This window comes from Lissotriton vulgaris, chromosome 9 (assembly GCF_964263255.1).
Source record: "Lissotriton vulgaris chromosome 9, aLisVul1.2, whole genome shotgun sequence".
NCBI classification, from domain to species: domain Eukaryota; kingdom Metazoa; phylum Chordata; class Amphibia; order Caudata; family Salamandridae; genus Lissotriton; species Lissotriton vulgaris.
Genome location: NC_141697.1, coordinates 991539130 through 991662333, shown reverse-complemented (window position 1 = coordinate 991662333; position 123204 = coordinate 991539130). Strand labels below are relative to the sequence as shown.

The following is a 123204-nucleotide window of genomic DNA, read 5'->3' as shown; positions in this document are numbered from 1 at the left end:
AATCAAATGAAAGGACACCACACAAGTATACATTATAAAAATATATGTATTTATTTCTAAATTACTCCCCAGTACTCTTTATGAGGAAAGGGGCACAAGCGTTAAATCAAAAGCACTGTTACACATATAAAGTTGCACAATTATGGATGAGGGCGGGTGGCCACTCAGACCATATACTAAAAAAGTGGTATAAGTAACACTTATCGAACAATGGTTAGGCCTAGGGCCTAGAGATTCGCTGGGAGCAGTCAGGACTAGCAATGATGAAGTCGGGAGTAGCCCACAGGAGACGGGTGCAGCACGGAAAGTGCGGCGCGCACCAATGCACTGTCAATGGTGCGTAAAAGTCAGTTAAAGTGAATTAAAAGATACTTCCGCTGAACCTAGGAACACAAAACTTTAGACACAGACCCTAGAGGTGTGTACCAGTGTATAGACACCGGCGTTGCAATGTTACCTCACCCACAGGCCGTGGGTGCACAGGGTCGAAGTGGCGTCGGGTTCTGACACGCAGGTTCTTGGTGCTTGAAGCTGTTGCAGCTGCAGGCGATGTGAAGCAGAAGTGTCCGGTGTGATCCAAGGGTGGATCGAAGTAGAAAAGTACCTGAAAGCAGAGGGGACAGAGTCTGGGTCACTCAGCAGTGACCAGGGTGGAACCAGGACGGAACCAGGCAATGTCGGGCGCAATCAGGCGGTTGTCGATAGGCTTCTCTCCGCTGTCACGTGGGCTCTGGGGCATCTGCGACGTCCAGGAGCAGGTCACGATCTATCCCACGTAGGCTCTCGCCGTCAGCACCGTCGGCTTCAAGATTGCAGCAAACAGCACTTGGCAAAAGCAATCCATGCGGAACCGGGAGATTGCTTATCACTCGGACCAGGAGGGTCAGAGTGGGGGCTCCTTTTCACAGGAGCTGGTGCAGATCTGGAGCAACCAGAAAAGCGAGTCGTATTTCAAGTTTCGTCGGCACAGGGGCCACAAGCCAGCTGGCAAGTGACCGGGCCAACGCGTCGAGCCCACACAAGCAGAAGGGCCCCACGCAGCACTCGTCGAGTGTGGAGGGGTGAGCTTTGGTGCAAGTGGAGCTCGGGGCTGGGGCTTCTCAAACCCCGGTGCACAGCTTCGAGGATCACTCGTGGGCTGCACGGTCAGCGTCTTGTGGCTTTTTCAAGATGGCGTGCCCCACGCTTCCGGTCGCCTCCACGGGTCTCAGCTCTGCAGGGACTGTGGATCGGGCAGGTAGAAAGCAGGCAAGCTTGATCTCGTCGATCTCTGTCGCTCGAGTTCCGGCGGGAACTGCAACAAAGCAAGGGTCGAGGGCTGGATGGTGCCTGTTTGCACAGGGTGGTCACTCCTTGACCACAAGGGAGATTCTTCAGTCTTCACACGTCGTGTAGAAAGTCGAAGGGTCCAGAATTTGTTTCTTATGTTTCTTCAGGATGATCTGAGTTGCATTGGGACTGCTCCCCCTCTTATTCGAATCTGGGGGGTTGGACATCCTGCTAGGTCCCCTCCTATGGGTGGGACCCAGGAAGGGGGTGGTTACACCCCTCTCCTTTGATCCTGGCCGCGCTGGGACAGGGGCTGGGAGCCCCCAGAACCGGTTTGGCCGGATTATGCAAGGGGCAGCCTTGTGCTCCCCAGGCAGTGTCTGGTTTCTTTGAAACCTCCCTACTCCAATCCACTATCTCCTGTCTGGGGTGGTTTGACACCGCCCTGTGACAGGAAACTCTTTGTCCAGGCCTCCTCTGCCGGGTTTCGGTCAGCAGCAGGAGGCCAGACCCGTGTCTGTGGCAGGGGCATCCATTTTGTGGATCTGAGGCTCATTTTAAATCAACCGCGTTTCAGTAAAGTAACATGTCTTCTCCCTCTAGAAGGGTGGAATGCAACCCCCGTCGCCAGAACTGGCGAGGGGGTAGTATTCCAATTCGTATGACACCTTACACGACATGTTTTGATAAAGCCAAACCAAAGTTGCTATATAACCGCGAGGATTATAAGGCGCTTAAGAGTATATGGTATGGCATTATCCCGGATCAGCTTAGGGAGTTGTTCCCGACAGCTGCAGACGGGCTCAGCTCATGCCAGAGCACCATCTCACATAAAACCACGCACTCTGCCTCCAGGATTGATGAGGCCTTCCATAGGAGTGGCTTACAGGCTATATATGTGTCCAGATATAGGTTTAGATATAGGTATACTATATCTAAGCAAGGGGTGATTACACCCACTTGCCCCAGCTGAGTGATCAGCCAGTTGTGTCAATTTAGATAGCCAGCCAGGGGTGGCAAAAGATATGCTGCAGCCCCTGGTAGGCCTTGGATGCACCTATGCCCTGGGCACCTATAGTGCTCTGTACAGGGGCTGATAAGGTGATCCAAGCCAATCTAGTTATGCACCTAGGGTACATGGAATCCATTTTACAGAGAGAGCAGATAGCCTGGGGCCCTGATTAGCAGGGAACCAGGCCAACTAAGTCGAAAACCAGCTAAACACAAGGCAAAATAATCTGGGGTAACCATAGTCAGGTAGCCACCTTCCTACAGCAAGGAACAAAAGAACCCCGTCAAAAGAGTACCTTTGGGGACTCCGTCAGACATTGCAGCGCCGGTCTGACGAGGGGCAGTGAGCCGATGATGACACCGGACACCCTCCAGTAAGGGTGTGTTTCACGCCTATTACTTTGGGTGTGTGAGGCTCTCTAAGTTCCGACTAGGGAACCCTTCCTTTGCAGCCACGGTATTTACAATACCAACTCCTTGCTCCACACTGTTACACGCTCCCTGGGGAACTTTTTACTCTGCTGTAAGCATTGCAGAAAAGAATGACACACTTTAACAGTAAATAGATAAGGACATACCTCAGCTAAAAGCGCAAAGAGCTTGAATTACATGAGCGTCACCAGCCTTCTGGGTAAAAAGAAGTATCCTCCCATATGGAGAATGTGAGGTGCCACTATAGGTAGAAGAACTTGTCAGTGGCAGCTCCTCCGCTATGGCAGAGGAGAGTCGCCCCACTGCTTTTGAGCAGTGCAAAGCACGAAACATAATGATAATAACTTTGCGTTATTATTTTATGCTTTGTGCTGCTTTGCGGGTGGGTGGGGTTGCTCTGCTCACGGAACAGAGGAGGATTAGTTTGTCCATTCCTAAGTGCCCAATGACTGCGTGGTTGTCCTTCTCGGGCAGCCCAGACCAGTAATGCACACTTTCCCAGCCTGCATGGAGAAGATGCCCACCCCTCAAGCCCCGGATGAGCGCAGTGTCACAGACTAATCACAACGCTGAGTTTCAGCGTTGGGACTGGTCAGGGGAGCCTGGGTGCTTACCAAGCACACTGCTGCATTGGGATTGGTCAGTGGGGCCTGTCTTTGCTTCTTGTTCGAAGACGAGGAGAGCAGGAGCAGAGACGTGGGCTGGCTGCAAGGTACGGTTTTTATTTTTTATATTGGACACTCAACCCTAGAATGCGACTGCCCCCGCTACTGCACCGTAACCCGCGAGCCATGCCAGCCGCCACTGCAACTTATGGTAACAACGACTCCAGTGAAGCAACAAAGAGCTTGGGAAAACAAAATAATTGCACACTAGTGAAAAACAGAACGAATGAGCACCTCACAGAAATATATAATACACGCAATAAACCATAGAGCATGGTGAATAACAATAGGCAGGACAAAAGCACCAGAGGGGAAAATAGACATAACACTATTAGAAATTAAGCAGACAGCTGAGAGAAAATTGATTAGAAAATAGAAAACTTATAAAAGCATTACAAGGAAAGAAGGGGTTTAAAAAAAGTGTAAGGGAATGCAACAATCAATTAAAGAAAGTATCAAAACAGAAAAACATTTTGAGTACTTTTAACATCCAGGCAGTCATATTATCCACAATTTAATACATTTCATTACATAATCCGTACTCTTAATCTTTGTTTTTATAGCCGTGTGTATGAGATCCCTCTGCCCTATTCTTGTTCTCAATAATGATGTTTTGCCAATTTTTCACACTAGTTTTTGAAAAACGTGAATGTTCTGTATAGAGGACAACCCTACCATTGCTGTGACCGGAGTGTTTAAAATTCCAGTATGTCAGCCATTGCATGGCTTCCAAAATGAGCTGTTCAATGCACTTTTTTTAATGCATCAAAGTGTGCATATGTTGTCACACGTATCACCTAAACATTCAGCCTCCTTGTCATGATGATATTTCCATCACATTAAAGCATCCAATCACTGCAACCATCAGTGCAAACACTGTCTATCATAATGTTTATTGGCCAAGGAGTTTTGCTGGGTGATTTTTGTTAAGAGGAGCTGTAAACCCTGACTGTTTCTCACAAAGTGGCACTTGGATCAGAATAGGAGAGGCAAAGGCAGGAGTCCCTTAAAAGAGGAAAATTGTAACCTGGTGAATGGAAACTTCAGCCTCTATTTGCAGAAGTAGAATACAGAAAGTAACGTTGGGAAACACTTATTAATAATTAATACAGGTTACATCAACTTGGAACAAGTGTACAATTAAAAATATTGCCTTAGTTTACTGTGTAACATTCAGAGCTATTTTTCAGCCCAATGTTAATCAATGGTAAAAAGTTTGTGCCTGCCTCTGACGTGTAAAGAAGCCTCATTCTCAGGCCTAGCATTGTAGTTGAGACATTTCAGAATAGCTTGCTGTGCTTAGCTCTAAAAATGTACACATTATTATCAGTTTGATGGTCGTGTATGCACTATCCTTTGAATTTCAAGACCTGGCTTCGGATGACCCCAGCACACTACAGAGCCCCCCCCCCCCAGCACCTTGAGACCTTCACGGGTGAGTAGTTGAGCTTTACCAACCCTGATTGATTGGAATTCTTTACATTACGAAGTGTGGTGCAATGGCAAGAAGCTACCATTCACTAGATTGGAAGAGGAATACAGCTTTCCTCAAGGCAAACTATGACATTTACTATCAGCTATAAATTGTCCTCATGGATGCTGTGAATACATTTTATAACCAGAACCTTAAATCAACAGTTTCTCCATTTTTATTTGATTTTTCATGGGAACGGACTAAGGCCTTCTGCATTTACGGTCTCCTAATTCAGAAAGATACCAAAAGTATTCGAAGACTGAAAAGAGACCTAAGTATGTCTATTGGCTCCTCTTCCTGGTTTACTATATTAGCCTCATATTAAAAACTAAGGGGCTTATTTACAAGCCCAGTGCGCTGCCGGAGCTGCACTTTTTTTGACGCTCCCGCAGAATGAGTGCAGACCCATATCTACGAAGCCACGCAAAGCCACCCTGCGTGGCTTTTCATGGCCTCGTAGATATAGTGTAAGGCAACACACTGCGTCAGGGAGGCGAGCTGTGGGTGTTCCCACGCAACGCCTCCCTGGGGTTCCCATTCTACAGCACACATAGAAGGAGAAAAACGCCTCTATTCATTGTTTTTGTGCAGGAAGGTGCTCCTTCAACGCAACGCATGCAACGCAGGCACCCTTGCACCATGTTGTAAGGGGGCCTGCGTTGGCGCAAAACAGCCATTTATGCGCCAGCACAGTGAAAGAGTATTTACAACAAGCACAGCACAGTGAAAGAGGGCAGGAATGCTTGCAGGGCCGGACGGAGAACCAAAACCGGCCCTGGTGAAGTGCTCGGCCGGCCCCCTGGGGGTGCGACCGAGCTCTTTGCCGGGGCCGGTTTTCGGCCGATTTTGTTACAGGGCCGATTTTGCAGCTATGCTGCAAAAACGGACCTGTAACAAAAGCAGCCCCCATGGCCCAAAACCGCCCCCCAGCCTTGCCGCGCACCGGGGGATTGCCCAGTGCCTGCAAGGGCCAATCCGACCCTGAATGCGTGGTATCTCATGCAATGCCCTTAGTCTGACATGTAGCTTCTGATAATGTGGCAAAAAATTCTTGTGAGTTCATTGGACTCCTCTGTATCATTATGAACTAAAAAGAAGATGCTAAATATTGGAGAGTCAAAGATGATAATGCTGGCTCCTTAAATATGCTTATTGACTGTGATTTAATTCTAGGATGGTGGAAGGAGATATTTAACAATATAATGCTGAGAACAAATGTAAATCTCCAACTATCTCCGTCTATTCGGTTGCTGGATGCTCATTTTTCTGCTGACAGCCTAAGGAAGGTTTTGCACTCTTTGGATTGCTACAAGTTTAGTGATTGCTAAAATAATCCTTATTTGTTAATAGAAAACTGCAAAGGAACTTTGAATACATGATTGCGTTGCTGACGTGACAACAAAGGCAAATCTGGAGAAAGTAATTTAAAGGCTGACAAATGACAAACTGACCTTCTCTTGCATTTGATCCAGATAGCTTTATTTCTAAGTTTGCATTCTTTTTAATCACACTTTCGGTAATGAATGGATGTGTTGTAAGGTATCACGGCTAACTTTTATGTTTCAGTGCAATCCAAATTTTTTATACAGCTGCGCAGTGTACGCTAGGCCCGAGACCTAAAAGGGGGAGGCAGGGACGAACTCGGCAGTCTAGTTATGTGATGTCAGGCCACCGACATACCAAGGTTACAGAATAGCCTCTGAGACCTGGTAGCTATACTCAGATCCCCAGAATACATTGTTTCGTCTCTGGGGCTACGTGCAATGTATAGATCTTTGTTAAACAGCCCATCAACTTCCCCCAATAATCCAGAATTGCCAGGCAGTGTTTAAGAATGTGCCCACCGAATCACATCATCTAAGACATTTGTTGGTATTCGTCCATCCTAGTCGCATCACCAGGTCTCTTGTATAAAAAACCCTATGCAGTATGTTCAACCATATTAATCTGAGGCAGCCTTGACCACCACTTCTCAAGGTGTCTGTAGCGCCTCCTCTATTCCTCATTTGAGAAGCAACCCCGATCCCTCTCCTATTTTCCCTGATGCCCAGCATTTTATCTTGGAGATTATAAATGATCTTTTTTGATATTAGCAAAATTGCTTTTTGCACTAATTGTTTAGTTAAGACTCTATCCTCCAAGGTTTTGATTTCCTCTGCCTGTGTATCTTTTGGTATATCCACCTGCACAACAGGCCTAAGGTGTACGTAGCAAAAAAAACTACCATTCTGGCATCTCATATTCTTCCCAGTGCATGTGAAAGCTTTTTTTTTTAAAAGCTTTATTTTGTTTTATTAAAGAGGACAGAAGAAAAAGAGCGACAATCCCGCACAACTTCCCACGCAGGGGGCAATCATAGAGGCAGAAAGCAAGGATATTAAAGGCTAGAGAACGACCACAATCCAGCTCGGATGAGCAGTCCCACTAGGCAGTAAGACAGTCCAGGCAGTGGCAGGAGTGAACCCCAGTGCAAGAGTCTCGGTAAGGTGGAAAGCTCAGTAAGGTAGAAATAGTGTTACAGAGACATATCACCTGTCGTATAGCACCCTTTCATGCCTCAATTATCGTTTAGGGCGTTGCAAGAATTTGAACCAACAAGGAACAACCCCCCCTCCCCTCCCCCCCCCACTCCCCCAGTGGTGGTGACAACGTTCATTCATGCATTCATTCCGACAACATTCAAACCTGAAACAAACGGAGAGCCCGCACCGTGGATGGGCAAACTGCGGACGGAAGACCCCTGGAAAGGAAGCGTACCAAGCGCCCCCAACGAAACAAAGTTTTTGAAGTTGCCTAGGAAGATGTCCGCTACTCGTTCCATGCTCAGCAGTTTCCACAACCTCGCATGCCAAAGGGAGATCGATGGAGCCTCCGGTTTCTTCCAGGCTGCAGCTAGAGTGAGTTTGGCAGCTCCGATACACAGCCACCAGATCTTCTTGTCCGCTCGGGTCTGGTGTTCGAGCTCCGGGTCACGGAGACCCAGCAGTACATGGGCCGTTGAGTCAGCCACAGGGTACCCAAAAATCTCTTTAATGTGGGAAAGGATCTGTCAGAGGAGGACGGGAAGATGCGATGCAGCTTGGCAGGGTACAAGTACCAGTCCATGAGTGTCTTAAGATGGGCCTCTTCGAGTTCCACCGAGTGATTATGCGTGGTGATGTCCCGCCACAGGCAAGACCACTCCCCGTCCGAAATATCTCGCCCGAGGAGTTCTTCCCAAGTTCCCATATAACGGGGACGAGGTGCCACGGCGGAGGTAAGCAGAAGGTTATAGAGGAAGGAGATAACGCCCTTCATGGAGGTGGTCCGCAAGATGAAGACCTCAAAAGGAGAGAGGGGTCTCGTGGCAGGGTCTTTGACCTCAGATGACGTGGCCCAATGGAGCAGCTGGACGTGACGGAAGCGCTCGGACATTGGAACTCCGTAGTCCCGCATACAGTTGGCAACGGTAAGCGGAGTATAGCCATGGAACAGGTGCGTGAGAGCACAACATCCCCCCTCCCTCCATACGTCAAAGGGGCCCTCCCGCAGCGCCGGCGGAAAAGCCGGGTTAAAGTGTATAGGCGTAAAAGGAGATGGGAACGTAGTCCAGCGGTCATCACCAGACACTGTGTCCCAGACCTTCAGGGTAGTTCCGGTGGGAGTACTAATGTATGCGTTCTTGGGCCTATCTCACTTGGGTTTCCACGCCAAATCCCAGATCGATCTCCCCGCTACACTTCTATCCATGTGTAACCAATGTTTCTCAGAGAATTGTTGGGACCACTCCACCAAGATTCGTAACTGCGCGGCTTTGTAGTGTAACTGCATGTCGGGGAGGCCTACCCCCCTCCCTCCGTGGCCGACGGAGAGTAGCAAAGGAAAACTGCGCCGGTCCCCCCTGCCAGACGAACCGAAGCATCTGGGTTTTGAGGCGCCGGAAGAAATCCACCTCTAGTGGAATAGGGAGCGCCTGGAAGAGATATAAGAATTTGGGGAGAATAACCATTTTAAGCGCGTGAATTCTACCCAGTCACAATATATACTTCGGCTTCCAGCGCTCCAGGTCTGCCCGAGTCTGTGCCAGCAACGGGTTGAAGTTTGCGGAATACAATTTCCCTATTGAGGGAGTCAGCCGGATCCCTAAGTACAAGATGGAGTTGGAGGTCCACGGCAGCGGCGTGAGCGCCCGCAAGCGGTCCACCTCTGCTGAAGAGAGCATAAGGTTGAGAACGTAAGATTTATCGTAGTTGACCTTAAAGCCGGCCACTTCCTCGAAGCGCGACAGAACCTGCTGGACATGCTGGAGAGACTGAGCTGGGTCCCTAACGGATAGGAGAACATCATCAGCAAATAGGGTAATCTTGTGCTGCTCTCCCGTAAAGGGGAGACCTCGTATCCCTTCGTGCTCCCGCACAGCCAGTGCCAATGGCTCAATACTCAGGGCGAAGAGCAGGGGGGAGAGGGGGCAGCCCTGTCTGGTGCCTCGAGAAGGCGAAAAAAACGCTGACAGGTGGCCGTTCACCGCCACTCTAGATCGGGGGCTGCTGTAGTTCACTCTCACCATCAAGAGGAACTTAGCCTAGAAGCCAAAAGCGGCCAAGGTGTGGAATAGGAAACCCCAGTCCACCCGGTCGAAGGCCTTTTCTGCATCAAGGCCCACCAGGACCGCAGGAATACTGAATCTGTCAACCTTCTCTATCAAATGGATGTTTCTCCTCGTATTGCCATGGGTCTGGCGCCCCTTAATGAATCCAGATTGATCCGGATGAATGAGCGCCGGCATCAGGTCCTGGAGTCTACCTGCAATGATGGAGGAGTACAGCTTGGCATCAATATTGAGCAGGGCTATCGGTCGGTATGAGGAGCATTTGGACGAGTCCTTCCCCAATTTGGGGATAATCGAGATCACGGCTTCGGCCATTGAGCCTGACTTTTCCCCGGCCTCTGCCATGCCATTAAAAAGGGAGACCAGAAAATTGCTCACCTCTGTCGCGAAGGTCTGGTAGAAAAAAGTGGTATAGCAAACTGGCCCAGGCGCCTTATGGGGCTTCAGGGCTTTAATAGCATTCAGTACTTCCGCTCTGGTAAACGGGGCAGTGAGTAACCCATTCCACTCCTCGGAGACCTGGGGCAGAGGAAGACCGCCTAGGTAGTTCAGTTGGTCCTCAGGGTCAGAGGCCTCCCCTGCATAGAGCGCAGCGTAGAAGCGTCCGAAGAGATCAGCTTTGACCTCGTCCCGATGTTGCAGAGTCCCCGCCGCATCTTGGATACCCCCTATGTAATCCCTCTCCGCTTATCCCGGAGCTGGCGAGCCAGGTGTCTCCCCACTTTGTTCCCCTGGGAGTAGGAGAGGTGCCGAAGCTTCAGCAGGGTAAACTCCGCCCTGTTGTTGTAGTGGGCCCTAAGCTTCCCCCTAACCGCCGTCAATGGGCGAAGGGTCAATCTCGATGGGTTCTGTTTATGCGCTTGTTCAAGAGCAGTGAGTTCCCTCTCCAACCCTCACATTCCTTCCGCCGCAGTCTGTTAAGGTTAGCATTGAGGGCCAAGCAGGTGCCCCTCATCGACGCCTTAAAGGCGTCCCAGGTGACAAATATTGATGTATCGGACACGGGGTTGAGAGCGAAAAATTCCCAGATGCCCTTACGCAGCTCCTTACATGAGGGTTCATCCCGGACAAGTGAGGCCGGGAAGTACCACCTGCGCTGCCCGTCACCCCTCGCCGACCAGTGTAGGCAGAGCACGAGTAGGCTATGGTCAGAAACAGAGAGCGGGAACATACGGGCTTCGCAGACATCTCCTCTAAGGGCTTGACTTAAAAAAATGTGGTCCAGACGGGAATAGGAGTGATGGACATGGGAGAAGAAGGTGTAATCCCGGGATAGGGGATGTAGAGAGCGCCAGCCATCCACCAGACCCAAGTCACCTATCAGCCGCTGGGTCTCAGTGGAAAACAAGCCAGTATCGGATCTCTGACGGTGAGAGCTGTCCATTTCCCTGTGCCATACCAGATTAAAGTCCCCCATCAAAAACAGGACTCCCTCTACAAAGTCATCCGCTTTCCGCAGCAGGTCCTGGAGAAAGCTATTTTGGCCTGCATTCGGAGCATACACCACCACAAAAGTGCACATTCTATCATGTAACAGACCCTTGACCATCAGCCAACGACCTTCCTTATCGCTGCGCACACCCATGGGCTGAAAGTGAAGGGCAGAGCGGAAGAGAAGGGCCACCCCCCTATGCTTCATGGAAGCCGACGATCTGTAAATAAGGGGGAAGTGTTTATGTTTGAGGCGGAGCTCATCCTTGCGCGCCAGGTGAGTTTCCTGGAGGCCCACCACATCTAGGTGGGGATCAATCATATACTTCAAACTTTCTGGCGTTTTTGCGGGGAATTTAAACCCTTCACATTCCATGTTCCTATATTGAGTGGCATTACACAGTAGAGACCCTACCCCCGCTACTTGCACACAGTCAAAAAACCTCTCATTCTCCACCACCCGAAGCCGCCCAGGGTCAAGTTGTGCTGGCCCACCACAATAAGTATATCCATAGGAAGCACAGTCCGGGAGTATGCTTATCAACCGACACCCCGCTGGTCTTCCTCCCCTGTCCCCCAGCCACACATCTCCCCAGGACCCCAGCCCTGATGGATCAGAAGGCAAAATTACATTACTCCAACAGCCGGAAGCAGCACCCACTCACACATCTTGGTCACCACCACTGCCCCCCCCAGTCCCCAACTCCCCCATCCCCCCATGATACCACCCATACTCCCCCTCCCCTCCAAAACCCTGAATTCCCACCAAACACCAACATATCAAAGCGAAGCAGTGAAGAAATTCAAAAGAAAGTCTCACCAAAAAGAACAGAGGGTTTGACAATCCCAGAATGTGGACGTCTATAGGTACCCTCAGGGAGTGGGAGTCTGGGCAACAGTCAATGACCCCCCAATGGTCCCGTCCGGGGTGTCTTCCCAAAAGTACATAAGGACCCACGGTACCTGAATTAGAGGTTTCCCTCCGACGCCACCTGTACGGCCTCCCAGGACTCAGGCCGCTCCAGAGCTGTCCTGTGACGGTGTTACCATCACTGTAGCCACCGAGGCAACCGCTGCACCTCTCTCCTGCAGGCTAACCACGGGTCCGGTCTCCTCGAGGCAGTCGCGTTGCCCACTCCTTGCCAAGACGGAGAGCGTCGTCTCTGCCTTGACGGGGCGCTCCCTCCACTCGGGGAGGGAGCAGCGTCATCCACACCCAGGAGGTCCTTGGCAGCCTGAAGGGATCGGACCTGAACCAACCTATTTTGCCATCTGAAGATAAGGCGAAAGGGATGTCCACAAGAGTAGGCCACATTTTGTTCGCGCAGGAAGCTAGGTGGTCACAGGCCGAAATTCGCGTCTCTTCTGAAGCGTCGATGCCGCCAGGTCCTGGAATAGCTGGGGACGATGATCCCGAAATTGCAATGAGGGGACCCCTCGAGCTTTCCGAAGTATGCGTTCCTTCAGTTGGAAATCGTGGATGCAAACCAGGATGTCAGGGGGAGGAGCCCCACCCCCTCTCGGCAGGCCGACTCTATGAACTCTGTCCATACGGATTTCGCGAAGGTCCTCCTCTCCCAAGATCTGCAGGAAAAGGGTTTTACTGGAACCCCAGGAAGAACGCGGCTACATTCCCTACATTATCCACCATATATGGGGACCTGAATCGTGGGAACAGTGAACAGAGTCCCAAGTGACATAAAGAGAAAATGGGATTTGTTCTTAACCATATTGGAGTGCTTACCGTTTCACACATCGGAGGACACCCTTTGCAGACAAAGAAATTGGGATCTCTACCCTCGATCTGGAGATTGCAATCAGCAATAGACGGGGCTGAGTCCGATTGAGAAACGTCTGCAGTGGTTAATAGCAAGAACACTACAGCAACTGGCAGACACATTGGACGCATACTAAGTCCATTGATTTGAGATAATCTCATTGAATCTAACTCTGAGCACGAAAGAGATAAAAAAATTGTTGTCTTGAGAAATGTGTTTGTTATGCAATAATACACCGAAACGCGTCGACACATTTGATATAAACACCCAAAATTCAAGGAACCAAGTCTCATAACTGACCAATTGGAGTCTGGACCATATACATGTGATTCCTTTGAATTGGTACACCTACAGAGATTGAAAGAACCCCTCAAGGATCACATATGGGTTGTTTTGCAAAGGATACAAGAATTTGGGGAGAACCATACTTTTAAAAATGACTAACATTGAGAGCAGCAATGTTTTTAACAGCCCACTTCCTCTTTCAATTTATCCAGTATGGAATATAAATTCTCCTTTAAGAAGGTATTGTGAGCTCAGGTAAAAAATATGCTCAAGTATATGAATCCCTCCCTTTGCCTACACAGTTGTCCCCTAATTGGAGCATTGGGAGTCCAGGATGTCAATGGGTAAATCACTGATTTATCCAAATTATTCTAAATGTACAGTGATTCCCAGATATTTTAACCATCTGCATAATCTTGTCTATGGAAAGCTCAGGGTTCATAATATATAGCAGGATATCATCTATGTAGAGTGATATTTGTTCCTCCACTTCTGGGCACCACCTCAAGCCTCACACCAAAGGATCCTCTCTCACCCAGCATGCAAATGGTTCCATCGCTAGAGCGAACATCATAAAAGAGAGAGAATAACCCTGTCTAGTCCCTTGAGATGAGGGAAGTGTCTGTGAGTTCCCCCCATTCACTATTACATATTCTCTAAGTTCAGTATATAGGAGCTTAATCCAACCCATGTACTCAGGCCTAAAATTCATGTTCTCCAACACCTGATACCTGTAATGCTACTCTAGATAATCAAAATGCATTTGAAGCGTTTAATGACTGCACCACCGCTGGTACAGCCAGAGTCTCAGAATTCGCCATGCAGCCATACAAATGTATGAGGTTCAATATCGTGCTCCGACCTGGAATAAAGTGAGACTGATATGGATGTGCAAGCCCAACTATAACCCAGACCAGCCTAATTGCCATGGTTTCAATATTTGAGAGAGATTTAGGCCGGTAAGAAGAACATAGGCCAGGAGGCTTGCCCATTTTATCACCATCGCTGCTAGTGATATTTTCCTCCTGTGCTGGAATTTTCAAAAGTTCATTGATCATGACGAGCTGGGCTCGTCATCAGCCTGGTAGGAGGCTACTTCATGACGAGCCCAGCTCGTCATGAGCCTGGAAGGGGTTATGGATGACAGCAATCATGGCCAGCCAGAGCTTGGTTGCCAGGTATCCTAATCCTTTTGTAGCATTGTACATGGGCAGAGGATGAGTAGATAATTTACCAGTGAGGCTTTTGTATATCTCAACTGGTAGACCATTTGATCGGGGGTCATTGCCTAATTGCAGCAGTTTTATTGTTTGCTCTATATCAGTAATAGTGATCTTAGCTTCTAATAATATCTCCCTATCTGTTTCACTAACACATGGCAATGTTATATGTGTCATAAAATCCTATACTCTGCCTTGAAGCAGCCAATAGGTGAAGCATAGAGGCACCTATAGTACTAAGCAAATGCTTGTACCATATCTCTGTTTTCTGTCAATATTTTCTCCTGAGGACTGTTGGACCCCACACAACCATCTTGATTCTTTATTTATTTATTTATTTGTTTGAATTAATATAACACGCGCAGCTACCCCAAGGGGTTTCCCGGCGCTGACAGAGGAAGCAGGATAAAAAGGAAAAAGACTATTGGCTGAAAAGCCAAGTTTTTATAGATCTGCGGAAAGATAGAAGATCAGATTGTAGCCGAAGGGACAATGGGAGCGAATTCCAGAGAGTGGGGCCGATATAGGAGAAAGAGCGGCCTCCCATGCGGGACAGTTTAATTCTCGGGACTTGGAATTTCGCTTGGGTAGAGGATCTAAGTGTGTGGGAGGGAACATAAGGGGTGGCAAGCTGTTGTACGTAGTCGGGAGCCTTGGCATGCTTGATGCGGAACATATATGTAAGGGCTTCGAACTTTACTCGATTCTCCACTGAAAGCCAGTGGAGGTCGATCAGTGACTTGGATGCAGAGACCATTTTAGGAACTTGGCAGATTAGTCTTGCGGCAGGATTTTGGACTCGCTGTAGTTTGCGCGTTATTTCCTTATTAATACCCAGATAGAGAATATTATTGTAATCCAGCCTGGATATCACCAGGGCCTGGACCACGGTGCGCTGGGTGTGGGGAGGGAGCATCCATACTATCTTCCTTAACCATTTCAAAATGGCGAAGCAGGTGGCAGCAACCCTGGTCTCTTGCTGCCCCATAGAGAGAGACTCATCTATAATAAAACCCAGGTTGCGCACCTGAGTAGCCGGTTGAGGCAGCGTACCCATTTCTGGAGGCCAATATTGGTGGCCCCAGAGGCTGCGGTCCTTGCCAAGGATCAGAACCTCAGTCTTGTCGCCATTGAGTTTTAAAAAATTGGCGTTCATCCATGTCATAACTTTACTGAGGCCGGCTCTAAGTGCAGAGGGCTCGGATGGTTTGTCGGATGACAGAGAGAAAAGAATCTGGGTGTCGTCAGCGTATGAAAAAAGCGACAACCCAGATTCTTCCACTAAAACAGCCAGCGTCGGATGTAAATATTGAACAGCAGAGGGCTGAGAATTGAGCCCTGGGGAACCCCAAAAGGCAAGGGTTTAGAGGTAGATGAAAAAACCTGAAAAGCTCGATCAGAAAGGAACGAGCAAAGCCAGCTCAAGGCTCTCCCTGTAACACCCGAGCACTGAAGGGCCTTAAGGCCCGAGCACTGAAGGGCCTTAAGGAGTACGGTATGCGAGACTGTATCAAAAGCCGCGCTCAGGTCGAGGAGCACTAAGGCCATGTTGATGTTTTGACGAAGAACTTCTGTGACTCAGAGGAGAAAGGGGACTCAGTAGAATAACCGTTCCTGAAGCCAGATTGAGTGGAGTGAAGCAGCCCGTTTGTTTCGATAAATTTGGACAAATGACCATTTATATGTCTCTCATGGATCTTAGAAAAAACAGCTAAAAAAGAGAAACAGGGCGAAAGTTAGAAGGAAGAGCAGGATCCGCATTGGTTTTTTTTTAACAGTGGGACCACCATTGCATGCTTCCAGCTTAGAGGAACAGTAGAAGTCAGTAAGGAAGTATTAAGTAAATTGAGAACATAGGACTAGAGGGTGGGGCGATTTGTCGCAAAACTGAGATGAGCAGAATGTCACATGGGGATCCCAATTTGATATGTCCGAGATGATACAGGAGCGCCTTCATGTCCAGAAGTGGCCAGGATTCGAGGGATGATACCATTGCCAAGTCTGCACAATTGTCAAGATCAGGGGACTCAGTGGATATAGTGGTAGGGATCGGGGACACATGGGAAGAACTAGCCAATGGAGAATAAATCATCTCTACTTTATTTACAAAGAATTGCGCAAGATCTTCGCATTGAGTAGTCAAGTATAGGAGAAGGTTGTATAGTGGTTGAACCGTATAGGTCCCTGACCATTTTAAACAAAGTTTTGGGACAATGCTTTGCCTGTAGAATAGATGCGGAGACATAATCAGCTCGCGCAACTCGACAAAGGGAGTGATAGGCCCATTTGCTAGTGTTGTAGGCCAATTTTGCTTCAGCTGAGTAGTTCTTGCGCCATCGATGCTCCAAATTTTTGCATTTTGTTTTTACTATTTTTAAGTCATCGGAGAACCAGGGGGCCGGGGGACGGTGGTTATTAAACTTTCTACCAGTGGTGGGGAGGCAGGTATCAAGAGCCGTTTGAATCCAGCTTTGAAAAGCTGCTAGTTCAGAAGTAACATTATTGTGATATGTAGGGGGGTTTAAAGATAGCAGGGAATTAAACTGAGCGATGTCAAGCTTCGTCCAATTCCTGGAAGGAGGTGTTATAGTGAGTGGGTGCAGGACTAGATATTTCCAAACTATAGCTCACCAGAAAGTGGTCGGTCCAACAGAGGGGGAGGGCAGTCCACAAACTAATGAGGGTAGATTGGAAAAAATGGTGTCTAAAAAGTGTCCCGCTATGTGAGTGAGGCCACTATTTAATACAAGAATGTTCATGGCTGCCAAATCAGAAATCAAGGAACTGACGATATTACAGCTGGTGTCCTCAAGATGGAGATTAAAGTCACCCAGGATAGAAAAATTGGCCGCTTGAAGCAGCAGAGGGGAAATAAAGTCAGAAAACTTAGTAACTCAGGGACCAGCCGGTCCCGGGGGACGGTACACTAGTATACCTGAAAGGGTAAAGTGTGGAGTTTGAGTGAGTTTAAAAGCAGCAGCTTCACAGTCTGGGATTAGGAGAGCATCAAATTTACAGCAGAAATTAGTTTTAAAAATTATGGCAATCCCGCCACCCGGCCTGACTTCTCTATCCTTCCTCACGATGACATAATTAGAAGGCAAGGCATGTGCCAAATCAGGGCCCGAACAGTCGGTAAGCCAAGTCTCCGTTAGAAAAATGGCATCAGGTTGCCGGTCCATAAGAAGATCAAAAATGTCAGCTTGATGTTTGGGAAGGGAACGACAATTGATGCTTAAAGGAAATTTTTAAGGAAATTCTGATCTGATTTTAAGGGAGGGATGTGTAGACTGGGCAGTTGTCATGTCAGGTATGATAGCTTTAGCTGAGCCATCAAAATGGCCGTTGAAGGTAAAATTACAGCTAGGGCAGGCGCCAAAATTATCTGCTGTCTTGAGGCTGGTGCAGCAGGAGTGAGGGTAACAGCGCAAACCAAGCAGCTGGGTGGAAGTGAACTTCGAGGTTGCGATGTTACGGGGGGCAGGGATTTGAGCTCCGAGTCCCGGCCTGGCGCGGATGGGCGCAGACGGGCTTGCCTTCGGCGCGCCCGCGGCGCGCCCGCTGCGTGCGTCTGCTGCGCGAACACTCGACCGCTGACATTTATGCAGAGCGGGCGAAAAAAAAACTAGCCCGCTACCTGATTGACCATCCCAAGATGGCGGCCACTTCGGGAATTACGATCTCCCGGGACACCCCGTTACCCGGCCTGACAGCGCCTAATCGGCTGTTAACTAGGTGAAGGAAGATGTGAGTGCAGGTTTAAAATTAATGGCAGGGACAGAGTAGTAAATGCGGCGCAAGTGCTAGTGCGAGTGGCAGTGCAGTAGAACAATTCTTCCTTCTTCATTCCCAGCCATGCCAGCAGTGCTTTATTACTCCTTTCATATAACTTCCTCTGAGCTGCTAAATAGTGGTTGCACGTCACATTGTGGTCAGCTCTCGATATTCATGTTTTTAACCCCTAGGTGAGGGCCTATCACTTGCTGTGCGTGTTGCCTGTGTTGTTGCTAGAGGCCCATTAAGTGCAGGATCTCCTCCCACCTCTCCTTGAGCTTGGCTGATGTCAACGATATTATCTGTCCCGGGAGCACTAATTTATACACTTCCCAGGAAACAGCCCTCAATTCTACAGTGGTCTTCTTTTCCCTAAAGTAAAGGTCTGTAGCTTGGCATATCTCGTCCACTACCTCCTTCTGCCATTTATCACACCTCAGTCCCGCGAGATCCCTCTTCCTTTGACTACCCATCTAAGCCACAAGGGGAAAACGATCTGCAATTTCTCTGGTTAGTTGTAGAACCTCAACAAATCTATGCATGTGTGCCTCCTGTATGAACAAGTAGTCCGGTCTAGAATATGAGTTCTGTGCCCCAGAATAAAAGAAACATCCGCAGAAGCAGGGCTGGATTAAAAAAACTGAGACGACGCCACATGACGTTAGGATTTGCCTTTCTCTTATACCCCGTCAATACCACAATATTTTCCAGTCATTCCTTGTATCCCTGTCCTGATGAGGCCCAAGTAGTAGAGCTGAAATGCGTTGACAACTGAAGAAGGAGGAATCCGTTGAATATTGAATTAAAATATAATAATGGGGAGGAGCTTCGCGGGCAAGCAAGATGGCCGCGTAAGCTCGGAGCTCCGGAGACCCTCCGACCCTCCGCATAAATCCTGATGGAAATCCTGATCCACGGCAGTGGAATACTGGTGGTGAATGGTTGCTGAGGCGGGACCCGCTGTCCGATTCAAAATCCGACACTCCTAGACGGAGTTACATCGTGTTGAAGAGTCGTGCCAGTGACGTGCCATTGTCTCTGTGGTGGCTGACGACGATGACACTGTAACACATGAACGATATGCTGTGAGAGTGACTACTACGCTGGCCCTACGAAGCACGCGGAGTTACGGAGTGGTCTATCGCTGAGGAACTATTGGTGGCCACGATACTTTGAGATTGCTTTGCCTTGCCTTGGTGTACGGCCCATTGTTCTGTTCCCCGGCTCCATCATGGCGGGCAAGGGCGAGCCAGACAAGACGACGAATCGAGTAAGTAGGAAAACTACTCATTCCCAGTCGAACAAAATTGATCGCTACGCCCAGCAGAAGAATTCACCAGGTGCGGCTACCCGGCCAAAAGACTCTCATTGAGAAGGGTCGCCAGACACGTCGGACCCGACACTTCGAGATGTTATGGGCGCCATTGCTGGCATCAAAACGGAGATGCACAAGCAGGACGAGGTCCTGACACATAAAGTCGACACTTTGGCGATTGAAATCAATCTGATTAGAGCCGATCTGGGCAAGACCAATGACAGGGTTAAATCGTTGGACATTAAAACCACAAGCCTCACAACTGATGCATCGGACCTACAAACAGAGGTCCGGGACTTGAGGTCGGCCAACGATCTTTTCTCGAGGCAACTGGACGATTTTGAGGGGCGTGCCAGGCGACAGAACGTTCGCATCATCGGTGTACCGGAAGGGGATGAGGAATCGGCCACTGATCTCTTTGTGGAAGACTTGGTGCAAACTCATCTGGCTCCTGCGGGCCTCAGCCGTTTCTTCTCAGTGGAGCGAGCTCATAGACTGCCGGGGGGACGCCCGAAACTGGGTGCCCCGCCGAGACCCATTATAGCACGGCTGTTCAATTTCAGGGATTGGGACGCTATCCTGCAAGCCTCGAGATGGAACGGGCCGCTCAAGTTTCAGAATGCGGACATCAACTTTTATCGGGACTTCACTCGGTCTGTACAGCGGCAGTGACAAAGTTTTGCGGGAGTGAAGAGGCGCCTTAGAGACCTTGGGATGAAGTACTCGACGATGTTCCCCGCGAAACTGCGCATCGAACATGATGGCTGTGCTATATATTTTGATCTGCCTGAAGTGGTAGGCGAGTGGTTGGACACTTTGCCGCAAAGACGCGATGAACGAGAAGAACATTCGGAGGGCGCCTCGGGAGGCCCTGAGCAACAAGAGTAGAGTTCACTTTCCTTTATCGGACGGTGGACCCGTTGGCGACAACCAATGTCACACTACTGCACTGTATAAAGCATATCCTTCGCTTCGTTATGGAGGGTGGCAGGGGGGCCTGTGTGATCTCCTTTCTCCTCTAGGGTCTTTTTGTAGTGTCGTTTTTGGGGCGACAGGCACACTGCTGGTTGGGGGGCTTCTTAGTCTGATGCAGGGGTGCAGGGTGGGGGGAGGTTTGATTGTTGGTTGTGTGTTTTTTCCTCTTTTCTCTTTCTCTACTTCAAGGCAACGTAATGACTGCAATTTTTTTACTTGTGTAACTATGAGGCCTGCCGGGATCGGCAAGGGCCCACGATTTGACGATGGGGGGTAGGACACTAAAAGTACTGTGTTGGAATGTCAACGGACTGGGGGATCGTATTGAGAGAGGTGTGGTTCTACAACTGTTTAAGAGATGTATGCCTGACGTTATTCTGTTACAAGAGACACACTTGGTGGGAAATACGTGCTAAGCGCTTAACAGGAAGGGATTCAAGATGGTGGCACACTCAGGGTTCTCTTCGGGATCCTGGGGGACGGGGATTATGGTGCGCGCGTCTCTCCCTCTTGACATTAATTCTACTGTTGTTGATGAGAGGGAGTGGTACGTTGCTGTCTCGGGAGATGGGAGGGACGGTCTCTGGTTCTGGTTTCGGTTTACGTTCCCCCTGGGTTGCAAAACAACACTTTTCAGGATCTTGGGGGCGCCATTTTGGGTCTACCCGAGGGTATGCTTATTATAGGGGGCAATTTCAATTCAGTTTGCTCGGGGACCCTAGACAGACATCCACCCAGAGATCTCCAAAGTTCGCAATCCTGGCTACCCGACTTCCTGGACACTATGGGACTTATTGACTGCTGGCGGCTCATGCACCCTACCCAGAGTCAACACTCATTCCACTCAGGGGCACATGGCAGCCTCTCCAGAATCGACTATGTTCTGGCTCTAGCGGCCCACGCGTCGGCAGTTTCTGAGGCCCGATTGATGGCTAGGGGCATCTCAGACCATTCCCCGGTCTGGGTGTCCTTTGACTTCGACATTGTGGTGACCGAGAGGGTGGTATCGGTTAATCCATGGTATTTCCGCAACCCCAAGACTCGGGGACTCATGGCCAAGGCTATTGAACTCTACTTTTCCGAAAACTCAGGGTCGGTTGCATCGGCTGTCACCCTATGGGAAGCATTTAAGACGGTCTTGAGGGGAGAGGCGCTCTCTCTTATTGCTGATGTTCGGAGATGCAGAGATGCGGATGTGGTGCGTATCGAATCTGAGATTAAAGATCTGGACTCCCAACTGGAAGTCAACCCGACACCGGACCTACTCCTCGTTCTCTCACTTAAACAATCGGAATATCGGGCCACTGTCACTGATGCTGCCAAGGTCATGGGTAGAGAGCAACAGGGTAGGATCTACGATGTCGGGGATAAGGCGGGCAAGCTCCTCGCTTGGCTGGATAAAAAAGAAAGAGCCAGCCGGGTGGTCCCAGAAGTATTGGGAGAGGACGGCTTGACTGTCACCGATCCGAGTGCCATAGTCACGACGTTCATGGTCTATTTTGAGGCTGTTTATACCTCGGTCTCTGACCAGTCCGAGACCGATTCCGGGGAGCTTTTGGCAGAGGCGGAACTCCCGTGTCTGTCGGAAGCGGACCGGGACGACTTGGATAGGGATATTACCACCGACGAGATAGCCCTCGCCATTCGCTCCCTTAGGTCCGGCAAGGCGCCCGGCCCCAATGGTATACCCGTGGAACTTTATAAGATTAAACCTGATGTCATCTCCCCGCCCCTGTGGAACATGTTCCTGGAGGCGCGGGAGACGGGCATGCTTCCCCTTGACCAGAGGCTGGCCACCATTGTGGTCATTCATAAGGAAGGGAAACCCAGAGACCTGTGTCGATCATATTGTCCCATTTCTCTGTTGAACGTTGAGCCCAAGATTCTTGCTAAGCTGCTGGCCAACCGTCTGATTGGCGCGATTGGTGACTTGGTGCACCCGGACCAGTCGGGCTTTATTCCACACCGCAACACTGCCCTTAACCTTCGGAGACTGCATGGGGCCCTCGCCAGGGCCCACACGCTCAGGGAGCCAGCCGTCCTGGCGTCACTGGATGCTACGATGGCGTTCGACTCCCTTGAATGGAACTACCTGTGGGCAGTGTTGGCGAAGTTCGGATTTGGTTCGGAATTCATAGGGTGGGTCAAGCTTCTGTACGCTAGCCCGCTGGCCAATGTAACGGTTAATGGTCGTGTGTCTGCGTCCTTTGCTCTCCGCAGGGGCACTAGGCAGGGTTGTCCCCTGTCGCCCCTGTTGTTTGCATTGGCACTTGAACCGTTGGCTGCGTGGCTGCGACATCACCCAGATATAAACGGAATACGTTGGTCCCCTGGATTCGAGGACCGGGTGTCGCTATACGCTGATGACATCTTGCTATATCTCACCTCTCCTTGTAAGTCGCTCATTGTGGTGTGTGATGTGCTCAGTCTCTTTGGCCGGCACTCTGGCCTGGTTATCAACTGGTCGAAGTCGCACCTATATGTGCTGGGAGGGGGGACGCCTCGACTTCCAAGGGACTGCGGCATACAGGTCTCGCGGCAGGGTTTTAAATACTTGAGGATCTATATCTCAATGGATCCCAAAGTACGCTCGGCGGTGAAGGGTAGGTCTATCAGCGCGGACACAGGAGGTACGAGCGTTAACCTTGGGCTCTCCCTGATGTCTAATCCCGCCGACCCCTCATGTGGCATGTAGTCCTCAACCTTTAGGCATAGGAGTACCCACAGAGGTAAACATAAGACACACATGACACTAGCATGTTTTGACACTGCACTTTTACACGGTCCTGATGAATCGCGGGTGACTATACCCATAGCGTGAAACATGTCGACCTTCATCACCTTTAGCCTCATCTAGGGTCACCTGACCTAACTTGTTGACTCATAGTGAGCCTAACCCCTCTTTTTAACTGCAGCCAGGGGACCCCCTGAATAAATTGAATTCCGGTACCCCTTGCTACATTTTAATACCCCACACACCACCACACCTAGCCCGGTCCACACACCCCCACCTCACCATAAGGCAGTTGGAAAAAGATCTCCGCCAAAGAGCCCCTCTTTGAGGTGAGCCCGTCGGGGATTGCACCGCCTCCCCGACGAGGAGCAACCGCCGATGATGAAGCATGACATCCTTCGGGGTGTGTGAGGCCATTATATCCAACAAAATGGATGCCCCAGGATGTTACTCCAACATCCACGGTCATGCCAGCTAGACACTTTCCCCAATTCCCATAGGAACAGTACAGCGACCCCTTTTGTTTCCTCAGTGTAAAACACGGACACAAGCTGTAACTGGACCTTCCACCCTCCCCGTGGGTGGTTAACTGTGTCCGTAGATCGATTGATCTCCTTCTCTAATCTCCCTCCTTTGGATACAGGTCTCTGGTTACAGACATAAACTTCTGCAGTACATTTACTAATAGAAGTTACAGAATGTGCAATAGTGCATTTCTCATTGATAAACTTCACCTGCATTTATTTTTCATTTGAGCTGTGCATTATTTCATATGTTGTAACCTGAAGGTGAAAGACCGAAAACATTTAGAGGTAGTGGCCTAACGCCAGAGCTGCCGTCTTTGGACCTGGGGAACCAGGTATGAGCCTCAGCGCAATTCAACATCTTGTGATTCTGGGAAAATCACTTAATCTTCATGTGCTTACCAAAAAAATTAATGTGTCTTTGTGTAACATAACTGATGTTCATGTAAAGCACTCCAATACCTTTGGTTCGAGTTCGCACTATATAAAACCTACATAAAAAACAATTTACAGAATATTTCGTTTTTTTAGCCAAGCCTTTGACCCCGCCTCCACGCTTGCTCACCCCGATCCCCTTCTGCACGCAGCATCACCGTTCCTTCCCCAACTTTTTAGATCAATCCTAGAGACAGCGCACATGCGCTGCTCTACGAGGCATGCGGTATTCCGTCTGTGGAGATGGAACACACACACAACACGCCCACCGCTTTTCATGGGTGGCTTTATCTGCCTTTACAAATTTCATTGTTTTCATTGGTGCAGAGTGCACATTTGTTCCGCCTTGTGGGTGTTTCGTCTTGCCCTGCCGTCTGCCCTTGCCACACGGATCCTTCCGATACTAGCCATATGTTTTCTTAAACTGCACTACTTCTTCTTAACACCCTCTCCTCTCAGCTGGCTGGCACACGTTGCGGCTTTTTCTCCCTATTTGTCTCTCACGCTATCACATGCTCTCTCTTGTACTGTTTTCTCTCTCAACTCCCTCTTTCTCTATATCTTTATGTGTCAACTGTGTCTCTATCCAGATTATTTGCCTACCCGTTTGTTTGATTTCAGTTTGTCTGTCTTATTCGTCCCTTTGTTTTCTTTTATCATATGTGCCAGGCTGTCACCCCTCATCACTCTCTTTTCTGCCTCTCTGAATTTGCTTGACTCTTTCACTTCAGACCCCCTTTAATCTTCCTTCATTCTATGTCTTTTAAACCCCATCTTCTCGGCTCCCACTCTAATGAGCGATACAACACTCTAACCTTGATTTTCCACAGCAACACTAGTTCAAGTAAAAAAACACCTGGTAGTTGATAGAACAACACCAACTAACTTTGCAAATTATTGATGAATTGCTTGGATTGTAGTTTAAATGGGAGTTGGTTTTAAAAGAGGGGATTTGCTGCCCTCAGCTGGAGAGTCTGTGAAGTTTCAGTTACCTCCTAGTTAGAGAGCCTGTAGAGTACTTTCTTTACCTGTGCTGGCTGCTACAAAGTGCCTATGGGAAACTCGTTTTCCTTTTTGCGCAACTGCACACTGAGGGGCATATTATCAAGCGAGTTTTTTCTACTTTAGCGGCACTTTTTGGCGGTAAAGCAGCGATTTTTTTATCACACTATCATCAAGGCTTCGCTAGTGCATGTAATCCTGCGATAGCAGCCGGTTTTGTAACGCATCACATGCCGGCGATATATATCGCTAATCAGATGCAAAGTAGGCGTTCCTTACAATAACTTCATTAAAAACATCGCAAACACAACTTCGCTGTATTATCAACATGGCCCCGGACCCGCGAAGGGATGAGAAAAGTTCCGCTAACCGCGGTTATCGCAGGAAATTAACACCTGATTAAAATTTGACTTAACTATCTCTTCAATGGGAGGTGGATTGATAGGCTAAGCTCACAATGGCAATCAGCAAGCATTTTATTATCGCAGGAAGTTTATCGCAGGATTTCGCACGCTATCGCCTGTTTGCACCGCTATAGCTGGATTTTACATTGCCTCTGAGCAACGCGTTGATAATACGCTGCTAACACTGCGAGAAAATCTAGCGCTATGCGGCGATAACAAAAAACGCGCTACCCGGAGTTTGCGATAATTATCGCAGCTTGTTGGTAATATGCCCCGGAGTCTTTTATTTTTTGGGTTTCCACATCACTACATCGCTCCGTGCAGCTCCTTCACAGCGCTTTGCCAAGATGGAAATGCACTAAAAAGCGAGGAACAAAAGAGGGTCCCCACACAACATTTGTCATGCACTGTTACACCTACTAAAAGCAATATAAATGTAGAGCCATGAAGTGCAATTAAAAGGGAATTAATGCAAACAATGTATTTCAGGGAAACCTCATCACACGGCGCATGCAGTGATTGGAAAGGCAACTAAATAATATGTTTTTTATTTAAATGCCATCCTTTCCCATGGTCCACTGGACCCACCCCCCCTTTGCTTGTCCTGTTCACAACCACCTTTGCTGCTTGCCCCATCTTTGCTTGCGTGCCCCTGTCACCTTATTTTAATGTATATTATTCTGTTTAGAACTCCGTTTTTGTTTTAAAGTATGCTATCCCACACGCATACCTTGGTTGCTTGACCCGTCTTTCCCACCACTGTCCTCCTGTCGCTGTTATAGGAAAGAGAGAATTATATGTGTTAATAATTTAATGCTATTCTTCACGAGCATGTTTTGACAGGATCAAAGCATGGAACTTCTCCCTACTGTCATTCTAATAAAGAAAAATAGCACTAATCCATGTTTCAAAGCTAATTACAAAGTGATGTGGCTGAAGGTACTACCTCAGGCTGTGTTGGAAGGAGACCGTGTTCCAGACCCGTTTATTTGATGACCTACTGTTGCCTGGTGGGAGCTGAAGTCTGTGTGCTTCCATTGAAGCAATTGGACGGAGGTGCCTTCTTCCAGTAAATTGTAACAGAAAATGCCACAAGCGACAGGTTCACAACTTCTGTTGTGTACCTAATTTTAAGTTTGTTAAGAGGACCCCACCTAGAAATGTAAGTCATAAGCCAGGATAAGCAAACATTTATGCTGGCAGATGTAACATTTTAAATTACTACGTTTAGAGAGGTCCAGCACACACTGTGCGGGAGGAGTAGCTGAGAGACGCTTGGATGCTGACGACAGACATGATTTAAGTAGTCTATCTTCTGAACTTTTATTTTTGTTGCTTGGGCTCTGACAAGGTGGTTAGGGAGATAAGTATAGTTGTTGTAGAATGATCTGTACAAGTAACAATGGTTTGACTTTCTTCTCAACCAGCTTTTCTTTGTTTGTTAATTAGCAATATGAAATGTATTTACCATTTGGGTTATCTATTGCAGACTTGAAAAACAGCAAGAAGATTGGGTGGTGGTATTTTTTAGAGTTTGGGTTTCTTGAGTTATCACAAATGTTTTTGTTACTTTCTACAAAAAAATAATGTTTTTTTCTGACTACGTTTGTCACTTGTTTGGATTCTCAACTTGTACATGGCTGACATTATCAGTGCATTTGGTCAATAGATGGCTGTAAAGTCATTATTGATTAACACTGCCCTTGACAACTAAATACAGTGAGTAAACTGTGGCATACAGAACAGAATTTTCAAGTGTGCCATTATATTATTTTAAGATATCGCAGTGAGTCAGGCACAGCTCATCTTTTTGCAATAGATAAGCAGTTATTTCTCACTGTACCCAGGTTACATGAAATATAAGACATTCCTTATGGGTGGCTAAAAAATGAATGTAAATATTTATTACGTTTTATCATCTTTGCCTGCAAGTTTTAGGCCAGTCAGCAAATTGTCTTAAATAGGTACGACATTTGTTGTAAGGCACATATCTGAGCAAAGGTTACATATGTGCATTCCAACATGTTTAACATTCAAAGCTACTGTAATTGTGCACGCCTGTGCCTTCCGTGTTGCTTCTGTCCCCTACACTCTGTGTTGCTTAACCCGTGTTGTTGCTTTATTCCTCACTTGCAGCCTTTGCGTTGCTCCACTCCACGTGAGTCCTCTGTGTTTCTACTTCCTAAAAAATATGCTTTTGGGATACATTTTTTAATATACTGATCCAGCTCAGATGGGGAAATAAACAAGCATTTGGAATGCATAGGTCTCGCAGTTATGAAAGTTTGAGCTATTGGCATTGTAAATGACAATGTCTTTTATTTATGTGTGGTCTTTAAAACAGATAAATAAAAAGGCATTGTCATTTACATTGCAAATTAGGGCAATTTCTTTTTCCATTGCTGGTATGCTTATTTACTAAAATAATAACTTGCAATGACTTAGTACATTAACACACACATTCGCATTGCTCTTGCAAATAGGGGCAACTATTCCTCTGAAAGTCGTCTGACAAAGCGATGCTCAATCAGAGCGCAGTGTGATGACGTATATTATGGGCGCGCGGCCAATCGAAATGCACGCTGCTGTGTAAGCCTGTGTTGCGACTGGATACGGCGAGGAGTCGGAGATGGCGTCTCAGCAGATGCAGGGACAGATGATGCAGATGAATCCTCAGATGATGAACGTAGCACCAGGTCCCAGTGGGGGACCTGCACCCCCGGGGTCACAACAGCACCTCTTCTCTGGGCCCATGGGTCCTGCACAGCAACCGCAGCAGCTTCAAGATTTCGACCCTGTGCAAAAGTACAGGCTGCTTATACCACAACTAAAGGAAAGCCTGCAGGTGAGAACACTCGCTCGTTATGTTGCTGATTTGTGTTTTCGTTACTGGCGCATGTGAACTGTGACTTTTGTAGTCTTGAAGCTACACTTAAAGTCTGTTGTACATACACGCATGCTTCAAGTTAATGTCAAATTTTTCTTACCCCGTTGCTCGAAGCTTAATTTGTGGGTGACAGCAATTGTAGCCCCGTGGAAGGTACAAGGAAGAGCGAGCGATTTCCCATGGTGCGTCTGAAAAGAAATCCTCGAATTTTTAACACTTTTATAGGCACAGCCTTGTCAAACGGAATAACCCATGCCAGAGTTGTTGGTTAGAAATGTCACTTAGACTTATCCGTCTCCCTAACTACCTCTGTACCGCTCAGAAGATTTTTGTGGGAGTTAGCCGCTTTAGAGAGTAGTAAGCCGAGAAAAGAGGTGCTAAAAGATGCATGCCCCGCCAAGAAATCCCTTCTGTATAACTCAGTGTGTGGGTTAAGCCTGTATGTCGATACGTTTTTTCTTTTTGTGTGCTTACGTGGTTGGTAAGGCAGAACGTTTTTGGGCCACACTCGTATGACGTAAGTTTAATGGGGCACCCTGCGCGCGATTTGGGATAAGGGAACCGCACTGGCTTTCTCTCAAAGTGTTGACGAGGGAATGGTCCAAATAAAAAGTTCAGTGGCCTTCAAATATCAGGATATATTTTCTAGATCAAAACATTCTGGGTGCCAGGATATTCTTAGCTAATTAATGTGGTGATATTAATACCAAAACGGAGCCACACAGAAGTAAATATTGTGACGAGAAAGTATCAAGTCTGTTATAAATTAATCCTAAAACTAAAAACATTTGTCCATCGTTGGCATACTATGGTGATTGTGTGACTAAAGATTTGGTCGGTGCAATATATATAACCCACGGTGCATTTTTTCAACTTTCACGATGTAGACATTGACTGCAAAGTGTGTTGAACAGTAACAGTACATGAGAAAGTGATTTGAATGATTTTCTAAAGCTAAACGCTATAGGTTCACCTTTAAAATCCGATATGGCTATCGTTGTTCCACACCCACTACAAACACATTAAATTAAGCAGAAGTCTCTAAAAGTGACTGAAATCGCGAAGGACTGTGGGCTGTATTGGACTAGGGAGTGTTATGGTGAATTCGTAGGCTCTGTTTGCATGATCATTATCCCCCATACTGCGTCAACGGTGCCGCTGCTCATTTTAACAGTTGCCTATAATACCACTGCAACTCAAGGAGTTCGAGGATGCCTTACAAATAACCTAAACTGGGTATATCATGACAAGCTAACATAATTGAGAAGGAGAGGTCAGTTAGGCAAAATATTAAACATTGCTGCTGCTATGGGCCTCCCTGACATTAGAAAATCGAGCTGTGTATAATGTTTTATGTGGATAACAATGTGCATAAGTACATTACACCTCATTATTTCAAAATTCACCTTCCGCAATGACATACCAAGTCAGCCTCCATTCCTTGGCATCACTAGTTACCAGCTGGATCCTTCTGGCTTGCTTTCTACTTTGCCTCCAAACAAGGTTACTTAAATGTCTTTATATAGGCATTATGTTGTGGGGGGCATCAGTTCATCAATCGGTGTCTGCTAATGTATTGCATACCCTGTAGGGTCATTTATGTTCCACCTTTCGTAATAAGTTAATCCTAGCAGCCCATCTGCTCACATCATAAAGCCACTGTAAGTGTTTTTGGTCATGAAGGAATTTTTAGGCCATTGCTACTGCCGCTCGTATGGAATTGGTTAACCAAGACACCCTCTCCCCAAGATCTGTTCTGTCCTGTCATCCCCAGAATTGTAACCTTTAACTGTAGCCAAAAACCATGCACCTTTGCACACTTTGGGCCATATGTATCAAAATCCTCATTTGCGATTCTGAAATAGCGTTTTTTTGCGAATCGCTATTTGAGAATCGCAAAATGCTATGTATGTAGGATTTGCAATAAATTTTGCGTATCCTATATATTCCTTAATTGCGAATCTCGAATTGCGATAAGCAATTAAGGAATACATCCCCATTCATTCCTATGGGCCTAAAGGCCCATAGGAATAAATGGGAAGACATTCTCAATTTGCGATTAGCAATTAGAGAATCGCAAATTGAGAATGCAATTTCAAGGGTGCAAGGGTGTCAAAGGGACACCCTGTTGCGCCCCTGAAATAAGCATGGGTGCACATGTGGCGCACATACTTGCCCTAAGGGCATGTAGGTGCTTCACATTGCACTTTGAAAAATGCAAAAAAGTGCATTTTTTCAAAGAAATCGCAAATTACCACCAACTTGAAGTTGGTGGTAATTTGAGATTCCTTACGGCCAAAGTGCACTTTTTTTGTGCTTCTTACATTGCATTCAAGGAATCGCAAAATTTGCGATTCCTTAAATGCTATCGCAAAATAAGGTATCGCAAATTTTGCAATTCCTTATTTTGCACACCGATTTTGCCTCCTGCATACCACTAAGCAAAATTGCGATCGCCGAAATTCTGCGAATTTCGGCATTTGCGATCGCAATTTTGCTTGATACATATGGCCTCTAATCAGAATTATTCCAAGTCCAAAAAGAACAGCAAAATCATAAGACATAAACCTCTAGTGTAACAGGAACATCTTCTGGCTCACCCCCAAAACCTTTCATGGTGGCATGATCAAAAGTAATCCATATTCAGCAAATTGGAGCAATAGAACATACTGAATTACAGTAAGGTCTATAACACTATCTCATTTCTAAGAAACACTTTTTAAACAGCTTCATGTTGTCATCGGTAGTTCAACTTAATTTATTCACAAAATGCTGTACACCAGTAAGAGTGCTAACTCAGCAACAGAACTACAGCGGAAGCAATATTGGGCACTTTGCAAAATTAGAAATTTTAGAACGTTCGTCCACAATACATGCACATTAGAAAAGTTACATCCGTGATGTCATTCTGTCTTCAGAGATGGGAGGGGTAAGTGACAGGATTGAGTAACAAACAGCATCAATAGTAACTTAAAATTCAGCAAAATGTGACCTAACTAGAATGTGTTAATAAACACGTTTCTACACATTATTTTAAACTCGTTTTAAGTGCTTTCATACTATTTTTATAGTACAGCATTAGAGCCATCACTAAATTATCAACAAAGTTTTTCACAAAAATGTAAATCTCTATGTAGGTAACTGAAATGCACCAACGTTGACTGTCGTTTTCAAACGTGTCTGGCAGACGTGTCTCTTTATTTTGTTTATTAAGTTATTCTTCACCACAAGGAGTACGAGTTTGCTTTACATGAAAACATTACATCATGGTAAACTGGATGACACTGAGAAGGCAGTTGCAAAAGCTAAAATATTAACAGTTTATAGTTAATTTTATAATACAGTCTTGGGCAAGAATGGAGAACATTCAGTGTGTCAAATTGAGATAGGAGCTCGTTAATTAATTCCGACAGCAGACGGGTGAAAATATTGTATTACCCAGTAACTCTTTATATTGTGAGTAGGTGCTTACAGCTTTATTCAAAATCCAATATGGATCTAGAAGTAGTGGGCCTCACCTGTGCACGCAGCATAGGTCGTATATCTTCTGTTGGTTCGGATGAGAAAAAGAATGGTTAAGAATTTTAAGTGCTTTACATAACTTCCTCTGCTATGAAACAATTTAATGGTACCCAATTTAACAACTTTGCTAGGAAGGTAGGTTAAGTTGGAATTACTTGGATTCAAACTTTAATCCTACCAGTCACCTCACGTCATTAGTCAGAGTTCACGCTCGCAAGCCGTCTTGCCACCATGTATGCCTAGTGGCCACAATAGACTTCTAATGAGAGTTGGTATGCATAGTTGTTTGCAAAGGGCAGGGAAGAGGAATCTAAGTTGAAAGACAGGTTAAATATAACACAACCCTATGTCTGTGCTCACTATATTTGGGAGATTTCACTGTTTTTTAAAACGGGGTTCTCCAATTTCTGGCCCTACTTACCTTTGCCCTCAGATTCCCCCTTTCCCTCATTTTTATGGCACACCAACATTATGTGGAGGAACGCGTTCTCACAGTGCCTAGTTTCTGGTCACATATGTCTTGTCTGGGGCCTAGAACACACACTAGTATATATCCACACATGATCCCTCATCCTACTGATACGTGGTTTAACTTGGTCTTACTGACCATCCTATAAAAGAGAAACTTTTCACAAAAAAAACCCTTAAACTAACTTACTTTCTTCTATTCTGGTTTAAATTACCTAGAATAACACAGTATTGAAACTGAAATATCAAGATCAGAGGGCAAAACATATCAAACTCATTGTTGTGCCAGTCTGATTGGTGGTGTGTGTGTTTGTCTATGTAATTGCATTTATATAGTGCTTACTACCCCATTTGAGGCATCTAAGCTCTTTTTCGACGAGTAGCACGCTACTCCGGAACCCAAGATGGATTCGTTTTGAATTAGTATAGTGAAATATGAAAGTTATTTGAGTGCTGGATGATATGTTAGTTGGTTATTTGGATTGAGAAAGGTAGCAGAGAGATAGAAGAGGGACAGAGAGGTGTGTGTGTGTATTACTCTCCATTTTCAATCCTGCACTGAGATATGTATATTTTGCACAGTTCCATTGTATTATGCTGCTACAAGTAACTTGTTGCTTTCTATGATGAATTTTGCACTGTAATTTCCTGTTTATACACTTTAAATGCCTCCCCTTCCTATGACGTGTCATGTGATCAAGACCCGATTGGGGGTCGAAACGCGTCATGGCGGACTGGCTGGTCGAAAAACAAAGAATCTTTGATTGGCACTGATACCTGGGTCCACTTTTCGTCTTCTTGCTCACCAGAGGCAGTCAAAAGCAGCGATATGGATGCATTCAACATACCGAGTGACTTCAGCGGTATAAGTGAAACCCCTCCCCGTTTTTGGGCACAGCAGCAGGAAGTCAATGGTTCCGGTAACCTGGAACTGAAAACTGTTTACTCTGGAGTGGAGGAAGCTGCGGAAGCCCCTAGGAGCTGCATACATTTCTGCCCGGTTTGTGGAAACTGGTGGACCCCGTGTCGGCTGACCGGAGGAGAACACCGGATATTCTGCAGAGGTAGGCGTAAGCAGAATTCCTAGTGGGGAGTTTGCGCGGCGTCAGGGTGGGGCACTGTTTCGTTTGCCTGACGACCGCCTTTTGCAATCTGTACAATTACCAGTAACGACCACAACTTTGGCCAATATGTCAGCCCACGTGTTCCGTAGCAGAAAGGAAGCAGCCAGCTCCAAGTTTTTGGATTCCCCGGCTGGGGGATCTACGGCTGTCATCAATTCAAGTAACACTCTTGGGAGCCCTAATACCAGAGAACTCTATAAGAAATTGGAAAAACTTAAACGTTCCGAACAGTCAAAGTGGTGGGACCATAGATCATTATCCCGCTACTTAGAGGTGGGGAGGGTGCCGAGAGGATTGAGAATCACAGTTTCACCCAGTTATGAAAATCCCGACCCGGCAATGCAATTGGAATGGGCAGAGTCTAATTTGGATTTGTCACGTAAATTAATGAAGATTCTCATTAAATATGCAGATTGTGATCGTGCAAAATTACAAACCCAGATCGAAGAACTGGAAGTAGAAATCGGCAAACTAGAGGAAACGGAGATCACAAAGAAATGGAGGGAGGACATGCAGGCTCGTCTATGTAAGGATGAGGATGTTATTAAAAGGAGAAAAGCTTTCAAGTTTGAAAGAGATCGGATTGACTATTTGAATGGTCAAGTATTCACGTATACCCGGCGTTACGATGCTGTGAAAGCGTGAACAAGTAACCAGCTGCAGAGAAGACAAAGTGAAGCAACAATTGTGTTAACCTCTGCTTCAGAATTGAGCTCAGCCGCCGAAAGTGACCCGGAGAATGATGGCAATAGGGCTCAGCAGTTGGGGTTTACCAAACTCTCGTTGGCCCAAGAGGTCAACTGTCTTTGCAGAGACAGACGGGAGACCTTGAGGCCGCGTGTACCCCCTGGAGCCAAAAACAAAGACACAACTGTAAGCGGCTACAAAGAAGAAAATGCCGCAAAAGACATCAAGAGTACGGGCAAAAAGGCAGTGAGAGGCAGATGGAACCGATTCCAGAACCGGAATCGGGCACAATCACAGACTCCAACACAGTGATTAATCTGACAAATATGAAATTGACAGCAGCAGAAACAGAGGTCTTAAGACTGGGACTTTCGTATAGCCCTCCACATAATTTTAGGTATGCTGATGTTAGATTGGACACTTACCGTTTCGTAAGAAAACTAAAACTTACAAAGCTCCATCAGATGCAACCTAAAAAGAAAGTAGTCTCTTCCATCATGGTAAATCCGAGCAGTCCTCCCCTCCTAAATGCAGGTGATTTTGAGGTGTTTAAAGACGCATGGTCATTACAAAATGAGCAGGACGGTATTTTGGTGACAGAACATATGGCGCAAGCAGGAGACAGAAGGGCCCGGCAAACACCATTTAAACCGAAATCTCTCTTCCATCCCATCATGCTGCATGATAACCTTGACGCGTATCACGAATTAGTAACACAGGATTTGAAGAAACTTTATACGTCTGTGAACAAAACTCATCATGCGACCAGCAAGCTTAATTTATGTTCTAAGAATCTTATGAATAAATTGGGAGCAGATGCTAACATAATTGTAAGACAAGCAGATAAAGGGGGGCAACGTGGTCCTATGGCCACGACAGCTCTATATGATTGAAGCAGAAACACAGTTATCGGATTTAGCCTGCTACAGGAAAAGTAATATCCATGTTGTCAAAACGGCATGGAATGACCACTACCTAAAACTCCTTGCTTGGAAGAGTGGGGGATTACTTAGTGATGCAGAGTATCAGTTCTTGAAGAAAGAACACCCAGTGATCCCTACCTTGTATCTAATCCCGAAAGTACATAAATGCATTGCCAACTCACCGGGCAGACTGATCATATCGGCGATCAATAGCATTCTGGAGAACACCTCGAAGTACATTGACTATTTTCACGGGAATGGATGCAGGGTCTGAGCTCCTTCGTCCAAGACACTTCTGATTTTTTTAAGAAAAATTGTGAATGTGGAATGGAGTTCGGATATGTTGCTGATGACATTGGATGCAACTTCGTTGTACACCTCAATTAGACATAATGACGGCATAAAGGCAGTTGAACATTTTTTAAATATGAGACCTATGAATTGTGCACCACATAACAGAATGTTGTTGGCCATGGTGGAAGGATGCCTCGAACAAAATTATTTTTTGTTTAACAACCAGATCTACCATCAGGTGAGAGGAGTGGCGATGGGGACCTGCTTCTCCCCCAGCCACTCTTGTTTACACATGGGGCTGTAGGAGGAGCAGGTCCTGAGGGTAGAGCAAACGAAAGTCATGGAAGATCATGTTGTGATCTATCTTTGGTATATTGACGACCTGTTTTTTATCTGGAGAGGCACAGAACTAAGTGCCATCCAATTTGTGGAAACACTGAATGTCAACTGCCTTAATCTAAACTTTACATCAACAAACAATACACAAGCTGTCGATCTAGAGGTGTACACAGACAACAACTCATTGGCAACTAGACTATACATGAAACCCACAGCGGGCAATACTGTGCTCCACGCGTCGAGTCACCATCCGCAGCATCTGATACGCAGCATCCCTTATAGTGAGATGCTGCGTGTCAGACGCATATGCAACTCTGACGTGGAGTGTCAGATGGCCCAGCAAGCCAGTAAAAAATGCTTTTTGGCCAGAGGTTATGCTGTCGGGGTGTTTGACGTAGTTATTCATAAGACCAAGTCCATAACTAGAAGTGAAGCATTGATACCTAAGTCACAAAATGTGGGACAAGTTGAAAATAAATCATGGTCCCAAACTAGGATCATTCTCCCTTTTAATAGACAACATCAAGAATTTCGTAGGATCTATACTCGCAACTGGAATTTGGATGCAGGGGGACCTTGTGATTAGAGGGTTAGTGTCAAACAAACCTGCACTTACTTTTAGGAAATCAGTCGATGGGCATTAGTCTGTGGAGTAGTAGCCCTGAGGTAGTTACTCAGGGGACATGGATGCACAGATCAAGGGTTTCAGGAAATGCCCTAGTTGCAAGGCCTGTAGATTTGGCAACAACAAAACCCACTATGTCAGTCCTTTTCGAACAGAGCCTATTACGATCAACAAAAGGCTGACATGCAAGACCGAATATGCTATTTATGTGCTGGAGTGTCCCTATGGGCTTAGATACATTGGCAGTACAAACTGCCAGCCCACAAACGGATACTTCAGCACATAAGAGCATTCACAGGAAAGGACCAAGCCTATCCAGTTGCCAGACACTTTGAGCATTTCCATAACAGCAACCCCAACCTCTTACAGTACTATCTAATTGACACTATCTTTTCCATGAAGCGGGGTGGTAATCGTGAGGCTAAGCTACGTCTCCTTGAGACTAGGTATATAATTGAACTCGCCACAAAGCATCCAGCGGCGCCCAATTCTAGTGAAGATTTCTATACTTGTTTATAATCTTGGTTTTCCTGTATATACATAGATATTATTGTGTTCCCTGATATTCACATTAATTTCAACGTGGGCCCATATTGAATAGAAAGATGACAACTGATATAATCAGGATCTGGTTTTTTACTATATGAAAGAATTTAGGTATTATTTTGTAAATGTATCACTTTCTCAGGGAGGTTCAGCGTCTGCATTTAATAGCATCTGCTATAGATGCTTTGATGCATAAAGATGTCGGTTTTTTAGTTATGCACTATTTTGCATATATGTTTCTTTGAATATTTTTTGTATAAAGAGTTATTATATACAGGATGGATTTATAGAATTATCTCAGGTTCATACAAGAATAACTATTTCTCGACAGAATGAAACATCAGGAGCAGAAGAGGCAGAAGATGCTAGTATACCCACGGAAGTAAGATATCAGTTAGATATCCGTGAAATGTTAAACCTGATCCTAGACGAAATCCGGGAAATAAAGAACAACCAGCAAACCGAGATAGCTGCTCTGCTTGCTAGGATGGATAAATTTGAAGAGCTATACATGGTGCTCCCGAGCAGAATTCAAGAGGCAGAGGGGAGGATTTCTGTCCTCGAGGATCGTATGAATCTAGCCTCGGGGGATGCCAAGGAAGCAGCAAAGAAGAGGATCTCTATGGAGAACAAGCTGGAGGAGCTTGAAAATCACTCACGAAGATCAAATTTAAGGATTGTGGGGGTTCCGGAAGGAACAGAAGGCTCTGATACTGTCCAGTGGGTCAACTCCTTCATCCAGAAATCAGTTCTGCCCGATTTTGATGGAGACCTGACCATAACTAGGGCCCATCGAGTTCCAGCACAGAGGTTCGCAAACTCAACATTCCCAAGAACTATTTTACTGAACTTTGCAGATTACAGGATCAAGGAAAGGATTCTTTCGAAGGCCTATCAGCAACGCCAATTTGCAGTGACAGAAACTACAAAATGTAGGATCTTTTCCGATATGACAGCGGCAGCTGCAAAAAGAAGGAAAGAATTTGTAAAACTTCTGCAGTTATTCAAAGCAAACGGTGCTCAAGCCTCGATTGCTCAGCAATCAAAGTTGAAAGTTTTGGTCAGGGGGAAGTTTTTCTTATTTTCAGATTTAGATGAGGCGCAGTCTCTTTTGAAATAGATATCAGGGGGTAGGGAGTGAAACGGAGCAAGAGGAATTTTCTCTTTTTTTTTTTGCGTTCACCTTCTTCTTCCCCTTTCCCCTCTCAGCCCAATGTTTTTTTCTCTTCGTCTTCTCCTGGTATCTTGTGGACATCTTGCGGGGAAGGTAGAGGCATAGGGTGAGCTAGCGTTCTATAAAAGGGGAAAACATTTTTTTTGTAAACAGGGTGGGTCCAGTCAGACGGGTCACTAAGGGTGTAGGAAGAAGACACCCAGTTGAGAAGGAAGGGAGGGAGGAATGTGGTCAGCGTGGAAGTACAGGGTGTTGCCACATTCCTGGGGTGGGGGGGCGCAGGGGGTAAGAAATGCAGTAAAAAGGTACATAAGCAATGGATGTAATAGTTATTTTCTCAGTATTTGGTACTTAACAAGGATAAGACACTTCATTCAAGATGAATCATGATATATGTAAGATACTGTCAATCAATGCTAATGGTATGTTTAACAAACAAAAGTATGGGGCTCTCTTGAAGTGGGCAATCTCACTAAATCCTCAAGTAGTATACTTTCAAAAGAGACATCTGAAAACGAACGACCCTAATTTATTTATTCCGAGATATTTTAGTTAAGGTGTTTTTTCATCTGCGGGGGTTGCCCAGAGCGGGGTAGCAATTTATTTCTCTAGGAATCTACCCTGGGAGTTTATTCAGACCAAAAGGGACTCCAAAGGAAGGTGGCTTTGGGTTACAGTTAAACTTCATGGGAAGGCTCTAAATTTTGTGAACTATTACGGCCCAATTCTTGATGATGTTTCTGCTTTGAAATAAATTTATGAGGCGTTAAGAGGTGTCCCAGGACAAATTATTTGTGGAGGGGATTTTAACTTTATCCAAGACCTGAAAAGGGATACTTCAAATAAAAATAAAAAACAGTTGAAGCCCAGAACTAAAGGCTCTCTCGAAGCATTCGTAGTTGAATACCAACTACGGGATCCCTGGCGCTCCAAGAATGTAGAGAGGGAGCTGTTCACATGCTATTCTCATCGTTTCCGGACTGCATCCAGAATAGATTTTTTCTTGATATCAAGATCTTTGCAGATCTCAAATAATCTGATTGGATGCAATCCTTTCTCCGATCATGGCAGAATCGAATTGGATCTTGTTCTGGGAGGGGCCGATAGGGAGCGCCCAAGATGGCAGTTAGATCGTACTTTGCTTCAGGACCAAACCTGGGTATCTGGATTTAGATCATGGATTGTGGAATATTTTGAAATAAACCAAGATTCAGCTGAACCCTTCTCAGCCTGGGGCGGGTTTAAAGCAGCAGCTCGGGGCAAGATAATCGCTTTCACAAGCGCCCAGGCGAAGGAAAGGAAACTAAAAATAGCTAAACTACAATCTACTGTTGAGGAGCAGTATTTATTACAGCTTCAGTCTCAACCAAACCATTTGGAACAAGCTAAAGCATGCTTAAGGGATTTTTTTATTCTCGAAGAAATAAATAACTCAAAAACTTTCCAGCAAAAAATCTATGAAGACAGTCAGATGGTTGGGAAATTACTAGCCAACTCTGCAAGAAAAAAACAGGAGTCTTCTCATATACTGAAAATTCAGGACCCTCTGAGTGGGATCGAAGTGGTAGAAAATGAGAAGATCTCTGGGATTTTCCTAGACCACTTTAAGAGAATCTATTCCACAAACTATCAGGTAGAGGAAGAAAAGATTCACGAGTATTTCGCGAATTCAGAGAATCCTAAGATCTCGGAATTTCGGAAGACACAAATAGATAGGGAATTAACTGTTTCAGAAATTCGTACAAGTGTTAAGGCAACCGCTGGGGCAAAGGCTTGTGGCCCGGATGGGTACCCTATAGAATTTTATAAAGTATTTCTTGCGGAATTAGAACAACCTCTATTAAAATTATTTAACCATATTAAATTAGGAGGTACCGTTCCTGGGGTTTTCAAAGAATCGACAATTATATGCTTTTTACAAAAAGATAAAAAAAAGGATGATGTAAATTCATACAGGCCAATCAGCCTTTTGAACTCCGATTATAAAATTTTTATGAAAATATGGGCAGAAAGATTTGTTCTGGCAGCTCAGGAAGTAATCCATTATGACCAGACCGGGTTTATTGCAGGACGTTATATGGCCACAAATACGGAATATCTAATTCAGGCATTGGACTATCTGAACACCAATTCGGTGCCAGCTTGTATTTTAATGGTCGATGCCGAAAAGGCATTCGACTTGGTAAACTGGGACGCCCTATTTTATTCTCTCGGCCAATTTGGATTCCCGGTTCAAATAATTAAGATGTTACATAATATATATTCTGGAGCCTCTGCTCAGGTAATAATTAACGCACAACAGGCCGGTAGGATCAATGTAACTAGGGGCACTAGGCAGGGCTGCCCCTTATCTCCCTTGCTTTTTACTTTTTTTATTGAGCCCTTGGTGGCAAGGATCAGGGATAATGCAGCTATCATGCCCCCCATCATCGGCATGTCTAAACTAAAACTATTTGCCGACGACATTATTCTTTATCTTGCTCCTGAAAAGGAGGTAGTTGAGAACTTACTGAAAGAGTTTAAATCCTATGAAAAGATTGGGGATATAAGATAAATGCTAAAAAAACTGAAGTCTTTGCTTTAAATACAGATACAGGATTTCTCCCTAATTTCTTGCAAGTTCAAGCTGCGAGAAGAGACCCAATAAGATATCTGGGTATTTTTGTAACTGCAGAGTATGATATGCTTTTTGATCTAAATTACATTAGAATGAAAAATAAAATCAAGCATATGTTGGATAAATGGCTCTTGCTACCTCTGACTGTGATTGGTAGGGTGTCAATGGTTAAAATGTCAGTTCTGCCTTTACTTATATTTTTGTTCACTAATGTACCGTTAAAAATTAATCTGTCTTTTTTTTAAAGAATTAGAAACAATGCTAAGAGGATTTATCTGGGGTAATAAAACTCCTAGAATTAAGCTCCCGGCGGTGCAACTCTCAATAGATCAAGGAGGGTTAGCGTTACCCCACTTAAAAACATACTACGAACCCGCTTTTTTTGATATAGTGGCAGGTCTTTTGAGGGTGTATCAGACAAGAGACAATTTTTTTTTGGAGAAGATGGTTCAAGAAGCAGGCTCTCAAATCCCAATTTTTTTAAAGACCGCAAAACTTCCCAAAAAATCGAGGTTTAAGACGTTGAAAGAATATACAACGCGCTTATTGCTGCTTTTTAAAAAACATGGTTCTGATGGTTCCCAATATCTAAGTTTGTCTGAATGCAGTAAAATAGGCCTTCCGTTAAGTTTGTCGAAGATTAAAAAATGGGATTTGTGTGGGTTTCGGGAATTGAGAGACTTGTTAGTCCAAAATAGGGTTATTAGTTGGCAAGAGGTGATAACTAGAACCAACATTTTAAGGCGACCGTCCTTTTTTGAATATCTTCAGGTTATTCATTTTATTAAAAAGGAAGAAGTGGTTTGTTGAATACCCCTAATAACTTACTAAATAACCTTTATGGTAGGAAGAGCAGCGGGATAGGGCACGGTATAAATTGCTCCATTGCTCTGGTCAATCTCCACTCATTGTTAAACATCTGAATAAAGTAAGTCTCTCGACCCAGTGCTTTTTTTCCTTGAAAGATTGGGAGGCTCTCTGTTTACTGGGAAACAAATCCTTGCGCGCTGCCAACTATAAGAGGATGGCCTTCCTGTCTTGTTGGCTAGCCTATTATACGCCTGAGGCTATGGAAAGAATGTTTCCTGGAACAGAAAACAAGTGTTTTAGATGTTTAGCACACGGCCAGGGAGGATGGTATCATATTTTTTTTTGCCTGCCCGATGTTGGAGTCTTTCTGGAAAGAGATATTCGCGGAAATTGAATTGGCCATTGGAAAATCATTTCCGCCTACGGTAGAAGTAGCCTTGTTTGGCATAAGCAAGGATAGAAGCAATATCAACAAATCGGAGGAGGTATTTATATTTATATCCTGTGCGGTCGCTCGCTCTTTAATACTACAAAACTGGAAATCAAGGGAAATTCCATCACTTATAAAATGGTTTAATAAGATGAGGAGAACCTGTCTCTTTGAAAAAGCATATGCGGGCAGAGTAGGTTCTATTAGGAGATTTGAAAGGAATTGGAAATATTTTGGGGATTTGGAACAACTGAAGGAGGGATGAGCAGCAAAAGAAGGACAAAGATAAAGAAAGGGTCAATACATTTGACTGCACTAGCACTTTTTTTAGATATCACTTTATCATAGTTTATTGCACATGCAGTAGCACTTTATTGCAGGTTTTTGCACTTTTTTGCAGTGCCACTTTATAAATTGCGGATTTTGCACAGACCCTTCTTGATAAAATTGTTGTTTGTATTCCTTTTTTTGTGCTTGATGAATCTCTTCCCCTTTTCCTAATTCTCATGTCTGATATATATATGTATATAGATGTCCTTCTTTTTTACTTATTTTTTTCTATTTTTAATGGGTTTTTTTTCAAGTCTGTTTAACCATTGAAATGATTATTGAAAAAGAAAATTGTAAAGATGTGTTGTACCATTGATCATCCATTGCTATGTTCAATAAAAAATTTATAAAAAAAATAAAAAAAGAATAACTATTTCCCACTTGGGCTATATCACAAGGATATACAGAGCAACTCTGGCAAAGTCACCATGAATGGCAATAATGCAGCATGCGTGGGATTTGATATATGGTAGTCCTGATAAGAAATAATTTTAGTTGTACACCTGGACTTCCAGGTTATCTTCATGCATAGGTTAAAAAAGAAAACTTGATTGGCACTGATAACTGGGATCCACTTTTCGTCGTCTTGCTCACCAGAGGCAGTCAAAGCGATGATTTGGATGTATGCATGTGTGTGTGTGTGTATATATATATATATATATAATAGATAGATAGCTTGTTACCCCAATGCAGTGTTGAAGTGCTTTTTCGGCTAGGATTATTATTAGTGAGCTTGTAAAGCGCCATGGTTACTCCAACTGGAGAGTCCCCGCGCTAGGACAAACGGAGCCCTAACTGGCACACAAGCGAGTGACCGGCATCTGTATGACTCTGCAGGTGAACTTGAAAATGGTTTGCCAAGCAGCACACGGACTAACAGACATTTCTAAAGGAATTATTAATTTTAAAAACACCGCCTAACTGAGGGCAGACGAGCCACTGCTGTCAATGGACTACAAGATCCAGCATGCCCTTGAAAACTTACACAATGACCATTGGGGGTCTATAAAAAAGAGGAACATTGGCAATTGTTGTAGGACTGACGGCAGCGATGGTGTAAGGGGTGACCTTTGAAAAAGTCCAAGGATGGACGAAACGCGTCAGGTACATCACCCACAAGAAAATTAAAGCACCTGTTTGTAAATCTACGTGTGTGCGACTCCATTTCCTACGTTGGTGGGAGTTTGGTGAGATATATATATATATATATATATATATATATATAATAGATAGATAGCTTGTTACCCCAATGCAGTGTTGAACTGCTTTTTCGGCGAGGATTATTATTAGTGAGCTTGTAAAGCGCCATGGTTACTCCAACTGGAGTGTCCCTGTGCTAGGACAAACAGAGCCCTAACAGCCACACCAACTGCCACACACGCGGGCCTCCAACTAAGTGGAACCCGACAACTATATTCCTCCATAGGAGGAGCGGAACAGCAAAGTCTTCAATTTTTTGCGAAACAAGGACTCTGACTCAGTTGTCCTAAGATCCACAGGAAGCTCATTCCAGGCCTTGGCCGCCAAAAAACCAAATGATTAATTCCGCCCAGTGGCGCCTTGCGCACCCTGGACACACTCACTCTTGCACTTCCCAATGATCTTAGATAATGAGCAGGCTGGTGAGCTTTCAGAAGAGGCCTTAACAAGCGTGGCCCCCTCTCCCCAAGAATCCTGTGACTAATGCAAAGCGCCTTAAGGGTAACTCTAGCCCGAATAGGAAGCCAATGCAATACCTTTAGGGCTTCTCCCACCGATGCCCTCCTAGGTATATTCAGGATGAGCCGGGCCGCAGCAACTTTGGACTTTCTGCCAGATGTTCAGAGTTTTAGCCGTTACCCCCATATACAGGACATAGCAATAGTCAAGGTGAGATGTACCCAACGCCTGTACAATGACCTTTTAGTTGACTGGACTCTATTTCACTATTTTTGGATATGTCAGCTATGACTACCATTAAGATTCTCTCCTGGAATGTTAATGGCCTGCGCACCAAACCTAGATCTAACACAATTTTACAATATATCCGTGACTTTGACGGTCATTATTCTCCTGGAGACACACTTGGTTGAAGCTGAGATATCGGACCTGCTTAAAAAAAACAGATGGGTAGATTTATCAGTTACTACCTCTCAAACAGTTAATACTAGAGGGGTCGCCATTTTCTTTAAAAAAAACATCAAAACAAGACTTTTGAAGCAGAAGGTTGATCCTTTTGGTAGGTGGGCAATAGCATCGGTCATGATTGAGGGAACATATCTTACGTTGGTTGGTTATTATGGACCTAACCGCGATGACCCATCTGCCCTGGCTACGATGTTCTCCGAGCTTCTACATTTTCAAGAACCTATGATAATAGCGGGTGATTTTAACATTGTACTCAATCCGTTGTTGGATAAGTCTCCTTCTGGTCGACAACTCCCTCACTCTAAATCTAGAGATCTTCTAACTAAATATATGTATCCATATGGATTTATTGACATTTGGAGGGTAAGGTCGGGCCGTAAGACTGGCTTCTCCTACAGAAACTACAAGTACCGCCATAGATCTAGGATCGATTTTATTTTGATAAACAAAAGTTTGGATAAATCGATCAGGAATGTAACTTATTTACCATCTCACCTATCCGATCATTCGGCAATACTCCTAGACCTCGAGTTGCAGTCCCAACCCCCGACCAGGTCTTGGTCAATGGATAGATCTTGGCTTACATCCCCTGAAGACTTGGAGTATGTTAAGTTGGAGACGCAAGAATTTTTTAAAATCAATATTGGTTCTGCATGCTCCAGCACAGTATGGGATGCTTTTAAGTGCTCTTTGAGAGGCGTTATTAAGAATAAAACTTCGTTTCGTAAGAAACAGTACACTCAGGCGGTTGCATTGATAGAGGCCAATATATCAACAGCCCAATCAGAATTAGACAATCTCAACAATCCCCAAGAACATGGTATACATGCTAAACAGGAGGAATTGATTAAGCTTAAAGGGCTACTGGCTTCTGAATTAAACCAACGTATCCTGCAAAGGTGGGAAGCCAGTAAACTAGCCAATTTCGAATTTGGTGAAGGGGCAGGCAAACTATTAGCCTGGAAGTCTAGAACAGACCAGACACGAAACAACATTGACTCTATAACTACTGGCTCCGGTACAGTATCTTCGGACCCAGAAATAAGATCAGCCTTCAAAGACTTTTTCCAGGCTATTTATCAAGAGGACAATAACATCACTCCTATTGATGTAGGAAATTGGTTGAATAAAATTTCACTACCAGTATTATCTACAGAACAAGTTGCCCTATTAGATCACCCTATAACGGTTGAAGAGGTATCAGCTGCCATACTAAACAGTAAATCTGGAAAGGCGGCGGGCCCGGATGGCCTACCGGCAGAGATATATAAACATATAGCAGCAGATATCGCTCCCTTCCTCACCAAGTTATTCAATCAAATTCTGGAAGATGGCGATTTACCCCCTACATCATGGAACAAAGCTTCTATTACGCTTATTCTGAAACCAGGGAAGGCATCCACCGCCTGCAGCTCCTATCGCCCAATTTCAGTTCTTAACGCTGACTATAAGATCTTCGCGTCTTTACTAGCCAAGAGATTAGGTCAGGTAGCCCCCGCAGTGCTACATTCTAACCAAAAGGGCTTTGTTAAAGGTCGCCAACTCTATGAGTTGATATATGACTTAATAGGAGCGATTGATATGGCAACCAGTTCATCGCAACCCTTGGCCATTCTCACCTTGGACGCAGCCAAGGCCTTCGACAGGGTCAATTGGGTATACTTGTCGGGGGCCTTGGAAAAATTTGGCGTTGGCAGGGCCTTTCGCAGAGCGGTTGAATTACTGTACCATAGCCCATCGGCCTCAGTCTTGGTTAATGGCGGACTGTCGGAACCATTTACCATCACAAGGGGCACTCGGCAGGGCTGCCCGCTTTCCCCTCTACTTTTCGATATCTATATAGAGCCATTTGCTCAAATAATTTGTGATGATATTAACATCGTTCCATTTAAATATAGAGATTGGGAAAAAAAAGTATCTTTGTATGCTGATGATCTTATGATCATAACCTCTGATATCAGCATAGCGTTCCCGACAGTCATAAACTTAGCTCAACAATTTGGTAACATCTCTGGCTATGAAGTTAACGCCACAAAGACTGAGGTTATGGCATGGAACAGCATAATACCGAGACTCCCAGTACAACCTTGTGACAACATGAGATATCTAGGCATAAAAATTGTAAAAGACATTAATCTGATCGCCCATTCAAATTTCACAATGGTGGCTAAAGAATGTAGGAAACTAATGAGTTCTTGGAGACATCTTCCATTAACGCTCCTAGGTCGTTCAAACTTAGTTAAGATGTCCATCCTACCTAGACTAACCTTTATCTTTAACAGCTTACCACTCTACTTTGATAAGAAATTGATAGCCAAGATGCAGAGCGACATTACCTCATTTGTATGGGGGAACAAGACTGCTAGAATCTCTTGGAATAAATTAAGACGTCGTAGGGAGAAGGGTGGACTAGCCGGCCCAGACATTCAGATTTATGCTTGGGCCTTTCAGCTGACACATGCCCGAATGCTACTTAAAACTCCATCAGACCGGGGTATTGGGTTAATGTTTTCAGCATTATTACAATGCGAAGGCCTAAGTCAGTTGGGGTTTCTATTTAAGTTTGGAGACCCCAAATTCTTTAAGAAAATCAAGCTGAAGGTACTGCAGGACCTAGCAAGAACCTGGTATAACCTTAGAACCACAACCAAAATAGGCTACTACTCTAATGGTGCTCCTATATGGGACCTTCCTGCTGCGCCGGGCTGGACTAAGGATGCACTGATAAGCCCACTAAAAGATGCAGGAATTTCAACATGGGGAGATTTGTTTTTTGAAGGGGAAATGCTTTCCTGGGAACATCTAGTGAGTCAGGTAGGCCCCAATCTCTCCAGACTTAAATTCTTGCAAATCTCAAGTTGGGCGCAAGCACAAAAATTGGGTTCCACACGCCTTCAACAAGGACCTTTGGGAGGAAGTAGCCAACTAGAATCATGCTTACTTGACAACACACCAAAATGTAAAGAGGTTTCCTACTTTTACAACTTAATCCTAGAGGAGATAGACGGAACATTTCACCTTCCGGTCCAGCTATGGGGTTCTTTATTGCCTGCAGCAAATGTGAATGAACTTTGGCTAACATCTTGCAACGTTCTTTGGGATATTGTTAAACCTGCCTGGCTACGCAGAAACCATCTCTTTACCCTTCACAGGGCTTATTATTCTCCCCAGAGGTTGTCCAAATTTTCAACAGGTCCACCAGTGGCTTGTCCCCGATGCGGCCAAGTCGCAGCCTCAGATGCTCATATGTTTTACGACTGTCCACTTTTAACATCTTTCTGGCAATCAATAGGCAATACACTAACATCATCAATAGGTTCTACTGTGAATATAGATCTTAGCCTGGTAATTTTTGGGGTAATGGACAAAAAACGTAGTACTAATAACAACCTCTTGTTCTACTCAATGCTGGTGGCTCGACGTGAGATTTGTAGGCGCTGGAAAGAGGCCTCTCCACCGACGTTGTGGGACTGGAGTTCTTCGATGCTTCATATATCAAAATTGGACCTTTCTAGGGCTGGGAAAATCGACAAAAGAGCTTTTTGGTTGAAACTAGACTGGTCCCAATGAAGAGAGTGGTTTTTTTTTTTTTTCCCCACAGTTCCAATGATTATGAAGCCATGACACACTCTCTCTGCTCTATCACCTACGTCCTTGTTTCTTTAAGGTCAATTGGTGTTTACGGCAATGGTGGAATCTGGCTAATGGCATACACTACCGAAATAGTACACAAGGGTTCGTGATTATCAGTGAAATCGACACGACTGTAGGGTCCGGGCGCCTTCTCACTACGATCGACCCTCTACCAGTCCTGCACTGAGACAGTATGTCTTTTTCTCAAAATCACATTTTTTCCCAGTCCACGGTACTATTGGGCCAGCCATGGTTGAGATGAGGAGCAAAAAAAAAAAAAAAAAAAATGACCTTTTAGCATCTAGGGGGAGCAAATCCAAGATTTTACGTATTACCCTTAGAATGCCAAAGCAGGCCCCGGCCACAGCTGATATTTGCGAAGAGAATGAAAGACCATCGTCGAACCATACTCCCAGATAAAGGAGTAGTGGTGAATTAATATAGTGACATATGAAATTTGATAAGTGGATAAGTTAGTCTGTTCTGATTGAAAAGGATAGTGGTGGGATAGAAGAGTGAAGGATTTAGATTTATATATATATATATATATATATATATATATATATATATATATATATATATATATATATATATATATATATATATATATATATATATATATATGGATTGGTGTCAGTACAACGCGTTATTTTACAACGTATTCCGTTACAACGCGATTTTTACAACGCAAAAACCATTACAATGCATGCCATTACAACGCATGGCATTACATAGCAGATACTTTTACAACGCATGCCATTACATCGTAAGTATAGGTAAGTATATCTTTTTTAAAAAAAATGTAATAAAGTTAATTAAATTAATTTAAATTAATAAAAATATAACATTTTTAAAACAGTAATTAATTTAATTATAGTAATTTAATTAATATTAAAATTGATATTAATTTAATATATTTAAAATAATATAATTAATGAAATATAAAAAATTTATAAATAGTAAATAATATAATGTAATTAATTACAATAAATAATATTATCATTTAATTAAATTATAAATAATACATAATATAATTATATTTAATATAATTAAAAGAATTTAATTAATTAAACATTTTTAAATAATATAATTTTATTATAATCGTTTATTAATACAATTAAATAAATAATTGTAAATATAGTTATTAATGTAATTAAATTAAATAAAATTAATTTAATTAATTTAATTTATATAAAGTCGTAATACCCCTGTACCCCAAAAAACAAACCCAGCCCTAAAACCTAAAAACACCCCTGTACCCCAAAACCCAAACCCTACCCTAAAACCTAAAAACACCCCTGTACCCCAAAACCCAAACCCTGCCCTAAAACCTAAAAACACCCCTGTACCCCAAAACCCAAACCCTGCCCTAAAACCTAAAAACACCCCTGTACCCCAAAACCCAAACCCTGCCCTAAAACCTGAAAACACCCCTGTACCCCAAAACCCAAACCCTGCCCTAAAACCTAAAAACACCCCTGTACCCCAAAACCCAAACCCTGCCCTAAAACCTAAAAACACCCCTGTACCCCAAAACCCAAACCCTGCCCTAAAACCTAAAAACACCCCTGTACCCCAAAACCCAAACCCTGCCCTAAAACCTAAAAACACCCCTGTACCCCAAAACCCAAACCCTGCCCTAAAACCTAAAAATACCCAAACACCCCAAAACCCAAACCCTAAAACCTAAAAATACCCAAACACCCCAAAACCTATACATCAGTACCCCAAAACATATACTCCTATACTCATACTTATTTAAAAAATTACTTAAAAAAATATAATTAAATTAAAATATTTAAAAACGAAATAAATATTTTTTTATAATTAATAATAATTACATCAATTATAAAATATTAAATAAAATAATAAAAAAATTAAATACTTACCAATACTTACGATGTAATGGTGTGCGTTGTATTAGCATCTGCTATGTAATGCCATGCGTTGTAATGGCATGCATTGTAATGGTATTTGCGATGTAATAGCTGCGTTGTAACAGCATTACGTTGTAAAAGATGCGTTGTAAGAGTAACACACCATATATATATATATATATCTATCCTGATTCCACTCTCAACGCCAGCATCCATACGGCGTCCTCAAAAAAACGAGAGAGACGAACTCTTTCGAAAATTCAGCAGCCGCTGGAAATCTTTATTTTTTCAATTTTATAAAGTGCATTACCGTGCCTAACCAAACGCGTTTCGGCGTACCCGACGCCTTGCTCGCTGGTGGTGATCGTGAGGTTCCCTCCGTTATTTACATTGTAAAGTGCTACGTGATTGGTCATTACATATACATGGAAACAGTAAACATACTATACGTTGCAACTATGTAAACCCTTTTCACCATTATATCAGCATTCATTTTGTTTCGTTTGAAACTATTACTGTTGCATTCTTTTCACAGTGCGAACGTTAAAATAATTATTAATCATTCTCAAACCGTAAAACATATGATGTCAATGACAATTGCAAATATCGAGTTTCTAGTGAATGGGAATACCCAATTAATTTCATGAGTAACCCTACGCATTTAAGGATGCTGCATATTGACAGGTTTCTTGCTTATATTAGGTTTGGTTTTCACTAATGCATTTCAGAACAATTACTTCACCTGTTATGTGCACGTGTGCTCAAAAGTGCAAAATTAAAAAACACATTCAGTGATGGTGACATATTTATCCTTCCAACAGGAAGTATATAGTTACCACACTATCAAATTCATTCTTTGTGTTTAAAAAGAGGGATTTGTGAGGGGCATGAAGGCGGTTCTATACAATCTTATGGATTTATATTTTATATCTGTACAAATACATTATTGCAATACTACACATTGTTACAATATCTTGATTCAGATTGGTCTCTTTTTAAAACAGTTATCCCAAATCCTCCTTATGAGTGATTTTAGTACCCTTCAACTGATATTCCGTCATTTTATAGCACATCATTATCCAGAGAAGTATCTACTACTCTCATTAGTAGTGTTGTTAATTGCATCTGAAACACTGAAATTCCTATTTCTGGGAACACCATATAAAAATATAAATACATGATCAATTTAAAACCCTTATATAAAATATAAAAGGTTTTCCTATCAATTGCACGATTTTAGGAAATAAAGTGCTTCATGCTTCACTACTACATCCTTAAATGAAGGAGTATGTACCGTTGCTGTAAAATTATTATCAGGGTTCCAAATTATTAGGATATTTAGAGAAAATGGTACAAATCATCACATATATTTAGGCCCTTTGGACTCTTGCTATCCAGCTCTATAATGTAACTGGTTTCCAGTCTGCGGAGTTGTTTCTCCCTGTCTCCCCCTCTTTTGCTGCTAGGAACATGATCAATTTCAAAATATGTGAGAACATTGAGATTGTTCCCATGTTCTGCTTTGACATGTCTAGCTACGGGGTAGTTGGGGTCCGAATTCACTATGGCCCGTAGGTGCTGCAGGATTCTAGCCTGTGCTGGAAGCTTAGTGCTTCCAACGTATCTTAAACCACATACACATGTTAGAATATAAACAACATACTCAGTCTTACATGTGAAGTGCCCTTTGATTTTAATGGGCCGATCTGAGAATGCGGTTGTGTATGTGGTAGTGTTGGAGCCAAACTTGCAGGCTCTGCAAGATGCACATTTAAAAAAACCATTGCGGGCGGATAGCCATTTATCTTTATTGAAAGTTTCAGGGCTGGTTTTTACAAGGTCTGATTTCATTGAGTGTGCCTTCCTAAAAGTGAATGTAGGTTTATGAACATAAATCTCACTTGGGACCCTATCTGTTAATACAATTGGCCATTCTTTAGTAACGATTCTCCTTATTATTTTCGACTGTCTACTATAAGTAGAAATAAGCCTACAGTCCTTCCTGGTCTCATCTGATTCAACATTGGTATCTCTTGTAGGTGCCGGGTTAGGATCTACAACAGTTGCTTTAGGTTGTAAAAGTGTTTCTCTTTTAATAAGAGAAACTTTATGAAGTGCAGCTTTTACGTTTTTTTCTTTATAACCACGTTCTAATAGTTTTGTCTTGGTAAGGGTAAGGGCTTCCTCACAAGCTTGTGTTGAGCTACAGGTTCTTTTTACTCTGAGGAATTCCCCATAGGGGAGACTTGCTATTGTGTGGCTTGTGTGAAAGCTGCTTGCGTGCAGTAGGGTGTTTCCTGCTGTTGGTTTTACAAACAAGCTAGTTTCCACTTGTCCTGAATTAATATCGACCTGTACATCTAAGAAGCTGATCTTAGTTTTCTCAATTTGATGTGTGAATTCTAGATTCAACGAGTTAATATTCATGATTTTAATGAATTCACCAGCTTCTTCTTTTGTGCCCCTCCAGATTATAAACATATCTATACACTCCCACGTCATAGCAGTAGTGGGAGGCTTGGGATGAGTGAAAAAGGGATGTGGAGAGGAAAAGTCAGAGGAAAGAGTTTAGAAAGGCTTGTTTTGGGGGATCAGTATAGTAAAAAGATGTGTCAGATGGTGCAAGGAGGGGTAGAGTAAGGGAGAGTCTAGAGGGCTATTTTGGGGGTCATAGTAGTGGTGTGGGGTTTGAGATGAAAGCGAGTGGATCCAGAGGATATATTGATAGAGGTATGGGCTGAGAAATAGGGTAGTGCCTTGGAAAGAGTAGTAGAAAGAGATTTGAGATGAGTCGGAGAGTTGAGGTAGAAGATATATTGAGAGCTATAGGGTGAGAAATAGGGTAGTGCATTGGATATGCTGAATTAGAAGAAAGTAATAAATATATAGATCCATTAGTACACGGAAAGTTTATAGATGCATAAAGGAAGGAAGTAGATGTAGATTAAATATATTGATAGAGGTGTAGGGTGAGAAATAGGGTAGTGCAGTGGATATGCTTTTTTTTTTTTTTTTTTAGGAAAGTAAGAAATACATAGATCCAAGTACATGAAAGGTATATGTAGATGCATAAAGCAAGTAGGTATAAGTAGATTAAAGATGCATTCGATAAACTGTGGTTTTCAAGTGTTGTACTTAAATGTATTTATTATTTTTTTTTTTACAATTATTCGACATGATTATACTAAGTAATACACATATATAGGTACCTATCTATAGTACAAACAAATGCTTATATACAGAGGGTTACACTGTATATTTCTGTTTGTGTATTGTGCTTAAGTGCGGAAGAGCCAATTCTAGAGTAGTTTTCTGAAGATAAGGAGGTTGTCGGTGGATCTTCTGTTGGGGGGGGTAAAGAGTTCCATATTTTGGCTGCATGAACGGAGAAGGTTTTGCCACCCATGGTATTTTTCTTGTATCTTGGGATTTTGAGGCGAGGTGCTATTGTAGATCGGATGTTCCTATGATGAAGGTGGTCCCATTCCATGTATCGCTTTGTGGGTGATACAACGCAGCTTGAATGTGGATCTTCTGGCAACCGGTAACCAATGCAGGGCTTTCAAGGCAGGGGAGATGTGGTCTTGCAGTTTGATATGCAAGAGTAGTCTGACAGCCAAATTCTGAATCGGTTGTAGTCTTTTCATAGTCATTAAAGGTGATCCGGTGTAGAGGCTATAGGCGTAATCGAGTTTGGACAGAACAAGGGAGATGGTAGCTTGGACCTTGTGTGGAAATCACAAATGGGGGAAGATTTGTCGCAGAGTTTTTATAGTAACAAAGCTTGATCTTGCTAGTTTGTCCACTTGGGCATTCATCGACAGCTTGGAGTCCATGGTCAGTCAGATGTTTCTTAGTTCCTTCGATACTTGAGGCTGTGATCCCAGTTTATCGGGCCAGGTGGCAAGCGGGTCGTAATGTTTCCAATCGCCACACGTGAGTATTTCTGTTTTGGAAGCATTCAATTTGAGATGGCGCCACGGCATCCAATAATCCACAGCTCTGAGACCACTGATAATTGGCGAGTTTCCGGTGTTTTTGGAGCATTCCAGTTGAAGGAGTATTTGCGTGTCATCTGCGTAGTTGCAGCACAGAACTCAACAATCATTGACTGAACCATGAGATCTGGTGCTCGTTGCCAGCATTTTGTCTTTGTCAAACTTTATTTTGGCATTTTTGTTTTGCAAAAACGTTTTTGTGGAGAAGATGCTGTGCTCTTGCCAATATTTTAAAAAAAAATTGATGTAGGAAAGTCTCCTTTTCTTCATGGTCACCCCAGATTTACTGCCTTTTGCTGGGTTCTACATTTTTGATGGCTTGAACCCTGTGCACATTACCTCTGCTAACTAGCAGTAAAGTCTTGTGCCCTATTCTCTCCCACCCCCTTACTAAACCTGATCCATGTTGGCATACTTATAATTTATTTATTTAACTTGCCTTTGAATTATCTAGTATATGGTACAAGATTTAACTAGGGCCTGGAATTTAAGCTCCACTAGTGAACTGAAGCTCAATAACCCCATGCTTTTAGCATTAGTTCGCTGTGACCAATGAAAGGATTCCAAGCAGTATTGAGAAGCAATTGTAAGCCTTTATTTTGGCTTGAAGTTCATGTGCGTCAGATCACGAAAGAAAAAGAACATACAGACAGATGCTGAATTGGGAAGGTAAGCACATACGCATTACTTGGCTGAGCTGTTCAGTTTTTTTCAGACTAGCTTGAGAGACGTTCGTGATTCTGTTAGCATATGAGAAGATTATCAGATCTTTGACCGCCACTCTAATATTAAAATATATTTGGAAGTATCCTTGAAAAAGTCCCAATTAGGGATGAAACGTTTCTGCTGACACCATCTATGAGCATAATCCTCCATATGTGTGGTTACTGCAGAACAGTTGCAGTTACACTATTGTTTGCTTTTCTGTGATACTAAAACTAAGTAAAAAATACAATCCGCCTGAATATTTGGAGCTCTGAATAATTTCTTGTGTTTAGACTATATTGTTCAATGAAAACATGTTTTGTGCATTGAGGTATATGAATAGTCCTATCAATGGACTTAGATCAGTACAGTTTGTCTTATACACATTATGAGTGCTCCACTATTTTCTCGTTGGAAACACAATTAAATAACTATTTTAATTATTATTAAGAATCTAATTCAAATGTAAAGTCATATTTGTAATATTATGGAAAGTATCTTTTAGTACATTACCTTTTCCCCTACCTGAAGTTTCTGGAGGGCACTTTGCTTTTGCTCTCCGGCTTCTCCCCAGGCACAGATTAGGATTTGAATAGGTGTGAAATTCCTACCAAGAGCTATTTATTAGGTCACTGGGATTTAACAGGTCGAGCTGAATGAGCAGAGATGACTCCAAAACCTCAAGGAATATGCATTATGAGGGCTATGTGAATCCTCTATTGCTGGAATGGTCTGTTAAAGATCAGGTTCCGAGAGGACCTTACTTGTCAGTATGGGCTTGTCTGTACCTATTGGAGCATGGTCAAGACTGATTTGCAAATAACGGGTACTAATTTGAGCTGGCATGGTGGGTAAAAAGATGGTTTAAGATGCTATCCGAGCGATTGCCAGTGGTTAGGTTAATTGCAAGCATTCCTCCGATTACCTTTTGTGTGTTTGATGTAACACCCTCATGGGCCAATGGTGTAGGCAGACGTGGATCTCTTGCTCACTATGCCTGTGGAACCAAGCTGCACCCAACTGACAAGCCTCAATGAGGGAGAAACTTGTCTTGGGTTGCTTGTATTATAGTTCAGAGTGGTCTTCAAAGGCTGGACTGTTACTATTAGAGAAAAGGTCAAGACTGATATGCGTATGGCTGGGTCTAATCTGAGGTAGCATGGTAGACAAAAGATCAACGGATTGAAATGCTACTGTGATTACCTATAGTTAGACGAATTGTAAGCATGCCTCCCATCACCTTTTTTGTGTGTGCTGACGTTTAATAACAAACATTTGGAGGACACTTGAAAGAAAACAGGATTCCAAGAAACTTCTTGTGTGTCCAGTGGCTAGGTATTGGAAAACCCTACTTTTATCCTGCTGGTCTTCTGTCTTTAGATTTATTGGGGGGGGGCAGTGGCTGTCTCCAAAATGGCTTTCAGTGTAATGTAGGAGGGCACTAGCATTTTTGTAGTACACTCCCCTTATACACACTGCCGTTAGAACCCAGATTTGGTGTTGCTGAAGACTTTCACCACTTTGGGCATTTTTAATGTGGATAGGGTTGTCCCTGGGGATTTTTTTACCCCATTTGTTAGTGCTTGCGTAGGACTCCTTCCCACTCACTAGCTCGTGCCAGGCACAAAGCACTTCTGATTGGCTGCCAATCAAGTGTGTGACAGATGGAGTTTGTATGTGCTCCTACCCATGAAATCTATGCCGTCAGCTAAGACGCGCAGGTAGCTAAATGCAGCTTTGTGCCGCCATCGGCGAAAATTCTTCTTGCACTTTTTAAACATTTTTTGACTCTTTGAATGCCCTTGATGCTATAACCGATTTTATGAAATAAAAAACAAATTAACATTTCCGCCTCACAGTGGTTGCAGTTCTCTTGGGACAGCGGGGTTTGTATGCCCTGGTAGTGCTTCTGATTGGCTGAGATGGGACCAATCGAGTGTGTGACGGTTGGAGTTTGTATGAGCTCCTACCCTTAATCTATGCCAGCAGCATGGACGCGCCGCTGGCAGGCCCGTACGGGATCAGGGGCCAGCCATTATGCCCCCAAAAAATTGAACTACACCACTGCGGAGCTCAAAAACCTATATACAGCCTGTGAACAACTTGACCCAACCATTCTTGCTAAACTTTCAAAGCTAGGCACCCTTAATCAAAACATGCCCAACGCTGGCTCACAACATCGGGGGCCTAGCTCTAATTCTCCACGTGCCAATATATCTATCTCGCACCCTATGAATAATAGCCAGCTGGCCACTCGCATTTTGAATAAAAATCAACTCCGTGTTTTCTACCTCAATACTGGTCCTTTAGTAAAGCATCAATTAGAAATCTTCCATGTGCTCAATTCTGATTCACCTGATATACTATTTTTGACTGAAACATGATTAACAGATGACTCCGTACCAGATTGTCTTGCAACTCTCCCCAAAAATTTCTATTTACTCTTCACTAACCGGCCACAGAGGAAGAAAGGCAGAGGGGTGGCGGTAATTGCTAAAAAACATCTTAAAGCTCTCCCACTACCTCGCTTGGACGTTGACCATATTGTGATTAAAATGGACTCCCCTGCTTCTCTGTTGTCATTTGTCCTAATGTACAGACCACCGGGACACATGCACAACTTCCACCCAGTTGTGGCTGCGTCACTATCTGAGCTCGCCATCCATTATGCGGAAATTCGTCTCCTGGATGATTTTAATTTCTTGGCGAATGAAGAAAGTGGTGGTCAACTGGCACCCGAATTGATGGATACGTTAGCCAGCATCAATCTTGACCAACATGTTTTTGTACCAACTCACATTAAAGGACACACTTTAGATCAGGTCTGTTATTCCAATCTAGTCATACCTAACTTTAGCGTCTCTTCTTGAATTTGGTCCAACCATCACCATATTCACTTCCCCATAAAAAAGAACTCTCCCTCCCACTGAGATATTACCATTAGAAATTGGAAACGCGTGAACCTGGATTAATTTTTTTTACCTCTTTGGCCTCTCTTCCTGCTCACTGTGCTAACCTAGAGGGATATGAAGAAGCAGTTTCGGACTGGCTTACAGAAGCCAGCAATTCTCATGCCACCCTCTGGCAGATAAAGCTTGGCCGCCACCATGAAGCTTCTAAGTGGGTTTTCGGCAGATCTGAAAGCCATTAAACTTTAATTACGGCAGGCGGAGCGCAAATCGCGTAACACAAAGCTGCCTGTAACTAGAGAAGTCTTTATCCAAAATTTTAACACGTACAAAATACTAATCTTGCAGGCAAAATCTACATTCTTCTCTAAGAAAATTATAAATTCAGAGAATAAGTCCTAGGTCATTTTTGAGACTTTTTCTTTAGAGAATTATCAAACCTGTTAGACTCTCTGCACCTGCGGTCCCCACCCAAAATCTATGTTATGAATTGAACCTTTTTTCGGGGAGGGGATAATATAATTAATAAAAACATCCCCCACCCTAGTACTCGAGCCTTCAACATACCATCAGAAGATACAAACTCTACGTCTTTCTGCTTCTCCAGCCATCAGCAAAGAGCGACCTTCCAAGCTAATGGTCACAGTCAAAACTGGGCTACCCATTGATTTCTGTCCTCCTTACATCCAAAACACAATTATTTTCTTGCTTTCCTCATCTAGCAATATCTCTTCTCAATGTATCTCTTATCCAGGGCAAGGTCCCCAAATCCTTTAAGGAGGCAGTGATGCTGCCTCTTTAACCAAAACAAAAAAAACCTGGTGGCGATGACCCAACAATACTTAAGAACAACAGACCTATTTATTTGCTGCCTTACTTGGCTAAATTACTAGATTCTCATGTAGCCCAACACCGTTGCTCCTTTTTGGAGGAGTCCAGCTACCTGAACTCCCATCAGGCTAGTTTCCATCCTGCGCATTCCACCGAGACTGTCATTCTCGCTGTTATGGACGATATGAGGAAGGAGGCAGACAATGGGTCCACCCAGGCACTGGTCCTGCTGGACCCCTCAGAGGCATTTGACACAGTGGATCATACTTTATTGATCAACCATGTCAGTAATGCAGGACTTTGTGGATCCACACTTGAGTGGATGACCTTTCTCAAAGATCTGATTCAGGCAGATTCCCATCCTCCACTGGCTCTGCCAAAGTCCACTTGGACTGTGGTGTGCCTCAGGGATCGTCTTTGTCCCCCCACTTGTTTAACCTCTACATCCGTCCTTTAATACACAATCTTTAGAAGCAAGATGTGACAATCCTATGCCTAAATAGGTGGTCGATGCTTCCCTCTGCTACTAGCGCCAAGAGACCTTCTGGTGAACGTGCGCTCTACAAGTGACCCATAACAAATGTGACACAGGCACATCAGAACGATTTCTTGACCTGAGGAAGAACAGAAGAGGAGTAGATCTGCAGTCTGTGACCTGAGCGGATCCCTGAAGGACCGGGACTGCTCCCTCTTGTATCCAAGACATAGAAAGTGACTAAGTTGTTATAAGGCTGACCTGTTCAAGCTACAAGGATACAACAAGCTACAAGAGGCCTTTTCTGCAACCGACACGCTGACCTGTGGAAACTGGACCCCGGTCCTGGGCTCTGCTTAACACCTTGTAAATCTCTTAAGTATCTTCTCCGAGATCTGAAATCGCAGGTGCAATTCTGGACCGCATTGCCATTATCGGTGGCGGGCCGGGTGGCCATCTCTAAGATGGTAGTACTACCCCGTTTTATTTATTACTTCACGAACCTGCCCTTCATGGCCCCTGCATCTATGTTTAGGATGTTGATACTATGCTTATGGAACTAGTGTGGGGGTCGGGACGGCGACGCATTAGTCTGGCTAAACTACAGCTTCCTACTGCGGCGGGCGGTATGGGGGTCCCAGATTTGCTGGCATATAGCTATGCATGTCACCTGCAGTGGCTGGCCTACTGGTTGGCGGGCCGCAATTTGCACGAAATCGGCATGGCGGAGGCGGAAAGGGCGAAGGGGGTCATCCACACCCTGTTGCTGCCGAGGGTGGAGATCCCTTGGTTGACGCCACCCCTGCTTAAACTCGCGATTACCTGCTGGAGGAGGGCGGTGCGATACACGACCCCTGCATCCTCTTATGCTCCCACGATACCACTCTTGGGACTTCCGATAGGGACGGGCCTGCTGTCGAATCAGATACTCACTGCGTGGCACTATGCGGGAGTGATGCACGTGGGGGACCTGTTTGCGGACGGCCGTGTTATGTCTTTCGAGGATTTTCGCGGCTCGCATCATACCCCGGGAGGACTGTTCCTCTTGCACGCCAGGGTGCAACGCTATATTGCGATGACATGGACGCCGAATGTGGACGAACCACCCACGAACCCACTGCTCACAATGCAGTACCTCATGGGATCGGGCAGTCACCTGACTAAATGGATAACGAGTGGTATAAGGACGGGGAGGGCAACCTTGTTACAACCTTTGCGAGACAAGTGGGAAGGTGACATAGGGAGAGCAGTCAGGAACAAGGAGTGGGAACAAATCCTCAAATTCCCAAAGAGAGTGTTGAGGAACCCGAAATTTAAATTCATTCAACTTATGGTTCTGCACAGGGCGTACATAACACCTCATCGTTTGCACGCAATGTTCCCCAACACGGCTTACACTTGCCCCCGATGTGGCGCGGATGACGCGCGACTACTGCATATGTTATGGGATTGCCCAAAATTGGGGTACTATTGGAAGACGGTCCATGATGCTTTACTTAGGCTGGCTCCTTCCAGACCGTACGCTTCTTTGGAGTATAGCTTAATGGGGTTGGGACCTACTGAACGGAAAAAAAACGTAGCCACACGTTTTGCTGATCTGGCCCTACTGCTTGCCAAGCGAACCATAACAATGAGATGGAAGTCGACTAGACTGCCTGACCCAGAGGTGTGGAGGGCAGAAGTGGTGCGTTGGGGGAAAGCAAGAAGGTATGACACTGCAGCGCGAAGAGCGTAGGGGCCTCAGGAAGACTCCAATGTCCTTAGATTGGAATGCTATGGTGGGGGCCTTTGATGCTGGTGATGGCGACACTACATCTTCTTCATCAACTATTGATGGTTAGGGTGGGGGATGGTGTGCTCGGAATGTGTAGAGCTTCCACTATACTTAGCGACACCCCACGCACCGGTGGGCAAGAATAGTTCCAGGTGCAAAGTACGAAGACCATATATGTTTCATATTGTATATAGTCCTCTGGAGGTTTGTGGCGGATTACTGATTGCGAACTAGATATGCTAGGTTGGACCGCGTACTATGGGTAACTATAATGTCTAAGTATAAGTGCCGGGGGAGGGAACGGATGGGTGGGGGGAGTTTACGTGAGAATAGTTGGGACTATGCAAAAAAAAAAGAAAATATTTAATGAGTGTTTTATTATCACCGACGACTGTGAACTGCAGTCTACGGAACTGATACTTGTAACGGAATTTTTGTATTTGTTCTTGCTTATCCTTCTAATAAAAAAGATTTTCAAAAGAAAAATCTCCTCCGAGATTCTGGGAAGCTTTAGAAGTGTACTCCTGTGGTTGATTGTGACCTCAATTACTAAAGTCAGCAGGTAAAATCTTCCAATAGGGTGACCCTGATTGGTGTATCTGACACGTGTTCCAGTGCAGTAAGCCTCAAATTGCTCCTAGATCCTGTTTTACAGTGACTAGTGACTATCATTACCGATTCTCCTTATTATTATTTTTTTTTACCACATTTGATTGATTTTCTTTTTCTTTTTTTTTCCCTTCATTTTTTTTCATACGTAAATGGAACACTGTCCGGATCAATCAACACACTACTAATCTTTCCCATTCTTAGATACTACAATAAATGCAATGGAAATTGCATATGGTCTCTACAAAGATCACTTCTCCTGTTCCCTACCTATTTGTTTAATCACCCCCCCCCCCCAACCCAGTCACAAGCCTCCCTAAGGCGGTTTCAGATTTAGACCCCTTTAAGTTTTTCAGATTTGCTCTCCACTTGTCTTGCCATCAGTATGCTAGTGTTCGGAGATAATGGTATCCCTCTATGTATTTTCATAATTTTGGTGTCATTTTAGTGATTTAATTTTGCCCTTTTTGTAATTCGGGTTGGTATTTTTATTGCTTTACATTTCAGCCTTATTTCTGTTTAGGTACTTCATAAAAACATAACAGATTTCACTAAGTTAAGCGTATCTGTTCTGAGCCATAGCTACCTAGGCTTGAGCTCAAGTTAATTCAGTTACTTTTGGAGTTTACCGTGGCAAGGGTTGTGATTATTCCTTGAGGTGAGTAGTCATCCACTCTAATTAATACATTTCATACAGTTGGGCTTGAAACAAATATTTCTGTCCCTCCAAAAACGCACATTCTCATAGTAGTCCCTGGCACTGATGTCAAGTACTTTGAGTGTGGATGTGTGCATTGTCAAAGGGAAGAGTGTGTTTCTGACAGTGAAGTTCACAAATGAAGTAAGTGAGCCAAACCATACCTCCCCTTTGCCACATGTGGTTTGCTGTAGTGAGTGGAACAAAAATGTGAATTGTAAAACTACGGACCAATGGACGAAGAGGGCTGGTAGAAAGCCCATGTAGGTTAAGGGCTTGAAAAATCCATTCGCTTTGTCGAGCAAGATTTAATCAAAACAAGTTATTTTTAGGGACTGCTCCCCTTTCTGGGGAGCGGCAAATCCTCAATCTTCAGTCACAGAACAAAAAGTAAATGTATGAAGACAGACTGACTTTTGGCCTCTGTCTCTGAAAGCGGAGCAAATGTGGCAAGATAACAGGATTTAAAGGCATCTTTATTGCTCACAAAGTGAAAGCGCATTAAAGATGCCTTTAAAACACAATTGTTTTTGACCCGCTGTGGGCTTTGCTTATCTGACTTATATGGGCAGGCAAGCAACTGCGTTTTTGATGGAACACTCTAATCCTGCCATATCAACGGGGAGGAATTGTGGTCCCAGATTTCTATTTATATTATTTGATCGCACAATTTCACTTTACATACTATTGGCATCACATGGACGCCTGTCTTCAATATCTGAAGCCAGAAAGCTCTGATATACCCAACCTCGTTGTCCGCTATCTTGTCACAGGGGCTATCACGGAATCCTGTGAGATTCAGTCATTATCTACCGTCTTTTGGGCACTGTCCAAGCAGCGATGATACCTGCTGGCACAATTCTTATATTCCCTGCATATACCATTATCTGACAATCCTTGGTTTCCCCCCACAACAGAAACTCTTACTAAACACACCCTGGGTGACCTTTTCAAAAATTCACAAGTACTTCCTATGGTAGATCTCACTTTGAGTTGAGACACAACATACATCGATAGATTCCTCCTACACAGGGTGCGATTCTCCTTCAAGGGGGCGCTTCCAACTGCGTCATCGGAACCACCAGATTTCGCACCACTTACATTGGCTATCACAGCATCAGATGGGGCTTATTTGGTATCCGGTCTCTACCACTCATCCCTAGCTCTTCACCCAGCGGTAGGCGCTAAAGCACGCCAAGCCTGGGAACAGGCCTTGGTCCTCCCACTGACAGACCAGGTGTGGTCTTTTTGTTGTGAACAAACTCGTTACGTATCAAATAACCACTGTCATAAGTTATTTCTTTTTAAATATCTGCATTGTGCGTACACTACACCGTACCTTTTGGCCAAAATGGACCCCAGCATACCACACACATGCACTAGATGCGCTGCGGATCAGGCAGGTTTCTCGCACCTGGCTTGGAACTGCAGACCCATACTGGTGTATTGGGGCAAGGTTTTCAGGCAATTGTCTCTGATGATTGAACATAAATTACACCCTGCGCCACTGATGGCCTTTCTGGGGTATGTTAAACCCTTACAGAAAGGAGTCTGCCCGTTCATTGCGGTTGCCGTGCTTATTGCGAAATGGCAGGTCTCCCTGCATTGGGGTAGTGCGTAGACCCCAACTGTGAAGGCCTGGATCTGTGACTTAATATATATATACTGCGACACCACAAGTTGAAATATATGCCACATTGCAACCATCGACTGCACTCCCGAAAGACATCTGGCAACCATTAAAGCCTTACTTACAGGCGTATCCCCTGGAGACTGATTGAAATTTCTGTACAGATTTTAACTTATGGTTTTATTCCCCGGGGATGGTGAGTGGGATGTACAAATTCATGTTGCCCCTTGTTATTACTCAATTTCTCAATTTTTGGTTGCTGGGGGGGGGGGGGAGATACATGCATATGATGTGGGGCCTGCTCCAGGCTTGCAACGAGATTCCTCTTGGGGAGGTGGATCTGGACCCAAGTATACCTTAAGATACTCATTTTGTGCAGCCTAATCGGCCAGGAGCGCTACCCACGTGATATATGAATAATACTTGAAAGATAATTGACGCACTGTCCAAACACGATGTATGACTGGGATGGTCACTGTTTGTATTGAAGAGACACTCTGTATCTGTTTTGTTGTTTGACTCATTTGGTTATCTGATGCAATAATCTGAGAATATTGGAGACTTATTCACTTGGTGGATATTATGCTGTACCCTTTTGTATATTGCAGAAATCTCAATTAAAAACAAGCACTGGCGTTGCCAATAGGTCTCGCAGTAGGAAAGTTTGAGCTATTGGTTTTCTAAATGACATTTTATTTTTTTATTTTGTCATTTACAATGCCAATAGCTTACACTCTCGTAAATGCGAGACCTATTGCATTGCAAATGCTTGTTATTTTATCTCCCGTTATTCCTAGGTTGCTAAAACGCATTCTCCCTGGGTTCGAGCTGGTACAACTAATCAGGGGCAGGTACATCTGGCGTTCTCACACAGCATGCGGTCACTTGTGTAAAAAGCCTGGAAAAGTAAATAAAAAACGGCGCTGTTTTAGATGGCCCACAAATGTGCACATTACACACTGATGTTTCTGAGAAAGACTAAAACTTGGGGTGTCATGTCCAACTTGCAGCTCAAACCAGTCCTACAAGGCACCCTGAATAAGAATCCGCCCAGCAGCGGGTTGAAAAGCTTGTAAGAAAAACATATTAATCACAGCTTTTCATTGTTCATAAGAAGTAGCTCAAAAAATCCCCAAATCCAGGTCTGGCTTTTAAAAGACATTGTATCACTCTTCTTCACTCTGCCCCTAAACCCTATCGCACTGCTCCCAGAAAGGGTAAGTTAAGTGCTGCTCAAAAAAACAAAGGAATGGGCAGTGCGATTGTATGTATGTATTCCTGACGTTTCCCGCCTTCTCGATACTGCCTCCTAAAATACAACTATCTTCTGAGATTCTGGTCCATAAGAGGGGCCGTGGGCCATGTACCAGGGCGGCGAGGAGGGATGCAATAGAGACCCAATCATTAAGTCGCTGAGCACGTTAATAAGACAGGAATGCAAATACACCCCAGGGAGCGTTTTAAATGCAAATCTCGTGCTGCATACGAAGGAATTTACAGAGAATTTCGAGATCTCCGAATGAAGAGGGGACACACTGGCCGGGCTCCTGCAGGGACATTTCTGTGGAGGGGTTGAACACAGACAGCTCACAATAGGTCAGGTTTCTCAGATAAGCACTGCCACTGCACGCAGACATTCCAGCCCCGCCCATCCCTATTAAGTGAACGCTACTAAAAAAAGCCTTGCCTACGAAAAATATCACGGACCTCGCCACGTTGTTAGGTGTCCTGAGAAATTCTCTCCACTCGCCATGCAGCTGCCAGCAGCTCAGCACACAGCAAAGGCGGCGTAGGAAAGACCCCTCCCCCCACACAAGCGTGAGGCCCAGTCTGAACTTGGGGGTGGGCTGCGAAGGGCGCCTTGCGCCCCTGACTGGCACTGGCACAACTAGCATGCCTTACTTAAAATATTTAATTCTCCAACTGCAGAACCGTGTACAGCACACAACCTCACTGACTGAGATGTACTCGGGTTGGTGTGCCACAGGGTAACAGGAAAGCGAGAAGGCATTTGTATAGTGCACACACTGAAACTGAAGAAATGGCACCAAGGATGCCTTCGACGTCTAAAAAAACCATTCCCATTGCTTAGCAGCCAAGACCTGCCTAGTGGAACCGCCTCCACGGACTTGGTTTTTTTTTTAAGTGGAAAAGCATCCTCGGATGTTTGAACAGACGCTGCACAGCAGGCAAAAGGCTGGGTTTACAGCACAAGCAGAGACAGCAGGACGAATTTACAGAGAACCCAAAAGCTGGGTGTGTGGAGGGGGAGGGGGCTTTAGGCTCAAGCAGATCAGCAGCAGCGGGGGCAGGGGAAAGGGGTGCGTGGCACACAAACAGCAGGCTAGGGGTTAATGCAGTGAATGGTCACTGAAGACTGTTACAACCCGACAGCTGCTGCAGCTGCTGCTTCAAGACTGTCGAACCACGGGGTGCAAGAAAAAACCTCAACACCCGTTTCAGTGCCCCGATCGCGGGTGAGGGGCAGTAGAGGAATGTGTTTCCACACTGGACAATTAGAATTAGCTATTTCTGAACGAAATCAGAAAAAGAAGCTCTTGCATTTAAGAAGTAAAATAATAAAGAGCGGTTCGGTACATAGCATGCAGGGGCGCTCGTGCGGCGGGTACAGTGGTACCGAGGCCCGGTGGTGTGAGGGGTCCAGTGCACCCCACTTATGGATGCATTTTGCTACATAAACCTGTGTTAGCAGGACCTGTGGTCCTTGTGGGGGGCGGGAATGCGAGCGAGGGGAGGAGAATGGAGGGGGAGGCAAGACAGAGGCAAGGAGTGTGGCAAATGGTCGGAGGGAAGCCGGATGGGGGCGGGAGAGCCTACGAGAGAAGCACACAAGGGAGACATGGGGGAAGCTGGTAATTGGGGGAGGAGAAGCCGCACAGCACACGCTGGGCGAAGCCCTTTGATGTGCTGTGCGGCCGTGAATGCGCGTGCTTGTTTGGTCACGTGATTCACGTGAACCTAATGAAAACCGCACAAACGAAACCCTTGGTTTCATGAGCGTTTTGAGGACATGAATTCTCGCTCCGCTCAATGCGCTTGCGCGCATTGATAGGTCGCGAGACCTAAAAATGCCTTTAAATATTGTTATCTTGTCACATTTGCTGGCTTTCAGAGATTAAGGTCAAAAGTCAGTTGGTCTTCCTACATATATTTTTCTTTCTGTGACTGAAGTTAGAGGATTTTTTAAAGTAAACTGTGTGACGATTGAACTGTGCAAAGCATGTGAAATGAAAGGCTGTAAGATGTGAGGCTTTTTTCTAACACAACATTGAAATAGCTAAGTGAACTGTTCAAACCTATTTCTCTAGTTATGAAGACACATTTTTGTAATTCTGTGGCGAAAAAAATATATTCCTAGAATTAAAACAAAAAAAGAACACTTTACCTGCTGATTTTAAATATTTTTGCTGAAACCCAATTTCTAAACATTGTAAATGTGCTATTATCATGAAAATACTTTAGTGGGAAAGTTTTGCAGCCATTTCAATGGAAATTTGCTATCTGTAAATGACAGTGCACTACCACATCATGCTTTATTAATATATTTATGTAAAGTGAGCTTTTAAAAACATGAACTGGGCATGTTGATCCAACAGTTGCTGGAAACCGCTTCATTTCATAACCACATGCAGGCGTTCCCGCTTTCCACTCTCCTGCAAAATGATGCTGGTGCCTTTTTTTCCCCCCTCTCTGTTTACCAATCCCAGGAGGACTAGTAACTAAAAAATACAAAAATGAATGTGTCCATCTGCAACAAAACTGGTTCTCGTGTAAAGCGCTCTGATACCTGATATCTTCGGGTTGAGTTTGCGCTATATAAAACTTTAAAAAAATAAAAACAATGCACTTTTATTAAGGCAGAGTGGCACAGCAGCGATTTGCTGCAAGGTCCTCCTAAAGAAAGATTATTTTTTTTATTAAATGGAGGATGGTTTGCTCAATTAAGAAGTGTATGTAGGGGGAATCATAGGGGAGTGGGTAGTAGGCAAGGGAGTAACAAAGGGGCTTGGGCTGAAAGATGCCCCCCCCCCCCCCCCAAAAAAAAAGCCAGGGAATACTGTCTAAAGCAGTGGATGAGTATTTGGCAAAGGATGATGGAGCAACACTGAGTCCAAGGGGGTGTTTTTCGGGGGAGGGAAGCATCATGCGAGAGAGCTAGTGCACATATGCACTCTCGTGGAGTGCTAAAAGAAAAAAAATGTCCCCAATCTGAAATGTAAAAGGGTATAAGTAATCTAATCAAAAGGGTGGTTAATCAAGATTCAACAGGAAAGCCATTGGAAGAAAGCAAGCAAATCATGACCACAGGCAAGCAATAGTTTGGTCCAGTGCCTTTAACAGTTTGGTATAGTCTATAATAGGTCTTTGCCTACCAGACAGAAAAAAACTTCCTAGTAGGCAAGACTTAAAATGTCTATATTAACCTAGTAAAGGAGATACTCTTCTGAGAAATGTGTGTGGTTAATACCAAACTTTCAATCTTTATATAGAACAATGGTTACCATTTTACAGTACAGATCCCCAAACACAACTACACAGCTTGATGAACTGATCTCTCTTGATATATGTATGTCCGCTATTTAGAAAAGAATAGGCTGAAAATCTTTTTTTTTTTTCTTCATTGTTACTTGATTGAAGAACAAGGATTAAGAGCATCCCAGCACTAAACTTAACATTTTTAGAATTAGATAACTTTTTTCCAATTTCCCAGATGAATGCCATCTCGCATATATTTGTTCACAACCTCTTGAAACGCTGAGTGCCTGGGTGCATCTTGCAATTAATACTCTGGTGGTAACTAATAGATTAAAACTTCTTCAGATGCCTTGCCCACACCGGTTCGCTGCCAGCTCAGCTTTTTTCTTTGGTTTCATCATTTAATGCTATATTGATGGCTTTCTGTGCATGGCTGTGTCATTTTGCGCACCTTCATTTACTGATTTCTGCCGCCTATTTTTAATCAAACGAGTAGGTTTTGTGTTCAAATTGCAAATCCACATTTTTCTTTGAACATGAGCAACAGATGGAATCCAGAGTGGAACCATCTCGGATTTTAAAAGCATACTTGAACAGTGTACATCTAAATCCAGTTTGATTTACATCTTTAGCTCCAGAGATGCAAACCTTCATTAGGTTTCTAGCTCATCATGGCATTCAAGATCTTGCTATTTACAGCCCACTAATGAAGTACAGCCCATGAGTGATGCTTGCAGCTGTTACTACATCTGGTGATATACTACATTTAATTTTAATATACTTCTGTTTCTTCGCCTAACCTTTCTATTCAGTTAGTATCTAAGACCATCCTACCAGTGACGTACTTGGCTATGAAATACCTTGAAGCCAACACTTGCATATAAATATTTGTCTCTTTCGTGGATGAATTGTGCAGTATTTCGCTATACCAAAAGACTGTAGACTGTACAGACCACTACCATGGGTGCAGTTGCTAAACCTAGGTGTCCCACCTCTGTGATGTTTACACTCCATGGTCATTCTAATGCAGTTACTTTTTGACTTTAAGAAGGGTCTGTGAGGTCTTAAAGCTTAGCAGTGTATCTGCAAGCGTGACTACATTTGCCCAATGAGGAGATTACTGACCGCAAAGCCAGTCTGCCTGCCAGCAGCTCTGTCCTAAGCGCAGAGATACCCCTCAGGGGGTAATTCAGGCGCTCTACAAATCCAATCAATAAATATAAAATAAAAGGATGTAGATAATCTGATAACCAGGATGAGTTATAGCGTGTGCAAGATTAGTAATAACCTGTGATGGAGTAGCTGTTTGTGGGAATATAAGTGGATAGATAGTAGTCCCCACTGAAAGTGTTGGGAGCTGCTGATTGAGTGTCCACAGAAAAAAGGTGAAGCGTGTTACTGGAAGGTGATAATGTACTGCTTTACAAGAATTGTTTTTAAAAAAAAGACTGCCACACTGCAAGTTAGAGAGAGTTGTGAAAGAGGAGGATACAACTGTTTATTGTTGGGGAAAACATTTTTATTAGGGAAAAATGGTGATGTAGTAATTCTAATTTTTTTGGTTTTTTTAATCCATTATTTGTTTTTCAGAATTTAATGAAGATTGCAGCTCATAATTTGATACAGAACACCAACATTGATAACGGACAGTGAGTACAATGCCTTTTATTTAAAATTACTTTTTAGCACAAGTTAAGATTATTCTTCGGGTTTAATATCTTCCCCTTTCTATGGCAAGTATTCTATATTATATTTCTAGGTAGTGTACCTAGGCTAAAAAAATCTTCAAAGTCTGAGGCAGTGTGACACCTTTTCCCCAATATATGGTACTAATACACTTCTATTGTCTAACAAAGTTGTTACGTTTTTGTACACTTGACTCTTCTTGGTTAGCTAGGTAGGGAAATTGAGGTTTACACCAGGAGTTGGTGAGGGTAGAATTCAATTACTGTGTCACACCATAATCACATACAATATGTTGTGTTTAGACTGCAATATCTTCCAAACCGAAATGTATTTGTTTACCTAAAGAAAATGCAGAGAGTTAAAGTGATCCACACCAAAAACGCTAACAGCCAATCCCTTCTGTGCCTGACATATGTGCCCAAATAGTGCGTATGCTGCAAGGGGCTACCATTCAAATAACATGGGGGCAAATAGACTGTTATCCCACGGCAAAAGATTAGGAGTTCTTGGCTATCCTCTGAACTTTACATTTCTCCTACTTTACCTGTCTTTACAGTCCTTGTTTTGCTGTCACTTTGCTTACATTGGAAATTGAAGTGCTTGATTATTATTTGCATTTTTTATATGATTTGTGCAATTGGATATGGATTACGAGTCCTGGCTTGTTAGGCAATAAGCAGTATTTCCTACTTCGCCGTAGCAACACTGATAAGTGGAAAGAATAAGCACCAGACTAAAATGACTGATTCAGGGGTCGTGGCCGAAGCAGTCGAAAGCTAGTGCTTTTCCTGTTCTCCCTTCCATTATCCCTCATCATCCATGCCTTGACAGCTGCCTTTAAACCTTCTGCTTGCTCTACGGAGGGGCCCGGTGACAGAGTTGCCTGAGAATCGGAGAGAGTCCGCTTGAGGCTCTGTGAACCAGAAACCGGGTCTGCCCCACTGGTACTGACTCTAGTGTTGACCTATCCCTTGAAGGACTCTGCATGCCCTCGGGTCTGCCCTGCAGATGGTTCTGTCTCTTACTGTTTGTCTTAGTTCTGTACAGTTGATATCCTGTTAATGTCGATGCTGCCCCTACTGCTTCCACATAGCTGGAATAGCTGTTGGGCATCAGGGTCCTATGCAGAAGGTGAGCTCCCCTTGTGCCTATTGGTTTCAGCCTCCGTTAATACACAATATGTTTTTTAACCCGCAGTGGTTTTTCTCCAAGAAAACTCACCTGCTGAGCACACAGTGCACCTTTCTGTGCTGTTTTGGCTATGAGGGAGTATACCATGAACCTCCGGTCCTTGCTGCATGGAGATCTTGCACCTATGTGTGAAAGCATTTGGTCTCCTAGTGAATTGACCTAAGTCCATTCTGGTGCCCATTTCTGGAGAGGCTGACTGTTGGACCTGGCGATGTGCAATCCCGGTGCGCCGCTTGTTTTTAAGTATGTGGATGTTTGTTTCCAGCCTCCCCAATTTGGCTGGGAGCCTTAACCTGACTACCCGATCTACTGATGACTTGAGACCTACAGAGGTGGAGTTGCCTGCAGTTATATTCAATGGGGAGAATTGCCCTTTATAAAATGATGGCCTTAACCCTGGTTCCTAGATATTTTCTCCAACCCATTCCAGGAAGCTGATTTCAAGCCCTGACTTCGAAGATAAACCAATTTCTCTGGGCTGGAGGCCGCCCTCGTGTGGCCTTCCTATAAAGCAGCCCCCCCACCCCATGCGGAGGAATTGGTACTGCACTCAACCCCGCCCCGTGGCAGGGGACATAGTTGTATCATAATCCCTGGCCTTGAGGCTTTACCCCGTCAGATAGCAATAGGTATCACTCACCTTGGGGATGTTTGGGTGGACAGTGGCATACACACGTTCCCGGCGCTGCAGGAGCAGTATCAATCCAACCAAACCAGGTTCCATACATATCTGCAGCTACGACATGCCCTATTGGTTAATATTCCCTCGGGCACACTGATCCCAGAATTTACACCCCTTGAGTCTAAATTGATGATGGGGAGGCTGGGTAAGGGAACCACTTCCCGGATTGAACACTCCAGACTGCATCCCTGGTTCTTGGGAGGAGATAAGAGGCTTGGGTGGTTGAACTGGGGGATGAGAAATGGCGTGAGGCGAGAAGGCCCCCAGGGGACTGGCTATCTTTATTTATGGGATTTTTAATGCGCAGCTAATACCCTGGGGTGTCTCTGCGCACCTCCGATTGGTCCAGCTTAGTTACCTTCATATTCCAATTCCAATTCCAAAAATTCTTTATTTCGGCCACATGGGCCATAAAAGATGCAATAAAATACAATACATATATTAAAAAGACAGTATTTACATATAAAAATTTTCTGCTGAACCCACATGGAATAAAAGCTGCAAGATAGAGCCAGTTCAGGGGGACAGTTTCTTTCTTATTATCCATGCTGCCATTAAGAATTTTGAAACAGCAAAGACAATGTGGCCCAGAGTGTTAGTTTTCATGACCCTGTAGGCCTGCAGGTATTTCCTGAAGCCCAGGTTCCGACACAACGGTGCTATCCAACGCTTCCTGGGACTCTGATAAGCATGGCAAACAAACATTATGTGTAGGTCGTCTTCATCCAGGGCTTTACAACATGGGCAAAGTTTGTCACCCCCTGAGGACCATTTGCTGGTAAATACTTTGGTGGGGAGTGTACCAAACCTCCATTGGAGGAACAATTTCCTTGCCAGGAGAGGGAAAATAAAGTCCATGACGGGTTCAAAAGCATAAGAATTTTTGGATTCCATAAAACGTCCCGTCAGGGTGCCGCTGTTGTGAGCATTGTCCATATCAACGAAGTTTTTATTTTTATACAGCTGTGCAAGAGATTTGCGCGTGATCCTTTGACAGCCCTGGGCTGGGTTATCCCATAAGTCTGGCAAGTTCAAGCTAAACAGTTCCGCCTTGATAAAAGCCAACCAGGGAATTTTGCTGTTGGCATTCAGCCTCATTACATGCATAAGGTCTTGTCTGTAGTGATGCAGTTCCTCGGTGGTCCATATCCGATGCCAGAACTTCACAGGTTTCGACAGGAGGTCTTCAGCAATAGAGGGAAGGCCCAAGTCAAGTCGTAAGGGGAGGAGTGGCGTACCTTGCGGGAGAGCAAGTAAGCGTCTCAGGAAACTGTTTTCCACACCTGCCAGAGCCTTCCCTGCTTTGTGTCCCCACAGCTCACTGCCATACATGGCTGCTGCCTTCGCTTGGGACCTGTATGTTTCCAAGGCCGGGCTTACAGGCTTAAAGGTGGACTTGTTAGCCACCTTCAGGAGTGCACCCGATAGCTGGGAAAGTTTCAGCCTGGATCTCGCTATCTGGCAGTCCCAAGCTAGGTTTTCTTGGACTGTTAACCCTAAGTATATAAAGGTTGAGACCCTCTCAAGACTAACATCCCCCAGTTTAGGATTTGGTCTGGCCTTGGCGGGAGGGTTAAAGATCATAAACTTAGTTTTCTCCGTGTTCACCTCCAACCCATGTTGGTGACAGAAAAGGCCAAAACCATCCACAATCCTCTGGATCCCCATGGGGGATTTGGAAAGCAGGAGGGTATCATCAGCAAACATTATTGCCGGAACCCTCCTGCCTGCCATAAACGGAGCATCATTGTCCTTAACAGTGTCAAGATGTTGGATGACACTGTTAATGAAAAGACAGAACAGGGTCGGCGCCAGGACACAGCCCTGTCTGACTCCACGGCGGACCGGGAATTTGCCCGAGAGCTTGCCATCCCTCCCACACCTCACTTGTGCATAGTTGTTCTCATGCAACCTGATGATAATACTAAGAAGGTGGGGGGGTGCTCCTAGCTTCTGCAAAACCTCCCATAGTTTTCCTCTAGGGACTAGGTCAAAGGCTGACCTCAGATCCACGAAGACCATGTACAGCCTTCCTCCCTCTAACGTAACCGTCTTCCAATATAGGAGAAGGAGGCGGAAGATCTGGTCCATGGTCGACGTGTTCTTCCTGAAGCCAGCCTGGAGGGGGCTCATGATGTCATTGTCCTCCACCCAGTCCAGGAGATGGTTAAGGATGAGGCGCGCAAAAAGCTTTTGGGGTACGTCTATTAGGCTAATAGGCCTGTAGTTGGCGGGGAGCAGAGTGGAACCTTTCTTATGGATCGGAACAATCTCTGCCCCCAGCCAAGACCCGGGGATTTCCATGCCTCCTAGAATGGCATTAAAAAGGATAAGGAGGTATGGGCCCCAGATGTCCGGGTGGTGCCTAAAGAGATCCCCGGGTAGCCTGTCCAGACCTGGCGCCTTCCCCCACGATAGGTGCTCTAGGGCCGCCTCCACTTCCCCCAGGGATAGTTCCATGCGAGAATCATGGGAGCCTACAGGCGCCAAGAGGGATGTATCAGGGCAGGAGTTAGTGTCTTGATAAAGTACCCCAAAGTGGGCCTCCCACACCACGGGGCGATGTTGGGTTCAATTGCTTTATTAAGTTCCCCTATCCCATTGTTAACAAGGGCCCAGAATTTCCGGGAATCCCTGACTTTAAGGGCATGATGAAGGTCCTGCCAATGGTTCCAGTCCCACTCGGTCCTAGCAGTCGCCATCACTGCTTTGTAATGCTTCCTAAGGTCACGTACCTTGGCCTTATTTGACCCTTCTTTTATTGCAGCAATAAGCTCCGATTTTGCTGTCCTACAGGAAGAGGTATACCAGGTGGGAACATGGGACCTTTTCTTTCTGGTTGGCACCTCCGGGTGAAATAACTCGGCCAAGTCCCTCACTAGGTCCTGATGTATGTTGCCCAGTTTCTCATTATATTCTGGGGTACATGGTTCATTTAGAAGTGCATCCACCTCCATGAACCTGGGGAGTGCCAACTCATAAAGCTTGCTGATGGCCTCTTCTGAGCTCGCAAGGTTCCCCCACTTAACCCGGTGCCTATTGGTTGTAAGGAGCAATTCCCCCGTGTCTTCTCCTTCACTTCCTACGGATATGCCCTCTGGGGGCAGGGGGCACTGGATGTTTAAACAAAGGGCATTGTGGTCACTATCAGACCTCTCTATTACCCTAAAGTCGAGGACTTTTGGCCAGAGCGTAATATCTAGCATGATATAGTCTAGCCTCGACTCATGGCCCCTTCTGTTAAAAGTACACACTGAGGGGGTATCGGAAGGGGTGCGCCCATTACAAGCCCTCAGTGCGTAGTTCAGGGTGAGGGACATGAGTTGTATTGCTAGCGGTGACCAGGCTTTGGGGTGGGGGGAAGACGAGGGCGGGACCCCCCCAGTAGTCGTCCTCGGTCGTGAGGGCACCCTCTAGTAGGCCTTCCAGGGGTTCAAAGTGGCAATTGAAGTCTCCTCCAAGCACCACCTTGTAGTCTCCCGGAAGTTGACCCAAAAAGGAGGATAGCTCGTTTAGGGTCGGTGATTCATTTGGGGCGGCAACTGGTCGCGAGTAGACATTCACAATAGCCCACGGGGGTTTTCCAGGCCATGTGAGCCGAACACACTGAATGTCCTGCGAGAACGTATGCACCTGTTCTGCCTGGCACCCAGTGTGGCTCGCAATCCAGATTGCCAGGCCACCTGACGGCCTCCCCTTCCCACTCCATTTGGCAGGGATTTCAAATATTTCAAACCCTCTCCTGGATTGCGTGCCCCTCGCCCATGTTTCCTGCAAAAGGAGGATGTCACTACTACCTACTAGCTGATCCCACTCCGGTGAGCCTTCCTTATTTGCAATTCCTGCCACATTCCAGGAGAGGATTCTCAGCCCCGGATCTGATGATAGGGTACCCTGACCTACAGTAGGATGTTGCACAACGGCTATAGGTGGGTAAGTGTCTGGGGAAGCAGAACTGCCAACCGCGGTGGCGGATGGCCCAACCAATTCCGCCGCCCCAGGTTGCACAGTATGGACTGACCCGGTGTTTGGTGGGGGCCCCATTTCACCCAGACTGTGTTGTTCGATCTTTAACGGTATCCTGCGGGCCATGTTCAGTTATAGGGGCTGTACTCAATCCCCCCCGACTTTGCACCTCAACCAGCATCTTCCCAGGGCTGAAGGAACTCTCCCCTATTTGTGGTCAGTCGACCTGATCTAAGCAGGAGAACCTGTTATGGTGAGTAAAATTGGCCTGGCCAGGTGGTAAGTAATGCCTTGGTCTATAACGTGAGCCATCTACATCAAAGCCTACTCTAGTCCACTCCTTCTCCCTCCCTCCCTCCGTGCTGCTAGCACTAGGGTAGAAGTGTGATAGGGGTACTAATTCAATATTGGACTTGTCAGGCCTTGCGAGCCAGTTACAAATGTAGTTGGCGACATGTGGGCTTTTGAAACTTATGATAATACAATACCCTGCCCTATTCTTTGGGGTAAGGCCAATCCAGGAGATCCTCCTAACCATCAAAACATCACCTTTCAGGTTTGGTGGCAGCGGCCTATTAATACTAAGCCAACTTATAACCTTATTTCGTAAGGAGTCTTGAGGCTCCCTTGTGTCGCCAGTTAGCTCAGGTACTCCCACCATGATTGCCGTATATGGGACTGCTTCTGGGGGCAGATTAACCACCATGCGCTTATCAAGGGGATGGAGTGGTACCACCAGTGGTGCCATTGGTAGGGATCACTGCCTCCCCTGGATGTGGCGCAGGAGGTTGCTTCGATCTCCTAGGGGCCGGGACAGGAGGCCTAGGCGCTGGAGGTGGCACAGGGTGCGTCTGAGAAGCAGGCGCAACAATTGTGCTCTGCAGAGCCGTATGAGGGACCTGAGACGGTGCAGAGGGCAACGGTCTATTCCCAGGACAGACCTGGGCAGCCACAGAAGCATCTGTAGCTGACCCAGGGCTCTTCCTTGTATGTAGATTTTCCAAGGCCTTAAGTCTGCTCTCTATGGCGTCCAATTTGGCTGAGATAGGGGCTAACAATTCCTTAATGGTTACTGTGAGTGAATTGATTATTGTATCAGTACTGTTAGAGTTTGCCCCACCAAAGATAAATGGGCCCGAGGTCAGTGAGAGGGCCGCTGCTGCTGGAGAGCCCAAGTGGTCTGACCTAGACCCTGACAGGATAAGCTCAGGGGAGGCCGAGATGTCTGTACTGATATCCTGATTTGGCTCAATTATGTCAACTTTGGCCCTTTTTGCCTTCTTTAATTTCCTGGATCTTTTCCTTTTTGGGGGTTGGACCATTCCACTGCCTGCAGGCTCTGTGAGCAGGGCGGCCTGCCCCGCTTCCTGCAGGTCTGTGCCTATGTTATCCGGTATGGCAGAATGGTCAGAAATCCCAGATGGACGGGAGGAGTTCCTATCCCTCTGCGTTACGGGAGTTCTCAACTGCTGAAGGACTGACTCAATGGTCTGATCAATACTGTCCATTAGAGACATATGAGTGGCGTCCAGTGGAATGAGTGTGCTAACATCTGTAGAGGAGGTATCCCCTTGCTCCAGAAACACGCTTTCGGGACCCATCTCAAGGTGCGTTTCTGTGACCGATAAGGATTTACTGGCTTGGATACTTGCCTTTGGGAAGAATTTATCCAATGTACTTAAGCCTTGTTGGGCAGACTTACTCCGTGAGGTTCTGGTCGCCATTATGGGGTAGGTGTAGAGAGGCTGGGGGGCAGGGGGCGTCAGAGGGGTGGCCCGGTCCGGTCTCTGCCGGCCTCTAACGGCCTAGAACGGCACGCTCTTTGCCCGGTCTTCGCCCCGGAGACCGCCCCACGCGCGATGCGCGTACCTAGAAGCGCCTAAGTACGTCAGGGGGGTGTGGCACTGGGAGGGGGCGCGGCGCGGCGGGAAGAGGAACCAGCTGGCGATGTTGCTAGGGATGCTGGACCTCGCAGTCCCGCTCGCCGCGCCTCTCACCTCCTCTGCGGCCGGTTCCACCAGGGAGAAGAAGTTGAAGAATGCCCCAAGCAGCGCGTTGGCTCCCAGCTACTCCTGTAGCGAGCGTGAGTCCCAGTTAACACTTGCAGTCTCGAGCGGCCCCCGCGAAGCGGGGGCCGCGAGAGGTGATGAGCTTTCCGGGCGGGGGGGCGTGGCACTGGGAGGGGGCGCGGCGCGGCGGGAAGAGGAACCAGCTGGCGATGTTGCTAGGGATGCTGGACCTCGCAGTCCCGCTCGCCGCGCCTCTCACCTCCTCTGCGGCCGGTTCCACCAGGGAGAAGAAGTTGAAGAATGCCCCAAGCAGCGCGTTGGCTCCCAGCTACTCCTGTAGCGCGCGTGAGTCCCAGGTAACACTTGCAGTCTCGAGCGGCTCCCGCGAAGCGGGGGCCGCGAGAGGTGATGAGCTTTCCGGGCGGGGGGCGTGGCACTGGGAGGGGGCGCGGCGCGGCGGGAAGAGGAACCAGCTGGCGATGTTGCTAGGGATGCTGGACCTCGCAGTCCCGCTCGCCGCGCCTCTCACCTCCTCTGCGGCCGGTTCCACCAGGGAGAAGAAGTTGAAGAATGCCCCAAGCAGCGCGTTGGCTCCCAGCTACTCCTGTAGCGAGCGTGAGTCCCAGGTAACACTTGCAGTCTCGAGCGGCTCCCGCGAAGCGGGGGCCGCGAGAGGTGATGAGCTTTCCGGGCGGGGGGGCGTGGCACTGGGAGGGGGCGCGGCGCGGCGGGAAGAGGAACCAGCTGGCGATGTTGCTAGGGATGCTGGACCTCGCAGTCCCGCTCGCCGCGCCTCTCACCTCCTCTGCGGCCGGTTCCACCAGGGAGAAGAAGTTGAAGAATGCCCCAAGCAGCGCGTTGGCTCCCAGCTACTCCTGTAGCGAGCGTGAGTCCCAGGTAACACTTGCAGTCTCGAGCGGCTCCCGCGAAGCGGGGGCCGCGAGAGGTGATGAGCTTTCCGGGCGGGGGGGGCGTGGCACTGGGAGGGGGCGCGGCGCGGCGGGAAGAGGAACCAGCTGACGATGTTGCTAGGGATGCTGGACCTCGCAGTCCCGCTCGCCGCGCCTCTCACCTCCTCTGCGGCCGGTTCCACCAGGGAGAAGAAGTTGAAGAATGCCCCAAGCAGCGCGTTGGCTCCCAGCTACTCCTGTAGCGAGCGTGAGTCCAAGGTAACACTTGCAGTCTCGAGCGGCACCCCCCAGGGGGATGAGAAATGGCGTGAGGCGAGAAGGCCCCCAGGGGACTGGCTATCTTTATTTATGGGATTTTTAATGCGCAGCTAATACCCTGGGGTGTCTCTGCGCACCTCCGATTGGTCCAGCTTAGTTACCTTCATATTGCAAACATGACTCCCCAACACCTCCACCAAATTGATGGGGGGTTCACAGGCCAGCTGTGACTGTTGTTAATTGCTGGAAGTGGTCTTCTTTCTTATGATGTGGTTCTCCCCGAGAGTGGCCCCCTTTTGTGAGGAGGTCAAGAATGAGCTTTCTGAAATTCTGGGCCTGTGGCTTGACCTCACCCCAGGGATTGCACTTCTGAGATTGCTGGAAGATGTGGGTGGGGCAGAGGATGGAACGCATGTTCGAGGGGATGATGTTAATGGCCAAAGAGGACCTGTTGTGCAAATGGAAATCTCATTTTTTTTTAATGTATTTTTCAAAGCACTCAAACTTTGTGATTATGCTGTTTTGAAGGTTCCAAGAATTGATTCGGCTTTGCAGTAGGATGGTAAATCTCAGAAAAAGGTTAACTGCCCTTTACTGGTCTGTTTTTAAGGGAGGCATATTGCTACCTAACTTTCAGTATTATTCTTGGGCATCTCAGTTAATTGTGACCATTGATTGAGCACCTACACCGATTGCTGAAGCTTTGTTTGGTTGGACAAGCAGGGGGAGACCCAACATACTTTGATTGCTTGTGTGAAACAAATGGGTAAGCTCCTCTGAAAGCTGTAGTGATTTTATAATGTAGAAGACTTCCTCAGCATAAATTGGATGAAATGACGAAGATGATCCCACTGTAGATACGACCAGTGATTGACAATTTCTAAATGGCCCCAGCTCTGGAAACCAGCCAGCCCCGTCTTCTCTTCACTTTGTGGGCTATCTGGGAAGATGGGGTCTTGTCATTACTTGCAGAGTTCCAGGCAGAATTTGGCCCCGTTTAGCACTACATCTTTCCCGTCACTTGCTGATTACATTGTATACTGGCCAGAACTTGATGACAATACTCTGCTCAAAAACAGGGAGTTAACATCCAAACTAGATAAGGCGACGGTCTCTTTAACATATAGAACTCCTATGAATTACACACCTGTCTGCCTGCTGCTTATTGGGAATAGGTGGGCAGATGATCTTGGTACTTTAGGGTATGTGGAACTAGAGGTAGTCTTGATGCATCCCTGAGAATTCACCATTTGAGCCAACTTGTGACTGATCCAACTAAAACACTTCTCAGTGTTTACTATGATTGGAGTAGATTACACAAGGTGAGTAATAGTGGGCCAAAGGTGCTTGAAAATGGGGCAGGAAAAGGCACATTCATCTGTACTGTATGGTAGTGCAGAGAAGCATATGGTAGCACACCAACTGTGTACCTAGGGTTGGAGTTCTCTTTAAAAAAAATATTTTGCAGTCCTAGGCATACCAAACGATGTAGACCAGACCAGATATAAATAGTGTCTTTGCTCACTGGGGATGATGATTGCTAGGTGAGTGAGTGCTAGAGAATGGGCAAATAGACCTCATCAGATGAAGGTGCAGTTGTATGCGGAGTGGATCTAGTGTTTGTAAACAGAACTGTATGAGTCTACGGGACACATTTAGAAGTTTAAGAATTTGTAAGTATATGAGCAAATTTTCTGGAGGCCATATGTAGATTGATAAATGGCTGTGGCACATCGCAGTGCATGAGCTACTAACAGAAATACCCAGTCACAAAAAGTGTGGAGTGTTCTGAACACAACCATCAATTGGTAATGGACTATTTACATGATATTTGTTAGACGGGGACCCGGAGGGTCGGCCGAGTACAGGGGGAGAGGCCTCCGGTGAGGGCCGTCTCCGGCGATCGTACAGACAAGTAACTTCCCCCCCACAGATGGACACCACACAAGGATGAGTTCAACACACTTTATATAAGATTCTTGAGGCAAGGTGATAAACGATACAGTGGGGTCAGGACACGAGGATTCTCCCAATTCTAGTCTCTGTAGGGGAAAGGGGTAGCGGGACAGTCTTAGTACCGGTCCGGTACCGGTGCGGCAAGAGGGAAGCTCTTAATCCTCGAGCTTGGGGGTCCGCAAAGATGGGCCGCGGCAGCGCCAGCAGGCTAGGACGGTGGTTCACAGCGAGGAGGGCCGCGGCAGCGCCAGCAGGCTAGGACGATGGTTCACAACGAGGAGGGCCGCGGCAGCGCCAGCAGGCCAAGACGATGGTTCACGTTGAAGAGGGCCGCGGCAGCGCCAGCAGGCTTCGGAGATGGTTCACAAGAAAGGGCCGCAGCAGCGCCAGCAGGCCTCCAAGGATGAGTTCCTCACGGTGTCTCTCGACTCCAAGATACAACTGCCTTCCTGCTCTGGAGCTGCCCCAGTTATAGGTCTGGTCTCCTTTGATGTCCGGACCCTCTCACTTGGAGGTCGGGAGGTCCGGGATGAGGGAGTCCAGACACCCAGCAGGGGGGTGGAGCCAGCGCCCGGGGAGGCCGGGGGCGATCGACACTTGGCGGAGGGGAGCCATTGACACTCCTTCTCCCATTGACCTGCTAAGTGGTCTCTTCACCCCCTAGGTGGATGGTGGGGCCTCAATGTCGGGGCCTGGCCAGGCCCAGGGTTGGGGTCGAGCCGAGGCCACGCGGCCTTGTTCTGTAGTGTCCAAAGATGGAGGCTGGGCCGGGGCAGTGGTGCTGACGGGAGCCCGGGCCAGCCGATACTGGGGTGTTCGGGGGCTGGAGTTCCGTTGTGGACGGGTCGTGGGTTGCCCCAGCGGGTTGCCGGGATGGTTCTTGTCGGGGATACAGGGAGAGCAGAGGTCCGGGCCCCGCCATGCGGGGAGGGAGCGGGCCGTCCACGAGGCCTGTCCAACATGCGTCCCCCCCAGCTGAAGGCAGGGAGAGTCACCCATCCTCTTGGGTACTCTCCTCGCCGAGGCGGAAGAAGCGTGACAGGCCGTCTGCGTTGGCGTGGTCCTGGCCTGGACGATGCTCCACAGTGAAATCCATCCCCTGCAGGGAGATGGACCATCGCAACAGTTTTGGGTTCTCTCCCTGCATCTGCATCAGCCATTGCAGGGGTCGGTGATCTGTTTGCACCCGGAAGTGGGTACAGAAGAGATAGGGCCGGAGCTTCTTGAGGGCCCATACCACGGCGAAGGCCTCGCGCTCGATGGTGCTCCAGCGCTGTTCTCGGGCCAGCAGGCGTCGGCTGATGAAGGCCACTGGCTGATCGACTCCCTCGGTGTTGAGTTGGGAGAGGACGGCCCCAATGCCATGATCTGAGGCGTCCGTCTGCACTATGAATTCCCGGCTGTAGTCGGGGGGCCTGGAGCACAGGGGCGGTGCACATGGCGGCCTTCAATTTCTCAAAGGCCGCTTGACAGTCCGGAGTCCAGTTGACTGTTTTGGGGTTTTTCTTGGATGTGAGTTCTGTGAGGGGCCCCACAATGCTGCCATAGTCCTTTATAAACCGCCGGTAGTACCCGGTGAGCCCCAGGAAGGCTCGGACCTCGGTTTGGGTGACAGGGGGTTGCCAGGCCTGGATGGCAGCGATCTTGAGCTGGAGGAGGGCCACCAGCCCGCTCCCCACATGGTGTCCCAGGTAGGTCACGGACCCTTGGCCAATCTGGCATTTGCTGGCTTTGATGGTGAGCCCGGCCTGCCGGAGGGCGTGCAGGACCTCCCGGAGGTGGTGGAGGTGGTCTGCCCAGTGGCGACTGTATACAGCAATGTCGTCCAGGTAGGCGGCGCTGAATTCTTCGAGGCCCGCCAGTACCTGGTTCACGAGTCTCTGGAAGGTAGCTGGGGCGTTTTTCATGCCGAATGGCATCACCTTGAAGTGGTAGTGGCCATCCAGGGTAGAGAAGGCGGATCGCTCTTGGGCCCCGGGGGTGAGGCCGATCTGCCAGTAGCCCGCTGTTAGATCGAAGATGCTCAGGTAGTGGGCGGCCCCCATGCGGTCAATCAGCTCATCCGCCCGGGGGATGGGGTGAGCGTCGGTTCTGGTAACGGCGTTCAGGCCCCGATAGTCCACACAGAACCGGAGCTCGGGGGCAACGCCCGGGGCGGCAGCCTTGGGGACCAGCACGACTGGGCTGGCCCAGGGGCTGTCAGACGGCTCGATCACTCCTAGAGCCAGCATTTTGGAGACTTCGTTCTGGATGCAGGTGCGCACTCAGTACGCCCTGTGTCGAATAGGGGGGCTATCCCCGGTGTCCACGTCTTGAAGGCACCATGGGGTGACCCCGGGGATGAGGGAAAACAGGTCTGCGAATTGTAGCAGGAGATCTCGACAGTCTTGGCGTTGCTCTGGGGATAAGGCATCGGAGAGTCTGACCCCCTCCACTGAGCTGTCCTGCTCGAGCGTCCTCAGCAGGTCAGGAAGGGGCTCGGAGTCTTCTTCCGTCCCACTATCGGTAGCCATCAGGAGGCTGAGTTCTGAACGTACGAAGTGGGGTTTGAGTCTGTTGGCGTGGAGGACCCGTAGGGGGTTCCGGGGGGACTCCATGTCGATCAGGTAGGTGACGGGACCCTTGCGCTCTATCACCTTGAAGGGCCCCGTCCATTTGTCCTGTAGGGCGCAGGGTTCTACCGGGAACATCACCCAGACTTGTTGTCCGGGTTCGAACTCGATGGAGGAGGCATGCTGATCATACCATCTCTTCATGTCCTCCTGACTGGCTTCAAGGTTGACCTTGGCGAGTTCCCTGAATCGCCGGGTCTGGTTGCGGAGGGTCAGGAGATACTTGTATACATCCGGAGGAGTCTTCTGGGGGGCCACCTCCTACCCTTCTTTGACCAGGCTGAGGGGACCCCGGACAGGGTGTCCGTACAGGAGTTCGAATGGGCTGAAGCCCAGGGATTTCTGGGGGACTTCTCGGTAGGCGAACAGGAGGCACGGGAGCAGCACATCCAATTGGCGACGTAGGGGTTCTTCTAGGCCCATGATCATCCCCTTGAGGGTGCGGTTAAACCGCTCGACCAGTCCATTTCCTTGCGGGTGATAGGGGGTCGTGAATTTGAAGGTGACCCCGCACTGCTGCCAGAGAGACTTCATGTATTTAATGATAAAGTTTGTGCCCCTGTCACTGACGACTTCCCGGGGGAAGCCCACCCGCGAGAAGATCCCCATCAGGGCTCGGCCTACCACGGGCGCCGTCACGGTCCGAAGAGGGATGGCCTCAGGATAGGGGGTGGCGTGGTCCACCAGGACTAGAATGAAGCGGTGCCCTTGTGCTGTTCGGGGGTCCAGGGGCCCCACAATGTCTATTCCCACCCGTTCAAACGGGGTGGTGACGATGGGGAAAGGCTGCAAGGGTGCTTTGATCTTGCGGCCGCTCTTCCCGCTGGCCTGGCAGGTGGGGCAGGCCCGGCAGTGGTTGGATACATCATTCCGCATTTTGGGCCAGTAGAAGTGGGTCACCAGGCGGCTGTACGCTTTGTCTTGCCCCAAGTGTCCGGCAAGGGGCACATCGTGTGCTAGGTTCAAGAGGAAGTCTCTGAAGCGGAGGGGGACCACCAGCACCCGGCTGGCCCCCAGCTCTGCAATCTTTTGCTCACTGTAGAGCAGATCATTGTCCCAATAAATCCAGTGGGCCCCCGAGGTGTCTCCTGCGCTCTGGGCGAGGGCTTGCTGCCGGAGTCCCTCGAGGGAAGCACATGCTCTCTGCTCTTGTCGGAATTGTTCCTGGGTGGGGCCACCCTCTTGACGCCACTGGGCCAGTTCGGGAAGGTCCCGGAGCCGATCGAGCCCTTCTTTGCTGTGTTCCGGAGAACTGGCTTCCAGGGTGGCTCCCTCTTGGACGATCGGGGGAGGAGGCTCTGGCCATTCGGGTTCTTCGGGACTGGGGATGGCGCGGGCGGCCATGGACCGGGTCGTTACGCAGACCCATTCATTTTAGGCCCAGCATCCCCAGGTGCTCTCTTCTCTCGACGGCTGACCAGGGGGAACTTTCGAGGTCGTTCCCCAGGAGGCAGTCCACGGGGGCATCATCGCGGACAGTTACTTTCAGCATTCCGGATACTCCTCCCCACTCGAAGGGGACGCAGGCCATCCCACATAGGCTTTCTGAATTGTCGGCCGACCGTACTGGGCAAAGGATATTTGGCAAGATCTGGTCCGGGGTCACCAGATGGCAGCGGACTGCGGTCACACTGGCCCCGGTGTCTCGGAGGGCTTCAGCCCGGTGCCCATTAATGTTGACCCACTGGCTGTACTTCTGCGTGTTGGCGGGAAGGGGGGCCCGCAGGATCAGGTCTCTTTCCCCTAGGCAGACCAGGGACATGGCGGCTGGTTCCCACTCGGGCTGGTCTGGCTCGTACTCTTCAGGGTTTTATTGGGTTTGCTCTTCTCCCAGGGCGGCGGCAGCGACCTGGCGGGGCATAGGGCTCTGGTTCTTTGGGCAGTTGGGATCATTGGCGTAGTGGCCGGGTCGCTGGCATCGGTGGCAGGTAACGGCGCGGAAACCTGGTCGCATCGGGAGGTTCCCCCTGCCGGCTGGGGGCGGGGTGTTGCTGGCGGGAGCCACCGGGACGGTGTCTCTGCCCCGACCCTGGCCTCCTCCTCCCCCTCGGGGGCGATGGAACCCTTGGGCGGCTCTGTTCTGTTCGCTGGGCCCGTTTCGGGAAACTCGGGTGCTTTCCCATCGGTCAGCCTCGACGGCGAGTTGCCGAGGTTCAGTCAGTTTACTGTCAAGGAGATGCTGCCTGAGCTCGACGAAGCAGTTGTTAGAAAGGTGCTCCCATACAATAAGGTCAAAGAGTTGCTCGTAAGTGGTCACCTTGCTGCCCTTGATCCACCCCTCAAAGGCTCGGCTAAAGAAGTTCACGTACTCCACCCAAGTCGTACCCGGGATCCGTTTGCAGTCGCGGAACCTCTGGCGGTACATCTCGGGCGTGAGTCCGTATCGAGTGAGGAGGGCGGCTTTCATGTGGTCGTAGGACATCATCTGATGGTCTGGGAGTTGCAGCAGGGCGTCTCGTCCTTCGTTGACAAATCTCCCCCATAACCCGGCTCCCCAGTCGCTCCGGGGAATCCGGTGGGAGGTCATGGCTACTTCGTAGGCTTTGAACCATTGCTGGATATCGTCGTTCCGGTAATATTCTCGGACGACATCCTTGGGGATGTGGACCTTGGGGTCCGTAGTGACAGGGGGGCTCGGGTGCCCGGGGACCCCGAGATCTTTGTTCTGCCTCCGAATCTCTAGTTCCTTCGAGTTGCGCTCATGCTCGTAGGCTAGCTTTTTCTCTTCTAACTCTCTCTGCCTTTGTTTCTCTTCTCGCTCCTCTCGGAGCTGTAAGTGTTCCAAAGTAATTTTTTGTTCCGCCAATTTGAGTTCTCCATCTAAGCGGCGTCGAGCCAGTTCCAATTCGTGGAGCCTGCTCTTCTCTCGTTCTCGGGCCTCCTCTGGTGAGAGACCCGGTCTTCTTTCTTCTGTCGGCGCAGTGCTTGTTTCGGTTGTCTCGAGGCTTTGGTTTTGGGGTACGGCCGTACCCGTCTCTGCCCAAGTTTCCAGGGCGTGTTTGAAGTCCTCTTTCGTGCTCAGTCCTGTGGTAGCAATGCCCAGTTCTATGCAGAATTGTTTTAGTTCTCTGTGGCTGTATTCCTCTAGTTTTTCCATCTGGAATTTTTCCGTTGTTCCGCTCTCTTTTGTTGTCATGGTGGTTGTGTGTCGTGGGGTGAGTTACTCTCTGTACGATTATGCGTTGGCTCGGATCGCGCCGCTGGCCACCAATGTTAGACGGGGACCCGGAGGGTCGGCCGAGTACAGGGGGAGAGGCCTCCGGTGAGGGCCGTCTCCGGCGATCGTACAGACAAGTAACTTCCCCCCCACAGATGGACACCACACAAGGATGAGTTCAACACACTTTATATAAGATTCTTGAGGCAAGGTGATAAACGATACAGTGGGGTCAGGACACGAGGATTCTCCCAATTCTAGTCTCTGTAGGGGAAAGGGGTAGCGGGACAGTCTTAGTACCGGTCCGGTACCGGTGCGGCAAGAGGGAAGCTCACAATCCTCGAGCTTGGGGGTCCGCAAAGATGGGCCGCGGCAGCGCCAGCAGGCTAGGACAGTGGTTCACAGCGAGGAGGGCTGCGGCAGCGCCAGCAGGCTAGGACGATGGTTCACAACGAGGAGGGCCGCGGCAGCGCCAGCAGGCTAGGACAATGGTTCACAACGAGGAGGGCCGCGGCAGCGCCAGCAGGCTACGAAGATGGTGCTCGACGAGAAAGGCCGCGGCAGCGCCAGCAGGCCAAGACGATGGTTCGCGTTGAAGAGGGCCGCGGCAGCGCCAGCAGGCTTCGGAGAAGGTTCACAAGAAAGTGCCGCGGCAGCGCCAGCAGGCCTCCAAGGATGAGTTCCTCACGGTGTCTCTCGACTCCAAGATACAACTGCCTTCCTGCTCTGGAGCTGCCCCTGTTATAGGTCTGGTCTCCTTTGATGTCCGGACCCTCGCACTTGGAGGTCTGGAGGTCCGGGATGAGGGAGTCCAGACACCCAGCAGGGGGGTGGAGCCAGCGCCCGGGGAGGCCGGGGGCGATCGACACCTGGCGGAGGGGAGCCATTGACACTCCTTCTCCCATTGACCTGCCAAGTGGTCTCTTCACCCCCTAGGTGGATGGTGGTGCCTCGATGTCGGGGCCTGGCCAGGCCCAGGGTTGGGGTCGAGCCGAGGCCACGCAGCCTTGTTCTGTAGTGTCCAAAGATGGTGGCTGGGCCGGGGCAGTGGTGCTGACGGGAGCCCGGGCCAGCCGATACTGGGGTGTTCGGGGGCTGGAGTTCCGTTGTGGACGGGTCGTGGGTTGCCCCAGCGGGTTGCCGGGATGGTTCTTGTCGGGGATACAGGGAGAGCAGAGGTCTGGGCCCCGCCATGCGGGGAGGCAGCGGGCCGTCCACAAGGCCTGTCCAACAATATTCAGAAACCTGAACATTAATGACTTGTAAAGGGAAACAGTTGATTTGCATCTACATGAATTCCAGTGGATTGTGTTGTTCAGTATTGAAATTAATATTAAAACAAAAATTTATTTAAAATAAAAAAAATAACTTGCACCGCTTCTGACTACTTTCTTGGGCGGGAAAGAAAGAAAATCAGACAGTTGTTGGATGCAAGGGCTGCCTTTCTCTGTACCAATCTGCTAGCTCTAGATACTCAGCACCCACCTTCAGTTCTGAAAAGCTTTAAAGATGTGGCTGCGCTTGACACACAATACCAATTGGATTAAACTTACAAAAACCGGTTATCTGTATATGCTAGCACTTTTTCTGCTACACTTATCATACTACTCTGGAATATGACTCCCCTCTCAAGGCTTCTTCGTATAATTGATAATCGCAGTATGCTTGCACCAGGTCTCCAAACCTTACACAGCGTGTGCAATATAGAATTGACTCCAATCAACACACTTTCAACAGGGTGCTCAGAAAGGCAACCAGGAACAGTATACAAATCTGATTGTTTCATGACCTTGTTGGTGGTAAAAAAAGGCCACATAACTGATTCAGTTATGTGATTTAAGGCCCATAAGAGGTAAGCAAACAATTGCAAGTTATTATAAATCTTTTATTGTTATTGAAGTCTTACTTTTAGGGATTAAGTAACTGAAAAAGAAAGAAATATTTTGGCTCTAATAAACATTCATGAAATATTCCTACACATAATGTATTTTTTTTGTCGGAGCAGTTTGAATTAACCAGATTATAATCTGGTCATGTCATTTGTCCCTCTTTTAATACTTTCCGGATAAGCCTTTTATTTAATCCACTAAAATCTTAATTTCAGACTAAGGAGTAGCCAGTATGCTATGATTGGCACTCTGAAATGTTTCCATAGCAGACACAAAAGGAAATAAATGGATTGCTTGAATGAATCCCTATTAATTACTCTGGGCAGCATTGCGGATCTTTGTTTTTTCCCCCACTAGTTATTTGCAAATCAGACTTTGTCCTGCCCCAATATGATGGGGCAGGAAAAAACTAAGGGAGTTAGAGGGTTACTAGCTAGGCTCGCCCTCCAGTCATACAAGTCAAAAACAAAAAAGGTTTCTGTTTCCAGATACCTGAGAGCCTTGCTAGAAAAAAGACAACCAATACTCAATGGGGTTGGCTGTTGGGATTGTGTATAATGTATAAAAAGGAAAAATTGTTCCTTTTTTAGGTGTCCCCTCACTCACCGAGGTTGCCCCACGGTGACATGCTTCATCATTGGGGCCATCCCAGTCCTCTACGGGCTGGGGCGTGCTACGACTTGCGAAGTTACGTAGGAGCACTTAAATGGACTATGTGTGGTGCATGTGTATTTGTGGGGAGTGGACTATGTGTTGAGTTAAAAAATACCTGCCCAGTAGGTTACTAATAAACTTTATTCTGGCCTCTAGGTGGTAGTATTAAAAACAGCCTTTTTTAGGGAGGGGCAAAAGACCAGGCCGAGGCAAAACCAGAGGGCAGCAAGTCCAATGGGCCCAACCTCTGGAAACCAACAGAACACACACAAGGAGCCAAGGACCGGTAACAACACCATCAACCAGCAACATCTAAGCCTAGTGGTAAACCTCTCTGACAAAGTTTTGACACCGGTTCAGAAGAGAGTTTTGGAGAAAGGTTTGGGTTTTGTCCCGACCACAACCTTGGATAAGTTCAAGCTGTATTGTGAACTAAAGGAATTTGTACGCAGCATAAAATTACAGGTTTTTTTCAAAGATAAACCACAACCAATGGGAACTGCGAGTGACACAGGACTAAAGAAAAAATCATCTTTCACCCCCCCTACGAATAGCCTACCAGTTGAGGTACTGGCTTTTGAAAAGGCAATCCTGAAAGATGTAATGGATCTGGACACTAGGGCTTTGAATACATTCCATAATACCAGTAGAGCTGAAAAGGAAGCCATATACGAACTAGCCAACGATGCAACAATCACAATAAAACCAGCCGATAAAGGCGGGGCAATTGTGATACAAAACTCAGCAGACTATGAGACTGAATGCCTGAGATTATACACAATATACACAATCCCAACAGCCAACCCCATTGAGTATTGGTTGTCTTTTTTCTAGCAAGGCTCTCAGGTATCTGGAAACAGAAACCTTTTTTGTTTTTGACCAATATGATGGGGCCCATCTGAGCTGCTACCATTACCATAACTGGTTCCTTCTAGACAGTAACATAACCAATGAATTAAGGTTGTACTACCATGACTGAAAACGCCAATCACAACTTCCCTCCCACCTGCTACTTTGTGGTTTTGCGATTGATGGGGCTATTGCGCTATAAAATTAGCCACCCCGTTCTCCCCTTTGCAATCCCCCTGCCCTTCTTGGTCTCATGTCACGGAGTAGCTAGTGTGAGCAGACCAAGAGAAGAAAACTACCCTTATTAGTCGTTTTTAGATAAAATGACTCCTACACAAAGCAGACAGAAAGAGTTGTCTCAACCGCACCCATCCTCTTATATTTGAAGCCACATCTTTGAAATTCGCGTTATCTACATTATTTAAGGGCAATTTGTGTTGATTATTGACTTTAACTCTGAAAATTAATAAAGCAAAATGAATTCCTTCTCTCCCCCGACTGATACTCCCTGAGGCACATTGCAAATTTTAAACTGAGACATGGCTCTGATGTTTCCATAACCTGTCTCTCTGGATTGTACAGCAAGGTCCCTGAATATAAGACCAGAAGTGGGAAACTGGGACTCCATTTGTTAATATTATTGTAATAATGCCCAAGTATATTAAAACAAAGTCCTTTGAGGAAGATGTCCTGGTAGTCAAAGGGAAAAGAAGGTGCCTGGCCTATTGTTGATCCCTATAGACCTGGTCACAGGCAGACCTCCATGCAGTCCACCTTTGCCCTGTCATTTAGTTTCCACTAAGAAGTAGGAACTGCACGTTTTTGGATAACAGACTTTGGGATGGTACCAGACAGATTCCATGCACCACCACCGATTATGTTGTCCCTTAGAACCGCTTGCTTACAGTACCCCCGCCCCCAAACATAGACAGGGAGCGAACAGTTCTGGCAACCACTGAACATGACAACCCTGTTCCCCCAGGAACTTTGTTGACAGACCTAGAACCTTTCGCTCATACACTCATGCCCTGTTTTCCTCAGAAGTATACAAAGAATACACAGGGAAGTTTTCAGTGTTTTATAATGTTTATTGAACCAAAGTAATTCTTGTATAGTGTGCTGCAATGATCCATACTCATAAGCAGACGAAAGTTATAAGTGTCACGGCGGTGAACAGGACAAAAAGTTCCAACATCGTACTGAGACAAACGTTTATATGAAAGTATGTGAAATAATAGATCAACCTGGCATACTCCTACTATGCAAAGCCCTAACCAATGTTTCTGGGGAGTTTGTGTATGTTTTGCCAAGGAACTCCTTACCGGATGATCTAACCCCATTACCTGGTGGGTAAGAATGTAGGACCCAGTCTTGAATGAGCTGGACACCCCTTGCGGCGGTATCAGTCAGCTTCTGGGCACAAGCTTCAGCATGTAGGGACCTCTCGAAGTCCGCATTAGTGCCTCCTCTGACTAAACCTGGAAACAGATGTTTATACATAGAAAAAGGCATCCTTGCCTTGGGCTAAGATTGTGATCAGGCTGCCATTGTTTGTATTCTTCTGTTAGCTGTGTCGCCATATGGACATAAATAAACACATTTGCACTTTGCCCATGTAGGCCTTGTACACAATGATAGTGTTCTTGCTAAGTGGATTTGTTTAAGCAAGCTCGATGTTTCAAGGAAACTAACCCAAAGTGTCATAAATGCAAATGTGTGTCAAAGTCCATTTTAAAAGTGAAGACAACTTTAGGAAAGATCCGTGTACATGTAAAAAATGGCAATGCTTCCTACTCTGCCTAACTGGGACACATGGAACCGCTATTGGTGAAAAGTAAATAGACGAGGTTGTGGTGTTGCCCTATTTCTTTGGGATGGGGAAAGAAATTTGCCACAGCATTAAGGGTCGGTTCGCTTTGTGACTACAAGATAATGTCAAATACATGTGCTATGCTTTTGTTAATCACCGAGCAGGTACTTTAAAGCATTGGTTAGTACCTAGTTTAAATGAAAAATAGTCGCACTTGTCTGATCAGATTAGAAAAATTCATAGCTTCACATCAAGCATACTTTCACAACTAGATTAAACAGAAGGCAACCTTTTGGGGTACAATTTAACTTTTTATTTTTATTATTCTAATGAAAGTTGTAGTGCAGTCAACTATAGTTGATGGTTTGTTAGGTAAAAAAAAAAAAGGTGTGTACTGCTTTGCCTGGCAATAAAGTACTTTTTATGAGCTTCTCGTGGCAGGACCAGGCAGCACTGAATGCAATCCCAGTGTTACCATCCAGAGTCGAGGGTAGACGGCACCCGAGCCAAAGGGAGCTTCCTGAATTCTGCCACCAACTGGGAACCCACTATGGTAGGAGGGCAAGCTAACAAGGCTTTGTGGATGCAGCTGGCCAGGGGGTTGGGAGACTGATTGGCTTTGGTTCCCATGAGGCATGTGGTAGTCGCATCTACAGCCACAGAAGGTCTTTGATGCTTGCTTGCCATAGTGTCTTGAGGGAGGGGCGCAGCTGATAGCCCCTACCTGAATCACAAAAGGTGGAATGTGGATGTTGTGAGGCTACGATGACCCCTAACGTCCTAGTCGTGTCTCTACTGTGTTTAAAATGCTTGAGTGTCAAATTTGCGTTGTCGCCAAAAAAGTGATTACCATTGAATGGCATATCTATAAGACATACCTGGACAAACCTCGAAAAGCCAGTTGTCCTGAACCATGTGTGACATCTGAGCTCCACTGTAGAAGCAGTGGCTCTGCCCAGCGAGTTGGTCGTATCCAATCAGCATCTGATTGTGAACTTTGCTGCATCTCTTCTATCAACAATAGCTTGGGAGAGTATGGCTCTGGCCTCATCTGAGACCGTAGGCAGCACTTACACAAACATATCCTATACACTATGACCCATAACAGCCCAATAACAGCACATAACGGCCCAATAAGCATGCAGTGATCCAGGACCGCAGTGCCAGGCTTTCCGAAGGTATCCAGCCTCTTTTATTCCCTATCCGGTGGTGTGCTAGTGTAGGTGCCAGCATTTATCTTTAAGGTTGAGACCTGGACCACCAGGCTTTCAGGTGGAACAACCTGGAGCGGTCCTGGACTTGCAGCGTTGTTCCCTCACGCCATCCGATGAATGTGACTGGCGTGGAAAAGTCAAAGAGCGCCTCTACGTGTCTGACTTATTGTGTGATTTACCTGAAGAAGTCTAGCTCCCTGGCGACGAACGGCTCTGGCTAGTCTTGAGGTTATCCCGAGACCTCTCTCGCGAATGGGACACGACCCGGAGCAGTTTCGCATGTCGAGCAGCCAGAAGCTTTGTGACCAGTTCGTGGATTGCCTTTGGGTTCATGGTGTTCCAATCCATACAGGCTAGGGAGTTGTTCTGCTCTAGGCACCACAAACACACCAGGTGGAGGTTGATCACAGACATTTGCCTATGAGAGGCACCGCACGGCTTGAAACTGGTTGGTTTCTTGCGTGACATGACCTAAAAGTGTGAGAAAAGGCACACTAGTTGAGCTTGACTAAATGGTCAAAACATTTAGTCATAAATTGACTGATGGAAGCTCATCTGGAGCTGCGCTAATGGCATGGAAAAGAAGGAACTGAGGTCCGCGTGCTGGGTTGGTCCTATATAGGTACTGCACAGAACACTTCATGGACTACGCAGACACCAATCTGAGCCAAATGATGCCATCTACCTGTGTGCAAGATGATTGCTCAGTAACCTCCAGCTCAAGTTTGACGCCTGGGGAATATTCTACGGTGGAGATCGCGGCTAGAAAATGTAATCTACTACAGCCTTTAGACCTAGCTCTAAAGATGGTTGTGGTCATGTGCTTGTAAATTCTTTTCCTGTTGACTTCATTTAGCATCTTAGATCCAGTTTATAATATAGACCAGTGTATTATACGTGGCTAGCCCATCATATGTGGCTAGCCTTGTGGCTGTCTTTATAATTATGTACAGTTTCAGAACTTGTTTTAGCATTTGGGAGGCACTTAAGTATTCTCTTATGAAATTGGGGACCCAGGCCTTCACATGCACTCTGGAATCTGCCTGCACACTAGTATCCTGTGAGCTCTCCAGACCGGCGCCTTGCTCCATTCTGTGCTTGGCTCTGGATCAAGGAGTTGCATGTGCAATACGCCTTATTTTCCACCAGTTTAAGTGGAGTTCCTTTTATAGTGTGATATCAGTTTGGCCAGAATGTTGCTCATTTATCTTTATATTAGGTGCAGGGCCGGCGCTAGGCATGGGCAGCGTGGGCAGCGGCCCAGGGCCTCGCAGCCAGGGGGCCTCGCGCTTTCAAATGCTTCAGAGTTTGGAGGCCCAGGGGGCCCAGGAGGCCCAAGGGATTTACTCAATATCTGCCTGCCTTGGCCTAATCGCTGCATCTGCATGAGGATAGCAGCGATTAGACAGGTCATTCAAGAACCATCACCTGTGAAGTGCGCCCTGCCCCTGACGGCGCCTCACACTGAAAACAGCTCAGCTCACCCAGGACTAGGGAAAGGGAGCACAAAGTAAATGAAAGGGGTGCGAAATACGGAATCAAGTGAGAGGGGGCAGGGGGAGCAGATAGGTGTGATAGCAGCAAGAGTGAGTGCAGGAAGAGTAGCACAATCAGAATGTAGAATTGGCTGGACTAGGGCTTTCAGTGTGCTAGGTCCCTCGAGTCTTTACCTGGTGGTAAATTAAAATATTGAAACAGGCCCTACCGGACCCTATATTCATGTCCTTTACTTTACCTACAAAAACAATGATCCTGTATTAGCACAATAATTGTATAACACAGTGGCCGGGTTGGACATTAGGGCAATCAGGCAGTGTTTAATGGTCCAATCCGCCAGGTTAGTATTTGACCTGATTTTTGGGCTGTTTGTTTGCCTGCTTTATGGTCAGATGAACGTGTTTTTAATGTTGATTTTCATGATATTAAAACAAACATTGCCTGCAGCAAAATCAAATTATGCAATCTCTCATACCTTACAAAAAACGTAAACAGCTTGGGCCTCATTTATGAGGCCTTGCGTCAGTTTTGCGCTGCTGATGCGTCACTTTTTGTGACGCATCGGCGGCGTAAAACATGCGCCTTGTTGCGCCATATTTAAAAAGTGACGCATCTAGGTAGATGCGTCACTTTTTAAACCCCTGCGCCACATTATACCTGCGTCAGGTATAATGTATGCAGAGGGGGCGTTCCCCCGCAAAAAGCCTCGTAATAGTGACGCAGTGAAATCTATGAGATTTCATTGCATCACTTTTAGGACGCTGTTGCGTCAAAATCTTGCGCCTGCCTCACAGCAGGCGTAAGACTGACGCAAGCCCTTTCACATGGGGCTTTCAACATGTGAAAGGACGCATTGCTGGAGTTGCGTCACTTTTGTGACACACTCCAGCAATGCGTCACTTTTGCGCTTACAGATACGTCAGAAATACTGACGTATCTGTAACTCCTTGCGACATGATGCGTCATACATTAAATATGACGCATCATTGGTGTCGCAAGGAGTGCGCAGTGAAAAGTGACGCATCGCTGTTTTCACGCAGCGATGCGTCACTTTTCATAAATAAGGCCCCATGTCTTTACAAGTTAAAAACTGCCCTAATTTTGACACTTTTCTAGCTAACTAATTCACTAATGGGGGCCACTTTTATTTTTGTGCTGGGCCTATTTCCTGACCCTATGAGGTAACTTCCTGTCAGGTTAAATCTTATGCAAATTATAGGGGCCTCGCATGTTCCTATTCTGCCCGGGGCCCCACAAATCCTAGGACCGGCCCTGATTAGGTGTACGCTAGAGTAAAGAAAGGTTCCCTTTGGATAAAATATTGATTTTCTAAATATATAAAACGCATGAAGTCAGAAGACCAGTCTTGGCATTGTGCATGTTAATGCCACTGAATAAGTTGGCTGTAGTAATTTCTACAAGCTGGTTTAGGTAGCTTTGGCGAGCTCTGTTGGCACTTTTGAATAGTGAAGCTGGTATCGCAAAAGTGAACACGGGTACAAGGTGATTAATTCTTGGTGAAATATTCCTTTCAATGAAATTAACCTTCACCCATGTCAGACTCCGCAGTCTCTATTTATTATCTGGTCATCTGGTTATCGCAGCTGATGAATGATATGAAAAATGTGTGGACTCAATTAGGTTCACAAGTATTCCTTTACATGATCTCACTTCTTAACATGTCTTGTGTCAAACAAATACATCAAGCATGAGAAACGCTTTTAATGTGTCCAATCATTTTGAATCCCGAGGCCTCAGAAGGAAGTCCGCAAGTAATCAATGAGCAGGATGAGGTTGTGTGCGTTTCACCAGTCTTCCTGCTTAATGCCTCCGTAATTCCCTTTACGTTTTCTTTTTCGAAATGATGAGGTTTCCAGAGCAGTAATAATAAATGAAGTTGGGTACCCGGTCTGATTTTGTTTTTAAAGAATAAGATATCTGACCATTTACAGAGATTACAGCTATGAGTGAGGGAGAGGAAGAAAAAGTCAGCCAATTCTATTAAAGCAGAACTGCTTAATGTGTATCACTATTTCATAGAAATAAATCCATTTAGTCAGAATGACCACTTAGCCCCTAAAGTGAAAGCTATGACTGGTTCTATATTACAACCAATGACTCGGAAAAGCCTGCATGTGTTTGTCTGATATATATCAAACGCTCGAAGGTCCCTTCCCTCAAAGGAACGACAGCACAATATATATATATTAACTTGTTTTTATCATGATTGGTATCTGGATTTTTCTTTTTCAGAAGGTCGCCTCCTTCATATAGTCTATGGTCGCCCCTTACAAGTTCTTCTCTATCTGCAAGGAAATTAGCTGTGTGTAGTAAACCTACTGAAGTGTTCTCTGGATGTGTGCTATAATTAGGGCTCCCGGTTTTATGGTATTTATTTTTTTGCCATTTCCGTCTGTATCTATCCATATTTATTTTTTGGGCATTTTTTCTGTATTTATCCACATTTATTTTTAGCACAAACAAAAGACGACGCTAGAGCTAGTATTTTTCCACATTTATTTAAATTGACAATTTTGTTCGTTTTCTTGTTCAATATAGTCTATATTGTACTAGAAAACAAATAACAAGCATTGACATAGCCAATAAGTCTAGCCTTTGGGACTTTATAAGTATTTAGTTATGCAGCACAATATCCTTGGTGCAACAATATCAACTATTACATGGATAAAGACTTATAACGTCCCAAAGGCGAGACCTATTGGCTATGCCAATGCTTGTTAAGGCTCATGTGGCACCAGTTTGCATGTGGAAAGATAGGTGCTTCAACAGCTGAGCACTGATTTTGAGGCTACGCAATAATAGTCACAGTATGCAATTGCAACAAAAGCGTGCACATTTGTAAAACAGTTAAACTTGCATCCAACGCTTAAAAATTAATGCCCTCATAGAAAAATTGTTATCAGGTTTAAAAGATTCCAACCGAGCAGTATGTCATAGCTCTGGGAAACCAACATTAATGACTAAATTAAACAAAAATTAAAATTAAGTAATAATATATTCTTAGCACAATGTTCTCTTGCAGACTCTGTAAACAGAAAAAAAGGTCAGTTTTTTTTGGGGGGGGGGGGGGGGGGGGATTTGTGGTCCCTACTTGTGAGATGCTTTTTCACTATTTCACTACATGCATTTCCCCACTGTGGCAGTAAAAATAAAATAAAAAGTGAGAAATAGCGATAGGCAGATTGGGAACACATGGGATACTGGAATCAGTCAACAAAACCTCTCTAAGTAATGTAAATGCTCCTTTGAAGACCTGTGAAAAACGTGTGCTTGTCAGATAAGACACCAGAAACAACAGCTCAAGCTGCAGCAGCAGCCCGGGCTCGGACACAGGGCGGAGGGGGATGGAGGGGGGGGGGGGGGTGTGAAGGGGTGTTGCATTCCTTTGAGCCCTGTGATCAGCGTGCAGCCTGATGTCAGGTAACTGGAGACAAGTCACAGGGCATGTGCAGGGCCATTAGGTAGCGCTTTCGCGCGCTAATGGCCCTGTTAATCACAGAAGGCAGAGGGGAATTTCTTTTAAAAAGACAGTTAACGAGGCTTTGTTGCTTATTTCTCCCCTTCTAACCAGACTGCAGGCAGTGTCTACCCCCTGTGAGAGCTGCCTTTTACACGGGTGCTACGTGCCCAAGTCCATTAGCAAAACTTTGCTACCACTGTCAGTGTCCCTTTGTTTCTATGGCGCCCTGCTGCTCTCTAAAGCCCTTGCCTTATCTTATCTAATCGCGCCTTATCTTCCATTCGAAGTGCCCCGTCCTTGCAATACCCAACGCCAGTGTGCCAAATTTACTAGTATTTTACCGTTTATAAATATAAATACAGACATGGGAAATATAGATTTCCGTCTGTATTTATATGTATAAATCCGTAAAAACGGGAGCCCTAGCTATAACATTGTAACCCACAGAGAGGCTCCCATTCCTTTTTAGGTCTCGCCTGGCGTTGCAGCGCAAAGCGCTGCTCGTTGGGCTAGAGATTTTGTAGGAGAGTAGATTTGAGGAGGGGACTTAAAGCTCCTCCCCTCCTTTTCGTTGACTGGTGTCACCGTTTATACTTCTCCACTGTAGAATATTCCCCTGGCGCCCTTTCACCTCCTATCCGGACTGGGTCACCTGCTTTGCTGCTGTTGCAAAGCATTTTCTTATCTTTATGGGGCCATGTGTTTCTAATTAGCATGGAGGAACACACTGCCCCCGACCTCTCAAATGAGAAAAATCTTGGTTTCGTCAAGATTTTTTCCCTTTGAGAGGTAGGGGCAGTGCGCGTCTCCACGCTAATTAGAAACACATGCCCCCATAAAAAATTAAGCTTGATCTGCCATGCTTTGACAATGATAGCAGGAGAAAAAAACGCACTGTGCTGTGTGTATCATTTTCATTCTGATAGACGTGACAATGACTGGAAATGCAGTGGCTGCCAAGAGCTTTTATCAGTATGTTATAACAACTAAAAATAGGTGTAAATAATAAATGGCAAGACCTTTTGGGAAATGGTGGCAATACTAAACCAGATTAGGTGCGTGCTAACGGGGGTTTGTTAGTACTCTAATTCCCCGGCTTCCCAGTTGAGGTTCTGGCCCAACAATAAACAGTTTAATACTTTATCTAATCCCAGCCAGGAGGTGAGTTCAGCGGCAAGCTTTTGCAGATGTTCACATCCAATAATCTATCCATAATTGATGAAACAGGGAGGTTAGATGTAATGGGTGCTTCTATTGCAGCAACAAATAAATGGTTATTGACAACATATGCCAGTGCGGGGCTGAGCGTCTACGCACACTGGGTGGCTCTGAGGTGGAGGCAGCGCGCACAGGGGAGGGTAGCACTTCGGTATGGTGTAAAGTGCGACATACGGGCTGTGCTGACTGACTGGGGCTGTAAACCGATGGATCGGACTGCTGAAAGCAGAACGGGACAGCAAGCCGAAATAGGGAAGGAAAAAACACAACAGAAGACTGGTAGACAGGCGGCGCTCTGCATCCGGCTGCTGTAAGTGAAAAGGCATGTACTTCCGGCTGTGGTAAGTGAAAATGCATGTACTGTTTTAAAGTGCGCCTGCATAGCATTAAAGCGATCGAGGCATCAGTGTGGATTATATCGGTCTGAGGTGTCAGTGAAAATAAACTGTACCCAGCAGTCAAACGGTTGGCGCGTTAAGAGTCTATTATCACAATTTCACAGGTTAGTGCCTTAAACTTCCTATTAAGCACACATTTAACATCCAGTTTCACTTTGATATACGACCCGCTCCTCATAAATACAATAAATGCTTCTGCCCGTCAAAACATGCAAATAAATTAAAAGGTAGGCAATTTAGAGAAAAGCGAGCATAAAGAGCAGAGAAAAGGATGACAGTGCATAATGAGAGCAAAAGGAGAAATTGCGCTGACAGTGGAAGCCAGGCATTCGTTTGTACGGCTCAACCCACACACGGATAACCTCCAGTACACAGACTAATAAGCAAACAAGCACACAAACCGCTAGACATCAGTAAAATAGAAAACAGTTTTTTTTCCCTGTACAAATTCACCTGACATAATTCTAGCGGGGTAAGCAGTCGGGTGTGCATGAAATTGGTGCATAACTCACAATCGTAATCCATTCTCAAATCTGAAATGGAAGAAAAATGTTGCCAGAGCGGATGTAGCTGCCAGCGTTACGCCCCTGGTTGCTGCATCAGAACTACTGCGTCATCTCTTATTTGAAAACTGTACCAAATTGCATCAGGCCGTGAAAGAAAGCCAAACGTGTGAATTTAGAGGGAATGTAAAAAGACAAGAGGCATGGGAAGAATAAACATCCATTTTCATTCAAAATAAATATGGTCGAAGCTTCGAAAGTCCACATAAATATATAATTAGCTGCTTATAACAGGCAAGAACAAGCATTGGCTTAGCCAATAGGTCTTGCCTTTGGGACCTAATAAGTATTTAGTTATGCAGTACAATATCCTAAGTGCAACAACATCAACTGTTGCATAACTAAACACTTATAAGGTCCCAAAAGCAAGACTTATTGGCTATGCCAATGCTTGTTTTTTCTGTTATTGAGTACATTTATATCTGTTTCCTGTTGCTTGCAGTAGCTGTGCAACTGTGTAGCAACATAATACATGTATCTGATGAATCGAAGGAAGGCAGGCACTAGAATGTGACCGATTTGGAACCGAAAAAGTGGTAGGAGGGAGAAGAAGGAAGAAGCTCCGAGTGGGCTCCAGTTGCGGTTAAAGTTGAGTGTAAAGTAGAGAGACCGATAAGAAATAAGATGGCAATTGACGGTGCAAGGATAGAGTTGAGGGCAAGGAATTGATTTGAACAACACATATGTCGCCAAACAGCTACCTTGAATCTGTTGAGGTACAGAAAATGAGGCAGCATCTATGAAGGTTCTAGACAGTCAGTGGTGGTATGTCGGAAATTTTGCTTAAGTGGATGAAGAGAAAGGTAAATCGCATGGTGGTGAGGAACATTTTGATAAAAGGAGAACGACTAATTTTGGTATGGAAGGATTGTGTGCGCACAATGGTTTATTTCTGTTCTGCTGTGGCTATGGGTGTTTATGATCTCTAATTCAGTTTGGTTTTGTGCTCTCTTGGTTCTTATATTGAGGAGGAAAGGGGATTACTGTACTTTCCTTTCTAAGCATAATGCAATATTGGAACCTGCATAGAGGCAGTCATTCAATCATTCTACTGTACTTAATGTCTCCTTTTAAATGGTGTTAGTTGGGAGTTCCAGTGGCTGCTTTTCATCTGTTCCTGATTTTACACTTATTACAGTTTTAATTTTTACCAAGCTGATGTCTTTGATCTTATAACTGTAACATTAAAATAGGCAGTTGCAATAATTCGGCTATGCAATGGGGAAACAAGTAAAATCCAGACAGTGTCCTTCAGTTCAGTGAATCATCCTTGTGGTTTGCGAAGTGCTGCTAATGGCCGTCCATCTGTACTTCTAAAGATAAAATCCTAGTCCTACTTAGATCGCCTGGCTAAGTTGGTCTTGCACAGCTTCTAATAACCATAACCTGCTTAAACTCTGCCTTAATCAGTTGTGTGACAAAGTAGGGTATTCTTCATCCGTAGCAAAACCATGTCCTTCATGACCGTGTGCAGCATATTAACAGATCTATTATTATATTACCCTGGGTGGTTCTAGAGAGCTCCTGTGTGCTGACGAGTCCACTAGCAAAGGAGAGCATTGCATCTGCAACACTACACAAAACCATTGTCAAAGTACATCTCCATCCTGAAGCTGTTTTTGGCCTTTTGAGCCGTGAGTCAATAAGACACAAATCTTCTCCAAGTCTAACAACTACAAGTGGCTTATCAGTGTCGATGAAGGCCACCAGAGCCTTTTTCTTCTTAATTTTTTTTTTTAACACATGGTCTAAGGTCTGGTTGCTCATTTTGGCTCCACGGTTGAAAGCTTGTTTTCAAAATAACCTTCCTGGCATTTAAGTAGTTTGTTCGTGGAAAGCTAGATGTGATGTGCAAAACTATATACACTGGTAGATTCTAATCTAAAGGAGCATTTGCCAAGTAATGTTTTCCAGGAATAATTAAAACTGACATTTGTGCTGTTTGTTTTTAAACTATTCTATTTCCAGAGATGGTGAGATTTGTACGTCTCCGAATACTACTGTCGCCCACGAGCCAATCTGCATGTGGACCGAATTGTCCTAAGGAAATGCACAGAGTTGGTGGTGAAAAAAGTTTATAAAGTGACCTGTGGGATAAGTTTCTGTAGTTTTTAGGAATAAATGGCATGGAAATGAATGGTCCCAGTGTGCTCCATTACACATCACGTTTACAAGCTGATCCTCGGGGTATCCAAATAGACTGATAGTACATTGTGTGGGTGTGATCTGTGACAGTTCCACTATTCACCTGCGAGCAAATTTCAAACTGCCTGCATTACCTATCATAGATGGGCTAAAATCATAAATTTGCCGAAGATGTTTTTTAATTGGGAACTGATCTGGGCGATACTGGTTTGTCCTTATTGTATTTTGAATTGTGTATACCTTATACCCATTACTGTCTGTGTTTGTGAGGGAGGGAGGGAGTGAGTGATGTGTTGATTACAATGCTGCCAGATGGTGATGAGGGCATGAACAGCAAGGGTCTGTTGCCCCTAATGAGGCGTATACCTTATCAGGTGCATATATTGGAGAGTGACTGCACCCAGACCAAGAGCTGCAGCTGCTCTTTACTTATCCTAACTAGGTTGAAGGGTTATAGGTTTGTTGCATTCCATCTCTGAGCTTTTCTGTTTATCACGTTCTTGCTGCTGCCTATATCTGTCCCATTTGCAGTTGTGAGTAGGACTTAACTTGTCAAGGGAAAAGTTATTTTGCGCTTTCTGGTGCAGTTATCCACCCTATTTATGTCCATCCCTGGGTCGTACCCTTGGGAATTGGGTTAATTCCTTGTACACATAGTAAAAGTTGTATGCAGAGGCTTCATTGCATAAACAATGTGATACCATCCCCACTAACCACTTGTTTAAAGGTTTACAAAGTAGTATCTCTTTCTTCAATCAAATTTAGGTTTGCCCAGTTAGTGCTCTTAACCCATGACTACTTTGGGAGTACTGGTTGCTATAAAGGAATCCAATTTATTGCGTGTCTGCAAGGTGGGAGAAAACATGCATGTATACATTCGCCTGGAATTAGGGTGTTTTTTGTGACCTACGTGTTATTTCACCTCCCCAGCACCACCTTGTGCATCTTACTTCTTAATTGTTCTGTTACTGACCCTGGTTTTGCTGGAAGCCTGCTGATGGAGAGAGGGGGTTGGGAGTGATCAAGGAAATTAGTTGCCTACAGAAACAGTTTGTTTATTTTACAGGTCTGACCACAAGAACAATGAACTATCGATCACTACACTCTTCCTTTTTCTAATTTTTTTATTTATTTATTTATTTATTTTTTAAACCCTTCTTTCCACATGATCTTCCACTGTCCTTATGATGGCAGCTGTGGTTAGCACGATAATCCTACCTTCAGATATGTTTTTATTGTCTGTTTCAAAGTTTTTTTCCTCGCGGTAATGGCAGCTGGTAACAAAATAAGTTAAACTGTCACACATGCTTAGGTACGGAAAAAGAAAAGCAGTAGAGCTTAATGCTTGAATTAATGTCGGCCACAAGTAATTAATTTGGGCAGCATTCATAGCCTCCTGTTTTTGCGCTTTGTGCCAGCGCACACAAGGACCATCCTTATGCAAATCAGTCTTGGTTCTGCTTTAAAAGGAACAATCCAGCCCAAATTGACATACCTGTTCCCAGCAAAATGGGCCTGCAATCAACCCCCAGACTGGTTCACGCTCTTTGGGCCTCATCAGCATGCTTCAACTTGACGCTTTGAATAAGTGAGTTATGAGGCCTGCATCTGGATAAATATGGTATCTCACTTAAATAAAAGAAAAAGGAAAGCGTGATGGGAGGAGTCCCTAAATTAAGCTCAGCCACTGGTAATTACTTTTTAACTGCATTCCAGACCATAGGTGTTTGTATTGTATATCTCCAGCTGCACCTCACTATTTAGGCCCTGGGGTTGATTGTTTATATTTTGAGGGAACCTGACCTACCAGTTTGGGTTAGACTGCCTATTTTGGGACGGGTCCAAGCCTTGTATTCCCTGTTTGTAATAGTACAGATTATCTGCCCAGGGTGATTACCAGTGTCTGAAATTAATTTACGCTCTGCACCATTCTCTCATTGAATAGTATTCTGCCCAGGGTAATTACTAGTGGCTGAAATAAATTCAAGCATTCCACCACCCGCTCCTTGGGTTGTCTCTGTATTGCAAAATACATTCTGTCCCTAGTTTCTTTGACCCATGGCACCCTCCCTTCTCCACCGGCTGTTGACTCTATTTTTCCCATGCCCTCTGATGAGTGGAGAATGTGGTTCCTGTCCTTTGTATGCAGGGTTGCTGACAAAGACGGACACAGCGTCTTAAATAAGAGTCTCTTTAACACTGCATCACATTTTGCAAGGCTATGACCGGGGATCAGGAAGTGTTGCGTTGTTGTTGTGGCTTAATTCTCTTAATAGTGATTTCAAAAAATAAGTCTGTTTCCTTTTAAACGATTTACAAAAAGGGGGGTGGTGATGAACAGAGTATCTGAGTTAAACAGACCACTCTTACCCAGTCCAAAGATCAGGGCTTGATCCATCACCGTTATTTATCTCACTGCCCCATCCCAGCTCAGAACCTGGCTATATGCAAATCAGTCTGTCCCTGGCCCAGTGCATCATGGGAACAGGGCAGACTAAACTACCAAGCCAATTCTTCACCAGAAAGGAGACAAGCTACCGGGGACCGGTTTCTGGCATTTCAGCCTTCTTCGGCCCGGCTTGCTTGAATCCTGATGGAGCAGTGAGAAAGGGACTCATGTCTGAGTATACCCTGCCACACCTATAGTGGCCAAAAACGATTTACAAAAAGGAACAGACTAATTTGCCTACAGCCAGGTTCTGAAACTGGGATGGTGCAGTGAGCTAAAAAACGGTGTTGGATCTAGCCCTGATCTCTTGACTGGGTGAGAGTATTCTGTTTAATTCAGAGACTCTGTCCCTCACCACCCCTTGTTGTAAATATTTTTGTCCACCCTAAGCGTGGAAGGGTATACTCAGATGTGAGTCCCTTGCTCATTGCACCATCAGGATTCAAGCAAGCCAGGCCGAAGACGGCTGAAATGCCAGAAACCGGTCCCCGGTAGCTTGTTTCCTTCCCAGTGTAAGAATTGGCTTTTGTAGTTTGGTTTGCCCTGTTCCCATCATGCACTGGGACAGGAACAGACTAATTTGCATACAGCCAGGTTCTGAAACTGGGATGGTGCAGTGAGCTAAAAAACGGTGTTGGATCTAGCCCTGATCTCTTGACTGGGTGAGAGTATTCTGTTTAATTCAGAGACTCTGTCCCTCACCACCCCTTGTTGTAAATATGTTTCCTTTTAAAGGCATGAGCAAGTATAAAGTGCCTTGGTATCACCTGAACATGTTTCTGTGATGAGGAGGGAAGAGGATGGATGGGTTCCCTCAGTGATGGTACAATCAACCTCTTAGTGCCAAGTAGATCATACATTTTGGCGAGCTCATGCTCCAAAGATGTAGTTACTAGATACATGTTGGGGCATGTAATCCCATGAGTAGAGAGAAGGGAGGATTAAACCAAGGAGTCTAACTTTGATCTCTTGTACTAATTTCTAAATGCAATCACAGTGATTTGTTTATTTTTCTGTGTTACAGAAAGAGTATAGATGGGCCTATACAGCGCTTTGATAAAAGCCTAGAGGAGTTCTACGGTCTCTGTGACCAGCTGGAGCTCTGCTTGGTAAGTATCTCAGTGAGTTCCAATTTCCCTTATACCTGACGATGAAGATGGTTATCGTTTGGACAGCAACCTCCTCACATAATTTTTCACTTTTGTTCACTAAATCAGTTCTTTGCACTGTTCTGTAACAGCCAGATTAGATAACTATCCCGATTTCTTTCTAACATTACTAATCGTTAAGGCCCTTCTTACGAGATGGCTCTTATTGGGTGAAGTAATTAATGATTCCGAGCAAAACCAATATTTTTCGGGTGCAATAATTATCGTCTAGCACCAGTCTTATTATGGAGATTTTGATGCTTGTTGCTCCAAAAGGTGTATGTTCGGATGAATAGTAGGCATTTACCCCCCCTAATTAAATCTGCAGGTTTGACTGGTAGATATTCATCACAAAACTCAAAATTCCGCTTTTTGCAGTAACATGCGTAACCGCATATATCGATATTGGCCTTCTCGTAATGTCATAAAGGAAATGTCCAACATATTTATACCTTCACCCCCCCCCCCCCGCCCCATACCCGCATCTAACACTACTCCAGCATGCCTCATACCCAGAAGCTGTTAACACTGAACTTGAATGTATATGGGTATCTTAATGTGCAATTCACATAATCTCCACTCTTGAGAAAAGAACTGTCTGCACTATTGCATATTTGTTTATGATCCATGGGATAGCAAGAATACAATGCCTTTTAAAGAAAGCCTCTTAGATGTAGTCTTTTGATTAGGTGTTTGAAACAATTGATTAATAATAATTATCAAAGCAATTTCTAAAGAGCACAGCTACCTCCAAAGAGGCTAACAAGAGCAGAGTTAGATTGCAGAGTTGAAGAGGGAGGCTTTCAGGTTTTTTTTAAAGCTTGTTTCAGATGGAGTAAGTCTCAAGTTAGTAGGAAGGGCAGTCCACAGCAGTAATGAAGGAAAATGATCTCCCTCTCCTTTCATTGCACACTCGAAGAATTAGAAGTAGACTTTGGCTGCTGGATCTCCTGGAACGAGATGGAAAGTAGGCTATAATTCTTAGGTAAGTCGGTCCTCTCAGCTGCAAGGTTCTAAAGGTTAAGGTGAGCGCCTTAAATTGGGTTCTCCTCACCACAGGCTGCTAGTGCGAGTGACGGAGATGAGGTGTGAAAGATTGGGAGTCTGGAATATGCAGAATCCTTCTGGCTGCCCCATTTTGTATGATCTGCAGGTGACGCAGCAAGTAGGCATGCAAACTCAAGTAAAGACTATTCGTATAGTCCAGTTTGGACATCACTAAGGCGTGAACGCAAGGTCTTTTGGTAATTCTTCTGGCCAAGTGAATCATTTTTCTTAAAGACTTAAGAGTGGCGAAACAGCTGGATGAGACTTTTTACTTGGGGAACAAAGGAAAAGTCTGAGTCAAAAATGACTCCAAGATTCCTAGCAGTTAGTGCTGGAGAAGAGGCGGTACCCAGTTCTACAGGCCACTAGGTGCTGGTGTCAGGATAGCACCTAGAACCGAAAAAGAGGACTGCTTTTTTTTCAGAGCTAAGCCTGAGCAAGTTGTTAGTCATCTAGTCGCCCACAGACTTTAGACCTGCTTGAAAAGAGTTAAGTGCCGACGTGCCTTTTCCCTGAAAGGATAGGAGTAATTGGATGTCGTCAGCATAAGAAATCACCCTAAAACTGCAAGTGTCAGCTAGCCTCGATTGCGGCGCCAGATAAATGTTAAAACGGTTGGGGCTTAGGGCAGAGCACTGCGGTACACCACATTCAAGTGGTTTTACTGCAGAGGAATAAGGAGATAGGACAGCTTGTGTCCTGTCCTCCCCAAAAAATTGAGCCATGAGAAGGCCTTGCGTTGAATCCCTATGCTTCTGAGCCTGACCAGAAGAGTCTCACGAGACCCTATTGAAGGCACAGGATAGGTCTTGTAGCACCATCATGGCCGCTGAGTTTTGATCAAGGTTCCCCTTAATACATTTGGTGACTTCCAACAAGGCTGACTCAGTGCTATAACCAATCCTAAAGACGGATTGGGAGTTGTTAGACCATAATATTCTAGAAAGTTTTTTAGTTTCCTATCGACAATCTTCTCCAGCATTTTTGCCACAGCTGGCAAAAGAGAAATTAGTCTGTAATTGCTCAAAATCTTGTAGTCCGCATAAGGTTTTTTGAGTAATAGAAGCAAGAGAGTATGCTTCCAGCATTTAGGAACTAGGGTAGAGTCAGTAGAACAATTCATCAAATGATTGAAGATTGGCTTCAGTATAGAAGATATCTTTTTATGAATGTCAGGTGGGCACTGGTCCATGGTAGATCCAGACTTGCTGTTAGCCAATTCGAGAGTCCTCCAAAGATAGGGCTAAAATTTCACGGATTGGCCCAGCGGTACAATTGCACACGATGCTAGACATGGCTGCTGAGTTCTTGGGGAATTGGTCATGGATGGTACTTCTCTTGTTATGAAGGAATTCTGATAGTTCTCCACAAAAATTGTCAGACGCTGTAGGCTTATTCTGAAGGGCCCTAGGAGAAAGGAAGTCGTTCACCATTTTAAAGAGCTCCTGAGGTTTATTGACCGCCTCGGAAATCAGTGAGTAGACATACTCCTTATGGCATTGATAATAGCTCAATGATGGCATTTCAGCGCTGCCTTTTTATGTGCATGTGGCCACAGCATCCTAGGATTTCCTCCAAATCTGTTGTAGCCTTTTACACAGAGCTTTCTCTTTTTTATAGTTCGCAGAGAATGAGGGCGCAGATGGGGGCAATCTTTTACTAGCCGAGGTTCTTACACGGGCAATAGCATCAAACGCATCTGTAGACTAGACATTGAAATTATTGATATTTTGATCCAGGGTGCCTGTCAACTCTAAAGGTGTTGTGAGAGTATCTGATACAATGGATTCAGAATTGTTATGCCAATGTCTCTAGGTTTTAAGGACCTTATTAGTTTGATTAATTACCTGGGAAGGTAGGGGGGGTGTTTGGGGGAGGGTGATATCAAAAGGAATCAGAAAATGATCATACCATATTAATCCTAAAGCAGATTAAACTGAAAGGTTTAGAGGATCTGCAAAAATTAGATCAAGGGTATTCCCCGCATTATTCCCAGGTTCCCTTGCAAGATGTTCCAGATTAAAACCCTCTCAGGTGGTCACAAATTGAGCCGCAGTAGGACAGTTTGTTTTATTCACATGTAAGATGGTCACCAGGGATAATGAAATTAGTGCGCCCAAGCGAGAGTTGACAAAATAGATCAGCGATACAAGCAACCGATTCAGTTGAGCCGTCAGGGAGGGGGGGTGGGGGGCTATAAATTGCAGCAAGTGAAAATGCCACACTTAGCTTGATTGAATTAATATTTTTTTTTTATTTAAAGGAAGCCCTTCTTTTGGTATAATTTAGAGCTATTGAATAACTGCAATACCTTCTTCCATTCTATCGGACAGATTAATATATTGTATTAGAAAGCCTGGGGTAATGGCTACAGCCAGATCAGGGCCATACGTGTCCTTCAGCCAATTTTCGGTTAAATACATTTGGTCTCATTTGTCCACAAGTAGAAGATTGAAAATGTCCAAAGCGTGTCTGGGGAGGGATCTAAAGTTAATCAAGCTGGCAGATAGGGTGGAGCCCTCTGCACCATTCAATTGTATCCCCCTCTCCTGCAAAGGTGTTGAGCCAAAGATTGTGCCACGAGTTAAGAAGCTGGTTTGCAAGGCACATGGACAGGGCAACTGCATAAACCTAAAGGGAATCCATGCCGTCTCTGTCTTTCTGGGAAAGAGGACCTCCTACACATTATCTGCATCTGCACAAACCTCTTGGACATAAGGCGCTCTCTCCTTCGGACCCTATGGAACCAGAAGGGCTTAACGAGCTGCAGGCAGGCTGTGATCCTTTGTTTTAATGCTGAAGAAACCGCTAAATTGCCGAACAACAAAATTCTTCGACATAGTGGCCACTAGACTAAATGAAACATCCAGAGGGTTTACTCAAAGCACTAGCCAAACAAGAACAGTGTAAACCTCCCTGGCTACCCTCGCCTCCGAAATCTGCAAGTACCATGGCCATGTAAACCCCAAAGGTCCCTACGTAACCCAAACAGACTTTTACGATCTTAAATACTTGAGCCACAGCTTCTTTGTTTTATAAGTAGCTATTGACCTTTTTTAAATATCTGTACATTTTAAAATTGTGCGTTTTTAATAACTGTACAATAAGCAAAATCCAAATCCTAAAGAGACGTTAACTGGTTAATCTTCACAGGTAATATAAAAGCATCATATATTTGTAATGAAGCCCAGAGAATCCTTGTCCATTATTTCACAGAGGAACAAAGACCGGGATTCCACCAACCTATGATTGTGTTGGTCAGATGGTTAAGATTTCTGGCCACATCTGTTACAAACTGCCCTACTTTCCAAGCTTAAGAAGTAGGACTTTGCCACCAAACAATCCATCATCTGCACTTATGTTTAGTCATTTTTAAACTCATTCACACCATGCAATTGACATAACACATCTGTGAGGGAAACCCTCGGCTATGTAGAAAAGCACAAACCAGTCTGCTCATTTCACTACAAGGCTATACAAATGTGCCTCACTGCGGATTAATTTTGTATGGACTTAGTTTTGCTTATCCAGGGTGACGGTTTAGATGGCGTCTGTTAAGAGTTGGCATGTTAAGTCTCCAGCAGCTCACATTTTATTAGTATTCTTGAAAGACCACCTCCAAATAGGTAAGAACCCACTAACTGAGAATTTTTGGCTTCACGTCGCACATTTCTGCGAGCACCACCCATACTTTCTATTTCCATACAGTTTGACTTGGGGAAACTTTGACTAGCATTCTAGATGTTGAGAACAAAATCTTCTTGACTTTGGCCAATGAAAGCAGACCCAGTCTCTCTGGCACCTCAAGTAAAGCTAGGAAGCGGGAAATATAAGACTCGACCTGCTCATTTCCCGCCTTACTGTTTGCACTGTCTTCCCATTGGCTGATACAGGGCATTAATTGCAGGGTAAGGTCTGACGAGAGGCACATCAGTAACACTCCTTTCGTGAGTAAGCCCACAGTAATGACCAATCTGGTGGACCTGATCCTTCTTGACGTGCTGTCTACATGAGGCAATAATGAGCACATCATCGTCGTTAATCTCATGTCTGTAAAATTCAGAATCTCTGCATCCTCACAAAGTTAAATTTCATTAAAGTGGAATCAAACAGGTCACGCTAGTGCTAGATAATTCTTTCCATCACATGTGATCTTTAATATGTTACACAATGCTTCTTCCTTTCATTCTTCTTAAATCTCTTGAAAGTTTGCCAGTGTTATTTGCAAACATCACATCCCTTCATATTTCTGTGCTAATGGCGCCGTGTTCTAGTTTACCAATCTCCATCAGCTTTGTTAATAGCTGTTGGTGCACTGTTGACCGACTGTGCAATGTACTTGAACATTCATGTACTAAACTGGCCAAACATAACATCTTCAACTTTCCACTACATAATCCTTTTACTTTTTCTGGCGATCTACCATTTGCAAGTATCTTCCCTAATTGACCTGATTGAAGAATCGGGAGCTAGGCAAATCGTTGGTATTATTAAAGAGGGCAGCTTTAAATCAGACTTGACAAGAACCCCAACCCTCCTCAAAACACCCATTCTAGATGCCACTTAGTAAAAGCTTTTATTTTCAAACTGGACTTCTGTAAATGAGTGTCCGTCTGGTTATGAACACTGCTGGCAACTTGCCCGAGTTTCCCTCTCCATTCGTTATATACATTTAAAATAAAAAGTTCTCTTCCCAATTCTAATTATAGTCACCAGACCGGATGTGAACATAAAGGAACTCTCTGGAGAGACTGCTGTTACGTTATGCTTTCCACGATTATCTGCTCTGATCTGTCTGTGCTCCCAGTGGAAGATGGGCGTGCTGACGTTACCTTATGTTCCATGCAACGCCTCTAAACAACATAGAAATGTATTAACTAATTTATCCAGTGTCGGTCAGCATTTCACACACACCACGATGGTGAGTACTGTAAGCAGCTGATCTTAAAAAGGAACAAACTATGAAGCAAAATGCAGATGTTGACCAGAAGGCCAGGTAAAGCGAATGCATGACGTTTCTATGCAGACATTCATCACGCATGGCTTTACAACAGCGGCACTGTTATCACGTGTGGCATTACATAGCAAGTCGTAACAACGATTTGCTGTAGGGGGCGCGCTGGCCTTAGGAATAGTATTATTTACTATTTCTACTCCAGTTTGTGCAACAGCAGGGAAGGTGTTGGATTTAAAATCCAACACATTCCCTGGTGTTACACACCCACTACAGCAAGTGGTTGTTACGACTTGCGATGTAATGGCACGCGTGGTAACAACGTGGTTGTTGTACCAACTGCGTTGTAGGCCATGCGTTGTGGAAACAGCGTTGTAAACTTATTTCCCAGTAAAGCATTCCAGGTGCTCCTGAGTAAAGGGTGTGGAGGAAATTATTGGGCCCAGAAACCCGGATGCTGATTCCTCTAGCATATTCTGCAACATTGACAAGTAGAGTAACAAAGCTCCAATGATACTGCACTCATAAAACACATGTACTTGAGAAAATATCTCTAGCTACAATAAAGCTATTTTTGAAGCTAAATGACCTGATCCTTATGCAGCAGATTGGCAATTCTAAAAATTGAGCTTCTGCTATGTTTGAGATGGTTTGTAGATTTCTGTCTCTATGTGCTGCTTTTTAAACTTAATTTGTGTGAGCTTAACATCCCGGCACTGTAGTGTGATGTATGGAATTGTGCCGTTAAAAATGTGGTACCCTAGCTGGGCTTTTAGAGATTGATTGTAGACTTATCTATTAACTTTTTTGTACTAAGATTCTTGACTACTGTGTAGTTATCACAAATATGCAGGATTTAGGTTATGTACAGCCTTCAGCATGGTAGTATCCTTATCCTTGTTAGTGACTCCCTGGTTTCCTTTTTAGGTCTCGCCTAAGCCATCGCGTTAGCGAGATATTAAGTAGGGACTTTGAAAAATGCTCCCCAAGGCTTTTCCAGGCGGATTGCCTACAGTGCATGTGTGCAGGCGCGTGCACATCGCACACCATCTGGCAGCCTGTGAGCCTCTATCCGCAATCATGCTGGTTTGCTTGCAGCCGGCATCAGACTTCAAACACTTCAAAGGAATCCGCTCCCCCGCCCCCGCCGTTTCTGACTTTGCTCGCTGAAGGCTGTCATGCCCAAGATCACACCGACTGTCATTTGCTGCAGTAGTGTCTTTCACTTTCACAGCCGGGCGCTTTGATGTGGTTTTGTTTACCATGTGCCAGAGCCTGTAATAAACAGCAGCAGCTGGCAGGCACCGTAAGGGGCAGAGCGGCGCACACAATTTTTTTTTATTAGAGCGCGAGAGAAACGCTTTAACTTTTGCCAAAGCTTTCACTATCTAAAACTAGAAAGAATAAAATAAATATCCGTGCTCTCGTGCCTCTCCTTCCTTTCACGCACCAGTGCTCTCTTTGCTTTCAGTGGCTCTCTGTCCTTTCACTGCCTCCCTTCCCCCCCTTGCTAGTCAGTTCCAGCACTTGTTTCCTTCTCTACCCCCATTTGCACACCACCTCTCACTCTTGTTACACCCCCCTTCTACACACCTATACAACTCAGTGCCAGATAATTATATGCTACATAATTACACTGCGCTCAACACAACATACACTCCAAATACCACTCAGTGCCACATAATTCCACGCCATATATTACACTGCACTCAATGCAACATACACTCCAAATACCACTCCGTGCCACATAATTATATGCTACATATTTACACTGCGCTCAACGCAACATACACTCCAAATACCACTCAGTGCCACATAGTTACACACCACATAATTACACTCTACTGAATGCAACACACACTCAGCACAATACCACTCAGTGCCACATAATTACACGCCACACAATTACTCTACTGAATACAACATAACTCCTCATAATACCACTCAGTTCCACATAAATTGTTACATAATTACACTGCGCTCAAAGGAACATACACTCCAAATACCACTCCGTGTCGCATAATTGCACACCACATAATTACACTGCACTCAATGCAACATACACTCCAAATACCACTGTGCCACATAATTGCACACCACATAATTACTCTATCTATCGCCCTCGCTCTATCTATCGCCCTCGCTCTATCTATCGCCCTCGCTCTATCTATCGCCCTCTCTCTATCTATCGCCCTCGCTCTATCTATCTATCGCCCTCTCTCTATCTATCCCCCTCGCTCTATCTATCACCCTCGCTCTATCTATCCCCCTCTCTCTATCTATCCCCCTCTCTCTATCTATCCCCCTCTCTCTATCTATCCCCCTCGCTCTATCTATCTATCGCCCTCACTCTATCTATCGCCCTCACTCTATCTATCTATCGCCCTCACTCTATCTATCTAACGCCCTCACTCTATCTATCTATCGCCCTCACTCTATCAATCGCATCACTATTCAAAGTACTGATTCTGAGTCTGATTTCTGCTTGGCTGCTTTGCTTTTACCTGTATTGAATTGGAAGGTGTTGACTTAATGTTTTGTGCCCGATTAGGAGTTGTTCCTCCTACCCCTAAAAACATTCAATATGTCTGCTTCAGTCCATGATATGGTATTGACTTTCTTAGAGTGATGCATTCATTAGTTCTGAAAGTTTGCTGTCCTCCAAAACTAAGGCTCGTCGATGTGCAATTTATTGTTTAATTGGTTTTCTCTTACTTTTGTTCTTGCATTCAGGCTTTAGTTAACTTAAGGTTGGATTGTACCATGCTGAAAGCGCATTGAACGTAAATGAACTCCTTAAAATATTGTATGTGCAAATCAAAAAGGCTTGGCTCTGGTACTACTTAACTTTCTTGGCCAGTAATCTTGAAGTTGCTCACTAACTAACCTTTGCATTTGTCCGATCATATCAACGGTTGCTTGCCCCTTTAAGTCAATATGGTATGTGCTCTTAAAATTCGTACATCTTTCTTCCATTTCTGGGCAAACCATCATCTACTTCTGTATCTTTTTAAGGGAGGAACTGTGCTTTAGCCTATCATTGCATTTTACATTTTATTATATTTGACTGGAATCAGTGTTTCTAACCTGTTTTTTTTTTCTCCTCCACAGAGGCTAGCCTACGAGTGTCTTTCCCAGAGCTTTGACAGTGCCAAGCACTCCCCAACACTGGTCCCAACAGCCACCAAGCCAGATGCTGTGCAGACGGAGAGCCTACCATACACTCAATACCTCAGCATGATCAAATCTCAGATCTCCTGTGCCAAAGACATTCACAACGCCCTGCTGGAGTGTTCCAAAAAGATAACTGGCAAGACGCCCCCTACCCAAGGCAGCCTATGAGGCAATGATATTTGGACACTTTACGTAGACTGCCAGAATGGACATGGTTCTTGCTACAGCGAGTGTGCAAATCTTTGACATTTGTGAAATATAAATGAAGCCCCAATGTCCCTGCTCAACCATGGGAGCCATTTATTTTGGGGCCCTAGGTATTTGGGAAGCGCTGCAAAGTGTCTCCATGAATAAAAGTAACTGAGAGAGAACCTCCACCTTTGCTCTGCAAGACTGGAGAACCTCTCTTTGAGGGTGGTGGGATTGTGTTTGAAGGGCCACTGGAGTTGGACGTTCTTGAACAATTCATTTGGTTTCACAATATCAGATGTACCGTTTGGGTTAACTTTTTGTTCTTCAAAAATTTCATTTTGTTTCACAATATCAGATGTACAGTTTGGGTTAATTTTCCAGCACTTAAATACACCTTTTCAATATTTTCACACAAAAAGTGCTCTGTGGTGTGCTTTAAAAAAATAAATATATAAACAGTACCATTTCTGACTGGGTTCATGTAGAGATTTTGTACCACTTGGTGAGATCATCAGGATGTCAACAAGCATTCTTCTGTGCTAGATAATGCCTCATCCATAATTTGAGCACTTAGTTGCAAAATACTTTACCAGCAAAAGCAATTTCATCAAATTGTCTTTGCATCTGTGACTGTCTGCATGTTGCAAGTGCTTGACCTAGAGGTGGTGTTTTGCAATTTTTAATCCCTCTGATTTATCTTGGTTTGCGGTTTCTGTCTGGAGCCTCCTTATTATTTTCCCTCTTGAGTGCTTGTTTAAGTAAGCTAAATGGCCAATCTAGGCCGGTAAGTGGTGGTGGTGGTGGTGGTGGTGGGGGGGAGGAGGGGGGGGCAGTACGGGGAATTTTTAAACCTTGTTGTCTAATACCACTTGAAATTGAGATGAAACTGACCCTCGGTCCAGGGTTGGCTATGGTCAAGACAGATTTTGATGGTGGAGTAGTGGCGGTTTATGGTGAAGTGCGAGTGCATGTTTGTGTGGTTTGTTAAAGAACCATTGCTCCTGTTAGGTCTGGATTAGAGACCGCTTTATGTTGGCCGTATCATGTCATGAAAGAAACCTAAATCATGCAAACACACACTGAGGGCTTTGGGTCGCCCTCTTCATTCATTATTTTTTCACCCGCCATTCACAATTTACTCCCACGACTACAGCATGGGGCAGTGGTTCAGTTCTCTTCAGCCATTGGGTCTCTTGCCATGTGATTGGTGGCATTTTTTTCTGATCACGTGTACATCTGCTTTAAAAGAAGTACACTTCAGAGCCAGGGCTGGTGGGCCAATGTTTTTGGTTTTCATTCTTTATATATATTTTTCTCTTACACCATTGTTTGTAGACTATATTTAGGGTTACAGCAGATCAAGGCCAATAGTATATTTTCTGTTCACAACTAGTCGTCGTATTTTACTATGATGCATTTAAAACTTAAAAGGGTTTCAATACTTGTTCAAAGTATACCCATCTGCTAGAAAGCACTGAACTATTACAATTATGTTCCTTTTTATATATGTTTAAATTCGACTTCTTATGCAAGGCACATTCCCTTCACATTTTCTTTTTCCTTTTTGTGCACATGCTTCCATTAAAAAGAAGAAAAATACCATTGCATAAGTTTGCCAAGGCCAGACCTCTTGGATTCGTCAACACGTTAGTTTTGGTGTAGATGTAGTTTTTTTAAGTATTTTTTTTTTTACATCCAACTTTATCGATGTTTATCTTGCCAACATTAGATTCAAAATGCAATATTGTACGTATATAAAGTGAGATACGTTATTAGTAGGTATAAGCAATATTGTACAATTAACGTTGAACCATATGAATAAAGCAAGGAGAAGGGTGGATCTCCAGTTGCCTTCCATATGATAGCAAGTGACTGTTGAATCTTAGACCTCAGGCAGATTGTTCCATGGTCCTGTGGCCCGGCAGTGTAGTGTTTTATTTCTTGTGCTTTTAATCTCTCTGGTGACTTCCAGACTTTTTTCCATTTAAGTAGAAAGATAGTTTGTGATGTATTGCTTTATGTGATGTAGGCAAACAGTGGGGATATCTTGCTGCAGGTGTAATCTGGTCTGATTTAGTAGTTCCTAAAATGAGTTGAGCGTTTCTGTCATACTGGAGTAACAGAACCTGAGCTTGAACAGCGATCATGGGGCGTACGGACCGTACCCCATGTTCGCAGGGTGTACAGTGCGTACACACTGCGATCGCAGGGGTACGATGCGCACACCCCATGATCGCAGGGGTACGCACCGTACCCCTGCGATCATGGAGGGTACTCGCCGTACGATGTGTATGTGATTGTGTGCTTTTCCGTACGAATCGCGTCCTCATGACACGTTCCGGATCGTATTCGTCCGGTCGTACGGCATGTGTACGAGTCGTACTGTTCACTGTTTCAGCCTTGCTATACGTACGGATTGGGACGATTGGGACGGATTCACGAAATACGGATCGTACTACGCGACTCGGACGGACGGGTACGATTCGTACGGAGAGGGCTCCGAATGCGAATCGTACGGACGTTTTTCTCCCGAATCGGAATCGACCCCTTAGTCTTACCCCTTTCTGTGCAGTATGTTCTGTCATTTTATATGATGAGTTTTTTTTTTTGCCTTTCCTGAGACCGTGCATGTGCTGTCGCGGTTAAGACATTTTGTTCGTTCACTGACAAAATATCGAAACTCTAAATATTGTGGTAAAAAATGTCAAAATATCGAGCACAAAAATATTGTTTTCCTATACCTTAAATGTAAATGACAAAAATATCGGAAAAATATATAATTTCACACTAATATATATAGAGTTAAACTTAGTAAACCTCAAATACAGTGACATGTAACAGTAATAATCAAATATATAAATATTATAAAATAAATAAACTTATTTGAGCAATCTCCTGTATGTGTTTATTTACATATATACAATGTCAAACTATTAAACTTATTTTTAATATTTCAAAATGGTTCAATTTGTGTATGTACAATTTAATTACACCCAAAAAAGTAAGCAAAATAATACATTTTACAAAAAATATTACTAACATTACCAATTAAAAAATATATAATTTTAAATACACAGACCCATAATATAATTTTAAACAAAACTATAAAATTCTATTATACCTAAACTATCTCACTCCAGTCTGTGCAACAGTAGGGAAAGCCTAGGACTCAGGTGGGGTACAATTTACTATCCCCTCTCAACTTTTAATACAACTATTAATTTAATAAAATTCGAACTAAAAATATTTATATTAATTTTTTAAATAATTAATATAAGGAAAACGTTATTGAATAATTGTTTCATTAAATTACCACATACCTAGCAACGCACATTTAACACATCTAAATTATAATCACTCAATTTAAATAATTAACAATTATTTAACTTCCCACACAAACTCAACAACCCCACCTAAAATGTAAGTAAAAATTTATAATTACACAATTTACTTAATCTTTATTTTTTTTTTTGTTATTTTTTTTCAATCTTGTTTAACTTGCCGCCTTGTACCCCTACAGACCTCACTACCCGCTAGGACACTATAAATTACTATTTTACAATTAAATTAAAAATATAAATTTAAAATTACAAACTATATTGAAACATTAACTGTTAATATAAAATATACAATTAAAATATTATTAAACACCCATAGAAACGTAAACCATATTTCTTACCTTTTTTAACAACCTATATTTCTGTGCAAAGATATTTAAAACTCAATATTTTGTCTGAATAACTTTGTTTACTTACTGGGGGCTTAGAGGCCATCCATTTCTTACCATTGTTTGGCTTGATTGACACTGATTTGCTTGCTTTTCATAAGTCTGCTCATGTGGTAGTCCCATCCGCTTCTTGGGTTTGTTCTCAGTCTTGAGCATGGCCCAAGTACTTGTGCTTCCACTGCTTCCTTAATCGGTGCTACGTTTTTCTTGTTGTCTCTGGATGCTTGCATCTGATCCTAGTAGGTCCTTGCTTGGCAGTTCGGGCTGGAGTGTTTCCATTAGGAGCATGGTCAAGACTGATTTGCCTATGGCTGGGTCTAATCTGGTGTGGCATGGTAAGCAAAAGAAAGATTGATTTAACCCAGATCTCATGACTGGGGATGAATGTTTTATTTGTTCTGCATTCTGTTCTTCAGTTGTATTTTACTTTTTTCTTGTCTAAGCACTCGACTGGGGTGTATGTCTTTTCCACCACTCGCCCTCATGTTCTTGGCCTCCATGTTGCTTCAGGCCCCCACACCCCTTCCCTCCATGTTGCTTTACCCTCCAGTTGTCTTACCCCGTTCCCCCCCTTCTGCTGTCCGTGTTGTTGCTTTCCCCATCTGAAGTTTCTGTTGCTTTTCCTACTGCACTTCACCCACTGTCTGTGTTGCTTTCACTCTCCCTGAACACCCCCCTCCATGTTTGTCCTGCTTTCACCCAGGAATAAAACATTTTTTAAAAAAGCAGCTATGACTTGGCAAGGACTAGCTGCATCATATTACTACCCCCCACACCCTCCCATCCCTGTTTGTTGTGTAGCACTCTCGAATACCCTCCTTCCGTATTGCCTTCCGCCCTGCTCAGTAAAATGACATGGCCAGCAATGGCTGTATCTTATTGGGTTTTTAAAATCTATATATTTTTAATTTCAACCATTCTGCACAACATGGCTAAAAACAGAGACAAAGCCAGTAGCTCTCGTAGATGAGACTTTTTCGCTTAGAGAAACGTTTTACTTTTTTTTTAAAGCCATTAGCTCTCATCATATAGGTGTGACATAATGTCAGTTCTTGTTTTTCGTTGGTGTTTTGATTGTATGCTTTCCTTGGGGCCATTACCTCGGATTTCGATCTCCTACAAAGAAAAACAATTGCTTCGGATGTTTTTGAATCTCATCCTTGACCACTAAACCTTTTCACTCTTAACCAGCACTAATCCCTGAACCCTAGGTATCCTAGCCCCCTCCTAAACTTGGCCACTCACTGAATCGTGGGAAGCCCTCTTCACCCCTAAATGCCACTCCTCTTTATTCATGATTGAGGTAGAAACATGGCTGAGGAGTCCTGGAGTAATCTTTGAATCATGTTGAGCCTGAAAAACATTCATTGGCATTCAAAGCTAAAAAGAAGGCTCTCTATGCTGAAACAGCTCCACTTAAAGCCAAAGGCCTTTCCAGGAAGCCGTGGCATTATATAAAATTCACAATCCAATAGATTACAAGAGAGGACGCAGACTTTAAAAAAGCGAGTACGCACTTCCATAGCGGAGGGAGAATGAGACAGGGGGGAAATTATGCTTTCTCAGAAGATTTCTCTCAACCCCTAGATCCAAGAAATGACAAAATACCACACAAACAGAATAATAATAGCGACTATGATGATACTATTTGGAAAGCGTGAATAATACAGTAGTCAAGAATGCAGCAGACTACTATTATATGCAGTTAGAAGAGATGCAGGAATACTGGTATTTTTTATTAGACACTGTCCTTAACAGTAAAGAGATAATTCGTTCTAGGTTACCACATGGTTATTAAACTGCCAAGTGCAGCTACACCGCACACCGATTTAAAAAAAAAAGAAAGTGTGTATAAATACGTGTGTATATATACATACATTTTATTTATATCTATATATATATATATATATATATATATACATATATTTATTTTACACTCGCATATATAAACCAACCAAGGTCGGTGACATTAATGAACTGAAATAAAAGAAGGCCAGAATTTTCCTCTGCGTTAATTTTTGCTGTTGACCTGTGATGAAAGGCAGGAGCCTTGAAACCCGTGCGGTCTGAACGAATAACCGAAGAGCAAGTATGCGAGTCTGTGCCTAACGGAAAACCGCATGGTGCAGTCCATCGAGAGTGCGCTTTTCAAAAGCTTGGGCAGTTGGTTGAATATGTTTGCGTGGTACCCTTGCTGCAGAAAAGCAGCAACATCCATTTATTGCAGAGGAAGCCGCGGGTTGTAACTGGTCCTGAACCGATATGCAGCTCGAAGGACTGCAGCTAAATTGACTCTCACCTTGCTCCAGCGCCCACCAGGGTAAGAAATAGAAGTTTACAATGATTAAGGTAAAGGTAGGTCCCGCCTTAAGTAGGCGTATTCTTCAGCATTATGGTCTCTATAGTTTTTCAATTGCTGCAGTGCCCCATTTGTAATTTCTTAGAGTTCGCAAGAAAATGTGCAGCTGGGAACCTGCTGTTTATCCTCCAGCCGTCTGGTCACGCTGTTCCTCTCTGCAGAGACCAAACAATTCTCATCGGCATAGGAGCTGCTCGTCCGCAGCGGGACCTACCTTTACCTTACCTAGGATTGGACTAATATATATATGGTTGATCAAGGCAGGGATCTGCCGAAACGCGTCGTGAGGACTGGTGAAATAAACTGAGCAAAAGCACCAAGGAGGGTCTGCCTCGTTTTTATTTCTGACCCTATGGGAGTTGGTGGCTAAAGCGAGCATTTTCAAAAATATATATATATATATATATATATATATATATATATATATATATATATATATATATATATATATATTACCTACTGGCGGTCGCCAGTAGGTAGTTACAGTTTTTTTTTTTCAATGCAAAATCTCAAAATTCTATTGTGAATAACTTTGGCGGCGGTTGACGAATTTGCCTGAAAATTTCCTCAAATTTGCCTCGCGGAGCTCCGGTCCTTCCTTGAAAGTTTGAGGGGGATTCGTCAAGCAGGGGCCGAGATAAAAGGGGGGTCCCAAAACGGTTTTCCCCATGGTAATTTCCATAGGGCGGTCGACCTCACTTTTAGCCCGAACGGCTGAATGGATTTCCACCAAACCTGGCAAAATTGTAGGGACTGGTACCCCGATGTGCCTTTGCTATGTCTCAAGATATATGCTCCAGTGGTTTTTATGAAAATTAACTTTGAAAAAATATATATTGGGCTTCATTGGGCTATATATATATGTTAGAGCCCAAATGTAGTCCAATGTAGCCCAAAGATGGCCACCAGAGACAAAAAAAAAAACAAATGTAGCCCAAATATCAGCCAGATGTAGCCCAACTATAGCCCAATGACAGAATGTCCCAGAGTGTTCTAAAGAACAACTAGAGCGCTAACAGTCTTACTTATGACAAAAATATGGCACACCTGAAGTCATCTTGATTGGAATAAAGTGTTAACACTTAAAACATTTAATTTGCAAAGGAAGAAAATGAGGGGGTTCATTTTGCCATAGAAATTATGATTAGTGCTGAAGAAAGAAAAATTAGGGCACATTTTGAGTGACTTCTCAAATCCTCTTATATTTCATTAAAAAAATTCTGATATGGGGGGCGTGGCTTGGACGGCGCTGGTAATGGCCGCCTATTCTTCTCGCTGCTGCACAGGGGAGCGGCTTCGAGACCCTAGGGACGCTAAAATAACTTTGAAGCCGAACCGATGGAAGATTGAGGCTTTGGATGCTCTGAGGCACACTCGGTGTGGTTTTGGGCGCCTGATTCCCGCTGAATGCACCTCTGTTGTCAACTTGTGCCACGCGACCGAGGATGTGTCCCGGAGCGGCGCTCTAGCAGGCGGCACGTCTCATAGCGTGCATCGGCGAGCAACGGCGGATCTAAGCGTCTCACAGAGAGAAGAGGTGAGCCTTGGAGATTGCTCTAGCCAATACTTGGCTCTCCGGTGGATATCTTCATTTCACCGATGTAGTGTATAATTACCGGCGACTCCTTATGCCCGACTGCCTGCCTGACCCTAAGATGGCCGCCTGCTATCAGCCTTGACTGTAAATCACTTTAAAGGCACTGGATCACCGCAATTACCCAGCGGATCACTCCAAAGGCATGGCGACTTCACCCTGCACCTTCATGAGGGAGTCCCCTGATTTTGAGAGCGCACTTTAACCAGCGTTTGAACCAAAACTTGGAGGAGCCTACCTTCACTAGCGCCTGACCCCAAAATGGCGACTATGCTCAATTCTACCGACTTTTTGGGCGCGAAAACAGCAATGCAAGGTGGAATCTATGTACTTTGAGCATTAGGCGTTCTTTGTACAATCAGCCCTGCAGTCTCAGAGTGCTGTAGCTCACCCTACCATCTCTTTGTCACAAACCCACATGTAGTGCAGGTCGAAGGAGCATCACATAACGTTCAAAACTGTACTTTTCTGAGAAGTTCTAACTTACTGCACACTCCATTTGAAAGCCAAGCTCAAACACAAGAGAATCGACCCTCATCTGGAGCACGACGTCGCTACCT

General features: G+C 45.3%; 1 protein-coding gene across 1 annotated transcript; it reads left to right on the top strand.

Annotated features, from left to right (window-relative positions):
- The first annotated feature begins 27872 nt into the window (after nucleotides 1–27872).
- On the top strand, nucleotides 27873–115432 carry LOC147692689 (mediator of RNA polymerase II transcription subunit 29-like). Its single transcript, XM_086938866.1, has 4 exons — nucleotides 27873–28161; nucleotides 69445–69503; nucleotides 105474–105558; nucleotides 114710–115432. Exons 1-4 carry the CDS (start codon nucleotides 27946–27948, stop codon nucleotides 114938–114940), a joined length of 591 nt encoding a protein of 196 aa, XP_086794992.1. The 5' UTR covers nucleotides 27873–27945; the 3' UTR covers nucleotides 114941–115432.
- The last annotated feature ends 7772 nt before the right edge of the window (nucleotides 115433–123204 follow it).

Bases quoted from the DNA above. Each gene is read 5' to 3' on its own strand.
- LOC147692689 (XM_086938866.1), top strand. From the start codon at position 27,946: ATGGCGTCTCAGCAGATGCAGGGACAGATGATGCAGATGAATCCTCAG. The intron at 28,162-69,444 runs GTGAGAACACTC...TTTGTTTTTCAG, and splicing joins AACTAAAGGAAAGCCTGCAG to AATTTAATGAAGATTGCAGC. The intron at 105,559-114,709 runs GTAAGTATCTCA...TCTCCTCCACAG, and splicing joins ACCAGCTGGAGCTCTGCTTG to AGGCTAGCCTACGAGTGTCT.